This window comes from Camelus dromedarius, chromosome X, assembly GCF_036321535.1.
Source record: "Camelus dromedarius isolate mCamDro1 chromosome X, mCamDro1.pat, whole genome shotgun sequence".
Classification (NCBI taxonomy): domain Eukaryota; kingdom Metazoa; phylum Chordata; class Mammalia; order Artiodactyla; family Camelidae; genus Camelus; species Camelus dromedarius.
Genome location: NC_087472.1, coordinates 58,230,535 through 58,374,713, shown reverse-complemented (window position 1 = coordinate 58,374,713; position 144,179 = coordinate 58,230,535). Strand labels below are relative to the sequence as shown.

General features: G+C 35.7%; 1 protein-coding gene and 1 long non-coding RNA gene across 2 annotated transcripts; one reads left to right on the top strand and one right to left on the bottom strand.

Annotated features, from left to right (window-relative positions):
- Positions 1 to 38,123: 38,123 nt before the first annotated feature.
- On the bottom strand, positions 38,124 to 38,375 carry LOC105090685 (small ribosomal subunit protein eS27-like). The gene has a single exon (XM_010982024.3). It carries the CDS (start codon positions 38,373 to 38,375, stop codon positions 38,124 to 38,126), a length of 252 nt encoding a protein of 83 aa, XP_010980326.1.
- Positions 38,376 to 65,978: 27,603 nt separating this feature from the next.
- On the top strand, positions 65,979 to 140,819 carry LOC116150928 (uncharacterized). The gene is made up of 4 exons (XR_004134766.2): positions 65,979 to 66,177; positions 110,239 to 110,308; positions 136,669 to 136,694; positions 136,892 to 140,819. It is a non-coding gene; the product is annotated as an uncharacterized LOC116150928 (long non-coding RNA).
- Positions 140,820 to 144,179: the final 3,360 nt, after the last annotated feature.

Here is a 144,179-nt window from a genome sequence, read left to right as displayed (position 1 = left end):
ACTACAGTCCCACCCTAAACATTCTAACTCACGCAGCCTGCTCTTCACATCATTGTTTTCACCTATCATCTTAACACCAGTTGCTTTCCAGGTTAATTAGGAAGCAGTTTTTACCAAAGCAGACATTGTTGAAAATAATAAGAACAATCTAAATGGAAAACTAAGTGCAATATATACTGAAAAACAAGGTCAAAATTAAAGACTATTATGCTTTTACGGACAGCCTACCCACCTCTGATGTGTGGTGTTTGTCTTGATGCTTCAATCTTCCTATCTGGGCCCAGATAAAAATCTTGGTAGAGCCTCCTGGCCTAGGGTTGTTGCCCAGTGGTAGTGAGCTTTTCCCCTGGAGGATCCTCATGCCCCATCTCCACCTAGGGAATCGTCAAAGGGAATGGGTCACTAACACTGTAAAGCAACAAGCCTATTCTTCTGAGGAAGATCTGGAGAAGAGATAAAAGAAAAATAAATTACTGAAATGCAGTATATTGTGAAAGTCTGTCTCAATGAGCAACTAGTGATTAAATTAAACTACGTCTCTCCTTTTTTGGGGGATGGATTGAGGAGTGGAGATTTAGAAACGTACAGAGCTCTGAATTCTAGCTACCAGCTTAGCAACATGCAGATCATTCTATTCATTCCAGCTCCATTCCTTGGACTTCCCTTCATCCCCAAGAGCAGACTGGAGCTGAATAATTACTAAAGTTCCCATACTGTGTTTCTTCTCCAGTCTCCACTGATGAATAATCCTCTATAGAGTGTGAATTTTTAATATCCTGGTGTTCTCATAAAATATAGTGGGGGTCAAGATATTAAAGGGTTGAAAATAATAAAAGGAGAAGCTAAAGCTTTCTCAACCAAGAGAGCCATCAAGCCACTTTTGAAAAGCTCCAATGTGGTCTGATCATATAAGTTCTGTAAAAATTCTTCACATTGCCTCAGGCTTCTTTTTCTTATAAACCACTGTTTTAAAAATTGAGCAATCTACCTCAACCAAAGTGCCTCTCTCTCACCTAGTTTTGCAGCATTCCCCTCTTTTAATTTGTATATAAAGTAGTAAGATGCTGGAGCATTGCCAAGTTAAACAGAATTGTTTTTTACTCAAACTACATGGTATATTTCTTGAACAGCTTACATAAACAGGGTGCCACCAGAGTGCCAGAATATTCAGAAAAATCACGAATGGTTTACAAGCATGTAAAACCCCAATTATTACAACAGCTAAGCAAATCAGTGCGAAAGGAAAAACAAGGTACAGAAGGCAAGGGATCCAGTAAATAGTTTACACAGGCCCTTGGGTCTCTATTATTCTACCCTTTGGCAATTTCATGGGGGAAAACACCTTCAACTTCTTAAAACAAGGCAATAACAGTAACCATGGAATCAGTCCGGCCAAAACAGGGCTGTGACACAGATCTTTGGTACTACTCATTAAGAAATCTTCTGCACTTACTACCAATCTGCCCGAGGAAGGTGGAAATAATTTCAAGGCCCACTAATCTGAAGGCATAAGTTCGCACGCTCTCTCTCCTTAGTAGCTATGAGATGTAAAAGGAAATAATTTCTTGATTTGAATCTCTCATTCTTCATTTATGAATGAGGATCAAGTATGCATACCCTTAACAGACCTCACTGGAGCCAAGCTCTGAGGAACAATTAAAATAGGTCAAATTCATTCTGGAAAGTTAAAGTGTATATCTATTTGCCCCCCACCAAAAACTCTGTAGGAACTGATGAAAACTAGCTCACATTCTGTTTTAAAAAGAAGAGCTATAGGAAGTTAAAGACCTTAAACCCCAAAACAGAATTCACACAACGAGCTCCCTAAACTACCTTTTTTCTCCAGGTAGTGTGCAAGCCATCCTCTTAAGATTGTTTGGAGCTTATCCAGATTCTCAAAAGGAAAGACCTGCTGAAAAGTGGAGCTTCTTAGAGCTGCTTGCAGTCCTCAGGTCTCACATGCTTGGAATGTCCTTGAGAAGAAAGACAGGGCTCAGTAACATACCAAAACTGTTGAGAAAACCTCAACAACAAGAAAAAAACTAAGAAGCGTTCACCTGAAGCATTAGATATAGATGTCTCCCATCTCTCCTCTCTAGCCTGTTGTAGCCCTAATAGCCTGTTGTCTCCCTAAGGTCCTGTAATGCTAAGCACTGGCAGTATCACAGAAGGACTAGGCAAGTATAGAAAAAGAACTAAATGAAAATATGGGTCAAACCGATAACCACCATAAGGGCTGACTAAATTTGTGGCCTAAAGATCATCTTCTTGCTGAAAATACTTCAAGAGGCAAGGTAGCAGAGCAATCAGTACTACTGGCTGGAAGTGCAATTGCCTTGAGCAGTTTTAATAATTGGCTAACTGCCCTTACTATAGACTGAAGCAAATCTAAGCCAGGTTTGTAATCTTGTAAGCACTTTGTAGGGTACGGTATGGTGTGGTAAGAGCCAGGTAGGGCTTCCAGAGTCCTGATCAAGAACTGCCATATTTTAAGGACCTTTATGGCAATATCAAACAAATTCTAGTACGTGAAAGATCACTTACTCCACTCTATTCTTTAGCTAAGATGTCCAGTAAAGCCAAACTCGTGTTCTATGATGTTCTCAATATGAGAACAAGCTTCAAAGTCTTTCGGCAACACCCTTCCCCATCCTTATTTAACCTAAGATTAGATACTTCATCCCTAAATATAGACTTCCAGCTGAACATGGCAGTTCATACATATTTATACATATTTACTCTGCTCCTTCCTGAAACCCCATTAATGATGGCAAATGGATACTTCATATGCAATCAAATTCACCCAGAGAATTTTTAAATTGATGAATCTAAGCGCAAATTCATTTATACACTGCCTAGTTAAGGTACCTAACAGGAAACAACTATTTCAGTCTCCTCAGATCTTCTGAGTCACTCTGAGCCATACTTACTGAGTATGGCTCTTCAGCATGAAAACCCCCTGGTTTGTTAAATTCAGCAGGTCAGCTCAGTTTCATACAACTACTTGAGATTCAATTTGATTTGGATTTTGAAGGACACCAGTATTAAGTGCTATGTGTCTGTAGCCAAAAACATGGGCGTGGGAAAATAAAGTTTTCTTCCAATCCAGTCTGTAACACTTGAAGCAGAGGACGACATTAGCTCTGTTTAGTCATACACATCGGTACTCTTTGCTGTCTAAGGGCTTATAAGTTTTGGGGAAACAGTTATTTCAGTTGAGATATCGGTTTCCTTCTCTTTAAGCTGGTAAAAAGTTTTGCAGGATGTTTTCACATATAAGAATATCTTAGCAGCCACCATAGATCAAGTGTTAATTCTTTACTTCAAGTCACAAACTCCCATCCAGGTGTACATCTAATGATCAGGGCCCAGATACCCTGAAAAGGAATTATTAATGCTTAATCATAGCAGCCATGGGTCTTAAGATCTTTTGTAATTTAGAGAAATGGTTAGAGAAATGTGTAGATAAGTTATAGAAATATAGTACAAAAGCTCATGGGGGATATGGAAAAAGGTGCACAAAACCCAGGGCCAGAAAACTCCCTCCAATCCTAGATATTAAAATTCTATAATGAGAAAACTCAGAAAAGAAATCACAATAATGATTTAGAGAAATGGCAAAAAAAAATTTTAAGTGCTTCCTTTGACACTTTGAAAATAACAAAATATCATTTTCAGGGGTTGATTTATTCAGTTCTAGTCCCTGTCAGTTCATCAGCAGTCCCTAGACACTAAAATTGAGATGGATGGTAATTTGATCCAAGGGCAGAGCCAGGACCAAAGGCTAAGTGTTCTTATTTCCAGTTCAGAAATTTTAAAATAATTTTGCCAGCATCTCACTCCTTCTGCTCCCAAACCCATGAAAAAGAATAGTGATTCATTCACTCCATCTAAGAAAACTAGTGCTTCATTAAAATACATTTGCAAAAAACAAGGAATACTACAGGAGTGCTTGTAAACCCTCAGCTTACACAGCCCCGGAGCTGACTGATCAAAGTGCTCCCTAGGCACACCCTGCATTTTCCCTTTGCCATCACTTTGCTTAGTAAGAGCATTTTCCCCCCACTCTTCTTCCTCTTTGCCCCACAGAACTTCTCAAAAATTTTATCATCAAATTGCCCAGCACCATAATGATCTGTTCAATTCTACATCCTCCATAAGATAGCAAATTCCTTGACAGGAACCAAGTGTTTTATTATTTATTCCAGTGCCTGGTCCAATAAATATTTGTTGAACTAACACAAGGATTATCTCAGTTTTGAAGATGCTCACATTCCCAGAGCATTCTTTTTGCAATTGCTAGAGATTTTATTTCAAGCAATGAACTGAAATACAACTCCAAGATTCACCTTTGTATGCTGTCCAGTGCAGGCTTCAATCCACCTAAAACTGATCCATCCTTCCTCTTGAGTGGGGGTACAGAACCAGCTCAAAATTCATCCCTTTAAAACAAATTCCAATAGTTATAGTTGTACATTAATATTGAATAATAATTTGATTGGTAGCAATAAAAGATTTCATAAGCATAGACCAGTGTTTCTCAAATTGGGGTGATAAGAACCCTGGGGGTTTGTGGATATATTCTCATGGATTCCCCAAGTTCTACTATATAAGATACCATATATCTTGACAAAGATAGCTTGAAATTGGAAAACATGTTTACATTTCAAATAACTTCCTTATGTCAGCATTCCTCAAAGCACATATTCCTTAGGATCTCAAAAAGTTTTGTTTCTTTAAAAGGTGTTGCATCCTGACAAATTACTTCAGTTTGAGAAACAATGGCATTGACCACGTTTCCAAGAAGGCTCAGGACCATTCATATATTACCCCCAGTCAGTCAGACAAATAATGTCTTCAGGCATTGTGGCGGGGTTGGGGTGGGGGGGGGGGGGTAACTGTGAGGAAATATGGATATGAATTAAAATGGTCAGTAAGAGAAGCCCAGCTCATTAATATGATTCTTCTTGCCCCTGCTAGGATACATGGTTATGCACCAAAAAAATGTTTCAAATTTGATACTAATATTGTTTCAGCTGGAACTTTGTGCTCTTTTTACAACTAGGAGGCTAAGCTTTTTAGCTTACCAAAATTATCTGTTGAAAAAGGTGAAGGAGAAGAGGTATATCAACTTCATCATAAAGTAGGCAAGGTCACAGTTTTCTTATAAAACATACTTCTCCTTTGCCCTCTTGCCCAATAGTTTCCACAAATATTTCAAACTAAAAAGGCATTGCTACTCTCTTCTGTACTTGGGAAGAGACAGGATAAAAGGGGTACAAAGATCTAATCTATCAGATTTATACCCCTAATCTTTGAAGCTTGAAAAGCTCAAGCTTAAGAGAATTAACAATCAACAATTTGCCAGTCTTGGCATATAGTCAAACACAATGGCTAAGCCTTATCTCTAATTGTTTTCCATGCCTCCATAGAGGTAAAAACCAAATGACATTAAAATAAACCAACTGTACTACACAGATGGCTGCAGTATTAATCATATCCTGGACCAAAGACAAAAACCCACTTCCTTTAGGTTTACCCTATCATCTTCAAACCCTAGTGAGCTACCTTTGTAAAATTTTATAATTCACACAGGACAGCACTTGATTATCATTTCCTAAAGTTATTTCAAGTATGCTTATATTAGCTTCTAAACAATACAATCATCTTGGGGATGAAATTATATAAAACTGTATCATTTCTAGCCTTCACTTCAGTGTAACCTAGCATAGGGCCAGGTACACAATATTAACTCTATAATTTTGTTGATAAACTCATATGGTGGTATATAAATTGCAGATGAGGTAGAAACAGGGAAGACTTATAGGACCCTTTGACTTTTCTATGGGTAGTATCTAAGAGAAAGAAAATAGAACAGGAAAAGATTACTTAATAGCTACAAAGTAGTACTTACAGTATTCTAAAGAGCCAGAGACTCTTCTTACAGCGGTCCAAGGAGCTAGTACTGCACCCTGAGCTGGGACGATCTTTTGACATCCTTCTCAGAGAAGAGTATCCTTTTTCAGTGATTACAAAGGACTGCTGTAGTGATAACTAGTTATTTGCTTCAGCAGTTCCGCATTAAATACTTCTCTGCCACCAAACACCCTGTACACTAGAGGCTGGGATATTATTCATTTTTACCAGACAACTATTCCACTGTTGAAATTTATATCCAAAAGAATGATTAGATCATGGCTTATTTTTCTTTTAATATAAAACGGGGAAACCGATCCCATCATTTCTAACTCTTCACTTTGGTGTGGTGCTTTAGGCTACTTTAAATTAGCAGAATTAAACAGGGTGAGTTTTATGTAATAGATTACTCAGTTAAGGTGATCTATGGTTTTCAAAAGCACCTCAGCTTATGTTCTGTCATTTTATCCTTTTATAGCAATCTTCTTGCAATAAAGGAGGGGCTGGTTGGTGCTCCAGTTGGAAGAAATTTAAGGATTAGGAAGTTTAGGTAGTTTTTCTGAAAGTGAATAGTGGTAAAGCCCAAACAAGGAATGGTTTGAAAATGGTTGTAGAGCCCAAAGATACAGATCTTAAGAATTCCATTCTAGAACTCCTTTGGTAATAATAAAATATCAAAGTCACAGTGGTCTATCCACAGACCCACCACCCTTAGTAAAATGAGAGACACTGGTCATCAGGTACATGGTATAAATGGGGTTTTAGACTTCAAAAATTCAATGACCAGTTTATTAATTCCACCTTGCAATCTCAATGTCTTTCTTAAAAAATAAATTAACAGCAACTTTTTAGTTGTATTCTGGCAATTGGCACTGTGTAACAGCAATATACGAGAGGAGCAATTCTTAGCCAGGCAATCTGCTCTGGAAGGAAGAATGCAGAGACAGCGCTAACCTTCCTTCCTAGGGAGACAATTTTCAATTGATACTTTATGTAATGAAAATCCAAAATAAAGGGTAGGAGTCCAGTTCCCTTGGATCTGACTTGCCTTGAATATTTTGCCTAGTGAAGCAGTAACAGAGAGGGGGGCAAGAATGGTTCTTGTCCCCAGAATGTGACAATAATTGAAACTGGGATCATCAACAAATGCAGGAAAAGGAGTGAAGGCCCAGCTACCTAGTTCAGGCCTACTTTTGATAGTCAATGCTGCACAAATACAACATCAAAGTGGTAGGGAGATCTTGGGCTGATGGGCTGAAAAATGGGACAATCAATATTGTGTTAATTAATAACACAGAAGGGGCTTTGGGTGGTCAGCACTTCTCAGAAGAAATGCAAAGAAGGAAGTGGAAGTGTCCATGTCTGATGGGTGGGACCAAGGAAAGTGCAACTGAGGCATGACAGTAATTCAAAGTGGGCAAAACAATGACATCTGGGATTGTTATCATTTTAAGTCCAAGACAAAAGAGGCTTGCCCAGTTAATATTTCCCAGCAACAACGCAAAAGGGGCAGGGCAGGGGTGGGCGGGTGGGGTGGCAGGGGCAAGGGAGCGCAATCTTATCTGGATACATGGACACCTGAAATTATGAGCATTAATAGTCCCTAAGAAGGGTCCAAGGGCAGGCTACGGGTGTGGAGAGGGAAGATATGGGTAAGACCATTGGATACACTGGAGCCAATGCAAAAGGAGTGGGACTATGGGACACTGTTTGGTGGACAAATTCATTGCATACTGCAGTGTTTATACTTTATTCTGCCATGGGAAATTGGGGCTGGGAGTGCTTGTCTAACAAAGCCAGGGAGGAAAAAACCCATTGCTAATTGCCATTGTGCCCATTAACAGTCCCAGTAGAAGTTTTCTGTGGTCAGCAACCCCTGCAGTAATGCAAAGAGGGTGCAAGGGGATGGTATTTTACTCTAATAGAAGGGGGAATAGATAATTGCAAATATTCATATTAATAGTTAAAAAAAAAAAGGGCCTTAGTACCCTTGAAGTATACGAGGAGGGTACAGGAGTCCTATCTAATGGTCAGTACTTTTGATATGTTATTGATGCATATTAATTGTCCAAAAGCTGAGGTTGTAATAATTAGCTGAGAGGTATGACCATAGTCTACTGATGGAGAACAATTTCAATTATGTATATTAAAAGTCCACTAGAAGGGATTTTGGGGGGAAACAGTATCCTCTGCAGTAGTGCAAGGGAGGTACAAGAGTCCTGCAAGTAATAGGGTTGTGGAAAACTGCAATTCTGCATATAACTGCCCAAATATAAAGGTCTTAGCAGGGGGCACTATGTACTGGAAGGCATAGGAAGTATGTGTGGGCAGGGGTCCTTGTCTAGTGTACAAGAACCTGGACAAATGAAATTATGCACATTATCAGGCCAAGAAAAGGGGATTTAGGGGCCAACAACCCTGGTATACTGCAAATGGAGGGCAATAGGGTTAGATGAACTAAGTTGCAATTATGTATATTAATGTCCAAGGGACATGATGTGATCAATTAAAATCATGTACCCTGTACAAATGTAAGGATCTTGAAGTAGTAGGCACTCCTTGCTAAAAAGCAAAGAGAATGGGGAGAGGATGGTCCTCATCTAGTGTACAGGAACATGTACAAATGCAGTTATGCACAACAGCAAGCCATGAAAAGAGGCCTTAGTGATCAGTACCCCTGCTGTACTACAGAAGGGGTCTGAGAGGGTAGGATCTTTCTCATACAGGATGAGCCATGTGCAATCATACACATTAATGTGCAAGGTGCCTGGCTGTGGTCAATTACAGTTGTGCACCTTGACTATCCAAATGTAAGTCTTGTGGAGTGGGCTCTTCCTGCTGCAACAGAAAGGGAATGAGGAGAGGAGGTGGACTTGTATAGTGCACTGGAACCCAGACAAATACAATCACATATATTAATGGGATAAGAAATGGGACCTTAGGGGTCAGAATCCTTGTGGTACTTCAAAGGGAGTATGTAGGAGAAGGATCCTAATATAATTTGCATTACATATATTAACTGTTTGTGACTGAAGCCTTAAGTGCACAGTACTCCATGCAGTAAAGCAGAGTGTGAAAAGAGCCAGGGACACAAGTTAGCTCAAGGGGCAATGGACAATTGCAATTACACATATTCACAGCCCCAAGGCTTCAAGGTGGTCAGTAACCTGTTTTATGAATAGAATGGGGAGGGTCCTTACCTGGTGTATAAGTATGGGAATAAATAAGTATGTCCAAGAAAGTGAATCTTGACTGGTCACAAGCCCCTGCAGTAATGCAAATGGTGTAAGGAAATGGGATCCTAGTCTAACATAATGGAGCATAGATTACTGTAATTGTGCACATTTAAACTGTACAAGAGAAGCAGCCACAGTTGGTCAACACCCCTATGCAAAGGAGATGAGATGGGATCCTTGCCATAATTCTGCACATGAGCTGTCCAAAAGACTTTATGTAGTCAGTAATCCCTGCTATAATACTAAGAACTCAAGATATTAGCTTATCACAAGGGCACATGCACATTAAGAGTCCCAAGAGAAGGACAGAGCGTCACTAAAATCCCCTGATGTAAGATAAGAAGGGAGGGATGTTAATTTAAAGAGAGGGACAATGAACACTGGAATTTTGCATGTAAATACTCCCAGAAAAAGTAACTGAGGTAATTAATATATTTTCTTGTAAAACAAAGATAGTACAGGGACTTAAGCAAAAGACTCATTTGTGGTCAATTACTATAGTTCACCCTAGTATAAAGGTCTTGAATAAAGGGTATCCACAGCTGAATACAAGGGAAGTGAGTGGGGTCTTTATATACTGCAGAGGAATAGGGACAAATGTAGTTGTGCGTTAACAGTGCAAAAGAAGGGGCCTTGGCATTCAGGACCCTCTGCTGTAATGTTAACAGGGTACAAGAGGATGGGATGCACCACAACAGTCCCAAGTACCCTCTGTGGTAATGCAAAGGGAGTAAAAGGGATTGGAAACTAGACTAACGGAAGGGACCATAGCTGCAGGTAAAGCACCTTAAGACTCTCCAAAACCCTCCCATGTAATAGCAAGGGAGTAGGAGGGAATGGAATCCTAGACCAACAGAAGGGAACACAGGTGCAATTACCACTTTGACAATACCAAATGACCTCCCAGGTAATGTCAAGAGAGTCATGGGATCCTAAGCTAACAAAAGGAACCATATTTGCATTTAAGCAAATGCACAGTTCCAAGTACCCTCTGTAGTAATGCAAACAAAGCTGGAGGGCATGAAGCCCAGACAAAGAGAATGGACCACAGCTGCAATTAGATACTTTAACAGTCCCAAGTACCCTCTGCTGTAATGCAAAGGGAGTTGGAGGGCATGGGAAATGAAACTAACAGAAGGGACCACAGCTGCACGTAAGAACTTCACAATCCCAAATACACTCCCAGGTTATGTGAAGGGAGTTAGAGGGCATGGGATCCTAGATTAACAAAGGGGACCACAGCTGCATTTAAACACCTTTAAAATGAACACGATAACAGTCCCAAATACACTCCCAGGTAAAGGGAGTTGGAGTACTTGGGAAAGTAGGGACTATAGGTGCCATTAACAACTTTAAAAGTCTCTAATACCTCTGCAGTCATGCAAAGGGAGACAGTCAGGAATGGGATCCTAGGTGAACATAAGGGACTGTACTTGCATTTAATAAGCACATTAACGGTCCCGTGTGGTCTCTGTGGAAATGCAAATCAAGTAGGGAGGGATGGGATCATAGACTAACAGAAAGGAGAGTAGTTCAATTAAGCCAATTAACAAGTCCCAAGCAACCTCCACAATAATACAAAGGGAGTTAGGTGGGAATGGGATCCTAGGTTTAAAAAGGGACCATACCTTCTTTTAAGCAAATTAACAGTCCATTGTACATTGTGGTAATGCAAACCGGGTAGGAGGGAATGGGAATCTAGAGCAACAGAAGGGACAGTAGCTTCAGTTAAGCCCATTAACAGTCCCAAGTATCCTCTGCAGTCACGAAAAGGTTGTTAGGTGGGAATGGCATCCTATGTAACATAAGGGACTGCTGCATCACTTAAGCACATTAATAGACCCTTGTACCCTTTGTGGTAATGCAAATCCAGCAGGAAGGGATGGGAATCAAGACTAACAGAAGGGACTGTAGCTGAAATAAAGTCTATTAACAGTTCCAATTACAAAGGAAGTTAGGTGGAAAGAGATTTCGAGGTTAATAAGGCACTGGACCTAATTTAAACACATTCACAGTACCTTGTAGCCTCTTTCGTAATGCAAAAGGAGCTAGGTGGGAATAGGATCCTATGTTAAAAAGGAACTCTACCAACATTTAAACACTTTTACAGTCCCTTATATCCTCTGTGGTAATGTAAACTGTGTAGGAGGGGATGAAAGGCTAGACTAAGAAAAGGGACTGCAGCTGCATTTAAGCACATCAACAGTCCCTTGTAGCATCTGTGGTAATGCAAATCAAGTAGGAGGGGATGGGCTTCTAGACTAACAGAAGGACTGTAGCTGCAATAAAGCCCATTAACAGTACCGGGTACCCTCTGCACTCATGAAGATGGAGTTAGGTGGGAATGAAATGCCAGCTAACATAAGGGACTGAAGTGCCATTTAAGCATGCAAACAGTCCCTTTGTACCTTCTGTGGTAATGCAAAGGGAGTTAGGTGGGGACAGGCTCCTAAATTAACAGAAGTGACCATAACTACATTTAAGCACATCAACAGTGCCAAGTACCCTCTGTGGTAATGCAAATCACGTAGGAAGCAAAGGGAATCTAGACTAACCGAAGGGACTGTAGCTGATATAAAGCCCATTAACAGTCCCAAGTACCCTCTGCAATCATGCAAAGGGAGTTAGGTGGCAATGGAGTCCTAGGTTTACATAAGGGACTGCAGCTGTATTTAAGTACACAACAGTCCCTTGTAGCCTCCATGGTAATGTAAAGTGAATTAGGTGGGGATGGGATCTTAGACAAACAGAAGGGACTGTCATTTCATTTAAGCACATTAACAGTCCCCTGTAACTTGTGTCGTAACACAAATAGAGTAGGGGGATGGACTCTTAAACTAAAGAAGGGACAGCAGAGCAATTAAGCCCATAAAAGGTCCCAACTACCTTCTGCAGTCACGCAAGGGGAGTTAGGTGGGAATGGGATCCTAGGTGAAAAAAAAAAAAAAAGGGAACTGTGCCTGCATTTAAGAATAGTAACAGTCCCTTGTATGCTTTGTGGTGATGTAAAGGGAATTTTAAGTGGGAATGGAATCCTAGACTAAGGAAGGGACAATACTGCAATTAACAAGTCCTATGTAGGTTCTGCAGTAATACAAAGGGAGTAGGGTGGGAATGGGATCTTAGGTTATCATAAAGGGACGGTAGCTCCATTTAAGGTCATTAACAGTCCCCTGTACCTTCTGTGGTAATGCAAATCAAGAAGGTAGGAAATGGCTGCTAGAATAACAGAAAGGACTGTAATTGCAATAAAGCCCATCAACAGTCCAAAGTACCCTGTGCAGTCATGCAAAGGGCGTTAGGTGCGTATGGCATCCTAGACAAATATACGGGACTGTAGCTGCATTTAAACACATTAACAGTCCCTTGTACAGACCGTGGTAATGCAAATCACATAGGAGGGCATGGGAATCCAGACTAGGAGAAGGGACTGTAGCTTCAGTAAAGCTCGTAACACTCCCATGGACGCTCTGCAGTCATGAAAAGGCAGGTGGGAATGGGGTCCTAGGTAGGTAAAGTGACTGCAGCTGCTTTTAAGCACAGTTAACAGTCCCTTGTACCCGCTGTGGTATTGCAAAGGAGTTAGGTGGGAATGGGATGCTAGGTTAAAAAGGGACTGTCCTTACATTTAAGCACATTAACAGTCCCTTGCATCCTCCATGGTAATGTAAAGGAAATTAGGTGGGGATGGGATCCTCGACTAACAGAAGTGACAGTAGGGCAGTTAAGCTCCATTAACGAGTCCTAAGTATGCTCCGCAGTAATAAAAAGGGAGACACTTGGGGAAGGGATGCTAGGTTAACATAAGGGATTGTAGCTGTACTTAAGGTCATTAACAGTCCCCTGTACCTTCTGTGGTAATGTAAATGGAGTAGGGGGATGGACTCTTAGACTAAAGAAGGGACAGCAGAGCAATTAAGCCCATAAAAAGTCCCAACTACCTTCTGCAGTCATGCAAGGGGAGTTAGGTGGGAATGGGATCCTAGGTGAAAAAAAAAAAAAAGGGAACTGTGCCTGCATTTAAGAATAGTAACAGTCCCTTGTATGCTTTGTGGTGATGTAAAGGGAATTTTAAGTGGGAATGGAATCCTAGACTAAGGAAGGGACAATAGCGCAATTAAGGCAATTAACAAGTCCTATGTAGGTTCTGCAGTAATACAAAGGGAGTAGGGTGGGAATGGGATCTTAGGTTATCATAAAGGGACGGTAGCTCCATTTAAGGTCATTAACAGTCCCCTGTACCTTCTGTGGTAATGCAAATCAAGAAGGTAGGAAATGGCTGCTAGAATAACAGAAAGGACTGTAATTGCAATAAAGCCCATCAACAGTCCAAAGTACCCTGTGCAGTCATGCAAAGGGCGTTAGGTGCGTATGGCATCCTAGACAAATATACGGGACTGTAGCTGCATTTAAACACATTAACAGTCCCTTGTACAGACCGTGGTAATGCAAATCACGTAGGAGGGCATGGGAATCCAGACTAGGAGAAGGGACTGTAGCTTCAGTAAAGCTCGTAACACTCCCATGGACGCTCTGCAGTCATGTAAAGGCAGTTAGGTGGGAATGGGGTCCTAGGTAGGTAAACATAAGTGACTGTAGTTGCTTTTAAGTACAGTAACAGTCCCAAGTACCCTCTGCAGTAATGCAAAGGGACTTAGTTTGGGATGGGAGCCTAAGTTAACCTAAGGTTGTAGATGCATTTATACACATAACAGTCCTTTGTACCCTCTTTAGTAATGCAAATAGAGTAGGAGGGCATGGGAATCTAGACTAACTTAAGGGACTGTAGCTCTGCATCTATTAACTATCCTAAGTACCCTCTGTAGTGATGCAAAGGGATTTACGTGGGGATGGGATCTTAGGTAAACATAAAGGACTGTAGATGCATATAAGCACATTAAAAGTCCCTTATACAATCTGGGGTAATGCAAACCCAGTGAGAGGAATGAGATCTAGACCAATAGAAGGGCCAGCAGTGCAATTAAGCCAATTACACGTCCTATATAGGCTCTGTATTAATGAAAAGAGTTAGGTGGGAATGAGATCCTCGGATAAGGGATTTTAAGGGACTATAACTCCATTAAGCACATTAACAGTCCCTCTGTGGTAATACAGTTTGAGTAGGAAGGGATGGGAATCTAGACTAAGTGAAGGGACTGTAGGTGCAATAAAGCCTGTTAACAGTCCCAATTACCTTCTGCCATCATACAAAGGGAGTTAGTGGAGGATGGGATCCTAGGTTAACATAAGGAACTGTAGGTGTATTTAAGTCCATTAACAGTCCCCTGTGGAGTCTATGGTAATTCAAATCAAGTAGGAGGTCATGGGAATCTAGACTAACAGAAGGGATTGTAGCTGCAATCAATCCCATTAACTATCCCAAGTACCCTCTGCAGTCATGCAAAGAAGTTTAAGTCGATCATAGGTAAACAGAAGAGACTGTAGATGCATTAAGCACATTAACAGTCCCTTGTGGCATCTGTGGTATAATGCAAATTGAGTAGGAAAGTAACAGATGCTAGATTAACAGAAGGGACTATAGCTGCAATAAGGCCCATTAACAATCCCAAGTACCTTCTAAAGTCATGAAAAGGGAGTTAGGTGGGAAAAGGATCATGGGTAACATAAGGGACTGTAGGGCATTTAAGCACACTAACAGTTCCTGATACACTCATGGGTAATGCAAATGTAGAAGGGATGGGAACCTAGACTAACAGAAGGTACAGGAGTACAGTAGCCCATTAGCAAGTCCTACTTAGGCTCTGCAGTAATGAAAGAGGATTCAGGTGGGAAAGGTAACCCAGGTTAACATATGAGACTGTAACTGTAGTTAAGACCCCAAACAATTGCCCTCTGCAGTCAGGCAAAGGGATTTAGGTGGGAATAGGATCATAAGTAAATGTAAGAGATGACAGATGCATTTAAGCACATTACCAGTCTCTTTTACACTCTGGGGTAATGCAAATTGAGTAGCAGGGATTGGCTCCTAGTCTAAGAGAAGGGACAGCAGTGCAGTTAAGACCATTAAAGTCCCATGTAGGCTCTGCAGTAATGAAAAGGGTGTAGCTGGGGATGGGATTCTAGGTCGACATAAGGGACTATAGCTCCATTCAAGCACATTAACAGTCCCTTTAGCCTCTGCAGTCACCCAAAAGGAGTTATGTGGGAATGGGGTCCTAGGTAAACATGTGACTGTAGCTGCTTTAAATTTTAAGCATAGTAACAGTCCACTGTACCCTCTGTGGTGTCCCAAAGGGAGTTAGGTGGGAATGGGATCCTAGGTTTAAAAAAAGGGACTGTACCTACATTTAAGCAAATTAACAGCCCCTTGTATCATCTGTGGTTGAAAAGGCAATTAGGTGGGGATGGGGGTCCTAGACTAACAGAAGGGACAGTAGTGCAATTAAGCCCATTACAAGTCCTACGTAGGCTCTGCATTAATGAAAAGGGAGACAGTTGGAAATAGGATCCTGGGTAACATAAGCGACCATAGCTGCATTTAAGCCCATTAACAGTCCCTTATACCCCCATTGATAGTGCAGTCAAGCAGGACAGCAGGGAAATATAGACTAACCAGAAGCGACTGCACCTCTAACAGATTCCACTAACTATCCCAAGCCCCCTCTGCAGTCAGGCAGAGATTTCGGTGGGACTAGGGTAACAGGTAAACATAAGAGACCGTAGATGCATTTAAGCACATTAATCTGTTGTATACTCTGGGGTAATGAACAATGAGTAGCAGGGATGGGCTCCTAGACTAAGAGAAGGGACAACAGTGCCATTAAGCCCATTAACAAGTCCCATGCAGGTTCTGTAGTAATGAACAGAGTTAGGTGAGAACGGGATCCTAGGTAAACACAAGGTACTGTAGCTCCATTTGCTTAAATTAACAGTCTACAAGTACCTTCTGTGGTCACACAAAAGGGAGTTAGGAATGGGATCTTAGGTTAACATAAGGAACTGTAGCTGCATTTAAGCCCAGTAACAGCCCCTTGTATCCTCTGTAATCATGCAAATTGCATAGGAAGGGAAGAGAAGGAAGTGTAGGTTCAATTAAGCCCATTAAGAGTCCCAAGTACCCTCTGCAGTCATGTAAAGGGAGTTAGGTGGGAATGGGATCCTAGGCTAACAAAAGGGACTGCAGCTGCATTTAAGCACATCAACAGTCCCTTGTAGCATCTGTGGTAATGCAAATCAAGTAGGAGGGGATGGGCTTCTAGACTAACAGAAGGACTGTAGCTGCAATAAAGCCCATTAACAGTACCGGGTACCCTCTGCACTCATGAAGATGGAGTTAGGTGGGAATGAAATGCCAGCTAACATAAGGGACTGAAGTGCCATTTAAGCATGCAAACAGTCCCTTTGTACCTTCTGTGGTAATGCAAAGGGAGTTAGGTGGGGACAGGCTCCTAAATTAACAGAAGTGACCATAACTACATTTAAGCACATCAACAGTGCCAAGTACCCTCTGTGGTAATGCAAATCACGTAGGAAGCAAAGGGAATCTAGACTAACCGAAGGGACTGTAGCTGATATAAAGCCCATTAACAGTCCCAAGTACCCTCTGCAATCATGCAAAGGGAGTTAGGTGGCAATGGAGTCCTAGGTTTACATAAGGGACTGCAGCTGTATTTAAGTACACAACAGTCCCTTGTAGCCTCCATGGTAATGTAAAGTGAATTAGGTGGGGATGGGATCTTAGACAAACAGAAGGGACTGTCATTTCATTTAAGCACATTAACAGTCCCCTGTAACTTGTGTCGTAACACAAATAGAGTAGGGGGATGGACTCTTAAACTAAAGAAGGGACAGCAGAGCAATTAAGCCCATAAAAGGTCCCAACTACCTTCTGCAGTCACGCAAGGGGAGTTAGGTGGGAATGGGATCCTAGGTGAAAAAAAAAAAAAAAGGGAACTGTGCCTGCATTTAAGAATAGTAACAGTCCCTTGTATGCTTTGTGGTGATGTAAAGGGAATTTTAAGTGGGAATGGAATCCTAGACTAAGGAAGGGACAATACTGCAATTAACAAGTCCTATGTAGGTTCTGCAGTAATACAAAGGGAGTAGGGTGGGAATGGGATCTTAGGTTATCATAAAGGGACGGTAGCTCCATTTAAGGTCATTAACAGTCCCCTGTACCTTCTGTGGTAATGCAAATCAAGAAGGTAGGAAATGGCTGCTAGAATAACAGAAAGGACTGTAATTGCAATAAAGCCCATCAACAGTCCAAAGTACCCTGTGCAGTCATGCAAAGGGCGTTAGGTGCGTATGGCATCCTAGACAAATATACGGGACTGTAGCTGCATTTAAACACATTAACAGTCCCTTGTACAGACCGTGGTAATGCAAATCACATAGGAGGGCATGGGAATCCAGACTAGGAGAAGGGACTGTAGCTTCAGTAAAGCTCGTAACACTCCCATGGACGCTCTGCAGTCATGAAAAGGCAGGTGGGAATGGGGTCCTAGGTAGGTAAAGTGACTGCAGCTGCTTTTAAGCACAGTTAACAGTCCCTTGTACCCGCTGTGGTATTGCAAAGGAGTTAGGTGGGAATGGGATGCTAGGTTAAAAAGGGACTGTCCTTACATTTAAGCACATTAACAGTCCCTTGCATCCTCCATGGTAATGTAAAGGAAATTAGGTGGGGATGGGATCCTCGACTAACAGAAGTGACAGTAGGGCAGTTAAGCTCCATTAACGAGTCCTAAGTATGCTCCGCAGTAATAAAAAGGGAGACACTTGGGGAAGGGATGCTAGGTTAACATAAGGGATTGTAGCTGTACTTAAGGTCATTAACAGTCCCCTGTACCTTCTGTGGTAATGTAAATGGAGTAGGGGGATGGACTCTTAGACTAAAGAAGGGACAGCAGAGCAATTAAGCCCATAAAAAGTCCCAACTACCTTCTGCAGTCATGCAAGGGGAGTTAGGTGGGAATGGGATCCTAGGTGAAAAAAAAAAAAAGGGAACTGTGCCTGCATTTAAGAATAGTAACAGTCCCTTGTATGCTTTGTGGTGATGTAAAGGGAATTTTAAGTGGGAATGGAATCCTAGACTAAGGAAGGGACAATACTGCAATTAACAAGTCCTATGTAGGTTCTGCAGTAATACAAAGGGAGTAGGGTGGGAATGGGATCTTAGGTTATCATAAAGGGACGGTAGCTCCATTTAAGGTCATTAACAGTCCCCTGTACCTTCTGTGGTAATGCAAATCAAGAAGGTAGGAAATGGCTGCTAGAATAACAGAAAGGACTGTAATTGCAATAAAGCCCATCAACAGTCCAAAGTACCCTGTGCAGTCATGCAAAGGGCGTTAGGTGCGTATGGCATCCTAGACAAATATACGGGACTGTAGCTGCATTTAAACACATTAACAGTCCCTTGTACAGACCGTGGTAATGCAAATCACATAGGAGGGCATGGGAATCCAGACTAGGAGAAGGGACTGTAGCTTCAATAAAGCTCGTAACACTCCCATGGACACTCTGCAGTCATAAAAAGGCAGTTAGGTGGGAATGGGGTCCTAGGTAGGTAAACATAAGTGTATGTAGCTGCTTTTAAGCACGGTAACAGTCCCTTGTACCCGCTGTGGTATTGCAAAGGAGTTAGGTGGGAATGGGATGCTAGGTTAAAAAGGGACTGTCCTTACATTTAAGCACATTAACAGTCCCTTGCATCCTCCATGGTAATGTAAAGGAAATTAGGTGGGGATGGGATCCTCGACTAACAGAAGTGACAGTAGGGCAGTTAAGCTCCATTAACGAGTCCTAAGTATGCTCCGCAGTAATAAAAAGGGAGACACTTGGGGAAGGGATGCTAGGTTAACATAAGGGACTGCAGCTGCATTTAAGCACATTAACAATCCCTTATACCCTCTTTGGCAATGCTAATAGAGTAGGATGGGATGGGAATCTAACAGAAGGGACTGTAGCTCTAATTGAGCCCATTAACTATCCCAAGTACCCCCTGCAGTCATGCAAAGAGGTTTAGGTCGAAAGGGATCATAGGTAAACAGAAGAGACTGTAGATGCATTAAGCACATTATCAGTCTCTTGTACACTCTGGGGTAATGCAAATCAAGTAGCAGGGATGGGCTCCTAGACTAAGAGAAGGGACAGCAGTGCATAAGACCATTAGCAAGTCCCACGCAGGCTCTACAGTGATGAACACGGAGTTAGGTCGGAACCGGAGCCTAGGTTGACATAAGGGACTGTAGCCCCATTTAAGCACACTAACAGTCCCTTGAAACTTCTGTGGTAATACAAATAGAGTCAGAAAGGAACAGATTCTAGATTAACAGAAAGGACTACAGCTGCAATTAAAACCATTAATAGTCTGAGTACCCTCTGCCGTAATGCAAAGGGAGTTAGTTGGAATGGGATCCTAGGTTAACATAAGGGACTGCAGCTGCATTTAAGCACATTAACAGTCCCAGTTACCCTCTGTGGTAATGCAAATGAAGTAGGACTGGGTGGGAATCTAGACTAACAGAAAGGACTGTAGCTTCATTAACAAGTCCCAGGTAACCTCTGCAGTGATGCAAAGGGAGTGTGGGAATGGGATTCTAGGTTAAAAAAGGAACTGTATCTACATTTAAGCACATTAACAGTCCCCTGCATCCTCATGGTAATGTAAAGGAAATTAGGTGGGGATGGCATCCTAGACTAACAAAAGGGACAGAAGGGCAATTAAACCCACTAATAAGTCCCATGCAGGCTCTGGAGTAATGGAAAGGGAGAGAGATGGGGATGGAATTCTAGGTTAACCTGAGGAACTGTAGCTGTATTTAAGTGCATTAACAGCCCCTCTCTGTGGTAATGCAAATTGTGTAGGAAGGAAATGAATTCTAGACTAACAGGAGGGACTGTAGCTGTAATAAAGCCCATTAACAGTCCCAAGTACCCTCTGCAATCATGCAAAGGGAGTTAGTTGGGGATAGAATCCTATGTTTACATAAGGGACTGTAGCTGCATTGAGGCCTATTAAGTCCCTTGTACAGTCTGTGGCAATGCAAATCATCTCAGAGTGGAATGGATGCTAGACTAACAGAAGTGCCTGTAGCTGCAATCAAGCCCATTAACTGTCCTAAGCATCCTCTGTTGTAATGCAAAGGCAGTTTTGTGGAGATGGGATTCTAGTTTAACCTAAGGAGTCACAGGGATTGCAGTTTTGCACATGAACAATTTCAGCAAATGGCATTAGGTGATTAGCACCTTTCAGATGTAAAGATGATGCAGAGTTCCTGATACAAAAGCCTCATGTCTAATCAATTAGGTTTGTGCACATAAGGTATCCTAGTGCATAGTTCTTAAGTAGTAAGGGTCCCCTGCTGTTATACAAACAGGGTTGAGGTGACTAGTTCACAGGACATGGACAAATGCAATTATAGACTGTTTTTATTGTATAGCATCATGAATATATGGAATTATGCACACCAATAGAAGGGACTTTGGGGAGGATTTGTTCAATAGAAGGGACTTTGGGTAGTCAGAACTCAGAAGAAATGGCAGAGGTAAGGGATATCCTAAACTAATGGGTGGAACCATGGGCAATGAGGATTTTACATATTAATGCAAGATGGTAGGTAGTCTGCACTACCTAGGAGCAATGAAAAGAGGTGGGTCTTAACTGTTAGGCAAGACCATGACCAATAATGATGGCATCAATTAATATTCCAAAGTAACGGACTTTGAGGATGAGCACTTCTGATACAGTGCAAAGAAGTTGCAAAAGACTTGTATAATGAATAATTAGGATTCTATTCATTAATAATTCAAGGCACAGGGTCTAAGGTAGGCAGCACTGCCTCAAGCAATGCAAATGGGATGAAGGGTCATTGATTAATGAGCAAGACAATGTACAATTACAATTTGGTACTTTAATTGTCCAAAAACAGCAGGACTCCCCAGAAGCAGGGCAAAAATAATAGGATGCCTGTGTTTAGTGGACAAGTCTATGACAATTGGGACTGAGCACGTTAGCTGCTGAACAAAAAACTTGGGTTTTCTCTGCCCCCTGCTGAATGCAAAATGGACTGGGATCTAATCCAATGGGCAGAATTATATAGACAATTAGAATTTCACTCAGTGCAAAGAGTTTAGGTGGTCAGCACAGTATATATGCAGTGTCCATATAATTGGGATTGTGACCACTGAAGCAATGACAGAGGTATTGCTTCTCCCTTAAAGGCAAGGGATTGAGATGATGAGTAACTAGAATTATGGACAATAATTGTCTGATATGACTCTCACAATTAAAACTTCCTAACATTAATGCAAAGAGTGCATGGATTCTTTGTTCTACCATGGGACAATGGACAAATAGGATTGTGTACATTAATTGAAAATGGTGACTCAGGTAGTTGGCACTTAAGATCAGCAATGCTAGAGGCAAATAGGGTATTCCAGTATAAAGGATAAGCAATGGACAACTTATCTTTAGCACAGAATCAGTGCAAATTGGACTGGCTTTAGGGAGAAACAGGACTGGGGCTGGGGCTGGGGCAGGGGCTGGGGCAGGGGCTGGGGCTGGGGCAGGGGCTGGGGCTGGGGCTGGGGCTGGGGCTGGGGCTGGGCAGGGGCAGGGGCTGGGGCTGGGGCTGGGGCTGGGGCTGGGGCTGGGGGTTGATGGGACCAGGGCTGGGGAGCAGCTGGGAGCTGTGGCACCAGAGAAAATTGAAATAATGGGCATTAATACTCCAATATAATAAGTTCGAATAGAAGAAGCAAGTCCACAGCAATTCAAGTTTCCTTCAGATAGGTAGTTCATTAGTCAATTGGTGCAGCATTAAGGGTAGAAATAAAGCAAGGCCTGGATCGGAGTGGACCTTCAAATGTTCCTTTTTACATTCAGCGATAAACTTAAATTTTTAATTTACTATTTCCATGCTGTAAGATTCTTCAGAAATCCAAAGGGAAGGAGTTTATTAAGAAAATTTCAAAGTAAAAAGTAAAAACTTTTGAAATGCAGTATTATTTGATTTTGACTACCTAAAGACAAAAATAGTTTAAGCAATTTGTAAAAAAAGAAATTAGAAACTTTAAGGAATTTAAAAGGAACCCCAAAATGAAAACCGATTAAATATAATTGAATTCTACAAATAAGTAAAGCCCCTAAATATATTTCCATTGTAGTCACTTAAAGCTTATATCAAACACTAGCAAACCACATAATCAAACTATAAATGACTGATATCCAAGAAATAAATAGAAATCAAAATCCGACCCCAGCATTAGCCACGGGGTAGGTGTTCCTCTTGAGGAAGACAGGGATTCCTCTTCTGCCACCTGTTGGCCAACGATCATCTGTGATCCATTCTGGTCCTTGCCACGACTCACCGCCATGATCACACTTGGCAGGCATGGAGCACTGCCCCTGGCCACGGTGCAGAAGAGCAGAGGCCGGGGGATTAGTAGACTAGCCTTAGGCCACGGCACCAATGCAGAGGAATGGCGTGCAGTTCAGCCCGCACTGCCTAATATCCAGCACTGCAAGTGGCAATGCTGGAGGGGAGGGAGCAAGTAAGAGGGGAGGGAAGTGGAAAGGTCAAATGTCCTTGGAAAGACCTTGGGTACCACCCAATGGGAGTAGTACAAACGTGGCCGGTCCTGACTGGCTGAATAGAGACGGTAGCGAGGTGCTATGCTAACTCGTCTAATTCCATCCTCCACTAACTGGCTGTGACCAATTCTACCACCCTTTCTGATTGGGTGGGTCATGCAGCAATCCAACACGGCCAATCCCTCCTTTCACTTTTCGCGGCAAAGCCCGCCATCTTTAACAATGCGGCAGGCCCTCCTGGTGCAAAGCCCGCCAAGAATGTAACGGTCAAAAATCCCTGCCATGATGTCCACATCACAAACTGCCATGAAAGCCACATGACAAGGTCAGCCATATTGTCCCTGCGGCAAAACCTGTCAGGAAATGCACACGGCAAAGAGAAAGGCCCGCCATGTTTTAGACTGCGGCAAGTACTTAAGCCGCCATCTTTTACTATGTAACAGAATATTTCCACCGCCATGCTGCACACTGTAACAAAGACACCCATGATGTGGCTTCCCGCCACTGGAACACTGCGGCAAAGTGGGTCCGCCATTTTGAACACTCTAACAAAGCAGAGAGCCATGCTAAGCAATGCTGCAAAGTCAAATTCGCCATTTTGAACCCTGCGCCTAAGTTTTCTCCCTCTCATTTTCCACTAGCCCCTTGTAATATGATACAGGAGGATCCTGTTTTTCCACCTCATGATGCCACAATTCATGCAAAGCTCTTAACAAGCCCCAAATCAACTCATTCAAAATATTTAAATCATGCAATGCATATAATTTCCTCTGTCTGTCCCACTATCCATCTTGCTTCCCTAATTTATATTTAGCACAAACAACTAGCCCTCAGCCCAGCTGGGCAGCAAATCTAAAGTGACCGCCATCTTTCCTTCCCAGCCTGACTAACCCCCTAGCCTAACTGCAAAGTCATCTCCCAGCCAAAGCCGTAGGTCCACTCACACAAAACCAAACGATTAGCAGCAAAATTTTGTAGACATTCCAGACAGTACAACGAACCACAAAACCCAACACTTCTCCATCCATCAAAAAGCCCCGATGGGCGATGAAAAAAAAAATCTAAGCAGGTATCCGCGGCCCCGATGGGCAAGGAAAAAAAAAATTAAAGCAGGTATCCGAGGCCCCGATGGGCAAGGGGAAAAAAATTAAAGCAGGTATCCAAGGCCCCGATGGGCAAAAAAAAATTTGTTTTTAAAAAGCAGGTATCCGTTGCCCCGATGGGCCAGGAGGTTGGGGAGAAAAGGGGGACACAGCAGGTATCCGAGGCCCCGATGGGCTAAGGAGGAAAAAAAGATTAAAAGCAGGTATCCGCGGCCCCGATGGGCAATTAAAAAAAAAAAAAAAAGAATTAAAAAGCAGGTATCCATGGCCCCGTTGGGCAAAAAATACATAAAACAAAAAATATTAAAACCAGGTATCCACAACCCCGATGGGCAAAATATAGAAAAGGAGGGGGAAAAAACTAAACCACAAAAAACACGAGTCAACCAAAAATCATTCCAAAGAAAAACTGCCTTAAAATAGAAAATTGCCTTAAAATATCCCAAATACCTGTAAAATAGTGAGAAGATGTCAAGAAAATAGTAGGAGAAAGTTTAGAATTTTTAAAATATTTTATGAAAATTTGATGGATTTTTTAAAAAGAAATACGCCATAAGGGATGGTTGGGGTGGGGGATGGAAAATGTTCCAGAAAGAACCACACGGGCAAAGAGATCCAATATCAGCAAGCTTCCACCCCGGGAAAAGAAGAAATATGGCGGTCGCAGCAAAGTGCAGCGCTTTAAGAAGTGAGAGGGAGGGGACTGGGAGAGGAGGGAGTAGAAGAGGAGTGGCCTAGAAGATTGAAAGCCAGACATATTTGTAGTTTAGCCGGCTCAAAATTTACCCAGTAACAAGAAAAAAAGGAGATTTCAAGATAACAGCAGCATATTAAAAAGAACATTAGACTGGAAGTAGGCTCCATTTCTGGTCTAAGAGCCACAACTTCAAAGGGTTTTCAATGGCTTCTCATCTATAAAATAGGGACGTTGAGTAAATCAAATTAGATAACTGATGCTAAAATTTCCCACAAACAGTATAGCAAATGAAAAGGTTTTAGTTTAGTCTGGTCTTGAAATGAGAGGAAGAGGAAGGTAGAGCTTTGATATGTTAATAAAGCATCTAAATACCTCATTTAGCCACAATGTATAACTCCCTCACCAAACTTCTGAACCAAAGAAGCTAGGAAGGGGCAATACTTTAAGGTTAGAACCCTCTTTAAGGGACTTTCCCTTCCATTATCTAATGTGATAGTGAAGGTTTATTCGAAACAGAGAGCCATAAAAGGTTACAAGACGTGCTTGAAGTCGAACGCCATGATTCTGAGTCACTGTTTTCTACTCGGGCACTCTGCCTTTGCAAGGCCCCTAGCCATAGAAGACTGGAAGTGCTTGTAAGTTAATTGGCAAACAAGAGAGAGGAAGGAAAAAGACACTTCACTGAATGCCGATTTAGCCCCTAAATAATCGATATTATTCGTTTGTAATTTTTAAACTGTGAAACCTTCATCTTTAGTATTTTTGTACTTCTTCCGTGAATCTGATGACCCTGACATTGAACCAATCATGAGTACAGTAGTGAAGTTCACCCACTGGCAGTAACTGCTAGGAAAAAGCTCACATAAAACCCAAAGCTGCCCCCAGAGAACTGGCTATTTCAGTGAGAAGCAATTAATTTCATAAACTGTCCTATATTGTTTATCAGAGAAACAATAGAGAACCTGAGGGAGACCATGGAAATTGAGTATTACACACAACTCACAGAAACTCAAAGGATACATTGCCCTCCCATTGGCTGAACAGGAAAGTGTAACTATTAACCCAAGTACTATCAGGTAAGCATGCCCTCCAGTCTCCAGATAAGTACTAAAGTATGCAAAATCTTTTTCCTTAAAGGACACAGTCCATCTTCTAAGTGCCCTTGGTTCACACAAAGAAGTAATCTGACGTGTCATTCCAAATGAGGGATATTGCATTGTAAAAGTAATATGTTTGACAAGACAATGTTTAATATAAAAAGAATCTAATAACAGAATTTCAGTCTGGAAAATACTTTTCCATAAGACCCTTCATGAACACCCAAAAATTAAACTATGAAGCAAACCCCTACAAACAAGATCTGCTATGCTCTCCAGATTTGGGAGATTAATTTGGGAGATTAAATGGGATTTAAATATATGTGTATATTTTTATATATTATATATAATATGTTATATATTCTATATTCTATATAATGTATTATATTATATATTATGTTTATATATTATATACAATATATTTATATACAATATTTATATATTGTATATAATATATGCAATATTATTGTATGTAATATATATTTATATATTTTATATATATATATATTCCTGAAAGTCTTCAAATTAAGATTTCACCCTAATTTAAGTTCACAAGTTTCTTATGAAGCAAATAGAGGAAAGAGGAATCTTTCATTGTGTAGAGTAGTAAATTGAGATTAAGAGATGTTGATTTCTTTGCTTTTGGTTTAAAAGCTAGTGGCAGCAAGAGGAACTGGTAGTAAAGGTCCTTGGACTCAGATAATTTTGGTTGCACTTTAGTGAAATATCTCTGTTGGCAAGACTGCCTTGCATATCAAATCTCTCTAGTGAGAATTGTGGGGTTTGAATGGAATTTAATATTACTGTAATGTCATGTATGACTGAAGCATTATACTGTACACCAGAAATTGACATAACATTGTAAACTGACTATACCTCAATAAAAATTTTTTAAATTACTGTAATGATTATGGTATATTTGAAAAATAACAATCGTACTTGTTTACTGCCTTTTAAGGCAGTAGCTACAACCACTTTTATATCATTCAGTCATCAGAAAAAAATGATTATATAAGCAGTTGTTATATAACACCTGTGATCTCAGCCTTGGCTAACCAACAGGACCTAAAAAGTAACTCAGCTATCACCAGCAGCAACACTATCAGGACCAGTCTTAAACTCTTTCTCTATAGCCTACAAAGTAACAGTATCATCTGGAATATAACCCCACTTTAGAATTTAACCTGTTTCAGTTCATTGTGTCTTTAGCACAGGATACCAATTATTAGGGTGGCTAGGCCTGTCCAATATAGCTCTGTCCAATAGAATTTTCTACAGTTGTGGAACTGTTCTATACTCTTTAGACCTTGGGTTAGGGAAATTTTTCTTAAACAAGAAGCAAAGAGCATCGACTACAAAAGACTGATAAATTTGACTTTTTGAAATCAAAAGCTTTTGTTTCACAGAAACACCTTAAAAGGTAAAAAGACAAATTATAAACTGGTTGCCTTGGGATTCTGAAACCAGGCCCTGGTTCCAGGAACGTGACCAAGCTAGCAGATCACTCCCATTGGCTGTCCATAGTAATCTTTCATGGGATCAGGTAAGATTCGGCCCCCAAAATGGTGCTGACATGCTCATTTGGGGTGAATTTCACTCACGTCAAGCACAGGACATTTTCAGGCTCGAGGCTACCAAGGTCCACTGCCAAGACTCAGGCTAAAATAACTACAGAGGATACAGATTCCAAACAGCCATTGCATTGGAAGTAGTAACAATGTTGCTACCTTTTGCTCATACCTTTTGCTCCTCGGAGATATGAAATTACCCAGGTATAGGACACTTGAGAATAAAGAACACGAAGAAATGTATTCTAGGCCTAAAAAGGAAGATTTGGTACTCAGACATTATGGAGAATTTCCACATGAATTGTTAAATAAATAAAAATATAAGTACATTTTCTCTACCCATCATTCTGAATCTTCATTGCTAAATTACTACACCTCCCATGGGCCCATGACATTTATAATATATTGTAATCAGATTACCTATATAGAAAGGGACTCCCCTGAAATATTTGTCTAGGGCCCAGCATGCCCTGCAGCAGCTCTGCTCTGTCCTGTTTATCAACTTCAGGCTTTACTCATCCCTTTTCTGCCACCTCCCCCCCCACCAACTTCAGCCCTCAGTCATCCATTTTGCTTTCTTGCTTTCACAGCCTGACTTTGCCTTCACTTCTGCTTAGCTTCATTTTATAAATCTGTTGGGATCACAAGTACAGAAACTGAGACACTAGAAGGAAAAGTGACTTGCTGAGAGTCAATTAGCTGGTCAGAGTTGGACCGAAATGGGATGTCACAGGCATGTTTTCTGTGGCTATACTTTAGTGGTGTCCACATCCTCTACTTTGGACTCCCAAACACATGACATACAACAGGAATTATATGAGGGAAGGGAATCAAGTCCTCTTTTTAAAAGACTCTCACTACTCTTAATTCTAGGCTTGTCATTTTGTTAACTTACACTTCCTCTCCTCTGCTCTAACAGTTCAAAAAAAAGGTCAGGAACTACCTGATTTAGCCACCAGATGGCAGCATGAAACAATCAAAGAAACACTGAGCCAGCTGGGGGGAAAGGAGCCAACTTCTTATACTGAGCCAAAGATCTGAGTTGAAGCAGAAAACATCTTATTTGCACATGTTCAGTATCAGAAGAAAGAGTGAAAGAAAAGTACTTAACTCCCTCTAATCTGAACAGCCCTCCTTAGCGGGAGTTTGTCCTTGGCTTCAACCCAATGCCCTTTTTTTTTTTTAATGTTCACCTTAAAATGTACTGTTAATTAACAAAAATCAAGGTAATTAATGCCTTTTTTGTACACACACATTCAATAACACAAGTATATCTTGATACACCATTTGTCTAATGTAAATTATCTATTGATGTCTACATGATTACATTTTATTTGGATTTAAAAAGACATTCAGATTGATTTAACAGATAAAATTATAAGTTAATTAAATGATCATATCAAACAGTATGTTAGAATGACCTTAACTAATGTACACTTTAGATAATATTCTCCAATGTCATTAATCATTACACGTCCAAATTAAATCATTCTAATAAATGACTAACAAATATTTCAGACTAATCACAGTGTTATATATTGTTAAATTGCTTGTGCCATAAATTGCTAAGTGTAGTGTCAGGCAGGCAATTACAACTTTGCCCTCCTATTTCTCCCTCTCTTAAGGTAACATAACATTCTCATGTTTACTTAATTTTATTCTTGTAATGTTGTAGGTTCTTTTCCTTGCAAGAGGGAAAAAACATTCTTACTACTTAGGTCTCTCATCAGAGAAATTAAAGTTTTTTAAGACAATTTTACATTTTTAAATAGCATTAAATAAAACAGTAAAGTGAGCAGGTATAAATTTAAAAAAAAACTAAGTAGTATTCCCAATGCCTTTTAAATGAGGACTTTGCTAAGGCATTCAGAGTTGAATTAGCAGGCTGATGGGGGCACTCCAAGCCATCATTGGTGAAAAGCAGTTAAAGGAACCAGGGCATGTTATGGAGAAGAGAATACCTGGGGAAGGGCTCTTTACTACTCATAAGGACTGTCTGCAGTAGGAGAAAGGTATGATTAGTCTTGTTGTGTATAGCTCTTTATAAATAAGGATGTCTGAATACTTTGAGGCATCCAAAGATAAAATAGACTACCTTTAGAACTGGTAAGATGCCAATCCCTAAAGGTATACAAGCCAATGGTGGATTTTGTTGGGATGCTATGGAGAGAATCATCAGATAGAAAAGTTGGGTCATATGCCCTGTAAGGATGTTCTAACTAGCTTAAGATCGTATTAACTTCATCAGAGTATTTGGGATGTTCCTCTAATCTTGCCCCACCACATACACACCACTTATGGTGTCCTTCAAGGGTCAGTCAGGATGTTGGGAGAGGTTTTTATGTTTATCAAAAAAGAACATGCAGTTACACATGTCAAAACTCAGTGAGTGTATACTTAATAATTGTTCATTTCATTGTATGTATACCTTACATCACAGTTTAAAATACTAGAAGAAGGAATATTGAGCTCTGTTAATGATATACACATGGAAGTGTCAGAAGGTTTATGGAAGTCTGCAATTTACTTTGAAATGCATCAGAGAATAAGATGAGTTAATGAATTGATAGAAATATTCATAGATAAATGGTTATCTGATTAACAAGTATAATAACCTGTCAATGGTAAAATCTATGTGGTAGGTCTTCACTGTATTCTTTCATCTTTACTGCATGATTGAAAGTTTTCATAATCAAAATGAAGTGTTGGAGGAGGATGACATTACTGAGAATGAAGGAGAGGAAGCTTCAAGGATTCATCCATCCACTTAAGCAACCATTAGGCTGGGAAAAAAAACTGTCATAATCAACTTTTTCAGAACTCTGGAATCTAATTTAAAAAAACAACTTAGAGTAACTAAATGAGTGTTTACTGAAGAAAGCCTGCCTTAAAAATTCAGTAAGAGAACATTATGGCATTTTTAATTACCCACCTACCACTCCTCATTTCTCAGCTGGGCATCTGCTGTGGGGATGGCAGCCTACACACCTATTATGGCTTTCTTGTGTCAGTCAGAGGGGAGAAAATAGACCTTGTTTTATAATTTTAAAAAAGACATTACTATAGCCTTACAGAAATAAGACCTTATATTTAGTTTTGTAAGGTTTATAATAAGAGGTTACTATTATTACATAATAAATGATTACTATAATTACATAATAATAAGTAATAATTGTGATCAATTGAAGGCCAAAAATTTGGATAACCCAGAATATCCATCAACTGACGGATGGATAAACAAAATGTGGTATATCCATACAATGGAATGTTATTCAATAATAAAAAGTATGAAGTACTAAGACATGCTACAAAAACCTCAGAAACGTTATACTAATTCAAAGAAGCCACACACAGAGAAAAAGGAACCCTCCTACATTGTTGGTGGGAATGTGACTTGGTACAGTTACTATGGAGGACAGTATGGAGGTTCCTTAAAAAACTAAAAATAGACTTACCATATGATCCAGCAATCTCACTCCTGGGCATATATCTGGAGAAAAATATAATTTGAAAATGCACCTCAGTGTTCATAGCAGCACTATTTACAGTAGCCAAGACATGGAAACAACCTAAATTCCATCAACAGATGACTGGATAAAGAAAATGTGGCATATATAATACATATATATATAATGGAATATTACTCAGCCATAAAAAGACTGAAATAATGCTATTTGCAGCAGCATGGATGGACCTACATACTCTCATATTGAGTGAAGTAACTCAGACAGAGAAAGAAAAATATGACATCACTTTTATGTGGAATCTAAAAAAAAAGATACATATTCTATTTACAAACCAAAAATAGACTCACTGACATAGAAAACAAGCTATGGTTAACAAAGGAGAAAGGGCAGGGAGGGATAAATTAGGGGTTGAGAATTACCAGACACATATTACTATATGTAAAATATATAAACAACAAAGACCTATGTATAGCATAGGGAATTGTATTCAATTTCTTATAATGACATATAATGGAAAGGAATCTGAAAAGAAAAAATATAATGGAAAAGAATCTGAAAAGAAAAAATATATATGTATGCATATGGATAACTGAATCACTTTGCTGTACACTTAAAACTAACACTGTAAATCAACTACACTTCAATAAATTTTTTTTTAAAAAAACAAAGAAACCACACACACAAAAGTGACATAGCGTAATTTTACTTATATGAAATATCTAGACAAAGCAAATCTATAGAATCAGAAAGAAGATTAATAGTTGCCAGGGGCTGGGGAGAGGGGGAATGGAATGGGGAGGGCTGCTTAATGAGACAGGTTATTTTGAGAGGTCATGAAAATGTTCTAGAATTAGTGGCGATAATTGCACAACATCTGAATATACTAAATGTCACTGAATTGTATACTTGAATATTGTTAAAATGGTAAATTTTACATTATGTTTATTTTATCACAATTTTAAATAAGAAAATTTGGGAGGAAGGGGTCGGGGGGAGGTCATGGAGATATTGGAGCCTTGAGCTACCATGTAAAAAGTCTGACTACCCTGATAGAGAGAGAGGCCCAGCAGCTTCCAGCCACTCCAGCTACCTCAGCTAATGTACCAAATCAGTAATTAAATCTATCTTGGATTTTTTTAACCCTAGTCAAGCTTCTAGTTGAAGATGTCTGGGTGACTCCAGATAATGCCACATAAATCAGAATTTCCCAACTGAGCTCAGTCAACCCACAGAATCATTAGATATAATAAATTGTTGATGTTTTAGGCCAAAAAAATAGTAACATAAGTATAGTCTCAGGTGATTCTGTAGCACATCAAAATTTACTCCATCAAAAAGGATGAGATAAGAAGAGACTGCAGGTCACCTCCTAGAAAGGAATTAGTAAAATAGCTTAACTTTGTATAAGATAATCTACCAGAATTTGACCTGGCCCCAATTCTGAATACCTTAGGCAATCAGAGGTAAAAGAAGAATAGCTATACTTGGAACTCAGAGCCACATATGATTTCTTTCTTATCACCCCTCAGATTAATCCTATTCAAATTGGGATATTTGACTGTTTCACATAGAGTTATTTTTTTCTGGTTGATATCAACCAATCTAATGGCTTTCTTAGGTCAGCAGTTCTCAAAAAGTGATAGGTCCAGCAAACCAGCAGCATCAGAATCACTTCAAGTTGTTCGTTTGTGTTGCCTTCCTTCTCTGCAGTGACAATATTTTGAGCACTTATTCCATACCAAAGCTTTAAATATATTATTTCATTTGATCTTTATAAAAGGCATTATAGGTCATCTTCATCATACAGATGCAGAAATTAATCTCAGAGATGTAAAGTGACCTGCCCAGGGTCCCACAAGCTAGGAACGAGAAGAGCTGATATTTGAAGTTGGTCTGTCTTGATGCCAGAGTCTATGATAAAAGCACTACTTTATATTGTCTCTAAAAAAAATAAATTAATTAAATAAATAAAAAAACCTGTCTCATGGGTGCCAACCACACCAAACTACCACATGAGTCCCTACTGTGGATCTTAAGTCAGGAAGGAAAAGAGGCAGCATAAGAGCTTAAATTCAGAGTCGTCAACTCTATCTGTTTAAAGCCTAACTCTATCCTAGGTTGTCTAAGAATGCTTCTTTAGAGGCCCAAATCAGAATTAATCTCTGATTTTCTCATACTCCTATAAATTTTGTAACATGTGACAAAACCATCCTAGTTTAACCCTCTGACCCTTTGAGATATTTTTTAATTGAAGTATATTTGATTTACAATGTTGTGTTAGTTTCAGGTGTACAGCAAAGTGGTTTAATTATAGGTATACATATTTATTATTTTTCAGATTCTTTTTCATTATAGGTTATTACAAGATATTGGGTTTAGTTCCCTGTGCTATACAGTAGGTCTTTGTTGAGGAGATTTAAAGTACTGTACGCTCTATATGACAACTCAGTGTAACAGAAAACAAGTGTTATATAAAATTGCTTAAAAAATGCTTTCTCCCTGCCAAATGAAGCTTTCCTTTTACGCTTCCAAAATTCCTATGCACTGTCATCTTGCAAGAAAGTTCAGTGTGAGAACAGCATGGTTTCCTTTTATCTCAGTGAAGATTTTCCTTATGCAAAATGTGAAGGCTCCTAGGCAGTTATTTTCAACCAATGGCATTCTTTCAGGCCTTGTTCTCCAAACTTCTACAGCAAAAATAGTGTAGTTCTATTATATGTTGTTGTCAGAGAACAGATAGCAAGGTAGAGAGAAATGAGCAAGAACACAGCATGTTGTCCAGAAATGAAGATCAACCATACCTACTGCAAATCACCAAGTGAGCTAGAGTGAACTTTGGTGCAAAGAGAAACCTGTAGGTTTTAAAACAGGAAATGCAGAAGTGACATCATCAAAAATGATAAAGTAGGAGATACCAGCCTTCATCCCCCGACCAAAAAAAAAAAAAAAATTTACAGCCATCCATGAAGGAAAATATCCCTGGGAGGACTCAAGAATCCACTTAAGAACCTACACCAACACATAGGAGCAAAACATGGAGAATAATCACACAGAAAGGGTCACTATGGGGATCAGCTTAGCTGAGATGTCTGGAGAGAGCTAGGAAGAAAGAAGAAGGGTGGGGGCTATCAGAATCAGTCACATGGCAAGTACTATTACAATCTTCAGTGGCCTGCTCTGGGGAGTACTCCATCAGCTTTGGCCTCTGAGGACCTCAACAGCCCCTGTGAGAGTCATGAATTCCTTGCAGCTTTCACAGTGGAGGACCCTGCAGTGTTTGTCAGTGCAGACTATAGCAGCGTGCTCTGCAGGTGACACTCACAGCTTTCACCACTGAGGTAAACCAACAATCATCACTGTCACAGACCCCCCAGAAAGGGACATGCTGCTGCATACCCTCATAAGTAGCTGCTGTTGTACTACCCCAGGACAAAGTCTGCCCTTCTCATCCCCATGCATTCTCCAGACCCCAAGGCATGGTTACTCTGCATGCACTTGCACTTCAGAACATGCCCGTGTTTAGAGCACTGAAGCCACGTCTGTTGCAGGCTAGCCAGCACCCTAGACCCCAGAGCCACTATTACTTCATGAATGCCTGCACTTCAGACCCCTGCTCCGAGGCTGCTCCATAGGTGCATAAACACCAGATCAGTACCACCACCACAAGGGTACCTATGAGCTGGACTTCATGCTGAGAGGAATTCCCTAAGCCATGACATCTCCCATGGGATAAAAAGATATCAGGAAGTCCCCAGCAACCTTTGACACTGAAGACACCCAAAATGTTCACCACCCCTGTGGATCCCCACAAACTTGACCATTGAAGACACCTTCAATCTTTTCTGAAACTGGCCTCAGCTGACAGAGGTGTATGGAGACTGCACCTCTGAACTGTTCCTGGAACCAGATCCATGAAACTCCACTCAGCCAGAGTCCTGACATCCACCAGCTGGTGAAGGCCTTTCCCTAACAAAATCAGTCCATAAAGTCTGGAAGAGGTAACTGCTCCATGAAAGGCACAGACATTGAAGCAAGGCTATGAGAAACAACAACAACAACAACAACAACAACAACAACAACAACAACAACAACAACAAATCAAGGAGACATGACACCACCAAAAAATACAACAATCTTCCAGTAACCAATTCCAAAGAAATAGAGATCTACAAATTGCCAGACAAAGAATTCAAAATAATTATCATTTGAAATTATCCAGAGGAGAAAAAATTTTAAAAGAATGAAAAATAGTAAAGAAAGCCTTTGTGAATTATGGGACAATGTAAGGTGAAACAAAATTAACATTATTGGAGTCTCAGAAGAAAGAGAGAGACAAAAGGGGGTAGAAAGCTTATTTTTAAAAATAATGGATGAAAACTTCCCAAATTTGGGGATAGATATGGAAATCAGGTACATAAAGCTCATAATTTCCAGTACAGATTCAACCCAAAGAGGACTTCAATGAGACACATTAAAATAAAATTTTCAAAAATCAAAGTCAAAAAGACAAATTTCCTGAAAGCAGTAGAGAAAAAAAAAAAAAAAACTTATCTCATACAAGGGAATCCCCATAAGGCTATCAATAGATTTCTCAGCAGAAATTCTGCAGACCAGGAGAGAATGGGATGACATATTCAAAGTGCTGAAAGAAAAACTGCAAACCAGTAATTTACTCAGCAAAGCTGTCCTTCACAAATGAAGGATAGTCTTACCCAAACAAACAAAAGGTACAGGAGTGCATCACCACTAAACCTTCTTCATAAGAAATATTAAAAGGAGCTCTTCAAGCTAAAATGAATGAATGCTAACAACATAAAAGTATAAAACTCATTGGTAGAGGTAAGTATGTAAGTAAAATTCAAAAGACTAAAATTTTAAGTGGGGTAAAAAGATTAAAAGGTGAAAATATGAGAAATAACTATAGCCACAATAATTTTTTAATGCACATACAATATAAAAACACTAGAAATCAACAAGAGCAGGAAAGCCAGAAAATTCACAAATATGCGGAAATTAAACAATACATTCCTGAACAATCAATGGGTCAGAGAAGAAATCAAAAAAGAAAATTTTTTAAAAACCTTGAGACAAATGAAAATGAAAATGCAACATACCAAAATTTATAGAATACCAAAAAAGCAGTTTTAAGAAGGAAGTTTATAGCAATAAAAAGCCTACATTAAGAAAAAAGAAAGATTTCAAATAAACAACCTAACTTTACATCTCATGACACTAGAAAAAGAAGAAAAAAATTAAGACCAAAGTCAGCAAAAGGAAGAAAATAAAAATCAGAGCAGAAATAAAGACTATAAAAACAATCAAAAAGATCAGTGAAACTAAGAGCAGTATTTTTTGAAAGATAAACAGAATTGACAAAACTTTAGCTAGACTAACTAAAAAAACCTAGAGAGGACTCAAGTAAATAAAATCAGAAATGAAAGAGGAAATATTACAACTGATATCACAGAAATACAAAAGACCATAAGAGATTATTGTGAACAGCTGTATGTCAGCAAGCTGTATAACCTAGAAAAATGGATACATTCCTAGAAACATAGAACATACTAAGACTAAATCATGAAGAAATAGAAAATTTTAATAGAACTAAAACTAGCTAGGACATTGAATCGGTAATCAAAAGTCTCCTAAGAACAAGACCAAATAACTTCATTGGTGAATTTTACAAAACACTTAAAGAATTAATGCTAGTCCTCAGCCTCTTCCAAAAATTGAAGAGGAGGGAACACTTCCAAACTCATTATACAAGACCAGCATTACACTGATACCAAAGCCAGACAAGGACACTACAAGGAAAGAAAATTACAGGCCGATATTCTTAATGAACATAGATGTAACAATACTCAACAAAATACTAGCAAATCAAATTTAATAACATATTAAAAGGATCATACACAATGATCAAGTAGGATTTATCACTGGGATGCAAGGATGATTCAACATAAGCAAATTCATGAATGTGATTATACCACATAAAAAGAATGAAGGATCAAAATCACAATCATCTCAATAGATGCAAGGAAAGCATTTGACAAAGTTCCACACTCTTTCATGATTAAAAACTTTCAACAAAGTAGATATAAGAGAAATTTAGCACAATAAAGGCCATGTATGAAATACTCACAGCTAACATCATACTCAATGGTAAAACACTGATAGCTTTTCCCCTAAGATCTAGAACAAGGAAAGGATGCGTACTCTCACCACTTCCATTTAACATAGTACTGAAAGTCCTAGTCAGAACAATTAGGCAAAAAATAAAAAGGTATCCAAGTTAGGAAGAAAGAATAAAATTATCTTATCTCTTTTTGAAGATGACATGATCTTATATATTGAAAACTCTAAAGACTGGTGGAACTAATAAACAAATTAAGTAAAGTTGCAGTATACAAAATCAACATACAAAAAATTAGTTGCATTTTTATACAATAGCAAAAACTATTTGAAAGAGAAATTTTAAATGTAATCCCATTTACAATAGCATTAAAAACAATAATTAATAGGAATAAGTTTAACCAGGAAAGTGTAAGACCTGTATGTCAAAAACTACATGACATGGATGAAAGAAATTGAAAAAGATACAAATAAGTGAAAAGATATCCCATTGTCTTAGACTGAAAAAATTAATATTGTTGAAATGCACACACTATCCAAAGTGAGCTATGGATTCAATGCAATCCCAGTCAAAAATTCCGATAGCATTTTTCACAGAAATAGAAAAAAAATTCTACAATTTGTGTGGAACCACAAATGACCCTAAATAGCCAAAGTAATCTTGAGAAAGAAGAACAAAGTTGGAGGCATGACAATTTCTTATTTCAAACTATATTGCTACCATAGTCCCACAGTATAGTACTGACATAAAAATAGACACATAGACTAACAGAACAGAGTAGAAAACTCAGAAATAAACCCAAGACTATTTGACCAACTAATCTTTGACAAGGGGCCAAGAATATACAAAGAAGAAAATAAAGTCTTTTCAGTAAATAGTATTGGGGGAATTGAATATCCACACACAAAAGAATGAAGCTGGACCATTTACAAAATTAACTCAAAATGGGTTAAAGACTTAAATATAAGATTAGAATAAAATCTCCTAGAAGAAAACAGGGAAAGAGCTCCTTGACATTGTTCTTGGCAATTTCTTTAACACCAAAAGCATAGACAATTAAGATAATAAACAAGTGAGACTACATCAAAATAAAAAGCTCTGCACAGCAAAGGAAACAAGTGAGACTACATCAAAATAAAAAGCTCTGCACAGCACAGCAAAGGAATGCAAAATGGCAACCCTTGGAAGGGGAGAAAATATTTGCAAACCATATATCAGAGAAGAGGTTAATATCCAAAATATATAAGGAACTCATACAGCTTAGCCAAAAAACACAAAGAATCTGATTTTTTTTTATCCAAAATATGTTTGCTGGGATGGTTTCCCATTCATCTTGATTCAGGGTGATTTAGTGCTGCTTCTGTCTAAAGAAGCATCCTTCTGCAAGCCTTGCTTTTCTTCCTGTAGGCTGGCAAAGGACAGTAGAGCAACCAACACACAAAACTACTGTTTGTGCATGGCTAAAGACGGTGGTGACTTTACAGCATCCTGGGCACTCCACATCCATGAAGTAGGAGTTGGGGCTCTGCACCAGGCGCTTCTTCTTGTGTTTCCTCTTCTCTTCTGGAGAGGGATAAAGGAGATCCTTTACCAGAGGCATGTTCTCGTGGGGAGGTAGTCACTGCCAGAAAGACAAGAATCTGAATTTTTAAATGGGCAAAGGACATGAACGGACATTTTTCCAAAGGAGATATAAAGGCAACCAACAGATATATAAGGAGGTGATTAGCATCATTAATCATCAGGGAAATGCAAATCAAAACCACAATGAGATATTACCTTACACCTGCTAGGATGACTATTTTCAAAAAGATAAAAGATAGATGCTGGCGAGGATGTGGAGAAAAGGGAATCCTTGAACACTGCTCATGGGAATGTATTGTTATAACCATTATGGAAAATAGTATGGAGTTTCCACAAAAAATTAAAAATAGAATTACGATATTATCCTGTAATCATACTTTTGGGTATATACACAAAGGAAATCAAATCTGTTTCTTGAAGAGAATATCTGCACTCACATATTCATTGCAGCATCATTCACATAGCCAAGATATTAAAAACAACCTAAGTGTCCACCAACAGATGAATGGGTAAAGAAAACTATATATACATATACATCATTCAGCCATAAAAAGAGAGAAATCTTGCCATTTGCAACAACATGGATGAACCTGGAAGGCCAAGTAAAATAAGCTGACAGAGAAAGACAAATACTGTATGGTATCACTTATATGTGAATTAAAAAAAAAGTCAAACTCGTTGAAACAGGTGGTAGAATGGTGGTTGTCAGTGGCTGGAGCAGTGGGGGAAATGAGGAGATGCTGGTCTAAGGGTACAAACTTTCAGTTGTAAGATGAGTATATTCTGAGGATCTAATTTACAACATGATGATTATAGTTAATAATAATATATTGTATACCTGAAATTTGTTAAGAGTAGATCTTAAGCATTCTCATCCCCCACCCAGCCAAAAAAATGGTAACTGTGAAATGATAGAAACATTAATTAACTTAATTGTGGTAGTCATTTCACAGTGTTTGCATATATAAAATCATCATCTTGGACACTTCAAATATATACAATTTTATTTGTCAATTATGCCTCAGTAGAGCTGGATAAAATAAAATAAAATAAAGTAAAGTAAAGTAAAGTAAAGTAAAGTAAAGTAAAGTAAAGTAAAGTAAAGTAAAGTAAAGTAAAATAAAATATGGATGCATTATATTTTTAAAAAAACACCCAGATATCTACACTGGTGTGTGTGTGTGTGTGTGTGTGTGTGTGTGTATTTGTGTCTAGGTAGACAGAGTCAAGCAACTGTATATTAGCATAGTTTTGGAATTCTAGGGCCCTAAGATCAAGGCACTAAGAGAGAAAGAAAGTGGGCACAAAATTAAGCATCTTATCAATGTTTGAAAGTCAAGCCTGCCCAAAAGCTACCTGTCCCTAGCATCCTTTTCACTCCAGAATCAAGAAGAAGCAGAGACAGGATATACAATTGTGAAGAGAATTGAAGGCTGAGGCAAAGTCAGAACTATGAATATTGACTTCTCACCCTTGTTTTCATGTCATTACTTCAGGATTTAAGAATTCCAGATACGTTCATCAAACCATGAAATACTTGGCTTTCAGTGGACTTAAAAACACTTTATGTAGGGAAAAGTGCATCAGAAAGATGTAGTATCACAAAGGTAGTGAGTAGGGAACTTGACCCACTCTAGGGACTTCTTTCCCTATCTACTGGGGCTCCTGTCTTCTGCCTAATAGGACTCCAGATGCCCATTCAAATCCCGTGCCCATTTCAAATCCTGTCTTTAAATAAACACACAATTTTAGCATTAGCCTCCTGATCACAGGATACTCCAGGTCCCTGAAAGCTAGCCCAAGTCTAAACCCAGTAGGCAAACCTAAACAACTCTTCCAATGAAGCTCTGGTTAAATCTTGTACACCAAAGAGTATTTGCTCATTAACCAAATGGCGACAAAGGTATACTCTCTCATGCAAAGGTCCTTTCCCATTTTCAAAAGAAGCAAAACCAAGACCATTTGGAAGCCTCAAAGACAGGTACACATTGTTCAAGCCTTGTGCACCTTTCCTTGGTAGCTTACTTACTTCTCCTTTTCACTGATCTTTAGCATCATTCATTAAACCCGTCCTTAATTTCAAGAGTACCTGTTCTGCTCAGAATTGAGTGGACACAACAGTTAAATGACTTTTTCATACCAAAATTTTAATTTTGAGATCATTATAAATTGATTGACATTCAGTTATGGGAACTAATACAGAGACAGACCATGTACCATTTACCCAGTTTCACTAAATGGTAACATCTTGCAAAACTATGGTGTACTATCACAACTAGAAACTGACATTGACATAGTCAAAATACAAAATATTTTCAACACCTGAAGGATAGCTCCTGTTGTCCTTTTCTATCCACAGCCACCTCCCTATCCCCCACCCCACCCCTACATACACACCATGAGCCCTGTTAACCACTAATCTGTTCTACATCTCTATAATTTTGTCATTTCAAGAATGTTATATAGGGGTGGGAGGATGGGTGAAATGGGTGAAATGGGTGAAGGGGATGAAGAGGTAGGAACTACCAGTTATAAAAATAAATATGTCACAGGGATATAATGTACAGCACAGGGAATACAGTCAATAATATTGTGATAACTTTATATGGTGCATAGTGTATGATAATATCGAATCATGGTGTTGTGCACCTGAAATTAATATATTGTAAGTCAACTATACTTCAATTTAAAAAAGTATGTTATGTAAATGGAGTCATACAGCATGTAACTTTTGGGAATTGGCTCTTTTCATTCAGCATAATTCAGTGGAAATTCATCCAAGTTGTCATATGTATTGATAGTTCAGTATTTTTTATTGCTGAGTAGTGTTCCATGTTATGGATGTATCACAGTTTGTTTAGCCATTCATCTGCTGAAATATATCAGAATTGTTTACAACTTTTGGCTATTATGGATAAAGATGTTATGAACATTTGGGTACAGGGTTTTGTGTATGACCATGAGTTCTTATTTCTCTGGGATAAATGCCCATGAATTCATTTGCTAGGCCATATGGTAGTTGCATGTTTAGTCTATAAGAAGATGCCAAACTTTTCCAGAGTGGATTACCATTTTACATTCCAACTGCAATATATGAGTGATTCCATTTCTCTGGCCCCTCATTAACATTTGATGTTGCCACTATTTTTTATCTTAGGTATGCTGGTAGGTATATAGTGGTATTTCTTTGTGGTTTTAGTTTACATTTCACAACTGGCTAATGATGCTCAACATCTTTACATGAACTTATTTGCCATCTGTATAGCCACTGCAGTGAAATGTCTCTTCAAGAATTTTGTCTATTATCTAATTAGGTGTTTGGGTTGGGGTTTCTTTTTGTTGTTGTTCATTTATGTGGTTTTACTATTGAGTTGTGAGAGTTACTTATATATTCTAGATACTAGTCCTTTGTGAGATGTAATTTGCAAATATTTTCTTCTGATCTGTTGTGTGTTTTCTCTACAGGGTCTTTTTGCAGAACAAAAGTTTTAAAATTTTATGTGGCATAACATTTTTTAGTTTTATAGTTTTTATAGATTTTTTAATAGATTTTTTATAGATCATACTTTTGGTATCAAATATACTAACTTTTTGCCTCACCCTAGATGCCAAAGATTTTCCCTTATGTTTTTCTAAAAGTTACATAGTATTGCACATTACAATTAACTCTGTAATCCATTTTGAGTTAATTTTTGTAAAAGATATGAGACTCAGGCAAAGGTTCATTTTTTGGCCTATTCATGTTTAGTTGTTCCACTAGCATGTTTTTAAATGGTTATCCTTACCCCATTGAGTTGTTTTTGCAACTTCAATAAAAACCAATTGGGCATATTTGTGTGTACCTATTTCTGGGTTCTCTATTCTCTTCCATTGATCTGTGTGTCTATCCCTCTGCCAATACCATGCTGTTTTGATTATTCTAGATATATAGTAGACTTACATTAAATAGCATAATTACTTGTAATCTATTATTTTTCAAGGTTGTTTTAGGTAGCCTAGTCCTTTGTGAAACATGCAATTTACCTCTGCCTTTCCATATAAATTTTAGAATAAGCTTATCTATGTCTACAAAACATGCTGTGATTCTAATAGGAATTTCATTAAACCTAAATACTTGTTGGGGAAAATTGACACTTTACTAAGTTGAATTTTCCAATTCATGAACATGGTAGGTCTCTCCAATTATTTAGGTCTCCAATTATTTAGGTCTTATTTGATTTTTTCTATCAGCATTCTGTAGTTTTCATCACAATGATCCTATATATGTTTAGTTAAATCTATACCTAAATATTATTTCATTTTCTTTGGAGTGCTTGTAAATGCTATTGTGTTTTAAATTCAGTTTCTTCATAGTCATTGTCAGAATATAGACATTCAATTGATATTTGTGTATTGATTCTGTAGCCTGTGGAATTGTTGAGTTCATTAATTCTATGAATTATTTTGTAGATTCCTTGGGATTTTCATAGACAATCATGTCTTATGCAAAGAAGGACAGTTTTATTTCTTTCTTTCCAATTGGGATGTCATTTATTTCTTCTTCTGGCCTTATTGCAGTGGCTTGAACTTTCAATAAAATGTTAACTAAGAGTGGTAAGAGCAGACATCCTTTCCTTTTTCCCACTCTTAAGGAAATGTTTGTCATTAAGTATAATGTTATCTATAGGTGTTTTTGTAGATGCCTTTTTAAAAAATCAAGTTGAGGAAATTTCCTTCTATTCCTCATTTCCTGAGAATTTTTATTAGAAATTGGTGATGGACTTTATTCTGAAGGCATTAGAAAAGTACTGCAGATTTTTTTTTTTCAGCAGATGTTTGTGCTTGGGGAGAACCACCTAGCAATTTTTTTAAGATGGACTAATTGGAAGTGGAGAGACCAGGTAGGAGTTTGTTAACTTCTTCCATGGTTATTCTCTCCTTTCTAGTTCTACTCTTATTACCTTCATTCAGATCATAGATGAATGAGGAGGGCCCAGAAAGTTAAAATCTAACAGAGAGGAGAAGATAATAAGCACCTCTAGGAACTGATATAGCATTTCCAAGATAAAGCACAAGCTCCTTAGTCCATGAAAGTCATTCATGACTGGATATCAGAAGCTTATCTCCTAATTCAGTAGCATCAGTTTGAGAAAATAGATTAGACACTTGGTAGAAATAGCCATGAACATACTAGAACCTCAGGTTGCTCAAAGCCCAGCTGGGAAAACATTCTATAGAATTAACTATAGCAAAAAGAAATAAGTGCTTCCTTTTATTTGGAAAAGAACCTTCCCCTCTCTCATCCCATTTTGCACTTTGGAATACTATCCAACCAGGCCAGTGCCTCATGTTCCAGAACCTTTCAAACCTTTCTTCAGCCCAACTCCCCTATTAAATTGTACCTACCCTTTCTGCTTCATTTCCTCTAGTCAAGTCAGAGAATTTAAATAGACTCATCGTGAGTTAATAAGTTTATCCACCACTCTCAGATAAAATGTTTGCATTTTGGCAAAACCTGACTGAGGTGTAATTCCAAATATAGTTGTTGTATATGTGACTGCCAATTCTTCCTATATATAGGGCTGACTCTGTGTTCTAGGATGTTATACCAGGTCCATCTGGCTCTGGGAATCAAGCTGAAGTCAGACTCTCAACTGACTTGATAGAACCAGTAGAGAGATTGATTTGATCACAAAGAGGACCAGGGTATACTGTTAACTTGATATTTGACTTAAGTACACAGACACTTTCACTTTTGGTCTTGTTGGCCCTCTCTGTGGTGCTTCCTGCCCCTTGAACCTCACAGACCCTAACATCTTACACTCATCTCTCTCTTCAAACAGAGATTTAGGAAATAGTCTTCTGACATTAGCCTTATATGATACTGGAATGGAAGGCTTTGTCCCTGCAAAAGGGATTTCAGGCACCAGGGAGCATTTCTGGGCTGCTCCATCCTACTCCTATACTTCTATTGTAGACAGGCTCAGCCTCCTTTACAACTCTGGGCTCCTCCAAGTACCTAACAGAATAAAACTTCAAAGTCAGATACTGGACTCTGGCTCAAATAAAAGGAGGACAAAAATGTGAGCCCTTCCTTTAGGCACCGTGTTGGCAGGATCAGGGAGCTACTAGTGTTCTAAAGCCATTACGTTCTTAGTATCCATACCCCTTAATGCTTGAGCCATTCCCAAAAGCTTCTGACTACTCATCTGACAACAAAGAACAAAACCTAGTCTTATACCTGCTACTCTTCACAGACCTATTGCTTACCTCACCATTGGGATTGCGGTAGTGGCCATTCTGGTCTCACGTGTAATCATAGAATTATAAATCATAAAATGTCAAAACTGGAAGGTATCCTAATGATTAATGAACAAATTCCTCCTTCCTTTCACAGATGGAAAAACTGAAGCCAAGACAGGAGCAAAGGCCTCCCCAAGGTCACACAACAAGTTCTGGTAATGCCAGTACAGTAATTTTCCCATTTCCCCTTAGATTATCTTCTTTGCTTCTTCCATTTCTGTGTGGTACTGAGAAAGTTTGTGTTTCTTTTGTCTCTAAGCCCCTGCCCGCATCCTAGTGCTCAGGACTCTAGGCTCCAATGAGATTATTAACCCCAGATCAGGTGCCCTCTTGTATACTGATACTCTGCTTCCTTACTCTCTCCTTGCACCTATATGGTCCCCTCCCTCAGCTCGTGCAAAGGACCACAGTTTCTGTCACCTATCTGAGCTAGACAAAGGTTTATGGTGATGACCCTGGGAGCCTTATAACTTCTCCAAACAAGGACTTGGGGCTCTGAGTCTCTAGCCTATGCTCTTCCTACCTTTGTTGCCAATCACACACATACACACACACACACACACACACACACACACACACACACACACATACATACACACATGTATATATAATTTATACTTTGTAATTCAGCCAAACTTTGCACCTTCCTACCTCTATGCTTTTACATGAAATGTGTTCTCTGTCATTTCAGTATCAAGTCCAACTCAAGTCTTACTTCCTCCTTGTAGAATTCTCTAATGACCATATCATGGATGATTGTCTCATTCTCTCAACTCTTCTACCACTTTTTTTTTTTTTTTACTACTTTTAAGATGCTTATAGTGCTGTATCTTTGAGAACAGGGGCTATGGCTTATTCATGTAGGAATAAGGCTCCAGTCTCAGTGGCTGGCACAGAGTAGGGATTCTTAATGAAGAAATAGACCTTATTCAGCATCTTCCCCTTCTTATTTCTTACCAGGAATAAAAATTGTACGAGTTTCCATAAAAATGGCATTTCAGTCAAACTGACAGTCTCACTAAAAAAATGCTGCTAAAGCTAATGTAATTTATTGAAAAATAAATGTGTTTGTCATTTAATGACTCTTCTGGTATCCACTTTTTTTGAGAAAATATAAAATTTAAGAGCCAAACACTACCCTACATAAATGCACGTGTATACATACATACAGATGTTTAGCTGTTACCAGGCTAGAAAATTATATCCATGTGCTGACTATGCCTGTGTTCCACTTCCTAACATAGCTTCTGGAAGGTATTTAACATGCTCTCTGGCAGAGAGCCTGCTACCCAAGTCAGTGGGAAACTCCACAATGTTTTCTGATGACAGAAGATACTTCCACAGCAGGTCATTCTTGTTGGCTACCAGCAGCATGGGGATGTTGAGGCTCAGGTCAATCAAGTGACTATTCAGGAAGAGGGGGTGCATGAGTTGGTAGCTTTTACAGTCAGTGACAGAGTAGACACAAACAAAGCCATCAGCCCATGAGGAGAAACAATTGATTTGCTCAGGGAAGATGATTACTTTACTGCTCTCCTGCATAAATAAAGGAAGGTGAGGGAGAAAAGAAGAATGAAATATGGTTGGGCTCCAGACAGTTTGGTTTGTAGGGGGAAACCCTGAAGCAGCACAATTCTGGACTGGAGCTCTTATAGGCAAAGATGTCCAAATACCTCAATTGGAAAAATAAAGCTGAAGGTAGGGGTATCCTGGGTGAAAATAGTAGGGGTAAGAAAATGTTTATAAGACAAACCTGATAGCACAGGGAACTATATTCAATACCTTGTAATAGCCTATAATGAAAAAGAATGTGAAAAGGAATATGTATACATATGTATAACTGAATCACTATGCTGTATACCAGAAATTAACACAACATTGTAAACCAACTATACTTCAATAAAAATAATAATGAAAAAAAGACAAAGCTGAGTTTATCCTTATCATATTTTTCTAAGGAAGAAATATGCCTGACAGGTCCATATTCATGTTCTTGCTTACTCCACACCTCCATTTCTTGGCTGAGGAAGATTACAAGTAGTTGTTGCTCTGAACAAACACTGAATACCTTCTCTGCAAAGTCCTTATGGCTACATTTACTAATGGAATATTTCCCACCACTAATACTGTAATCAACTGTGCATTGTTTTGGAAGCTCTAGGGACAAATCTCAAGTGGAACTCTCTATCCAAAAACTGCAAAGGCCCATCTAACTCATTTTCTCTTATTTTGCTTCTTGGGAAAACATCTGAATAGATATTCATTTCTGACTGTGCCAGTGAGCACCTCTGAATTCTGGGATGCCAGCTGTTAAACACAAACACACACGCACGCACACACACACACACACACACTTGAACAAACTGCAGTGGCTCAAATGTACACTGCTTGCTGTGGGACTAAAACCCTAGAGCTTCTCCTTCGACACTTCTCTCTCCTTGCTCCCCACCTCCCCTCCCACTCCTTGACACTCACCTCAGCACTTGTTCCTGTCACTCTACCTGGATACTTGGACCCTGCTCACTCCCCACACTTGCACCTACACTCATCTACTTCTTATCTTCACTCACTCTTCTTTTCTTTCCTATCTTTTCTCATCCTTTACTTTCTCCCACTGCATGATCCCAAATCTCTAGCCCTAAGTGGGAGCTGACCTAAGTAGCAATTTTTCTCTTCATCAGAAAAAGATCAATTTAAGAAGAAAGATAAGCACATTCCAAACTCTGTCTCCTTTCCTTTTATCTTCTCTCCTCCCCATTCTTTCTCTAGGTTTCAGTTACAAGTAGCATTGTTTGTTAAAATCAAGGTATAGCATTAAAGGCTAAGGAACAATTTAAGGTCTTTTGATGAAAATTATGACCCATCCACTCCAGCCAAGTGAAGAAATAGTTGGAGAAATAAAAATCAAGGATAAGGAGACAAACACCCAGACATGCATCTCAGCCTTTCTTCCTTCCTTCTTTCCTTTCCTTTCCTTTCCTTTCCTTTCCCTTTATCTTTTCTTTTCTTTTCTTTTCTTTCTTTCTTTCTTTCTTTCTTTCTTTCTTTCTTTCTTTCTTTCTTTCTTTCTTTCTTTCTTTCTTTCTTTCTTTCTTTCTTTCTTTCTTCCTTCCTTCCTTCCTTCCTTCCTTCCTTCCTTCCTTCCTTCCTTCCTTCCTTCCTTCCTTCATTTCTTCCTTTCTTTCTTTTTGTTAATGAGTAATTAGGAGGTAAGCCTGGAGGGAAGTATGATGTGAATTGGGACTCAGTAAGAATTGCAATCTTGTATGTCTGTGGACAATATACTGAAACTCTCTTGGAGGTTACTTTGTCTTTCATGAAATGAAATGTACTATTTTTACACTTTGTGAGACAGGCATAAGGGATAAGCAATGCCAAGGAGGTTTCAAACAGGAAATATATCTTGCTCCCCATCTAGAATCTCTTGCCTTCCTACTCAGTACTTAGCCTTAATATTGAGGTATCTGGGACTATATATGCAGCTTTCAACTCACTATCACACTTTTTGTAGTTTCAGAATCAATTGTTCTTCCAGGAGTCAGTCCATTAAATCTCTAATGCATCAAACCATGGGAAGAGTTATATAGGCCAGAGTCCTTCTCCCAGGTTGCCACTGGGAAACACCTCTCACTCGTTGTATTTGGGCACTTGGGACATTGACAAGGAAATGAGTTTAGCCAGAGCCACTATGACATATATAGGTAAACGAATGAGGAAACTGATTTTTAAAATGAGCTCTTATATGTAAAAACATAAAGAGGGTATCCTGAACCTGGAGATAGACAGAATGTCTGAGAGGGATACATCTTTCAGGAAAGGTGAGGTGCAAGGATTCAGCTTCACCTGCTCTCTAATTTTTCTGAAGGCTTACTTCTCCCTTCTTATCCAGTATCACCAACACTCTGCCTTTTGTCCAGTTTTGGGGTGGACACCTCATTATCCCTTGGGGATGTAAGGCCTAGATTGATACTTCTCAAAATGGCATCTAGATAATTGGGTTCCCCATGGATCTGTCCCAGAAAATTCAGTGAATCTTGATGCTTTAATAGGACCAGAGCCAAGGTCCAAGGGAGGACGTTCTCCTAAGGGAGAGGGCTGGCTGAGCTTGGTTGCAGTGAGCATACCACTCACTTACTGCCTTTGGGGCTTCTAGCACAGCATCTCTCTTGTCTCTTGAAAATGCTAGCACATCTTTTGCCAGCTTTTGCCATCAACCATCAACCTACAAAATCTGAGAAAAATAATTCTTGGAGCCATTTAATCACTCCCTGGAAAAATGATTGGCATAACTCCTAGAGAGCAAGGAAAGTAATGCTATGTGCAACTAAGTTTAAATTCTGCTCTCATAACCACATACACTATCTTTTAAACACACACATATATACATATTACATACATATTCACATGCAACAGATGAAGAAACACACAGAGGGGAAAATGTGTATATAATATATATATATATATATATATATATATATATATATATATATATATATATATATATATATTTCTGTGTCTTTCCTAGACAGCCCTGACCAAAAAAAGTTTACTTTTACCTAGCCCCATCCTTACTCGCTCCTCAATTTAGACTTTCTCCTCTTATTTCTCATCGTTGGATTGATTTTCTGGCAGATGAAGATCCACAGAGATCTGGGGAGATTGCCCCTCCCTTGGAAGGTTCAGGCTTGAATGCCTCACCTCCTTTGATGCTTTGGCCTCATCTAAAGGACAGAGACAAAGGTTGGAGAGAAAAAAGAGGAATAAATTGGAGGATTCTGGTATGGGGTGTGGGGAGAGAGTAGAGGAGGAACTAAATGGCGTTTTAATTTTTCCACAAGGAATCCGTTCCCTGTTTTTTGAGGAGGGTAGTGATGAGAAGAGCCTCAGGAGCTATACTTAGAAATGTTGGCCTCATACTCTCCAAGGAGATGGCGAGTGAGGAAGCCCATCACCAGAGCCATACAACAAGGTAAAGACAACATCTTATGCTATCCTAACCTCCTCTTCACTTCCTTCTTCAGGAACCCTTGGAGGAGGGACAGTTTCTTGAGTTGAGGGATTGACTTGATCCTGGGTAGACCTTTTTTCCTTCCTAAGACAAGCAAGCCTTGGAGAATGGTAATTTCTCCCAAAATTCTTAGCCAAGCCCCAGGAGAGAGCAGAAAGAAAGGGAGGCAAGTGACAGAAGCAGTAGGGAAAACCACACATCTCCTCTCCATGGGTAGAGGGTACCTGGGGGTGGGGGTGGAGAGTATCACTGAGTTGCAGCTCTCTTTCCCTTAGGCAGTTGAGTCACCTGTTGAATGAGTTTGGAGGGTGGGGGCTGCTTCTCCATCTCCCAGAGCTACTGACCCCTGGGCCAGTGTGCAATTACCTAAATTCTCCTTTTCATCCCCAAACTCTTACCTCTCTGTGTTTTCTATATAAATAGCATACCCATGGGCTTTGGGACCTCACCACTCTCTTCAACCTGAATGCTGGCATCCTTTTTGGTGAAATTCCTTTGTTTTCCCTAAGTTTCCCCCCATCAGCCAGACCTCTCAGTTGTTCACTGTGTGGTGAGGAGAGGTGACTCTAGGATTCCATTGCTCTCTTTCCCCCATCCCAGACACATATACTTACAAAGCGATCCTTACCTGGCTTTCCTCCAGCATCACAATCTTGATGCTTCTGCTGGATGGGCTATCCAGGATGGGATACTCTAGAATAGACACCAGTGAAAGTTGATTGAAAACTAGGACATGGCTGAGGTTCATATAGGCCACATGGCTGCAGAGCAAAGGGGGCCAAAGGCCAAAGATGTCTCAGAGATCTTTGCTGCTGCCACTTGTCACTTTCCTCAACTGTCACTTCCTTCATCCTCTTGCATCCCGACTGAGGAGTTATTAATTGGTCTCCTCCTGCAAGGGTAGCCCTCTTCTCTGACTAATGGCAAAGCTGTCAGGAAAAAAATTTTATCCAGTGAAAGCTGACCCCCTGAGTCTGAGTTAATCCAAAGTTAAGTTGGGCCATTCCTAGGACCAGGGACAGGGGGAATTCTGGAATGGGTAACAACAACAAAAAAAATGAACTATCAATACTCCATCTTCCTCATCCTAAGTTTAAATACAAAACATCTCAATTGAAGGGCATTTAGGGGTCAGAATAGAAGTCCTTTATTTCGATAGTTAAGGAAACTGAGGTTCAAAGACATACTGTCACTTGCTGGGCAGGATATTCAGGATGAGGTAGTTGGCCAAGAAAGAGACAAAAGAACAACCAAATACTTTTTTAGGGTGACTTTTTGAGTAAGTGGACAGGTCTTCTGAGGTTTAGTGTTCAGGTTCATTTTGCCTCAGTTTTTAAATAGAAATGTCATCATATGGAACATGAATTCTCTAGTTGCCCATAGTCTTTACAACTCCTTGCTGTCTTCTGTCTGATGATTTAACTCATTTATGTTACTTCTCTATTCCCTGAGAGATAGTTGCTTGGGCAACTACGGTTATTTGAGGGCAAGGACTAGGCCCTCAGTATCTCTTTATCTCCAAATAGGAAATGGTAGAGAGACAACATTGGGAATTCTCATCTACATACCTCTAGGTATATTTTTGTGACTGCCTTTTACAACTTTTAAAGACTACCTTTGACCTTCAGTAAAAATTGATTTCATCCTATATAAATATGTGTGTATGGAGAGAGGTTGTCAGGAAAGAAGATGAAGGTGACAGGGAGCGATTTGCTTATTAAGAACTGCTCTGTTTCATGAACCTGGATAACAACATATTAAGTGAAAGAAGCCAGATATAGAAAGATAAATACTACATGACACCACCTTTATGAGGACTCTAAAACAGTCAGACTCATAGAAGGAGACAGCAGAATGGTGGTGTCCAAGGGTTAGGGGAGGGAAATGGGGAAGTATTAGTCAAAGGGTACAAAGTTTTAGTTATGAAAGACGGGTAAGTCCTAGAGATCTACTGTGCAACATAGTGCCCATAGTTAACAATTCTGTATTGTATTTGCTAAGATAGTAGATCTTATGTTAGGTGCTCTTATAACACAAAAAATAAGAAATAAGAAGAGAGGAGAAAAGTTTTGGAGTTGATGGATATATTTATGGCACAGATTGTGGTTATGGCTTCATGGGTATATACTTATTTCCAAATTCATCAAGTTATACACATACATATGTACAGCTTTTTGTATGTATGTCAATCATAACTCAATAAAGTAGTTTTAAAAAAATTAGTAAATAAGGGGTGGGGTGTGAGGGAAACTGCTCTCTTTCATCTGGGAATTCCTGCCTGGATTTCTTGTTGTGGTAATAGTGGCAGTCAAAGGGCACATCTGTAGTCTGAACCCACCTGTTTAATAAAATAACAATATGATATTCTAACCATGTGGTACTTTAGTTTGGCATTTTATACTTTTCTACATGTGTAAATCCTCTCACTTATCTGAATTACTACATAACTCTAAGAGTTCGGTGGAGCAAGGGGGAGGAAACATACTCAGAGAGGTTATTTGTTCAAGGTCACAAATAAATTAGTAGCCAATAAGGTCCCAGTCCTATTCCTGACTTCTTATCTGATTCTTTCTTCTACACTAAGTTGATATTTTTCTGGAATTGTTTTATTTGTGAGAATGCTTTATCTTCACAATGAGTCTGTGAATTTTTGGAGGGCAGGGATCATGTATTACTCATCTTTGTATCCCTTTAAGCCACAACCACAGAGTCTTATATGAGGTACTCAATGATTGTTGGTGGCTGATTGACTAGCCAGAACACCTACTGTGTCCTATTCCCAATACTGAGTACCATTTATCTATAACTTCTAAGTGTCCACGTTTAACTTTTCATTTCAATAAGCCTCTGCTGAATGTGAATATATATTTGCAGGGCACTGTGCTAAGCCCTGCTCTACAAATTAAAGCTATAAGTAAGATAGAGTCTCTGTAATTATGGCGCTTAAGGTTTTGTTAGAAATACTTAAAGGCAGGAGAAATAGAGGGTAAGGGGACAGCCCTGGGACCCTGTCTTCTCTCTTTTATTCCAAGCATCAGGCTGGACCTATTTCTGAAAGTTACTATGATAGAAGTACAAGTCTTAAGTTTCTCTTAAAGTTAATTCTTTCTAGAACTAAGCTTTTTCAGATCTAAGCTTTGTTTTTCCTAAAGGATGGAAGTAGAGGGGGGAGGGTCAAGAGAAGACATGGCCTCAAGTTGGTGGTATAACCTCCTCAGGACAGCCTGGCCAGATTTACTATAGAGACAGACTTATTATTCTGAGAGAAAAATTTGATCCTGTTGTGGTTCTTCTATCTAAAATAGCTACCTAGAGTGAGTATTTCATGAGCAGTGGGTGTATTCTTCTCTAAGAGGCCTCAGTGTCATTTACAAAGTCATTTCCCACCATTCTCACTCCCTCTCCTGACTCTGATCAGTAGATTAACCAAGTTTTAACCAAGCAATGAACCAGGTTATGTTATGGGAAATAAAAAGACTTAAAAATTTAGACCCAGTTCCCTTCTGTTTTGATGGGGAGAAAAGATTGAAATGAATTAAAAACAAAAAACAAAAAACAAAAAACAGGCTCCACACTCAGCAGTTGTGTTCCAAAGGGTGAAATGCTACAGTTTGGAGAAGGAAAAGATTGCTGTGGTCACAGAAGTTTTCAAGACTCAGGTCTTGAAGGATAGGTAAAATTTAGAGTGGTGAAGAATAAGGGGTGGGGGGCAAAGGCAGCCTAGGCAAAATAAGATACACAGAATGGGTATGACAGGATACTGTGTAAACTGGTTTTGGTAAAGTAGAGAGAGTAGAAAAAGATGAAACTGGAGTGGACATAGGCACACAGGGGTGGTTTGACTTATAGGCTAAAGAGCTTGGACTTTATTCAGGAAGCAATGACAGGTGTTTGGTATTTACAGCCTCAATTGTACTGTTTGCTTTTATATATTCTGGCTCCTCTACTGGACTCTACATTACTTTAAGGCAAGAATGTTATCTTATATCTTTATAACTCCAGAGTCCTTAGCGGTGTAAAGAAAAGCACCAGAAATATGAAGGAGGAGTTGGTAGTTGGTTTAGGAGTTGAATTCCTGATTTTGCTTGTGTCCATATGTTAAATTAAGTATGAGAGAGAAATAGGTCCTACTGTTCACTTGAAAACTCAGAGTAAGTGAAAAACAACTGAAAACTTGAGTTTGAACTTTGAGTGAGAGTGAGAGCAAGAGAGACTGAGACAGAGAGAAAGAGAGAGCGAGAGAGCAAGAGACAGAGAGAGAGAGATCACTTGCCTTTGTATGAAATCAAAGCCTCTTCATGGAATGACAAGCATCCTTGAGGAATTCAAGCCTTGCACTCGAGGCCCTAACTAAAGGTGATAAGAGAGGTCTAATGACTTGCTATTCTTGGGCATTTGTAAACCTTTATGTGAAGTCACTGTAGGGCAAGGAGCCTTCCTGGAACCTCTGAAATCAAATTTTGTACAGTCTCTAACTTAGAAATGCTTGAATCACAGATGACACTTCCATGCAATCACCTACTGCCATCTCTGCCCTTCTTTTCCCTTATTTCTCTCCCTGTTTTCCAAGCTCCCTGATGCCATTGGCAGTTGAGCCTTTAAGAAGAAAATAAAGTGAATTTACAGAAAAATCTATGGGAGGAGGAGGCAAAGCTGTGATAAATATGAACAACTTAGGGGAAATGAAGACGGTAGGAGTAAGTTCCCAAATAGGTCTTAACTGATACATGATGGCCCTCTGTCCCAAAATACCTTTCACCAAATGGCCTGAATTATTCTCATAAATTTGTAATACTGTCTGAAAATAAAGTATTTGGAAGTGTGTTTAGATTTGTAAACACCTTCTTTCTATGTATACCAACACCTCTAGGACAATTAGGGTAGCTACCAGACCTTTACTTATTACTATTGCTATGCTAACTAAAGGCCCATTGTCTGCAGGCTACTAATCAGCTTATTTTCCCCCCTGACATGTAAATATTAGGACCTCCGGGACTGGGAGTTTGGGTTCTGGTAGAGAGGGTAGTTCACTATTTAAGGCCTAGCAGACTTCAGTGGTATGGTAGGCAGAAGTCTAAGATGGCCTCCTAAGATTCCTGGATTCCTGGTGTACACACCCCTTCTCCAAGTTATTTAATCAAACACTAATCTAGGTACTGCTTGAATTGATTTTGCAGATGAAATTAAGGTCTTAAATCACTTGACCATAAAATAAAGAGATTTTCTAGGTGGGCCTGATCTAATCAATGAGTTCTTTAAAAGTAGAAAGTGTTTTCCAACTAGTGGCAGAATAAGAAGTCGGGAAATTGAAGTACTAGTGGGATGTGTTGCATTGAGAAATTTGTTGTTTTTGGTTTGAAAAAGGAGGAGGAGAAGTAGAAAGGAATGTGAGCAGCCTCTTGGAGTTGAGAGTGGCCCCTGGTTGACAGCTTGCAAGAAAATGGGGACCTCAGTCCTACACATGCAAGGCATTGAATTTTGTCAACTTGAGTAAGCTTGGAAGAAGACCCCAAGACCCAGATGAGAACCATAGCCCTGGGCAATAGCTTCATTTTAACCTTGTGAGCCATGAGCAGAGGATCCAGTTAAGCTATACCAGACTCTTCACCCACAGGAACTATGAGATAATAAATGGCTATTATTTTAAGCCACTCTGTTTGTGTTATTTTGTTGTGTACCAAAAGTACATATGCCATCTCTTAGGCTGAGCCTGAGGGTTTTGGCACTCAAGAGTCTGGTAGGAGGGTCTCTATAAAGCAAGGGGCTACAAAAAGAAACCTTACCTGTTTGAACATTTTGTCAATGGACTGACTCTCTGCTCAAGAAAGGGAAGGTAACTGTCTTCCTTTCCTCCCCCTATACTCCATCCCACGAACAACAGGACCTTCTTCTTCTAATACTTAAGGCTCAGATCAGTTATATTATTTTTATGGTTCAGTTTTACAAAAGTTAAATCAATTTTTACAGTCTGGCCTGAGACCTTAACTATTACATATAATGTTGTTTCAATGGAAAAATGCATTCTGAGTTCCCAAGAACTTAAAAGCAAGTTTTTGAAACAAAATCTATTCATTCTGGAAATAGACTGTACTCATTTTAATAGAATATAAAGCCTTAAGCCAAAAGGAGATATATGTATATGTATATGTATATGTATATGTATATGTATATGTATATGTATATCTATATCTGTAGCTATATATATATCTGTTCAGTTCCAGGCACCTGAGAGCTGGTATTTGGGAGGATGAAGGGACCAGGTTGTTAGCAAAGCCATATAAAGCATAGCATATCATCAATCATATGTGGAATAGTGAAAAAAAAAAAGAAAGAAAGAGAAAAAAGGACAGTAAAGAACTCATCTACAAAACAGAAACAGATTTGCAGACATAGTAAACAATCTTATGGTTATGGGGGAAAAGGGGTGGGAAGGGATAAATTTGGGAGTTTGAGATTTGCAAAGGTTAACTACTATATATAAAAATAGATAAAAAACAAAATTTCTTCTGTATAGCACAGGGAACTATGTTCAATATCATGTAATAACCTTTAATGAAAAAGAATATGAAAAGGAATACATGTATATATATGCATGACTGGGACATTATGCTGTGCACCAGAAATTGACATATTGTAACTGACTATACTTCAATAATTAAAAAAGAAAAGCATAGCATATCATGGATCTAGATCTTAGATGCCTGTGTTTAAATCCTATCTCTGTCACTTGCTAGTTGTGTGATTCGGGGGCAAGTTGCCTAATCTCTTAGTGCCTCTTGTTTTCCATATATAAAATGGAATAATAGTACCAATATCATAGGATTGCTGCACAAAGAGCAGATATATGTAAGACTCTTAAACTAATACCTGGCATACTACATAAGTGTTAGTTATTACTGTTATAAGTGCTCAGAAACTTTTTTATAGTCTTTTTGCCTCTCAGTTTCCTTAGCCCTACTAGTTACTCTAAATCAGTTCATCTGTAAAGCTTTAGTTATTTTAGTATCCAGGCATTTGCGGTCTTGGATTATTAGAGCCATCTTTAAACCACTGCACTCAAAGTTTCTCTAGTCTAAGGCAAAGTTAAGATTTTCTTTTCTTTCTAGATCAAATCCTATCTACCTCATTAGAAGCTCCATATCTTTTTGTGTGGTCACCAAGGAAGAGCAACTCCCTTGTGCTTGTTTGATTGTTTGTTTGAGTAGAAGAGTGTAAAGGTGAGAAGAGTGGATCTGGAGATGAGTTTTAAAACCTCAGTCTTGAGAATATGCCTAGAATCTAAGTTCAAAGTGTGAAGGTGATATAATTGGGAAGCCTGAGATCTGAGTGAGGTTATTATGACTAACTTTAGAAGTTTGCTCTTCACTCTTTGGTCAAAGCTTTTGAACCTAATTCAAATTGCAAAGCCTATTTGAGTCATAGTGCACCAATCTGGCATATCAAAAACAAATAGCCATCCTTGGCACAGAATGACCTAGTTTTAAGAATAGCAAAAGATAACTTAAAAGGCTTATTAAGAAGCCAAAAGAGGCATTGGAGCAGCCCATAGCTTTTTAAAAACATTTTTTTTATGAGGTAAATACAAATAAATCAGAAACATATGCTTTGGATTTCCCTGAAATTACAGACTGTGACAGGCAGATAACTTCAGTTCACATTTGACTAGACTGAGGTTTTTGTTTAGAGATGATTAATAATGCCATTTATTAGTCTACTTGGCAAAAACCAAGAAGCTGGCAAAGAATTCATGAAGGAGAACTCTAGTATATCCCAGTACAATGTATGTATATATCCTTCGGCTAAGGACCTACTCATTCCTGCCTTCCTCATCCTTTTCCAGTGTTGGCTAAGGCTTTGGGAATATCTAGGAGAACAGATTTTGAGGGTGTAAAGGAAGATAGAAAATTAAACTCATCCAGTTGAACCTATTATAGCTCTAGCACCATGACCTGTCTGCAAGAACTGCAGGATGAAGTGAAAAGACCATGAAACCTGGATTCTAGTCTTGACTGCCATTCAGCTTAATGTCATTTTTTTTTCATGTGTAAAGTGAGAATATCAATCTCTGCTCTGAAAAACTCAAAGGGTTGTTGTGAAGATCCAGTAAGGTCATGGATGAGGTGATTTGTAGACTGTAAAGCACTGTGCAAACCCAAATACTTTCCTTCCTCTGTGAACCATCTCATGCCTTTATCACAGTATCTGGCACTATACAAAATCAGGTCTTTACTGGTCTATCTTACCTACAAGATTGTGAAGTCATTGAAAATATGGAACATGTCTGTTTTTTCACTGCTATACTCCTGTACCTACTCCAGAGCCTGACACAGAGTAGGTGTTCAATAAATATTAGATGAGTTGATCATAAGAAATTCATATTAAAAGGCAGAATTTGCTTCTATGGCCCTCAATCTTTTTTTCTGGACTTCTCTCATCCCTAGGGCTCTCTTTGTTTTAGAGCCCTAATGTCTCTTACTTTCCCATTAACAATATGGTGAGGAACAAAGACAATAACTTCACTTATAAGATGTGAATAGTGGACAGTACTTACTGGGATATTCTCTGTTCCTCTTCCTCTTGGGGAATTAACATTCTAATAGGGATGAAAACCTTAGGCTAAAGGGACAATCTCCAACGGTTAGAATTTAAGGGATCAGTAGCTTGTGGGCAATGCATGATTTTATTCAAGATGCCTTTGGGAATCACTAATTCCCAGAGCCAGGATTAGCGTGAGGTAAAGCACTTGCCTTGGATGCAAAATTTAAGAAAGCCTAAGAAACTCAGTAATAAAGATAAATAATATTTTAATGTAATTATTCATTTGCTTTTTTACAGCTTTATTTTAAATTTAAAATTCAAAGTGCACAATACAATGGTTTTTAGTATATTTACAGAATTGTGCAACCATCACCATGATCTATTTTTACAACATTTTCATCACTCCAAAAAGAAACTTCGTGCCCATTAAGGAGTCAGTCCCCACTCCCCTTAACTCCAACCTCTCCTCCCAATCCTAGGCAACAACAAAACTATTTTCTGTCTCTATAGATTTATCTATTCCAGACACCTCATGTAAGTAAAATTATACAATATGTGGTCTTTTGTGATTGGCTTCTTTCATTTAGCCTCAGGGTAATTGCCCCTGGGCTTTATATGATGTAGGATCTCTTAGGCACCCTTTCTTTTTCTTGGGTGGGTAGGTAATTAAGTTTGTTTATTTAATTATTTCTTTAATGGAGGTACTGGGGATTGAACCCAGGGCCTTATGCATGCTAAGCATGCACTTTACCACTTGAGCTACACCCTCCCTGGCTTCTTTAATTTAGTATGGTGTTTTCAAGATTCAACCATTCTATCGATATTTTGTTTATCCATTCATGAGTTGATGGACATTTCAGTTGTTTCTACTTTTTGGTTGTTATGAAAAATACAGTTATGAACAGGTTTTTGTGTGGACATATGTTTTGTCTCGGGCATATACTTAGGGGTGGAACTGTTAGGTCATATGGTAACTCTAGGTTTACCTTTGTGGGGAACTCCCAAACTATCCCTCATTGTACATCCTCACCAGCAATATGTGAGAGCTCCAGTTTTTCCATATTCTTACCAACGCTTGCCTTTTTGATTACAGTCATTCTAGTGAACCTGAAGTTGTAAATGCAATATTTTTAAAATTAAAATTAGTGCAATAGATCTATGATGAACAAAATATTGAAACTTTAAGTACAGGCTGAAAACAGCAGGGCTGTGCTAAGCCATATTAGAGTATGAAGCAAATGAAAATGTGTGTGTTCACATGTACATAGTTCTATATTTTGAATGGTAATGAAAGAAACCAACTTTGAAAGTATGTTTTATGAATGTAAAACTTTATCAAGAGATATGAATATTCTTCCTGAATTTGAAAATAAATGAAAAAATAAGTAAATTGTAAATGCACAAATCACTAGATGAAACATCAATTATTGTAGAGAAAATGCATATCAAATAGAAATTAAGAAAATTATAGATGTCCTAATTTCAGATTTGAAGTGGTATATGAAAAATTAAATGAAGTGCCCTCATAATTTTCATTTTGAACCAGAGAAAAATTGCTTTCTATGAATGCTTCTCATTTACAAAAAAAAAAAAAAAAAAGCCAATGACTTGGCTCATAAATATTCTGATGACTTAAGTCCTGTATAAATTTCATCTGAAACAGTTTTAAGTAGCATGGAAAATGAAAACACAAACTATCAACAACTGACTCAAGAAGAAACAGAAAATCTGAATAGACCTTTAAAAGAGAAGAGAGAGAATCAGTGATCAAAGAAAAGCCCATTTAGAGAAGCCCAGGCCCACATGGCTTCACTGGTCAATTCTATCAAATGTTTAAAGAATTAACAGTCCTTTGCAAACTCTTCCAAAAAATAGGAGAGGAGGGAACAATTTCTAACTCATTCTTTGAGACCAGAATTACCCTGATACAAAAACCAGATAAAAACATGTGAAATGGAAACTATAGACCAATATCTCTTGAGAATATAGACACAAAAATCTCCAACAAAATACTACCAAACTGAACCTGGAAACATCATAAGGATTATATGTCATGACCAAGTGGGATTTATTTCAGGAATGCTAAATTGGTTCAACATATGAAAATCAATCACCCTATTAATAGCATAAAGCACAAAAACCACATAATCATCTTAAATGTAGAAAAAAACCTTTGACAAAATCAAAACCCTATCATGAAAAAAACCCTCCAAAACCCAAAACCTAACACACTAGGAATAGAAGGGAACTTACCCAAACTGAAAAAGGGCATCTTTGATAGGCTGAATAATGGCCCCTGTCCTGATTCCCAGAACTGTAAACATGGTAAGAGACCTTGCAGATGTGATTAAGATCTTGAGATGGGGAGTTTATGCTGGATTATTCAGGTGAGCCCCCTCAATAGTCACAAGTTTCCTTATAATAGGGAGGCAGGAAATCAGAGTCAACGAAAGAAGATGAAAGAAGATGAAAGGCAGGAAGCATAGGTGAGAAATTAGAGACGATGCTACATTGCCAGATTTCAAGGTGGAAGAAGAGGCCCATAAGCCAAGGGAGGCATGCAGCCTCTGGAAGCAAGAAAATGCAAGGAAACAGATTCTCTTCTACAGCCTCCAGAAGGAACACAGGCCTGCTGACACCTTGATTTTAACTAAGAGAAATGGATTGCAGATTTCTGACCTCCAGAAGTGTTAAGAGAATAAATCTGCGTTATTTTCAGTCACTAAGTTTGCAGTAATTTTTTTATAGTGGCAACAGGAAGCTAATACAGTACCTATGAAAACCCTTTCTTCCTTAGATCAGGAACAAGTCAAAGATGTTTGTTCTCACCACTTCTATTCAGCCTTGTAGTGGAGGTCCAGGGAAACTAGGCAAGAAAAAGAAATAAAAGGCATTCAAATTAAGAAAAAAGTAAAACTGTATCTATTTTTAAATGACATAATCTTGTATATAGAAAATGCTAAGGAATCCATAAAAAACTACTAGAACTAGAACTAATAAACCACTATAACAAGGTTGTACAATACAAAACCAATATACAACAATCAGTTGTAGCTTTATACACTCGCAATGAACAATCTGAAAATGAAATTAAGAAAATTCCACTTAAAATAGCATAAAAAACACTTAGGAGTAAGTTTAACAAAAAAGTACAAAATTTGTACATAGAAAGGTTCAAAATGTCATTGAAAAAATTTATGTATATGGGAAAAGCTCCATTCCCTGTTCATGGATTGGCAGACTTAATATATTGAGATGCCAATATTTCTCCCAATTTTCTACACATCCAACACAATCCCTATCAAAACCCCACCTTGATTATTCCAAAAATTACCAAACTAACCCTCTACATAAGGAACTGCAAGGGACCAAAATAACTAAAACAATCCAGAAAAATAAATAAATCTGTAGCCTTCATACTTCTTGATTCTAAAACTTACTTCAAAGCTACAGTAATTAAGACTTGTTACTGACATAACAGACATATATATCAATGGAATAGAACTGAGAGTTCAGAAATAAGTCCTCACACTTATGGTCAACTAATTTTCAACAAAGAAAGACTGGTCTTTAAAACATATTGTGCTGAGATAATTGGATATTCACATGCAAAAGAAATAAGTTGAAACCCTATTTCCCACAATACACAAAAAATTAATTCAAAATAGATCAAAGATCTAAGTGTAAGTGCTAAAACTATAAACTCAGAAAACTTAGATGTAAATCTTTATACCTTCAGGTTAGACAATAGTTTCTCAGATATGACATCAAAAGCCCAAGGAATAACAACAAACACAAGAAAAAAATCCCACATAAATTGTACTTAATCAAAATGAAAAAAAATTTGTGCTTTAGAGGACATATCAAGAAATTGAAAAAACCCATAGAATCAGAATAAATATTTGCAAACCACATATCTGATAACAGCACATATCCAGAACATACATAAAACTCTTACAACTCATCAGTAAAAGACCAATAACCCAATTGAAAAATGGGCAAAGTATTTGAATACATATTTCTCCAAAGAAGATATACAAATGACCAATAAGCATATAGAAAGATGTTCTGCATCATTAGCCATCAACAAAATGCAAATCAAAACCACCATGGGCTATCACCTCACACCAGTCAGAATGGCTACTGCCAAAAAGACAACAAATAAATGTTGGAGAAGGATATGGAGAAAATGGAACCCTAATACAGTGTTAGTGGGTGTGTAAATTGATGCAGCCACTATGGAAAACAGTATGGAGGTTACTCAAAAAATAAAAAATAGAACTACTATATGATCCAGCAATTCCACTCCTGGTTATTTATCCAAAGAAAATGAAAACACTAATTTAAAAAGATATATGCACCCCAATGTTCATAGCAGCATTATTTACAATAGCCAAGATGTGGAAGCAACATAAATGTCCATCAACAGATGAATGGATAAAGAAGATGTGGTATATATTTACAATGGAATATTACTCAGCCATAAAAAAGAAATGAAATCTTGCTGTTTGTGACAACGTGGGTGAACTTGGAGGGTATTATGCTTAGTGAAATAAGTCAGAGAGAAAGACAAATACTGTATGTTTTCACTTATACATGGAATGTAAAAAAGAAAACAAATGAACAAATATAATAAAACAGAAACAAACTCACAGATACAGAGAATAGACTGGTGGTTGCCAGAAGGGAGAGGGGTGGGGGAGGGCAAAATGGGTGAGAGGGATTAGGAGGTACAGACTATTAGGTTTAAAATAGATATGTTATAAGGATGTAATGTATAGCACAGGAAATATAGCCAATATTTTATAATAACTACATGGAGAACAATCTAAAAATATTGAATTACTATGTTGTACATCTGAAACTAATGTAATATTTTAAGTCAACTATACTTCAATTAAAAAATTTTAAAACTTTAAAAAGAGCTTCAGGAAAGGTCAACTTCACTCATACTGTAAATAGTGTAACTTTTACATGTCTCATGGTATACCTCCCTTTTAATATGCCCTCATTGGTTTGCAATATATTCATAGATTTCTTTTTGTTGTTGTTCTTCCCATTTGCTACATCACTTAATACAGCCTTGCAAAATGTATGACTTCATAAATCATTTCAGGTGTTGAAATGTATGTATTAAATACTTTTTATCTCCTTGAGTCCCCTAATAAAAAATATTATTCAACCTTCATGTTTTATTTTTCCCCAGTAGTCTGTAAATTCCCTGAGGCTGAGAATCATGGTAGATTCATCCCCATATTCTCTTCCCACATCCAAGCCTCACTTTTATTCCCACCTTGTACCTAGTACAGTGCCTGATACAAAAATACTGCTTATAATTCTTTAGAACTCCTCTTATTTTCCCCTCCCCAACTTGAATCCAATCTCCTTGAGCACCAATACTGTTTTGCATTCCTATTTGTGCTCTCTCCCACTCTCTTGTGTAGCCCTATTCTTTAGGTGTAAGTTCTTTATGAATGAATACATTCTGTTACATATGTTCTCCCATTTGCCACATCAAGTTGTATTTTTTCTCAACTCATGTTTTAAATGAATGCATTCAAATCAAATGTGGAGTCTAAGTTTGTACACATCAATTATTTTAACTGTCATTTATAGGTTCATTACTAATTTATTTCTCTTAGATTATGAATGATAAAGTAACAAATTATTGTCCCAGAAGTCTGTGCAATTATCTTTGTAAACTCTCCAATTGAGAGCCCTTTGTAAGTAAGTGCCTGCTAAATACGGCTAGATGATGGTGAAATCCCAACTCTTTTGTCTATTTGGATTTTATATCCTTGCAGGAGACATTTTTCTTACTTTTGGAATAATTACCTATGAAAGAGGAAAATTGGGCTCTCATAGAGAAGAGAACAGGTGCTGACTGCACCAGTAGAGCCCAAGAAGCTAAGAGGATCAGCCTTGAAAGAGCAAATATTATAGCCTGGCCACCAAACTCTGGTGTTTTCTGGAGGCATTTTTATTGGGTTGGAATCAAGATAGACTGGGGAAAATGTGAATGGGTGGAAGCAGGGGTATTAAATTTCAAATTTGGCTGCAAATTAACACAGCTTTTCTGCCCCTAGGTCCCTGGGTCCAACACCTTTCAATTTGAAATACCACTAAATAAAACCAGTGCATCAGGTCCCCCCACCCCAAAATTGACTAGCAGCTTCACAAGCCTATTGTTCTACTAGTGCTTCCTGCTGATTTTTATTTATATGTATTTCTTTAAAATTCAAATGGTCATTTGTTCCAGACAGAAAATGTTCTGAGAGTCGTCAAAGCAAAACTGTAATAGGTTTCACTCATTTTTTCCCACCTTTCTATTTATCATTAAATCACTGCAGAGAGATGCGGTGTATTTAGCTTGAAATAAATACATTTTGTAGTACAATCAAGAGGTAGGCTACTTGATGGGAGAAGATGATTGAAGTCACAGATCCCTTGTAATACTCAGAACTGATCCTCCATTTACACTAGGTTGTCTGCTGGACTCCCTTCTTTCTTAGGGTGAATTCTTTCTCAAGAGTTCAGCAGTTCCTCCTGCAATTGATTTCTAGTGTCTACCCTACCAAACAGTTTCCAAATTGCGCTCAGACATGTCTAAACCCCAGGAAATGACACACTTTAAGCTTAAGCTAAACTCTTTTCACCTCACTTCACACATTACTAACACCACAGACTGGCTCTATGCAGTATTTTACATAAGAATGGCCACACATTAAGGCCTAGATGTTTATAGAATTCTCTACTATTACCTTCTATTTGAGTGTGACAATATCAATGTAAAGAAAGAAAAAGTAATGATGTAAATGAATAAAGTAGGAGGTGTTGTATGTTGGGTTCTTAGAAAGCTATAGATAGATAACATTAGAATGTAGAAACTATTTCCTTGGAAAGGAATTAAGACCTCTAAATTGTCTTTTCTTTATCTGTGCAGCACAAATCTTCCTTCACTAACCTTCCACACCATTCACACCTAATGCTGCACAAACAAGTTTCAGCCTCGGTTTTTAAAAATGTTTTTGGGGCTGGCGTCCAGCTAGTGTATTTTCCCTCATGGTGAGGGACCAAAAAAGATAAACGTTTTGATAAATACAGAGATTTCTTAGAGAAGTCAGGACTTGAGCTAAGCCTAAAAATTAAAGACGGATTTCTGGGCTGGAGCATAGCATCCCAACCGCTTTTTAAAGGCACTTTGTTACAGAATTAAACAAAGAAGCATGTTTTGAATCCAGTTTTGTCACTGACTTACTGTATGAATTTAGGCCTAAACCCTTCCCATCTCTGTCTTCAGTTTTCCCATTTTTTCAATTATTTGGTTAAAGTAGACCGTGATCTACAGGAGCACGGAGCTCAGCGGAGTGAAAAGAATTAGGTTTTGTCCACTCTAACACTTACTAGTTGTTGCAGCTTTTGGAAAATTGGTTCGTCTTTCTGAGCCTTAGTTTCCTCACCTATAAAATAGGGAAAAGTCAGTCCTCAGCTCACCTTATAATTTGGTAAAATAACGGAATGATAGGTTTGGCTTCTTTAAAATGCCATGCACGTGTGAGGTAAATGAAAGTTGAACAGAACGAGAGGTATCTAGAAACGTGGAAAGAAAGGAGTCGGGGCAAAGGCAAAAGAAATCTGGGATGGAAAAAAAAAGAAATGAAGGGAAAGAAAACGAGGGAATCTCAACGAAACTGACAAAGGCTGCAAAAGGAAGTGCAACTGGTCAGGAACACGGGGGAGGGGCCGTAGGGCGGCTGGGTTACGTTGCCGGGGGGAGCCATTTGGGGAGTGCACGGCGGCTGGGCGAGGGGCCTATTTGGCTGTGACGCTCAGCCCAGGTTTCTATCGTCCTATCCCCGAGGGTTTATCTGAGACCTAAAATGGCGGCGTTTGCATAGGGTGCAAATACTGCAGGCATACGAGATGTGGAAAGGCGGCCAAAGGACGAATCTTCTAAGGAAAGTCCAGGAACTCCAATATTTGTGTTGTGGTGAGTGCTGAGCCTCACATCGGCTAGAAAAGTGACCATTAGCAAGGCTACACTCTTCGGCATCGCTGGCCTGCCTGAGTGGGGGAGGAGCCGGCCTGCATTTCATTTTTCTCGCTCGCTTCTCTTCAAAATATCGGAGAATAATTTCTCTCTCCTTAATCACCTTTCTGCCACGGATGAGGCTAGGTGGTTACAGAAACTAGCTCCTAGGAGGGATTCTGGGTCGTTTTCCTCTCTTTTCTTTATTTGTTTAAGTGGGTTTTTATTGACACCACGCCGCTTTAAAATGAGACTCTATCTCACTGGAGCGCTTTCAGGAATTGCCTAACCTGTTGGGCCTACCCGTCCTTAATTCCTTCGTGTGCCTTTCGTGTGCAAAAGACGCCTATGAAATAAGGAAACTTTTCGTAGTTTTGATAAGCTGGTCAGTTTGTAACATATTCTTTGTGGGCTAGATTAAAAAAAATTTTTTTTTTCTTCTGTGTCCTTTATATATACCCCAAATGAGGGCTTTATAATACTTACTGTGTGTTCTGGAAGCATCTCAGAGGTAGAAGGGTGTGTGTGTGTGTGTGTGTGTGTATATGTGTTTGTGTGTAGTTAATATTTGTGGATTGTTAGTTTGATTACTCAGTAAGAAAAAAGCTAAATTTCTCGTGTTCAGATCTCTTGGTGAAAATAAATTTATGTTAAACGTAATGTCATAACACATTTACAATATGGGGAAGACAGCAAAAATTAATTTTATCTGTTAAATGCTTATGGAGTTAAAAGAAATTTCACTCGAGAATTGCCCATATCTCACTTATACGTTGCTGGAGAGAGTATGAATTGCTGCACCCTATTGAAAAAATAATCTGACAATATGTAGGGAAATAAAAAATACAGATATCGCTTGACTAAATATTGGAACCTAATAGTCTGACTTATAAGAATCTATCCTACAGAAATAAAAGTACTGGTGTATAAGAACACATGAACAAGGATGCCTTAACAACTTTGTTTTTATGACAAGTGAAACAACCTGTATATCAATAGGAGGATGTTTGAAAAAATTGTGGGACATTCGTATTATGAAATATTTTGCAGCTGTAAACAGATTTACCTTTTTACACTCTTGATCTAGTGAATGCTATAATGGATTGTTATGTGAGGAAAGTAAGTTGCAGAATACTCTGTCTAGTATGATCTAGTGTTTTTGGTGGTGGTACTGAGGGTGATGAAGGAATGTTAAATTAACTTTCTTTTCTTTATCTTTTTTGGAGGGCTTTCTATATATGTTATGAAATACTTAAGACATATTCAGACATAGAAGGAATAATACAACGGACCTCTGTTCTCATGAACCAAACATAAAAAAATTAAACACTACCATTATAGTTGAAGTTCTCTGTACCCATCCCTGTTTACATTTCTCTTCCCTCATCCCCAGAGGAAACCATTATTTTAAAGTGATTCTTTTTCCCATGCATTTCTTAAACTTTTGTGACATATAAACTTTTCCTAGCATGGATTAATTTTTTAATACATTTTGAAGAGAAATTTTTAAAAGTCAATAAAATAGATGAATTTTTTAAGTGCATGTTATCTGGGTTACAGTAACAGGGGCCAATTGAAATTTCTAAATTGAGGGCAGAATCTAACTTAAAGAAAAAAACAGGAAACAAGTGCTGGCAAGGAAGTAGAGAAATTGAAACTAATTCATTGCAGCTGTAATATAAAATGGTGCAGCCACTGTGGAAAACAGTTTGGCAATTTTTCTATAAGTAAAACAGAATTACCATTCTTCCTTGACAACACTTGTTATCGCCGGTTTTTTTTTTTTTTTAATTTTAAAATTACAACCATCCTAGTGTATTTGAAGTGGTATGTCACTGTGGTTTAGATTTGTATTTCCCTAATGACTAATGATTTGGGGCATCTTCATGTACTTGTTGGCTATTTGTAGATTTTCTTTGTAGAGATTTCTATTCAAGTCCTTTGCCCATTTTTAAAATTTGGGTATTTGTCTTTTTGTTGCTGAGTGTAAATTCTTTATATATTCTGAATTGTAGACTGATCATATATGATTTATAATTTTTTTCCCATTCTGTATATTTTTACACTTTATTGGTAATGTCCTTCAGTGTACCAATTTTTAAAGTCTGAAGTCCACTTTATCTATTTTTCTCTTGTTTCCTTCTGTTAAATCTAAGAATTCTTTGCCAAATTCAAGGTCATGAAGATTCATCCCTATGTATTCTTCTAAGTGTTCTGTAGTGTTAGCTCTTATGTTTATGTCATAGATCCATTTTGAGTTGATTTTTGTATATGATGTGAGTTCCAATTTCATTCTTTTACATGTGCATAGCCAGTTGTCCCAGCACCGTATGTTGAAGAGACTTCATTCCCCACTGAATGATCTTGGCACCTTTGTTGAAATAATTGGCCATAGATGTATGGCCTTTCAAATTTATTCCATTTCTCTGTGTGTCTATCCTTATTCCAATACCACATTGTTTTGATTACTTTAGATTATATTACTTTTAAAAAATTGGAAAGTGTCAGTCCTCCAACTTTATTCTTTTTCAAGATTGTTTCGGCTATTCAAGGCCCCTTGCTCTTCCATATGAATTTTAGGATCAGCCTGTCCATTTCTTTTTAAATCAATAGGAAAAAATAAGAGTTACAAACCAAAAATACAATAATACTGGCTTTTATACTTACTTGTGTAGTTACCTTTACCCATGTTCTTTATTTCTTCATATACATTTTAGTTACTGTCTGTTATCCTTCAATTTTAGCCTGAAGAACTCCCTTTGGTAATTCTTCTAGGGCACGTCTTTTAGCAGTGAACTCCCTCACTGCTTTTTTTTTTTTTTTAACCTGGGAATGGCTTAATTTCTCCTTTAAGTTGGTTCTCTTTTGACAGATTGAAATGTAATTCACATACCATACAATTCACACATTTAAAGTGTACAATTCAGTAGTTTTTAGTATGTGTGCAGCCATCACCACAGTCAATTTAGAACATTTTCATTACTCCAAGAAGTCCATATGCTTTAGCCATAAACACCTACCCAAACCCCTAGGGTTGCCCAGCCCTAGGCAACCACTAACCTACTTTTTATCTCTATAGATTTCCCAGTTTTGAACATTTTATATGAGTAGAATCATATAATATATGGTCTTTTGTGACTGACTTCTTTCACTTAGCATAATACTTCAAAGCTCATCCATATTGTAGCATGTTATCAGTACTTCATCCCATTTATGGTTGAATAATGTTCCATACACAGTATGGATATACTACATTTTGTTTATTCATTCATCCATCTATGGACATTTGGGTTATTTACACCTTTAGGCTACTAAGAATTATTCTGCTCAAACATTCATATACAAATTTCTGTGTAGACATATGTTTTCATTTCTGTAGGTGTACGCTTACGAGTATTATTGCCGGGTCATATGGTAACTCTGTGTTTAATTGTTTAAGATACTGCCAAATTTTCCCAAAGTGGCTGCACCATTTTACGCTCATACCAGCAGTGTATGAGGGCTCTAACTTGTCTACATTCTCACGAACACTTGTCATTATCTGACTTTATCCAATTCTGGCCATCCTAGAGGGTGTAAAGTGGTATCTCATTGTAGCCTCCTTTCCCACAAGGTTAGTTCCCTGATGTTGCTACTTAGGGAGGTGCAATTTGAATATATCCACAATCACCCTGGGATGACAGTGGTTTTGTTAGGCCTGACTTTCTCTGACCACACCCAGCAGCCAAGCTTCACTTACTGTGACCTGATTGTTTAATTGTTTTCCATAATGCCCCAGGGCATAAACTACTCTAAAAACAAATCCAAGCAAATTGTGGGTCTTTTGAAGGAATAGTTTCTGAGATTAGTGATTGATATTTGTTCCAACCCCAGGAGGGCTCCTCCCAGTTGCCTTATTCCCCAATTTTCTCCGCAAACTAGCTACCCCACAGTTTAGCCTATATTTTGAATGTCTCCCAGCTGCCTTTCATTACTACCTCACTGTTTTTTTTGTTTTGTTTTGTTTTGTTTTTTGTTTTTCAGGACTCCTCTAAGCTTGACTTTCTCCATGGTCTTGCAAATGAAGTCAGTTCCTTTGGGAAGAGAATAGGAGCTATCTGTTTTAATTTCTGCTTCTTCCCTTAAGCATAAGTTCTGAGTCTGGTCTCTGAGAGATGGGGGTAGGGCCAATGGCAAATTTCTCTCTGAGTGGTAATTCTGCTCTATCAGCTGAGTGCTTAGTGGAAGGGCGGGTACAACCAGAGGTCCTCTCAGTTTGCCTCTCTCTGCTCACAACCCAGGGCAGGGGTGTTCAGGGCCCCAGTCTTCTCCATGTACCACACCCAATTAAAGTCTGCCTTCCACAGTGGAGGCTCGGTGGCAAAAGGGAACCCCTACCTCTAAAATGCACATGCCCAGGACTCAGCCTTAGCATCAGGCAGCTGGTGGCTGGATGAAAAACTCCAATGCCCTGTTCCCCCAGGGAAAAAAGCCCTCTAAATGGGACTTGGTGGGGAGAGGGAGCCCTGTGTTCTTGACTTCAGGAGTCTTGAGTAGAGTCTCCCTGTCCTTGAGCTAGTATGGGAGAGGGAGAGAGTAGTCTTTGGTCAAATACCACACCATTCTTAGTGAATTTTAAAAGATGTTTTTGAATAGATGCTTCTTCTTTTGTTGTTTGTCCTTAGAACCCTTTCCAGAGGCTTTAGATTTTTTTTAAGTGGTTTTCATCAGTTTCATAACAGTGTGGGGAGTAGGACACTTGAGCTCCCCGCAATGTTATGCCATAAGTTGGTCTTTTTCCTTTCTTTTTCTTTTTTAAAAAATATTTTTATTGAAGTATAGTCAGTTTACAATGTTGTGTTGATTTCTGGTGTACAGCACAATGCTTCAGTCATATAGGAACATACACATATTCATTTTTCATATTCTCTTTCACCATAAGTTACTATAAGATATTGAATATAGTTCCTTGTGCTATGCAGTATAAACTTGTTGGTCTTTTTCCTTTCTTTTTGAAAGATAGTTTTGTCAGAAATAGATTTGTTGATTCAGTTTTTTTTTCCCCGATACATAAAATATGTCATTCCACTGCCTTCTGGCCTCCTTGGTTTCTGATGATGAGTTACTTCTCTTTTCTTACTTTTAAAGATTCTCTCTTTTTCTTGGGTTTCAACAGTTTGGCTATACTACAGCTCAGTGTGAATCTCTTTGAGTTTATTCTGTTTGAGGCTCATTGAATTTCTTAAGCTATGTAGATTGGCCATTGTTTCTTCAAATATTCTTGATGTCCCTTTCTCTCCTTTTGTTTCTTATGGCCCTCTCATTTTGTGTGTTAGTATGCTTGATGCTGTCTATAGGTCTCTTAGGTTCTTTTCTGATTTCTCCCACCCTCCACCCCTGCCCCTGGAAACCACTGATCTGTTCTCTGTACCTATGTTTTTTTTTTTTTTTTTTGAAGATTCCACATGTAAGAGAGATCATACAGTATTTGTCTTTCTCTGTCTGATGTATTTCATTTAGCATAATACCCTCAAGGTCCATCCATGTTGTCACAAATGGCCAGATTTCATTCTTTTTTATGGCCGAATAATATTTCATTGTATTTGTGTATTATACATATAGATACATACACTATATATATATTTTTTATATATATAATAACATTATTTTTTATCCATTAATCTATTGGTGGATATTTAAGTTGTTTCTATGTCTTGGCTATTGTAAATAATGCAGCAGTGAACATGAGAGTGCTTATATCTTTTTGAGTTAGTGTTTTTGTTTTCTTTGGATAAATACCCAGAAGTGAACTTGCCGGATCATGTGGTAGTTCTATTTTTAATGTTTAGAGGAGCGTCCATATTGTTTTCCATAGTGGCTGCACCAGTTTACATTCCTACCAGCAGTACACAAGAGTTCCCAATTCTCCACATCCTCACCAACACTTAACTTCTTGTCTTTTTGATAATAGTCATTTTAACAGGTGTGAAGTGATATCTCATTGTGATTTTGATTTGCATTTCTGCCATGATTAATGCTGTTGAGCATCTTTTCATGTACCTGTTGGCTGTCTGTATGTCTTCTTTGGAATAATGTTATTTGGCTTTTCTGCTCATTTTTAATTGGACTGTATCTTATGCCAGAAATTTTAAACTCCCAATATGTTGCAAAAGATTTGGAAGTTAGCAAAAGTTTTATTTTAAAAAGTAAATAAAGCAGATTTAAAAAATAATGTCAGGCTGGTCAAGATCTGGAAAACATGAGGAGAAAAATCTGTCATTTGAAGCTGACTCTGAAATAACAGATGACAGAATTAATGGTTTGAGGACTTTAAAACAAGAGGAAAGACTGAAAATGTTATAAAGTATGAAAAATTAAAAAAAAGATTTCACCTTCTGAGAATGAAAAGTATCATTGTTTTTTAAATTTAAGTTCTTTAGGGAGTTTCCTGTCATCTTTCTGTCATTGATTTCTAGTTGAATTATATTGTGGTTTGAGAAGATACCTTGTATACTTTCAAATTTTTTAATGTATGTTAGACTTTGCTTTAGGTGAATGTTCCAAATATATTTTCAAAGAGTATGAATTTTGTTGTTGCATGGAGTGTTGTATAACCACTGAAAAGATTTCCTTTGTTGATGATCTTCTTCTTATGCCCTTGCTTATTTTCTTCCTGTTAATTCTGTCTAGTACTGACAGAGAAGCATTGAAGTCTTTAAGTATACTTGTCAATTTGTCTATTTCTTATTTTGTCAGTTTTTGTTTCACATATTATGAAGCTCTGTTTGGTGCTAAATACTTTTAGCATTGTTGTGGCTCCTTGTTGAATAGACCCTTTTATCATTATATAATATCCTCTTAAGTATGCCTGGTGAGTTTCTTTGCTCTGAAATCTGTTTTTGTCCTTAATGAATATAGCCAGCTCTGTTGTTGGGTTGTTATTTGCGTGGTGTATATCTTCTTATTTCTTTACTTTTAATCTGCCTATATCAATATATTTGAAGTTTATTTCTTATAGACAAGATATTGTTGTGTCATTGTTAAGGGTGTTTTTTGTCTTTGTTTTTGGTTATTTTGACAATTTCTGTGTTTGAGCTTTGGTGCTTAGGCCAGTAACATTTAATGTAAATATTGCTATGTTTGGATTTAGGTTTACTACTTTGTTTTCTGTTTGTTCTTTTTTTGTTCCTCTTTCCTTTCCTTTCCTTTCCTTTCTGCCTTCTTTTGGGTTATTTGAACACTTTTTAGTTTTCATTTTGATTGTATTGTTATTTTTGACTATATCTTTTATATAACCTCTTTTAGTGTTTGCTTTAGGCAATTATACAATACAGACTTAAGTTTTCACTGTATTTTTCCATGTAACTTGGAATTTAGAAACATTAACATCCTTCAGGTCCCCTAACTCTCTTTTATATTATAATTGTCATATATTGTATTGGCATACTTTGAAAAATCTATCAAAATATTTATGTCTTTTGTTTTCAACCCTCAAACAGTTTTAAAGAATTCGAGAGAGATAACCTATTGTATTATCCAAATAAATATTTCTGTTGTTTCATTCCTGATTATTCAGGTTTCCTTCTAGTATTTTCCTTCTACATGAAGAACTTCTTTTAGCAATTTTTAAAGGGAAGACCTCATGGACTACATACATTTAGTTTTCCATCATCTGAGAATGTCTTTATTTTTCTTTTATTTCTGCAAGTAATTTTTCTGGATAGATTATTTTGGGTTGACAATCCTTTCTTTCAGCCATTTAAACATGTGTGCTTCTTTCTTTGTCTTCTGTTATTTCTGATGGGAAGTTAGTTATTTGAATCATTATTTTTTTATGTGGTAATGTTTCATTTTTCTCTTACTGCTGTATTTTCTTTGGATTCAGTTTTTTTGCAATTTTATTATGTAACTGGCTGTGGATTTCTTTGTGTTTATCCTTTCTGAAGTTTTCTTAGTGTCTGGAATCTGTAGGTCTGTGTCTATTGGCCAAAGTTAAGAAGTTTTCAGGCACTAAATTTTTCAAATATTTTAGTTCCCCACTTTTCCTTTTTTCTTTCTGTTGTTGTCTTATAGTTTCTGAACCTTTGTACATTTATGTTCAGTAGATTCTCTCTTAATTAGTATTGGATAGTTTCTACTTACCTCTTTATTTGCCATCTCCATGGTGCTGTTGAATCTTTCCATTTATTTTTAAATTTTAGTTATTTAGTATTTTCACTTTAAATTTTCCACTTGTTTTTCTTTATTTCATATTTATTGACGAGATTTTCTATTTCAGTATTTGTTGCAAGAATGTGAATGTTTGAGCATGTTTATAATAGTGTTTTGCAGTCTTTATAAGATATGTCATCTTGTTGGCATTTTTCATGATTTAATCCATGTTAGGCAATCTTGGCAATAATGCCACAGAACTAATGTTGCGCCATTCCCTCTGCATCATATATACATGATATCAGTTTTTCTTAATACATGGATGTTAATTTTCGATCTCTTGGTTAAAGTGTACCAGGGTTTTCCACTGTAAAGTTACCGCTTTTCTCTTTCAGCTTTATATTTATCTTGTGGAGATATACTTTGAGATTATGCAAATACCATTTTTTGGCAGGTGTGTGTGTGTATGTTCATTGGAAAACAGTATGCAGATTCCTTAGAAACTGAAAATAGACTTACCCTGTGATCCAGCAATCCCACTCCTGGGCATATATCCAGAGGAAACTATAATTTGAAAAGATACATGCACCCCAGTGTTCAACAGTAGCACTATTTACAATAGCCAAGACATGGAAACAACCCAAATGCGCATCAACAGATGGCTGGATAAGAAGATGCGGTATATATGTACAATGGAAGATTACTCAGCCATGAAAGAATGAGATATTGCCATTTGCAACAACATGGATGGACCTAGAGATTATCATACTAAGTCAGATAGAAAAAGACAAATATAATGTGGTATCACTTATATGTGGAATCTGAAAAAAATGATACAAATTTTATTTACAAACCAAAAACAGACTCAGACATAGAAAACAAATTATAGTTATCAAAGGGGAAAGGGCAGGGAGGGATAAATTTGGAGTTGGGGATTAACAGACATATATTACTGTATATAAAATAGATAAACAACAGGAACCTACTGTATAGCACAGGGAACTATATTCAATTTCTTGTAATAACATATAATGGAAAAGAATCTAAAAAAAATACATATACATATAACTGAATCACTTAGCTGTACACCTGAAACTAACATTGTAAATCAACTACACTTCAATTAAAAAAAAGGATTTCTGTTCTGTTTTTATAAACAGCATATCTGTTTTATGTTCAATTTATCCATTTGGTTTACAGTTAAGTTTGTTATTCTTTGCTTTCCATTTTGAAATGCCCGTTTACTTGCTGGTTATGTTGAAATACGTGTTTATGTTTTGGTTATATGAAACAGTACTATGGTTCCCAGTGTTAGACCTATATAAAAAGGTTTACAAAGAGAATTGTACTCCTTTCCTCATTTCTAATACCCTTTTCCCATTTCCTGGTCCTTACTACCCCATTCCCAACCACCTCCTGTAGGTAACCAGCCTTAAGTAGTTTCTGCTTTATCCTTCTGATATTTCCTTTGCACAAATAAATTGATACATGTGTATTTTTGTATATCCTATTTTCTGCTTGCATGAAAGGTTGCATGCTATAGCTATTCTTTTGGAATTTGGTTTTCTTTTTTAACTGCTGCATTGTGCTTCATTGTTTGGATGGGCTGTAGTTTATTTAACTAATCTCTTGTGTATGGGCCTTTAGAGTCTAGTGTTTTCTAATTGCAAACAAGGCTACAATGAATAAATCTATGTATATAAAGTTTTGTATTCTTGAAGATGTATCTACAGGATGGATTCTCTTATAAGAGTTACTAGTTGCTTTTGCTGTTTTAAGTATTGCCAAATATCCCTCCAGAATGATTGTACAGTTTACATTTGATTGTACTGTTTGCATTTGCACCAGCCATGTGTGAGTGCTTGTGTCATCACAGCTTCACCAACTGAATGTTTTTCTTATGTATAGTATATACATATATGTGCATATGTGTACGTATTTGTTTTAAGCAAATGTATAAACATGTTGTTTATATTTTTTGTGTTTAACAATAAAACATGGTCATAAGTGCATATACTATGCATACATAATGCATTAGGTGCACATATATCCACATATTTGCAATGGCTTCTTTTTCTTTATGTGTATTTACCACATTTTAAATGAGCCTCTCTTGATGAAACTTTTTTCAGTTTTTGCATTATCACATACAGTAGTGTGATTATTTTGGGGTAATCGTAAGTTCACATATAGTTATAAGAAATAATACAGAGAGAGCCCATGTATTGTTTACCCAGTTCTCCCCAATGGTAACATTTTGCAAAACTTGAGGAAATATACCAAGGACATTGACATTGTTGATACAATCCACTGATCTTACTCAGATTTCCCAATTTTCATATTTTTAAAATATTGCCAATCTGGTGAGGAATGACATCTTGGTGTTTTTAAAATTTACACTTTTAAAAATTTTGAGTGAGTTTGAACATTTTCTCATATTTAAGTATCATTTTTATAGGTTTTTGTTTTGTTTGTTTGTTTGTTTGTTTGTTTGCTAGTAGCTACTTCTTTTCCCATTTATCTATTGGATTTTTGGTAATTTTTTCCTGCAATTAAAAAAAATTATTTCTATGTTTAAAGGGATGTAGCCCTATGTGGAGGTAAATTGCAAATATTTTCTCCAAGTTAGTTAGTTGTCTTCTTTTTTCAATTTAGATATCATTTATAAATAATTTAAAATTGACAGCACCATGATGTTGTTGTTTATTCATTCACTGGTTGAAGAACTTTTTGGTTTCTATAGTTTTGGCCTCTGTGAATATTTCCATATTGGTTTTGGTATAGAGATATATTTTTATTTTTATCTTGGGGAAATACCTAGGAGTAGGAATACTGGGTCATGCTGTAGGATTTCTGGGTTATATTGTAAGAGTATGTCTAACTTTATAAGACTGACAGTTTTCCAAAAAAACTTTACCATATTACATTCCCACCTGAAATGTATGAGTTTCCAGATGTTCTACATCCTCACCAGCACTTCATATTTTTTTCTTAAAGCCATTGTAATAGATGTTTAATAGTATCTTGTCATTTTAATTTGTGTTTCCCTAGTGAGTATGATGTTGAGTATCTTTTCATGTGTTATTTGACATCTGTATCTTCTTTCGTGAAATGTCCTAATTTTTTGTCTGTTTTTGGTTGGGTTGTTTGTCTTAATATTAAGGTAGAATGCTTCTTTATATTTTCCAGATGCAAGTCCTTCGTCAAATATATGTATTGTGAATATTTCCTCCTGTTCTCTGGTGTGCCTTTTTGTTTTGTTTTTTAAAGTATGTCATTCACAGATTAGAGGTCTCTTTGATGAGATCCATTTCGTAATTTTTTTTTTTTACTGGTTTGTGCTTTTTGTGTTTTATCTAAGGAATGCTTATGTAACACCAAAGTTTGAAAAATATTCTGTTTATTTCTAGAAGTTTTATGATTAGGTCTTCGCTCCATTTCAAGTTAATTTTTGAATTTGGCATTAAATAAGGGGGTCAGTGCTCAGTATTTTTACATATGGATATTTAATTGTTCTAGCATTGTGGCTTGAAAAGACTTCCCTTTTCTTAGTGAATTGACCTGACACCTTCCTTTGTCAGAAACAATTTGTCTGTGTATTTGTTGCTCTAGTTCTGTTACATTTTGTTCCATTAATCTGTGTTCTTTTTTCCTTTTACTAGTATCATGCTCCTGATTACTGTAGCTTTTTATTAAGTCTTGACGTCAAGTACTTTTTGTCCTTTAACTTTCTTTTTTTTTTTTTGAAAAGTTGCTTTAACTATTTTTTCTATGTTATTTCCATTTCCATATAAATTTTAGTAGCTGTTAGTTCATATAAAAATAATTTTTGACTTTTTCTTTCACAAAATTCTCATAGATGCTTTTGCTTCTAAGTATTTAAAGTTGAATAATGACTTTTTCTTGTGTTTAATACTTAAACAACAATTTAGGCATATGATTTTAGTTCATACTTTCTTTACCTCAGAACTTTGTTATACTTGCTCCGTTTTTCTCTGGCATTTAAATATTGCTGTGGATAATTGTGGAGAAAGCTTGTCTCCCTTCTCCCCACTAGACACTTAATTCTCTTTTTAAAAACTAAAATCATTTTACATTGATTTTACTTTATATAACAGTTTTAGACTTACAGAAAGATTGAGCAGATAGTACAGTGTGGGAACTCTCTATTATACTATCCTCTCCCCCTAATCATACAATTTGCCCATCTTGCATGAGTGTGGTACATTTGTTAAATCTAATGAACCATTATTCATCTATTAATATAGATTCCGTAGTTTACATTAAGGTTCATTCTGTATGGGTTTTGACAAATGTATGAAGTTATGTATCCAGCAGTACAGTATCATACAGAATAATTTCCCCTGTGCTCCATCTATTCATCCCTCCGTCTCCCCCACCCCCCAAATCCCTAACAACCATTGATCCTGTTACCGTCTCTATAGTTTTGCTTTTTCTATGTCACATAGTCAGAATTATACAGTATGTGGCCTTTTCGAACTGCCTTCTTTTACTTAACAGTATGTATTTAAGGCTCTTTCATGTCTTTTCATAGCTTGATAGGTCATTTCTTTTTAGCATGGAATAATATTCCATTGTCTGGATATACCACAGTTTATTTACCACTCACCAGCTAAAGAACATCTTAGGGTCATGGGTCCTGACCACTGCAGAAGACCCACAGGTTTTCTCCCACAGTGTGGGTTTCTGGAGATAAATTGAGGGAGACTTGAAGGCCATGCCTGGCCTAAGAGGCAGAGAAAAGGGAGTCACAGTCCACACTCCATGAGGAAGGAAAGCAGGCCACGGCCCACCAAAGTGTCTCAAGACAGGGCAGAACTTGATCTGGGCCTTGAAGGGGAAGAATTAAAAAAAAAAAAAACAAAAAAACTTGGTTGCTTCTAATTTTTGGCAATTGATGTATTATTTTTAGCTTTATGAATAGAGCTGCTATAAACTTTAAACATTCAAGTGTAGGTTGTTGTGTAGACGAAAGTTTAGGTTAATACCAAGGAGCATGATTGCTGGATGTATGAGTAGGTTTAGTTTTGTTATAAACTGCCCAACTGTCTTTCAAAGAGACTGTTGTATTTTGCATTCTTACTAGCAATGAATGGGAGTTGCTGTTGCTCAGTGTCCCTGCTAGCATTCGTCTATTTTTCAGAAAAATAAAATTATCCATTCTAATAGGTGTGTAGTGGTATTTCATTGTTTTAACTTGCAATGACATAGGATGTTGAGCATCCTTTCATATCCTTATTTGCCATCTGTGTATCTTCTTTGGTGAGGTGACTGTTCAGATATTTTGTGTTTTTTGACTGAGTTTCTTGTTTTCTTATCATTGAGTTTTAAGAGTTCTTTGTATATTTTGGGTAAAAGTACTTTATCTGATATGTGTTTTGCAAATATTTTCTCCCAGTCTGGCTTGTCTTTCCATCCTCTTTGTATTGTCTTTCACAGAATAGTACTATTTAATTTTAATAAAGTCAAACTTATCAATTTTATCTTTAAAGGATCATGCTTTTTTGTTGTACCTGAAATGTGTTTAGTAGAGGTACAGGGGATTGAACCCATGACCTCGTGCATGCTAGGCAGGAACTCTACCCCTAAGCTATACCCTCCCCACTGTCTGAAATGTATTTAAAGGAAATATTTAAGACAATTATGGGATAAATGGGGAATGGTGAAAGGGCATAAAGGAAGGATGGTTTCTATACTTGACTTGAACTAGTAAAATGTTGACAGTAATAGACTGTGATAAGTAATGTATATATAATATGGAGCAACCACTAAAAGGCTATGTAAAGAAACATACTAAAGAACACAAGCAATAAATCAGAATTTAAAAAAAAAAAAGTTTAACCCACAGAGAGGCAGGTAAAAGAAAATAGAAATACAAAGCTAAGAGAAAAGAGGAAAATTTAAAAAAACAGACTTAAGCCATAGTATATTAATAATTACACTAGATTTAAATGGTTTAAGTGCACCGTTTAAAAGACAAGAGGTTGTCAGAGTGGAATAACATAACCATGACCCAATTATATGTATGAATAAGGAACTTACTTCAAATATGATTATATAGGTAGATTGAAGGTAAAAGGGTAGGCAGAGATATACCATGTGAACCTTAATCAAAAGAAAGCAGAGTTGTTCTGTTAATATCAGGTAAAGTAGGCTTCAGATGAAAAAAAAATTGCTAAAGAGAGGGACATTTTATAATGGTAAAATTCACTTAGAACTTATGGCAATCCCAAAGTATATGTACCAAACGATAGAACTGTAAAATACGTGAAACAAAAACTGATGAAACTGAAATGAGATATAGACAAATCCCTAATTACAGTTGGAGACCTCAGCAATCTCACAAAAATTGGCAGAACAATTAGATAAAATCAGTAATTACATAGAACAACTCAACAGCACCATGAACCAACAAGATCTAATTGGCATTTATAGAACACTCCACCAAACAACTGAAGAATATACTTTATAATTTTTAAATTAATAGGATTTTTTTCTCCTTTTTCAGTTTTATTAAGTAGAATTATTATAGTTTGACTGCACATGCACATTATATTGCATGTAAATACATATATACAGTATACTGCACTTTTTTTTAGTTTACATATATGTACTAATTATTGTTTCTAAGAACAGATTAGATCTTTAGCTTTTTAAACTTACATAGTTATCAAAGGAATAAAGCCAACTACAAAATAAGAGAGAAAGAAAAATTTCATATGACATCATTTATATGAGGAATCTAAAAAATAATGGTAATAATGACACAAATGAACTAATTATTATTTTGATTTCTTGAATATGTATAAGCACATTTGACTGTCCTTTATGATTGGATTACTACATTCTGTTGATTCTTATTTTGTAATTAATAGGGTTTATTTTTTAGAGCAGTGATAAGTTTACAGCAGAATTGAAGAGAAAGTACAGAAAGTTCCATAATTCCTTTATTGCCTCCCCCCTCCATAAAACTAGTTTCTTCTATTGCTATCTTATATTAGCATGGTACATTTATCACGATTGAGCCACTATTGATGTATTATTAATTAATGCTCATCGGTTACATTAGGGTTCACTCTTTGTATTATACATTTTATTTGTTTTTGACAAATGTATAATGACATGCATTCATCATTACAGTATCATAAGAATAGTTACACTGCCCTAAAAATCTCTCATGCTCTGCCTTTCCATCCTTCCTTCTCTTCCTCCCGCCAAATTCCTGACAACCACTGATATTTTAACTACCTCCATTGTTGTACCTTTTCCAGCATGTCAGACAGTTGGAATTATACATTATGTGTAGCCTTTTTAATTTACTTGTTTTACTTAGCAACATGCATCTGAGATTCCTCCATGTCTTTTCCTGGCTTGATAGCTCATTTCTATTAGTTGTTGAGTTATAATCATATACTATTTTAGAGTATACAGTATTTTCCATACTATTTGGAAGATTAACCAAGCTAGGCCATACCTTAGCCATAAAACAAACCTTAACAAATTTAAAACAATTAATCATACATAGTATATTCTGACTACAATAGACTCAAACTAAAAGTTAATAACTGAAAAAGAACAAGGAACTCTCTAACCACTTGTACATTAAACAGCACTCTTTAAAATAATCCGTGGGTCAAAGATTAAAGTCTTAAAGGGGAAAATTTTATATATGTGAGTATATATATGTGCATATATATATATGTATCTGAAAGAAAATGTAAGCACAACTATCAAATATGTGAGACACAGTAGTAAAGCATTGTATGGAGGGGAATTTTTACCACTAAATACTTTCATTAGAAAAGAGAAAAAGGCTCAATTCCATAATTGTTACTTCCTACCTCAAGAAACTAGAAAAATAGAGCATAATTTAACTAAAACCAGCAAAAGGATGGGAAAAATTAGGTAAGAAATTAATGAATCTGAGAATAGGAAAACAATAGAGAAAATCAGTGAAATAAAAATTTTGATAAAGTTGGTGAACTTCTAGCAAGAATAACAAAGGTAGAAAAGTCAAGTCATTATTAGGAATGATCCTGCAGCCTTATTGAAAAAATAAGGGCATAATATCAACAACTGTATACTTGTAAATTCATCAGCTTAGAAAACCAATTCTTCAAAATTGACAAACTACCAAATCTAAACCAAGATGAAACAAACAACTTGAATAGTTCCATAGCTATTAAATAAATTGAAAGCATAATTTGAAAGATTCTAAAATAGAAATCTCAAGACCCAGATGATTTCACTGTTGTATGCTACTTATTATTTAAAGAATAATTAAAACCATTTACATAAACTCATTCAAAGAATAGAACTCATTTTGACACTAGTGTTACCCTGATATGAAAACCATTCAAAATTAGTACAAAACCCCCACAAAACTACAGACTAATGTCTTTTATCATCTTAGGCCCAAAAAACTTTCAACAAAATATTAGCAAATTGAATCTGGTAGTATATGAAAAAAATTATACACTGTGACCAAGTGGAATTTTCCCAAGTATGCAGGGCTGGTTAAGCATTTGAAAATCAATGAATATAACACACCTTATAAATAGGCTAAAGATGTAAAATCATATGATTATATTAATTGATACCAGGAAGTCATATGACAAAATCAAATACCCATTCATGATGATAATTCTTGGAAAATGAGGAATATAGGATAACGTCCTTGACTTGATAAAGAGTATGTATAAAAAACCAACAGTTAACATTATATGTAATGATGAAAGACTGAGTAGTTACCTCTAGGGCCAAGAAAATGGAAAGGATGTCCACTTTCACCTCCCTTACTCAACAGAGTACCATAAATTCAAGCCACTGTAGTAAGGCAAGAAAATGAAATTAAAGTATCCTGAAAGAAAAGAAAAGAAAGAAAGAAAGAAAAAAAGAAAGAAACTTGTTTCTATTTGCAGATAACATTTATGTAGAAAATCTCAAGGAAGCTACAAAACCCCTAAAAACTCCTAGATTTAGTAATTCCAGCAATGTCACAGGCTACAAGATCAATACAGAAAAATCAATCACATTTCTCTGTTATCAATGAATGTACAGAAACCAAAATTTAGAAATACAATATAATTTACAACTACTCCAAGGAAATGTAATACTTAGACATAATCTTAACTAAACATGTACAGGATCTGTATCCGGAAATTACTGAATGCTGATAAGATTAAGGAAGACCTAAATAATTGAAGATATTTACCATATTCATGAATTAGATAGCATAGTAAAGAAGTCTTTTGTCCCTAGAGTGATATAGATTTAGTGGAATTCTATTTAAAACTTAGTATGTTTTTATAGATAGAGACAAGCTTATGAAAGGCACAGGCCCTAGAATAGCTAAAACAAATTTGAAAAAGAATAAATTGGTGGAATGATTTTGTTATTAATGCCTACTATATAGCTATAATAATCAAGACAGTATTATATTGGTGGAGGGACAGACACATAGATCAATACAAAGAATCTGAGAACTGAGGAAGAGACAAACACAATTATGCCCAACTAATTTTTGACACAAGTGGAAAGACAGTTCAATAGGGAAAGAGAGCCTTTTTAATAACGGTGCTTGAGCAACTGAACATCCATAGGCAAAAAAAAAAAAAAAAAAAAAAAGAACCTGACTTGAGTTTCACACCTTATATGAGTGTTAAACTGAAAACCAATTACAGACTTAATGTAAAATGCAAAACTTAAAGTTATAAAACTTCTAGAAGAAAACAGGAGAAGATCTTCAGAATCTTGGGTTAGGCTAGAAGTTCATATACTTGACCTCAAAAGCATGACCCATAAAAGGAAAAAATGATGAATTAAAGAAAATTAAAAGCTCTTACTGTGTCCAAGTCTGTGTTAAGAGGATGTAAAAAAGTTACAAAGTGGCAGAATTTATTTGTAAACCACGTATCTCACAATTTACTAGTATTCAGAATACAGGAAAACTAGTATTTAGAATACATAAAAAACTGGAAACCAAATAGTGAAAAACCAAGCAACCAGTCCAGTTAGAACATAGGCAAAATACATGAGGGATATTTCATAAAAGAAGATGTGGAAAATTAGAAAAAGAAAAGATTTTCAATCATTAGTCATTTTTGAATGCAAATTAAAACTGCAAGGAAATATAACTGTTTACCTATTAGAATGGTAAAATTAAAAATAGTGCTAACACCAAGTACTGGTTAGGATGCAGAGAATCTGGATTACTCATACATTGCTGATGGGAGTGTGAAATGGTATAGCCATTCTGGAAAAGTTGGCAATTTCTTACTAAATCAAACATGCAACTGCCATATAACCTAGTAGTTACACTCGTGAGTGTAAAAAAAAAAAATCCAGAGAAATGAAAACTTACGTTCACATAAAAACCTGTAAGTGAATGTTCATAGCATCTTTATTCATAATAGTAACAATATAGGAATGCGCAGATGTCTTTTAATAGTTGGATGGCCAAATAAATTGTGGTACATTGATTACATGTTGTGACTTTGTTAAATTTAGCATTTGTTAAGTAGAGCCCCTTAGGGGGTTGGATGGTGAGCCAAGGTTAGACAAGAGACCATGAGGGAAATTGAAATAGAGAAATTTATTAGTCACAAGTTCTGAAGTGAAGTACACAGCACGTCTTGAGGGGCCACATGGAGGGGTCAAGGTCAAGGCAGGGCGCAAGGAGAGAGAGTGGAGCAGGACCCAGGGTGCGTGCCTTCATTAGGATCTATAGGTAGAGTGCTCTGGGGTTTCTGGGCTCAGACTGGATTGGTCAATTCAAACCATAAAGAGCAGGGTTTTGTTAAGCTCAGGAGTCTAATCTAAGGGGTGCTCAAGGGAAAGTCCCTGGGAGGCAGGGGAAACTGTTTATCACAAGGGCCATTGGAGAAATTGTATCAGGACTTAAATTTACTTGTGACTCCGAGGGTTGTTATCTAGGATATGTGCTTGCACGAAAGGCTAATGTCAGTTTAAGGTGTGCTCAGACCTCTTGGCCAAACAAAATGGATGCTGGGGCATCAAACCCACGGAGTAGCTTAGCTAAACTCTCAACACATGTAATACCACTTAGGATAAAGAAGAGTGAAGTCGATACAGGCAACAACATGGATGAACCCCCCAGGGAATTATGCTGAGTGAAAAAAATCCAATTTGAAAAGGTTATGTGCTGCATGATACCATTTATATAATATTCTGACAATGACAAAATTATGGAAATGGGGGATAGAGTAGTGGTTGTTAAGTTTCTGGGGGGATTGATATAGGAGGGTGGTGGATGTGGTTATGAAAGATCACATGAAGTATCTTTATGTTAATAGAAGTGTTCTGCATCTTGACTATCAATATCAGTATTCTGGTGGATACTCATTGATCAAAGGAATGTGGGTAAATAGTTTCTTACACTGCATGTGACTCTACAATTATCTTAAAAGTTTATTAAAAATACTGGTCTTGAATTGTTGATTTGTCCAACCTCTTTTTTGTGTGAATTTCAAGTTATCTAGACAAACTTTCATTTTAAACACAAGCACAGTTATCATCTTAATGTCTGGAACTGATCTGTTTAGCCAGTTAAAAGAGATGTAGAATAAAAAGGATTTTGAACAGGTGAAAGAGTTATAGCAGTGTCTGTGCACTAGAACTCACATTGAATGCATTTCAATGTATCCCTCACTCGAAGGCCTTAATACATAATTCTAATAAACCTGGTTTCTAGGTCAATGTCATATTTAGAAGGTAGAAGAGGGTTGATAGCATGATACCTTGATCATTATTACAAGTGTTAGCTCATAGCCTGACTGCAAGTGAGGAGACAAATGTATATAAAATAGAGTCATCTGGGGCAATTTAATGTAGAGGGCATCCAGAAAAGGTTAAGTTATAGTTATAACTTCTGTTTTGTTAGGTAGAAATGTGTGTTATACATTTAGGATTCCCTTCTAAAGCTAAAAAAAAAAATTGCTAATGATCTAAAACCTGCAGCTAATTGAGAAACCAGCTGTTCAGAAGATACAGCTTAAGTTCCTGGGAGGGGTGGGAAACCCTTATTGATTTGGAAATGAAGTAGTTTGTCTCTTTTGATCCCTTGTTTCCTGCAAGGCAGTAGGTTAAAGGATAGTGAAGTTGTCCTTGTTTAGACTGGTTTAGACATTGGTAGTACTGTTGGGAAAGGGCAGTAAGCCATATAGGGTAGGAGTAGATAGTTCTAGGGGAACGAATCACCTGAGGTGGTAGCCAATAGTATAAAACAGTTTTCAGTGTGTGGGCTTTTCAAAGGATCTGCAAAGTGGAAAATATTTTTATAATAGTACTAAATTATTACATTTACTATTGCTGTGTTGACATCTGCACTGATGGTGTCAGAGCAGCATAAAAGAAATCTGCTTCTGCCTGAGTATGAATCAAGGTTAGTGGCATCAAACTCTACCAGTAGACATTGTGTTCTTTACCATGCACTTATAGTTTTTTTTTAAAGCCAGTTTCTCTTAAAAAAAGTGTCTTTGAGCAGTAAATGTTACTAATTTTATTAAATATAGACCCTTACATATATGTCTTAATATTGTGTGATGAAAAGGGAGGTATGCATGAAGCACATTGCAAACTGCTACTCACTTTTTTCACTTAAGCATTTTACTTAGAAGAATAACTGATGGAAAAGCTATTGTTTTTATATTTGGATATTAGGCATATACTTTTTCCTAAATAAATGGAGTGAGCTTATTCCTTCAAGGAAAACAACTGATAGTATTTGTTGCCCATTTGAAATTTGACCTTTCAAACAAAATTGAGAATTTTTATAAACTTGAGTCCACCTGTGTGAACTTTATAGTTTTCCAGTACTTAGAAGACTTTCCTAATGACATGAGAGATTTTAATGAAGGTGATTTTAAGAAATACTGTTTAATGAAATATGCCAACATCATCTGCATTACTCACTGAACCAGTATTTCTCAGATGACCTCTGTAGGATGTTCCAGAATCATGCAAGGGTCAAATATCCATTTAAAGGGCAAGACAGACCAGTGGGTTTTGATATAATAGGGTATGAAAAGTTTGTTGATATGTTTTCAGATTCCTTCATTTCAACTAAACTTTGAGGAACTACCACATGTTGAGTTTTGGTATAGTATCCATGAAGAATATCCATAATTATTTGAAAGGATATTAATATATTTCTTTTTAAAAATGACATATCTGTTAGTACTTTTTCATATATTTCAACCCAAGCAAAACATTTCATAGTAGCTTGAATGCAGAAGCAGATATGAGGCTTCAGCTGTCTTCTTCACCACACATTAAGGAGATATGCAAAAATTTAAATACATATAAAGCAATGCCACTCATTCTTAAGGTGGTTTGGTTTTGAAAATAGTCATTTTCCACAAAAATTTGCTATTTATGTTAACATGTAATATATGCAATATTTTGAAATGAAGAATTAAATATTTTAATTAATTAAATTAACCAAATTATTGAATTAATAATTAAATTAATAGTAGTGAATAAATATTTTAAAAGTTTTTTTTTCGTTTATTTTCTAGTATAGTAAATAAATCAGCTAAAGCTCTTTGGGTCCTTAATAGTTTTAAGAGTGTAAATTCTTCTAAAGTCTTGAAAACCACTGTCCTGAAGTTCATGTTTGGGGAGTAAGGAACAGAGCAAATGTGTGCCTGATCTGGCCTGGCTTTCAGAGGGATGGAATCCAAATTGTTAGGTAGAGCATTTCGGCAGGAAATTTCTAAGTAGTTATATTATTCAAGCGGATAGATACTAGCATTGTGGTCCCCTGGTTGGTTCACATTGGAGCAGGACCTGAACAAAAGGATCGATGTACAGGACAAGATTCCTGTCCTAGCAGGATGAGGTCTAGTCATATAGACTGATAGTGTATGTTAGAGGAAGGCTCCAGTTTGGTGGAAGCATGAGTAGTCAGGGCCTACCTTTTTCATACTACATATCAGGTTTTTGTAGTGAAATAGTTTTGAGTCTTACCCATCAGTAGGGGTGGAACTCCAGGTTTACTCCTTATGAGTCAGTGCCCAGTATCAGAGACTCTAGCTGATCAAGTTGCAATTTTATACTGAATGGCTGCCTACTGTTTATTTACAGTAATGTTTAGTTTTTTGTAGATGCCTTTTTTTTAATCAAGTTGAGGAAGTTCCCCTGTATTCCTAGTTTACATGAATGGGTTTTGTCAGGTGCTTCTTCTACATCTATCGATATGAGCATGTGATTTTTCTTCTTTAGCCGTTGATGCATTGGTTTACATCCATTGATTTTTCTAATGTTGAACTAGCCTTGCATACTTGGAATAAACCCCACTTTGTCATGGTGTATAATTCTTTTCTTATATTGTTGATTTAGATTACTGATTTATTGAGGATTTGTGTCTACATTAATGAGAGATATTGGTGTATAGTTTTCTTGTAATGTCTTTGGTTTTGGTATTAGGGTAATGTTGACCTCATAGAATGAGAAAGTATTCCCTCTGCTTCTATCTTCTGGAAGAGATTTTGGAGAATTGGTATAATATCGTAAATATTTGGTTAAACTCACCAGTGAACCCATCTGGGCTTGGTGCTTCCTGGTTTGGAAGGTAATTGATTATTTATTCCATTTCTTTAATAGATAGGTACAGGCCTAGTGAGATTGTCTGTTTCTCCTTGTGTGAGTTTTGGCAGATTGTTTCTTTCAAGGAATTGGTCTATTTCATCTAGATTATCAAATTTGTGGGCATAGTTACTCACAGTATTACTTTATTATCCTTTTAATGTTCATGGAATCTATAATGATGCCCCCTCATTTGTTTCTGATATTAGTAATTTGTGTTTTTTTCTTTTTTTATTCATAGTTACCCTTACTGGAGGCTTATTGATTTTATTGGTATTTTTAAAGAATCAGCTTTAGGTTTTGCTGATTTTGTCTATTGATTTGCTGTTTTTAATTTGATTTCTGCTATTATTATTTTTTCAGCTTAATTTAGATTTAATTTGTTCTTCTTTTCTAGTTTCCTAAGGTGAAAGCTTAGATTTTTGATTTTAGATCTTTTTAGTATTTTCTAATATATGCATTCAGTGTATAAATTTCCCTCTAAGCATTGCTTTCACTGTGTTCTGCAACTTTTGATAATTTGTATTTTCATTTAACTCAAAATATATTTTAAATTCTCTTGAGATTTCTTCTTTGATCCATGTACTAGTTAGAAGTGTGTTATTTAAAATGCAAGTATTTTGTGATTTCTCAGTTATCTTTTTATTATTGATTTAGTTTAATTCCACTGCAGTCTGAGAGCATATGTACAGACCACAGGAGAGCTCTTCTTATCTGTCTATTTTCCTGGTTCTCTCTGGTAAGCTTCTAACTGGTTCCTTTAGTTTGTTGCCCTCATGTATTTACCAATCTCCTCTTACTGCTTACCACCAAAATTTCTGTTGTTTTTGGCAGTACTTTAGGATTGAACTTCCCACTGGTGTATGCCAAATGAAGTTGGTTCCCTTGGGGATACCTCTGCACTTTCTTTATTACAGTCTACCTCTGCTTCTTGGTAGCACCTCTGCACTGCTGATCTGGAGCTGAGGGTAGAGGAAGTGGCTTGCATTTCTGAATAACCCCCCTACTTAATGAGCAGGGTTGCTTAGCTAGGGTAGTAGCCTCTGGTTTTCCTAAATGACTGTGTCACCCTTAGGTTAAGTCTTTCCTTTGTGCTGTATCTCAGAGAAGGACTCTTCTTGTTTCACTGTCCTACTGTTATCTGTAAAACTATCTTAAAAAATCTACAAATAGAGGTTGCTAAGATTTTGATTGAGATGACATCGAATCTGTAGATGAGACTGGGGAGATTTGATATCTTACTGAATTTTCTGATTCATAGACATGGTATTTCTCCCTATTTATCTAGATTTCCTTTGATTATTTCATTAATATTTTATTGTTTTTAGCATACAGATCCTGCATATATTTTGTTAGATTTATGTATAAGAACTTCATTTTTGATACTATTATAAATTATATTTTTATTTTTTATTTCAAATTCCAGTTATTTGTAGCTCTTTATAGGAACATGACTGACTTCCGTTTATGGACCTTATATTCTGCAACCTTGTTAAACTCACTTTTTAATTCTAAAAGGGTTTTTTGGGGGTAGATTTTTTGAGATTTTCTAGATGGACAATATTTTTTTCTGCAAATAAAGGCGTTTAAAATTTCTTCCTTTCCAATATGTGTGCTCTATAGTTGTTTTCCTAGCTTTTTTGAACTGGTATGCCTTCCAATATGATGTTGAGTAGGGTAGAGCAGGAGGGCATACTTTTCTTCTTTCCAGTATTTGCTAGCTGTAGGTCTTATATAGATGACCTTTATTAGGTTAAGCACTTCCCTTTCTGTTTATAGTTTTCTGAGAGTTTTTATCATGAAAGTATGAATCTTTCAAATTTCTTTTTCTAAATCTATTGAAATGACTGTGTGGTGGTGGTTCTTTAAATTGTTGATATGAAATTTCATTGATTTTTTTTAATGTTGAACTAATTTTGCTTTCCTTAGATGAAACCTACTTGTGATACAGTTTTTTAATATTACCGGATTTGATTTGTTAACATTTTGTGACAGTTTTCATATCTATTATGTTCATTAGAGATACTGATTTGTAATTTTCTGGTAATGTTTCTTTCTGGATTTGTGAACAGGGTAATACTGGTTTCATATTTGGAATATGTTCTCTCCCTTTCTTTTTAATGAATTTGTGTAGAATTGGTATTATTTCTTTCTTGATTGGTGCAATTCACCCGTGAAACCATTTAGGCTTGAAGTTTTCACCTTTAGGAGGTTAGCAACTTCCAATCCAATTTATTTATGAGATATAGTGCTATTCAGGTTTTCTTGAGCAAGTTTTGATAGTCTGTGTCTTTCAAATAATTATTCCATTTCATGTAATTTAGCAAGTTCATTGTATATAGTTGTTTGTAGTATTCAATCATTTTCCTCTTAAAGTCTTTGGCATTATTTATGATACCAATGATTTATAGCTTCTTACTCTTTCTTGCTTTTTTTTTTTTTTTTTCTTTGTTGCTGTTGTTTGTTTTGGTCAGCCTGGCTACAAGTTTATCAATTACAATTGTCCTTTGAACAACGCAGGGGTTAGGAGCACCAAACCTAGGCATAGTTGAAAATCCATATATTATTTATAGACAGGCCCTCCATATCCACAGGTCCTCTGTATCTGTGGATTCAACTAACTGCAGATCATGTAATATTGTAGTATTTACTATTGAAAATTATCTTTGTATAGGTGGAACCATGCAGTTCAAACTGGCGTTGTTCAGGGGTCAACTGTCTAATCAGTATTTTCAAAGAACCAAATTTTGGCTTTATTGATTTTTTTTTTGTATTTTTGTTTTGATATCTGTTCTAGAGCTTATTATCTCCTTCCTTTTGCTTGCTTTAGATTTAATTTGCTTTTTTTTCCTCGAGTTTCTTTAATACAAGCTTTGGTTACTGATTTTAGGTCTTTATTATTTTCCAATATAGTTATTTTAGTGTTATAAATTTCCTTATTAGCACTGCTTTAGCTGCATTCTACAGATTTTGATATATTGTATTTTCATTATCTTTAGTTAATTTCCCTTGACACTTTCTCTTTGATTTATGTGTTATGTTTGTTATTTAATCTCCAATTATTTGAGGATTTTCCAGATATCTTTCTGTTGTTGATTTCTAGTCTAATTTTGTACTTAAGAATGCCTTTTATATTATTATCATTATTTTATTAATTCATTGAAATTTGTAGACTAGAACATGATCTGTCTTGGTCAGTGTTACAGATGTATATTTTAGAAGAATGTGTATTTTATTGTTATTGCTTGGAGTATTCTAGAATTATATCAAGTTGGTTGATAGTATTGTTCAGGCCTTCCATATCTTTTCTGATTTTTGACAGTATTATTAATTTTTGTAAAGGCAGTGTTGAAATTTCAAAGTAATTTTGGATTTGCCTATTTGTCCTTTCATATCATTTATTGTCTCATGTATTTTGAAAATCTTCTGTTAGATGCATATATATGGGATTATTGTATCTTTTGGGAGTTATCACCCCTTTATCTTTTCATAATGTTCCTCTTTGTTCTCTAATAATCTTTCTTGTTCTGATGTTTGTTTCAAATTAGTATAGATTCTCAACTTTTTTCCTTGGTTAGTGTTTCATTCTATGTCTTTCTTTATCTTTTTACTTTTAAACTTTGTGTATATGTAAAGTTTGTGTGGGGGTGCGTTTCACAGTAAGTAGGTTGGTGGTTGGGTTTTTTAGGTAGGATAATTAGAGTAAGTAGGTTGTTGGGTTTGCTTGTGTTTTATCACATATGACAATGTCTGTCTTTTTTTCTGATGTTGTTTAGACTGTTCCAATTTTTAAAAAATAACTTTTTTCAAGTAAAACTTAACATACTATATAATTTGCTCATTTAAAGTGTATAATTAAACAATTTTTAATAAACTTAATGAGTTCTGCAACCATTACCACAATCCAGTTTTATAATATTTTCACCATTCCAGTAACATTCCTCATACCAGTTTACATTTAATCTCTGCTCCCACGCTTAACCCCAGGCAAACACTAATCTACTTTTGTCTCTATAGATTTGCCTTTTCTGGGCCTTTTCTACAATTGGAATCATATAATCTGTAGTCTTTTGTGTTTGATTACTTTTATGTAATACTTTTATGTATTTTAATTATTTTGAAGTTCATCCATATTATTATATGTATTAGTATTTCATTTATTTTTGTTTTCAAATAATATTCAGTTGTATGAGTATACCAGTTTTTGTTTTTGCATTAAATATTTGATGAGAATTTGGGTTGTTTCTATTGGCTATTATAAATTATGCTTCTGTTAACATTCACATGGAAATGTATGTGGATATGTTTTCATTTCTCTTATATGTGAATTGTAGGATCATATGGTATTTATGTCTAACATTTTAAGGAATATTCAAATTCTTTTTTAAAGTAACTGTAACATACTACATTCCTACCAGCATTGTAGGAGGATTAATGATTTTTACATTTTTGTCTACATTTGTTACTGCATTCTGTTGGAGTAAAATTGCATTTCATTGTGGTTTCAATTTTCATTTTCGTAATGACTGATGAATTAGCGAATTTTACCATGTTTTTATTAACCTTTCATGTATCCTTTTTGGTGAAATGTCTGTTTAAATATTTGGGCCAATTTTTGAATGGATTGTTTGTTTGCCTTGTCATTATTGAGTTATAACAGCTTTTGGTATATTCTGGATAATTGTCTCTTATCAGCCAAATGATTTGCAGGTACAGTTGACCCTTGAACAGTGTGAGGGTTAGGGGTGCTGATCCTTCAGGCAGTCAAAAATCCACATATTAACTTTTGACTCCCCAAGAACTTAACCAGAAGCCTATCAATAACATAAACAGTTGATTAACACACATTTCGTATGTTACATATATTATATACTGTATTCTTATAATAAAGTAGGCTAAAGAAAACATTATTAAGAAAATCATAAGGAAAATACATATATGCTACTGTACTGTATTTATCGAGACCATAAGCTTATGCTGTCTGTTTATGAGATGAAATGTCTATCAGTACCTCCATCAGTATTATTTTATATGATACAAAACACTATAGATGTTACATGTGTTACTAACATTAGATGCCAAAAATGAAAAGATAATGTGAAAAAAATTCATATTTATTTACAGGTATAACGATTGATGCATTGATAATGGGAAAGCAGCAGTATGATTGCTTTATGGTAGCCTAATGTAATTGATACAATAGCCTATACACTAATGAATGGATTGTTATAAAAATGTTATGGCCTATAGTGTTATAGTCATGTTCATAATACAGTATTGGAAACATTGTTACTTTTTTAAAAAAAGGCTTAATCTGTGATGACAAACTGATGCACAGTTTCTCCAATTATGTGAAAGAAAGGCATATTGTATGGTAATATAATTCTTTAAAATCAAAGTTATAAAACAGTCAGAAAACTAACCCCCAAATCTAAAACTAATAAGTAAGGATGAGAAGGATGCAGGATACATGGTGAATATTATAAAAGTCAATTATTTTCTTATATGTCAGCAATGAACAATTGGAATTTGTAATAAAAAATACTATTTCCTCAATTGCACCAAACAAAAATGAAATACTTAGATATAAATCTAATAAGTGCAGAATCTGTTGATGGAAAATCAGAAAACACTAAGGAAAGAGATCAAAGAAGATCTAAATAAATGGAGGGATACTTTCTTTTCATGGATTGGAAAACTCAATATTGTTAAAATGTCAGATTTTCCCACCTTGAGGTATAGATTCAATGCAATTTCCATCAAAATTCCACGAAAATATTTTGTAGATATTGATAAGTTGATTCTAAACCTTTTATGGAAAGGCAAATTATCTATAACAAGTAACAGTACAGAAGAAGCACAATGTAGGAGGACTCACACCACTCAGTTTCAAGACTTACTATAAAACTACAGTTACGAAAGCAGCATGCTACTGGTAAAAGTACAGGCACGTAGATCAACAGAACAGAATAGAGAGCTCAGAAATAACCCATAGAAATATATAGCAAACTAATCTTTGACAAAGGCAGAAAGACTACTCAATGGTAAAAGGATATTCTTTTACAAATGGTGCTGGAACAATTTTATGTCCATAGGTAAAAAAGTGAACTTACTTAGAGAACTTCACCCTTTCACAAAAATTAACCGAAAGTGAATCAGAGACCTAAACAGAAAATGGAAAGCTGTAAGACTTCTAAAAGAAAATATAAGAGGATAGGTGACCTCTGGTTTGGCAATGAGTTTTAGATACAACATCAAAAGCATAATCCATGAAAAAAGAAATTGATAAATAGGACTTTTTTAAAATTAAAAATGCTCTGAAAAAGCACTGTCAAAAGAATGAAAAGACAACCACTGACTAGAAAAAATTTTGCAAAACCCATATCTGATAAAGGACTTAAATATAAAAAGAACTCTTAAAACTCAACAATAAGAAAACAAACAACCCAATTAGAAATTAGGCAGAAGATCTGTACACCTCACCAAAGAAAATACAGAGATGGCAAATGAACAAATGAAAAAAATGCTCATTTGCAATTAGAGAAATTCAGTGAAAAAAATGAGAAATCTTAATACCCATATTAGAATGATTAAAAATTTTTTTTAAATGTGTGAATACCAAATGCTGGCAATAGGAAACCTCATTTTTAGTGACTTTTTTAGTTTATTTAAAAATTGTCAGATTAGGTCACTCTCTCTTTCCTTCTGAGATGTCCCGTACTCTGTCTATGGCATGTGTATCTACCTTTACTTTAACCTTTACTGTAACTACCCCCCCACCAACCGTGTACATCTCTCTAAATAAATCTACTTTTACTAAAGAAAAGAAAAGAGTTAGATTATAATATACCAGTATTGCTTTTTTGCATCCTCTCTCCTTTGTGCTGTTATCATGCAAATGAAGCCTTTACATGTTATTACCCAACTGTTTTACAGTTGTTTTATACTTGTATGTTTTATGCAGTTCTCTTTTAAATCATTTTAGAAGAGAAGAGTAAAAAATATTTTCTGTCATTTATATTTACATATGTAATAAGCTTTTCTGGCCCTGTTTATTTCTTTTTGTTTGTTTTGGAGAAGAGTTTTTAAATTGAAGTATATAGTTGATTTACAATGTTGTTTTAGTTTCTAGTATACAGCAAATGATTCAGTTATATATATTCATATTCTTTTTAAGATTCTTTTCCATTATAGTTTATTACAAAAGAAGAGTTCCCCATGCTGTACAGTAGGACCTTGATGTTTATGTATTTTATATATAGTAGCATGTATCTGCTAATCTCAAACTCCTAATTAATCCCTCCCCCTTCCCTGCTTTCCCGTTTGTAACCGTGTTTGTTTTCTACGTCTGTGAGTCTGTTTGTTTTATAAATAAGTTCATTTGTATCATTTTTTAAGATTCTATATGTAAGTGGTATCATATGATATTTGTCTTTCTCTGACTTAACTTTACTTAGTATGATAATCTCCAGGTCCATACATATTGCTACAAATGGCATTATTTCACTATTTTTTATGGCTGAGTAATATTCCATTGTATGTGTGTGTGTGTGTGTGTGTGTGTGTGTGTATTTCCCATCTTTATCCATTCATCTGTTGTTGGACACATTGGTTTCTTACATGTCTTGGCTGTTGTAAATAGTGCTGCTATGAATATTGGGGTGCATGTATCTTTTTGAATTAGAGTTTTCTCCAGATACATTCTCAAGAGTGGGATTGCTGGATCATATGGTAAGTTTATTTTTAGTTTTTTAAGGAACCTCCATATTGTTTTCCTAATGGATGCACAATTTACATTCCCACCAACAGTGTAGGAGGGTTCCCTTTTCTCCACACCCTGTTCAGCGTTTATTATTTGTAGACATTTTAATGATGGCCATTCTGACTGGTGTGAGGTAATACCTCACTGTTTTGATTTACATTTTTCTAATAGTGATATTGAGCATCTTTTCATGTGGCTGTTTCATGTTTCATGTTGGCCATCTGTATGTCTTCTTTGGAGAAGTATCTATTTAGATCTTCTGCCCACTTTTTGATTGAGTTGTTTCGTTTGGTTTTTGTTTTTGTGTGTTTATTTTTTGCTCTTGAGCTGTATGAACTATTTGTGTATTTTGGAAATTAGTCCCTTGTCGGTCACATCATTAACATGGGCAGAATATTCTCTGACTTAAGTCTAGCAGTGTTTTCTCTGGTTAGTCTCCTAAGGCAAAAGAAATAAAAGCAAAAACAAACAAATGGAACCTAATCAAACATATACATTTTTGCACAGAAGGAAACCATAAACAAAACTAAAAGACAACCTACGGAATGGGAGAAAATATCTAGCCCTGTTTATTTCTTTACATGGATTTGAGTTAAAGTCATTTTTTAAAACAGACTTTTTTTTTTTTTTAGTGCAGTTAGGTTCATAGCAAAATTGAAAGGAGTGTACAGAGATTTCCCATATATCCCCCCTGCCACATGCATAGTTGCTTCCATTATCAACATTCCCCACCACAGTGGTACTTTTGTTATAACTGATGAACCTACACTGAAACATCTTCCAAAGTCCATAGTTTACATTAGGGTTCAGTCTTGCTGTTGTACACTCTGTGGGTTGGGACAAATGTATAATGGCAGTATATCTAAGATTAAAGTATTATACAGAATCGCTGCCCTAAAAATCCTCTATACTTTTAAATTTCTACCGTTTTATTTGAATCTTTCTTATAGTTTCTACCTATCTTCTAATATTACCTGTATGACCGTGTCTGTTGTCTATGTTTTAAATGCATTATCCTGGTGATTTTAAATTCTTAGTTACCACATCTCGTATCTGAGTCTGGTTTTGAAGATTGCATTTCTTGGACTGTTTTTCTCCCTTTGTTTTTGTATACATTATAATTTTTGTTGAAAGTCAGACACGTGGTATAAGATAGTAGATACTGAAGTAAATTATTTTTTATTCTTTGAGAAAAACACACCTTTCTTTTGTCTAGGCTATTAATATGTAATTTTATGTCAAAGTAGTGAGAATTGGGCTGGTTTTGAAGCTTGTTACTGTAGTTTCCCTCAGTGTACCAGAGACTTTGAACTATGTAGTGGTACTTTGTTTTCATGTTCCTGCTTGGCTTTGGGTTTCCCCCTTTGCACTCCTTCCCAGAGAGGATCTGTGTCCTTCAGTTTTCCACTGTGTATTACTCTAATTTTACTCCATGATGCTTGCTAGCATGTGGTTGGGAGTAGAATGGAGGGGTCCATTCTCTAATGTTCTGATTAAGACTAGCTTTTTTTTTTAATTGAAGTATATTTGATTTACAGTGTTGTATTAGTTTCTGGTATACAGCATAGTAATTCAGTTTTATTTATATATATTTATATTTTTATACACACACACACACACACATTCTTTTTCATATTCTTTTTTGTTACAAGCTACCACAAGCCATTGAATATAGTTCCCTGTGCTATACAGTAGTACCTTGTTGTTTATCTATTCTGTACATAGTAGTTTGTATCTGCCAATCCCAAACTCCCAATTTATCCCTCCCTCCCCTCTTCCCCCTGGTAACCATACGTTTTGTTTTCTGTATGAGTCAGTCTTAAGCTGGCACTGTGATTCTGGGTCTTAAGAGTATGGCCTTCACAAGTCTTCTTGCACCATCAGATTTAATGCTATTCCTCACTTGTATTCCTGTTCCTCCCCTAGGGCTAAAGCTTTACTCTTTTCTCCCCTTACCCAGATGTAGTTGGTTTCCACCACTGGGTTTCCCCACATTGTGCACTTAAGCTTTTTGTTTCTTAGGGGAGATAGGCCTGGTATTAATTTTGGTCCGCCCTGTATTCCTCTACCCAGTGTTTCAGGCCACAGGTTTTAGTGAGCTTCCTTTTAGATTAAGAACTTTTTTTTTTTTTTTTTTTTTTTTGGTGAGAGAGAGAGGAGAGATGCATCTGGGCAGGATTTCAACCATAGTTGCTGCTCCCCTCCCCCAGGGAGCACAAAGGGAATCTTTCTCTATGATCTTCCCGACGGCCACCTGTTGGTAAGGCTGCAGGCCAGGCCAGTACAATCTGACCCGTTTTTGAAACCTCATTCTCATGGTAGCCCACACTTGGCCTTTAGCAGTTTATTATAAGTTTTAGTTTAATATTCCTACCTGCTTTTATACAACTTTCTCTGACATTTGTTCCAGTAATCAATTGCTTAGATTCTGTCTTTCCCAGTAGGCACTTTGCTTTCTCTAAATTTCTTTATACTTTTTTTGCTGCAATGGCTTTACTTCTAAGGTAAAGAAAATCATTAATTTACAGTTGCCAAGCTTTTTTCTTCTCTCAAGGAATGTAGTGATCCTGTTTCTAGCTTTCTACATGTCTGAGCTTTGTCATCTTTGCTAATGTTGTTTCTGTTTTTTATTTTTTTTTCTTTTGTGTTATTTGAGCATTTTTTTTTTGTATTCCATTTTAATGTTCTTTTAAACTTTTTGGTTCCATCTCTTAAATTTGTTTTGTCATTGTTGTTCCCATAGGGATTACGATACACATACCTAGCCATCACCAAACAGTTTGTATAGATTTAATATTTTACCACTTGAGATAAAACACAGAACCCTTATGTTCATATAGATCTCTTTATCCTCCTCCATTGATTTTTTAAATAGTTGCCATGTGTTTTAGATTTATACATTTTGAAAGTCCCCCAGACCGTGTTATGATTTCTTTCATGGAGTCATACATAGTTTAAGAACTTAGGAGGAGAAAAATAGTTTTATATTCACTCAGTCATTTACCAGTTTTACTGTTCTTCCTTCATTCGTAAACATCCTACCTTCCTCTGGATACTGTTTACGTTCAGACTAAAGAACTCTCTATCATCTCATCTCAACTCTGCTTGAGATGAATTCTCTTCATTTTCCTGCATCTAAGAATGTGTTCATTCCACCTTCATTCCTGAAGGACATTTTCACTGGATAAAGAGGTATTAGATAATGAAACCACTGTCTAACCATTATCTTATTTCTTTTAGTACTTTAAATAAAGGTGTTTTTCTACCATCTATGTCCTCCATGCTTTCTATGAGAAATTTGCAGTTGTTTGAATCATTGTTTCCCCATATGAAATGTGTTGTTTTTTATAGCTGCTTTCAAACTTTTCTCTGTATTTTTGTTTTTTCAAAGTTTGACTGTAACATTTCTGGGTATGTTTTTCTTTTGGTTTATCTTGTTTAGGTTTGCTGTGGTGGTTGAATATATGAATTTATCTTTTATCAAATTTGGGAAGTTTTTGGCTGATATTCCTACAAACATTTTTTCTGCACAGTGTTTTTCTTATTCTGACATTCTGGAGACTTGTATACTAGACATTTTTGTATCGTCCCGTGGGTCCTGAGTCTCTGTTTTATTTCAACCTTTTTTGGTTGTTCTATTGCTCAGATTGGGTAATTTCTATTGATCTGTCTTCGAATTCAAATTCAGTGACTCTTTTTCCCTGTCTCCATTCTACTATTGAGGTTGCAAGTGAATTTTTTAATTGCAGATACTGTATTTTTTAGTTAAAAAATTTTAATTTGGTTCCTTTTAAATGTTATTGAGGTATTATATCATACCATAAAAATTATTCATTGTATGTGCACAATTCACTTATTTTTAGTAAATTTGTATAGCTTACAGATGTCACCACAATCCAGTTTTACATTTCACTATTTGCGAAAATTCCATCAAGCCTGTTTATAGTCAGTCCTCTTCCCATCCCCACTCCCAGGCTACGACTGATCTCTGTCTAAAAATTAACCTTTTCTGGGTATTTCATATAAATGAAAACATATAATAATTATATTGAGTTTGACGCCCTTTACTTACTAAAATCTTTTTGAGGTTTATCCTCGTGGTAGCATATGTCAGTATTTTATTCCTTTTTTTCAGAGCTGAATATTATTCAGTTCTATAGATACAATGTATTTTTGTTTCTCCATTTAGCACTTGACAGAAAGTTAAATTGTTTCCCCTTTTTGTTTTTCTTTTGGCTATAATAAATGCTGCTATGAATGTTGATGTACATGTTCTTGTATGTTTTTGTTTCTTTTGTGTAGATTTTTTGGAGTGGAATAGCTGGGTCATAAATATTTATTTAGCTATTAAAGGAACTGCCTGTTTTCCAAATTGGCTGTACTGTTTTACATTCCTACCTACGATATATGAGAGTTCACATTTCTCCACATCCTCTTCATCATTTGTTATTGCCTGTCTTTTTGATTATAGCCATTTTAGTTTGTGTGAAGTAGTATTTCATTGTGGTTTTATTTTGCATTTCCTTTGACTCTAGTGAGGTTGAGCATCTTTTCATTTGCTTATTGCTCATTCATATGTATTTGAAGGAATAACATTTAAATCTTTTCTCCATTTCTATTTTTTTTCTCATTGCATTGTTAGAGTTTTTATATAGAGAGAGTTTGGACACAAAGTTCTTTATCAAAAATATGATTTTCAAATATTTTCTCCCCCATGTGTCTTATCTTTTCATTTTCTATCTGAGGCACTAAAATTTTTAATTTTGATGAAGTCCAGTGTATCAGTTATTTTCTGTATCTTATCTTTTCATCAGTGTTGCACTGTCTTGATTGCTGTAAGTTTTAAAATCTGGTGATGAAAGACCTACTACTTTGTTGTTTTTCAAAATTGTTTTGGGTATTCTGCGGTTCTGCATCCTTTGCATTTAGGATCGACTTGGCCTGCTGGGATTTTGATACAGATTGCATTGACTTTATAGATTAGTTTGGTGAGCATTGTCTTCATAATAATATTGCATGATTCAAATCCATGAACATAAGTTTCCATAGATTTCTTTCCACTTATACATCTTCAGTTTCTCCAAGCAGTGTTTTTTATTTTTTTAATGTATAAATGTTTTTTGTTGTTGTTAAATTTATTCTTAAATGTTTTTTTCTTTTTGATACTATTCAGAATGGAAGTCTCTTATTTTCATTTTTGGATGGTTTATTGTAGTATAGAAATGTAGTTGATTTTGGGGTCTAACTCCTATATCTTGTTGTTTCCTAAACTTCTTTGTTAGTTGTGTAGTTTTATTATGGATTCTTTAGGACCTTTTACATATAGGATTATTTCACCTGCAAATAAGGACAATTTTACTTCTTCCTTTCTGATCTCCTTTTCTTTGCATTTGCCCCCTTATTTACTGCCTAGAACTCCAGTACAGTGTTGAATAGATGTAGTAGGAATGAGCATCCTTGTCTTACTCCCTTCAGGAGAAAGCATTCAGTCTTTTACCATTAAGCATGATAGTAGCTATAGGTTTTTGTTTTGTAAATTTTCTTTATTAGGTTAAATCAGTTTCTTTTCATTCTTAGTGTTTTGAGTTTTAAAGTCTTGAATGAGCTTGGAATTTAGTCAGGTGCTATTTTTGTGTTCATTGAGATGATGATGTGGTTTTTCTTTTTGAATTAAGTATATTGAACTACATTGATTTTTGAATTATGAAACAGGCCTGCATTTCAGGGACAAAGCTTATATTACTCTATATATTGTTAGATTTGCTAAAATTTTGTTAATTGTTGCATTTACTTTCATGAGGGAGGTTAGTTTGTAATTTTCTTATGTCATTGCAAAGTTTTAGTATCAGGGAAATTGTGGCCTAATTCATTAAAATGAGATGGAATGTAATACCTCTTCAGTTTTCTGGAATAATGTTTGTAGAATCCGTATTATTTCATCCTTATATGTTTAGTAGAATTCACAGTGAATTCATCTTGGCTTAATGTTTTATTTTGGGGAAGATTTTTAACCTTTAATGTAGTGTATTTAGTTGATATAGGAGTATTTAGGTTATATATATATTTTTTTGAGTGAGCTCTGATAATGTGCATCTTCTAAGGAATATGTCCATTTCATCTCAGTCATTGAGTTTATTGACATAAGGTTGTTCATAAAATTCACTTATCATTTGTTTTATATCGATATTATCTGGTAATGTTACCTTTTTCATTTGTGGTAATGCTGTCCTGCTTGCTTGCTTGCTTCCTTCCTTCCTTTCTTTCTTTCTTTTTTGGTGGGTTGAGGTAACTAGGTTTCTTTATTTATTTAAACAGAGGTACTAGGGGATTGAGCTCAGAACTTTGTACATGCTAAGTGCATATTCTACTACTGAGCCTGTACCCTTTCTGCTCTGTTTTCTGATCAGCCTGGCTAGAGGTATATCAATTTTATTAATCTTCTCAAAGATCTACATTTTGGTTTCATTGATTTTCTTTATTGTTTTATGTTATCAATTATCATTGATTTTTTAGTCTGATTTCTTTTCTGCTTACCTTTAGTTTTAATTTTCTCTTTTTCTAGTTTCTTAATGTCAGGTCACTGAGTTGAGACTTTTTCATATAGGGATTTTATGTATGCTATTTTTTCAGATGTAATTCTTTGGTGACATCCCACAAATTTTTGATACATTGTTTTACTTTTTATTATGTTCAAAACACTTTCTAATTTCCATGTTGACTTCTTTGATCCATGAGTGTGCTGTTTAGTTTGCATATATTTGGGGGATATTCCAGAGATCTTTCCATGATTTTTATCTATTTTAATTCTCTTGTAGTCAAAGAACATTCTTTAGGGGAAGAGGGTATAGCTCAGTGGTAAAGCACATGCTTAATTAGCACACACAAGGTAATGGGTTTGATCTCCAGTACCTCCATTAAATAATTATTAATAATAAGAGTAAGAATAACAATAAAAATAAACCTAATTACCCCCCAAAAAACAAAGAACCTATTTTATATAATTAGAATTCTTTTAAGTTTACTTAAAATTGTTTTATGGCTTTGATTATGATCTATCTTAATAAACATTCAGTGTGTGCTTAAAAAGAATGTATGTTCTGCTGTTGGCTGAAGTGTTATATAAACAACAGCCAGGTCAGGTTAATTGACTGAGTTGTTCAGCCTTCTCTGTCTTTACTGATTTTCTGTTTACTCTTTAAAATCAACTAGGGAGAGAAATATATTGAAATCTTTCAGTGTAATTGCAATTAGTCTGTTTCTCCTTGAAGTTCTATTAATTTTTCCTTAATTTATTTTTGAGGCCTTGCATATATTTTCGACATTGTTATATCTTTCTTAACCCTTTTGTCATTATAAGTGACCTTCATCTATGGTAATATTCTTTGGTCAGATACCTGCTTTCTCTGGCCAGAAGACCCTTGGTCTCTAGCAAATTAAGCCATGGAGAAAAAGAAAAAACTTAGAGAAAACTGAGACTATGATCCAAATGATCGTTGATGTTAAACTCGTTCGGAGCAGGTTAAGAGTTGCATGAAGTAAGAGAGTTGATGAAAATGTGAGGGCTTTAAATTTTTTAATATCTCTGAAAATTTACTTTTTTTTCACTTATGAAAATTACAACCTCCAACTAAAGCAGAAGTTTTGATCCCTTTTTAAAGATAAATTTAAGTACATCAAGTTTTAAAATAAAAACTTTTATGGTAAAATACACCACAAACAGAATTTGAAAGAAAACTAATTTGCATTGCACACAGAAGGTAAAGGGTTTCTATCTTTGCTATTTTAAGGAGTAAGTAAGAAAAATAGTAGATAAATGGATAAAAGATATGAATAGATAATTCCATGGAAATGCCTACCCAAATCAATAATAAGCATAGAAAAGCTACTGAAGGAAATGCAAATTACATTATTAGTGCAGTGTCCTTTTTTATCTGCTAGATTGGTATAATAAATAGTTTACTAGTATTGGCAGTGATGGGTTAAGGGTACTTTTATATGTTGGTTGTGGAACTGTGAATTGTCACTTTCTTTTTTGGATATGTAGAACCTCTCCCACAGGAAGCCCTGCTCCAAGCTCCTCTACTTTCTGGAGACCACGTTTCTTGGCTAGAGGTCACAGCAGTGGCTTTTGAGTTCTGTCTTTGTTTCTGGTACCTGAGGAATTTCTTTTCTTTGATCTTTCTTATGTGTTTTTTAATCAATGTGTTCTCTTTTATCTAGCATTTCTACTTTGAGTTGGGTGAGGGGAGGTTTCCCATAGCAGTCTAAGTAGTGATTGGAATTCATCTAAAATTTGTCACCATATCACTCAAAAAAGAAAAGTTGTCTTTCAAGTATTAAGGAATCAGGCAGAAACAGTCAAGTATAAAATGGAATTAGCACTCATGGAATTAGCACCTGTGAATCTTTCTTGGAAAAGTTATTTAACAGTGAAATATAATCAACCAAGAGGTAAATAAAAATGAAGAACACAGTGATGAAATAAAAATTCGTATTTTAAGGCAAGTCAAGGAAAATTTAAACCTAAAATTTTTCTTTGCCCTTTGGCCTCCTCTTCCCTCTGCTGTAAAATGTGTATCTGCATTATGCATCGACCAAACCTCCCCATCAGCAGAAATACCTGCTCAACCGTAAAGAGCAACATTCTCCTAGCACCAAGACAACTCCTTAAAAGATAACATTCCTTCTTAATCTTGTAAGAGGTCACAATGACCCACCACTTTGTACTTGCAGATCTGGGCTATGCAAACTATCTATGTCATTTAATGTATAACCCTCTGTCTCAAAAACCTATCTAACTCTGCTTTGATCTTTAACAGACAGAACAGTCCTTAGAGCTTCCTGAGAGGCTTTTCCCCAGTTATAATCCTCAATTTGGCTTGAATAAAATTTTTCATTTCTTTCATAGAATGACTGTTGATTAATTTTTGTCAACAGCAGTTATAGAGTTAACTGTGATAACAGGCCTAGTGGTAAACATCAAATGCATAGTTAAGTGTTGAACTAGAGGAAAATCTAAGGGAGTTAAGGTCACACAACAAAATATGTTGTAAGCCCTGACAGTAGAAATACACAAACCACAGAAATGTGTAGCTTTGTGAGGAGTTGTAGAAGTAATTATCCTCATTCTTCTAATTTCATTCTTCATTGTATGGTATCAGTACTTTAAAATTAACATGTGGTAAAAATATATATGTTTTACATTCTAATGATTTTCCATCCAAAAAACTTTAGGATGTTATTTTGATAGTTATATTTTTTTGTGAAATAACATCTGAACTTTAGCAGTTCCTTCACAGTCATTTTTCTTTCTTTTCTCTTTAAATCAAGTAAAATAAAATTGAACCATTTAAAATAAAAGTTCATATAATCCCATTTCAAAACATTGAGGTATAGTTCACATATATTAAAATGCATTGTTGGGAAGGAAGAAATTTTCCTCTATGCTTATAGGTTCTTCTGGCTGGTCTAAGAATTAAATTGACATGATTTACAGAAGACTACCAGGAGAAAATCAAGCAAAAGTTTAATTACATGTATACATGGGACAGACCCAGGAAGATTGAGTAACTCACCAAAATAGCTGAAGCTTCTCTTTAAATACCATCTTTATATAAAGACAAAAGATGATGTTGGGGGTAGTGGTTTGGGACTTCAGAGGGGAGGAAGGCAATTCACATGGAGATGGAAAAGCAAGTGTTCGGTATGTGAATGCAGAGACAACCTGACACTGAGAGGACTCTGATTACTAGGCCCTGCGAAGTTTCCTCCCACCACAGCTAGCCCGTATTATTTGCAGATATCTCTGGTGGTAGGAACAGGCCCTTTGTCTAAATTCTTTAGGTAATTTAAAGGGTGGTATAGATAAAGTCTTCCGAGTCTTCTGTTATTTAAAAACAATCAGCCTATATTAATCCTCATGCCAAAGAGACACATTTAGGGTGGCAAATTTTGTACCCCTAAAGCATCATAGGTGTTCCATTTCTATCACCCATGAAAGTTTCCTTGTGTTCCTTTCCAATCAGGTCACCTCTCCCTAGCAGCCACTTTGTGATATAATCCTGGATTAATGAAATTACTTGTAACTATGTTTTTAATCCACCTTTTTTTTTTTTTTAATTTTTTCAGGGTACTTTTTCTTCCAGTTTTGTTGAAATATAATGGACATGCAGCACTGTATAAGTTTTGGTATACAGCATAATGATTAGACTTACATATATACATCTTGAAATTATTACTGCATGAGTTTAATGAATATCCATATTTCATATAGATGCAAAATTAAATAGAAAAAAAATTTTGTGATGAGAACTCTTAGGATTTACTCTCTTAACAACTTCCATATATAACAGCAGTGTTAACTATATTTATCATGTTGTATATTATATCGTAGTACTTATTTATCTTATAACTGGAAGTTGTACCTTTTGACTGCCTTCATCTAATTTCCCTTCCCCCATCCTCACCTCTGATAACCATAAATCTTATCTTTTTCTATGAGTTAGTTTTTGAAGTATAATTGACCTACAACACGATGTTAGTTCCTGTTACACAACATACTGATTCTGTATTTCTATATCTTTCAAAATGATCACCACAGTAAGTCTACTTATCATCTGTCACCATACAAAGATATTATATAATTATTAACTGTATTTCCCACACTGTATATTTCATAGCTGTGACTCATTTATTTTGCATCTAGAAGTTTGCACCTCTTAATCTCCCTCACCTATTTCTCTCTTTCCACTCCCTCCCTTCTGGCAAACATTTATTCTCTATATTTATGTTTTTATGTTATGTTTATTCATTTGTTTTATTTTTCAGATTTCACTTAGCATAATACCTTCTAGGTCAAGATTTCATTCTTTTTTATGGTTAAGTAATATTCCAATGTATGGTTAAGTAATATTCCATTGTATATATACATTCCACATCTTCTTTATCCATGCATCCATTGGAGGGTCCGGGGTGCCCCAAACCTGGTGTCAGTTGGCTGGTGAATGGGCTGAATCCCAAAGCAGCTGGCTGAGGGGCCCACTGTGTCTCAGAGCTGTTACTGGTCTGCTGGTAGGCACAGTGAGGGTTGGGGTTTCTGGCTGCAGAGCCTTGGGGAATCCTGGAGCTGTGATGGACAGGGCTGGGGCCCAAGGGGTCCTAGAGCTGGTGCTGGTCTCCAGGTGGGTGTGCTAGGTCTTTACAGTGGTGGCTGCAGGGCTGCGGTAGTTCTGGGACTGGTGTCTGTCCATTGGTGGGTGGAGTCAGGGCCTAGGTTATTCTGGGGTTCGTTTCAGCCTGCTGGTGGGCGGAGCTGGGTCATGATGTCTCAGGCTACAGGGCCTTGGGGGTCCCAGAGTTGGTGTCTGTCCACTAGTAGACAGATAGGGTCTCAATGGCTGACTGTAGGGCTCCAGGGGTCCCTGGGCTAGTGCCAGTGCACTGGTGGGTGGCCTGTGTCTGGAGGTGGCTGGGTGTTCAGGGGGTCCTAAGGTAGCTGGTCTGCTGGTGGATGGGCCTGTGTTCCTACCCTGTTAGCTGCTTGGCCTAAAGCATCCCAGTACTGATGCCCACGGGTTGGTGGGTGGGGCTGATCCCATTCCTAATAAGCAAGAGGGAGGATTCCATAATGGTGCTTGCCAGCACCAGTGTCCTTTTGGTAAAATGAGGTTCCCAAAATGATTGCTGCTAGCATCTGTGTCCCTAGTGTGAGTTCCAGTTGCCTCCTGCCTCTCCCAAAGTCTCTCCAAGATCAGCAGGAGGATCTGATCCAGGCTTCTTTCAAATTACTGCTTCTTACCAGGGTCTCAGATTGTGAGAGATTTGGGGTACACTCCTTAAGAGTGGAATCTCTATTTTCTACCCTCTGGTTCTCCTGAAAGTAAGCCCCTCTGATCTTCAAAGCCAAATATTTCTAGGGGCTCATCCTTCCAGTGCAGGACCCCAGGGCTGGGGAGCCTAATATAGGGCTTGGACCCCTCACTTCTTGGGGAGAACCTTTGCAATTATAATTATTCTCCTATTTGTGGTTCGCCCCCTTCTTCTCCCCCTTGTGTATGGGTCTTTACTGTATAGGCATCTCTTCCCCTCCTACCCATCCCATTGTGGTTTCTTCTTTATATCTTTAGTTGTAGATCTTTTCTGCTAGTCTTCAGATCTTTCTTATCCATAGTTGCTGTGTAAATAGTTGTAATTTTGGTGTGCCTGTGAGAGGAGGTGAGCTCAGAGTCTTCCTTCTCTACCATTTTGGCCACTCCTCTCACATTTTTCTATCTAAATTATATGCAGAGAGAGGTCCAAAGATGTTCATTAAATGTTAAACTTGCTTTTTAATGATGTTTTAAATAATTTATTGCTTATTAACTTGTACTTTTTTGTACTGCTTGATTTTTAAAAGTTAGCCTTATTCTTTTTTTTTTTTAGAAAATATTATTATGTCTTTAAAAAAGGAAAGGAAAAGTGCCTTTGTTCTCAAAAAATATAAGCTAGAAAAAGATCAAGCTTTTATTTATTAAATAGTTTTATTAGTAAGGAAGAAAAGTCTAAATAGCAGTAACCTGAGCTCCACCTTAGGAAGCTTGAAGAAAAAAAGCAAAGTAAACTCATAATAAGTAAAAGTAAGGAAGTAAGAAAGAGTAGAAATCAATGATTAGAAAACAGGCAGATACTAGAGAAACATAAAGCCAAAATATTATTCTTTGGGAAGATCTAGAACAATGGTAAACTCCTTGCTTCAGTGATTAACAAAATGACAATGTGATGTTATAATAATAAATATATTGACTGCTGTGGGAACAGAACACAGAGAAGGGCCCTTTCTGATGAGATTGGATGCATTCAGAGTATGGTCGTAGACAGGACTTTTTTCTGAATGGAATTTTCAAAGGTGATTTTAAAGAGATGATCACATTTGTATTTGGCTTTCAAGAATTACAGTCATCCTTAGCTATAACTGTGGGAGGTTGGTTCCAGGACCCACTGCAGATACCAAAATCCACAGATATTCAAGTCCTATATTTGTTCTGCCATAGCTGCTATTCCTCATCTGTAGATTCAACCAACCATGGATCATGTAGGACTATATGTGTTCATTTTAAAAAGTCTGTGTGTAAGTGGACTCATGTTGTTCAGGGGTCAACTATAGTATAATTTTTTTCTCATACAGGTTGGGGAAAAGGATATTCTAAGTAGAGCAAAAGTAAGAGCAAAAGCATGTTTCTTTTTTGCAAGTTTATGGCATATTTAGAATGATATATTGTTTGTTATTGGCAACATAAGGATTATGTGAGGTGGAGAGCAATAGGTGATGAGACAGAAAAATAGTTTGGGGCTAGAATGTACAGAACTCTTTCTTGGTAACTTGCACTTTATTCTCTTGAAAATAGTAGGCCATCTAAAGTTTTCAGATGAAATATTTCAAACAGAAAATACTGGGAGTGACAGACTGAGCCTTATTACCACTACCCTGTTTTAACAAATTTTAAACTTTACCCTGTTTGTTTCAGATTTTTAAAAACATTAAACAGCATAGGTACAGTTGAAGCCCCCTTTGTATCTCTTCGTCACATGCCACAAGTAAGTCCTATTTTGAAGTTGTATATCATTACCATGTGTTTTTTAAAATACTTTTACTGCTTAGTTATATATTAATGGTTTTTCCATGCTATTAAACTTTTTTAAAGTTCTGTAATGGTTTATTTATTCCACAACTTGGTTTCTTCACTAATCATTATTTTTGCAGCATAGGATATTCAGCAACTATGGAGTGGTGTCACCATAGTAGTTAGTTATAATTTCTTTTCTGGTTGATGCTATACTAGTTGTATCTTACCCTTGGATTTATCTGTATTGATAAATTCATTTCAATTACTGAATCATATTCCATTTAGTGAAAACACAATGGATTTAGTATCCTGTTGATGGACTTTAGGTTGTTTCCAGTTACTTATTATTAAATACAGTGCTGCAGTGAAATCTTCAGAGGACTTCTTGTGCACATATGAGAATTTCTTTAGTGTTTTTATTAAAGTGAAATTGTTACATGTCAAGTGAAATATGTGTTACTCTCCAGAGTGATTGTTTCAATTTACACTCTTAACTGAAGATTGTGAGTATATTGGTTTCTCAGTAACATTTGCTTTCTTCTTTATCCCTTTTCCTTGCTGCTTATACTTTTCAGCACTTTGTTATTGTTTAAGAAATTTGCCAATATGATGGATGTGAAATGATGTGCTTCAGTTTGCCTTTCACTAACTTTTTTTTGAAATACAGTCAGTTACAATGTGTAAATTTCTAGTGTATAGAAGAATGTCCCAGTCATGCATATACATACATATATTTGATTTCATATTCTAAAAGTTATTACAAAATATTGAACATAGTTCCCTGTGCTATATAGAAGAAACTTTTTTAAAAAATCTATTTTTATTTGTAGTGGCTAACGTTTGTAAATCTCAAACTCCAAGATTTCTCCCCACCCCCTTTCCCTGGTAACCATAAGATTGTTTACTATGTCTGTGAGTCTATTTCTGTTTTGTAGATGAGTTCATAGTATTTTTTCTTTTCTTTTTAGATTCCACATATGTGTAATATCGTATGGTATTTTTCTTTCTCTTTCTGGCTTGCTTCACTTAGAATATCTCTATGTCCATCCATGTTGCTGCAAATGGCATTGTTTTGTTCTTTTTTATGGCTGAGTAGTATTCCATTGTATGAACATACCACAATTTCTTTATCCAGTCATCTGTTGATGGACATTCAGGTTGCTTCCTTGTCTTGGCTATTGTATATATAGGGCTGCAATGAACATTGGGGTGCGTGTATCTTTTTGATTTAAGGATCCCTCTGGATATATACCCAGAAGTAGGATTGCTGGATCATATGGTAATTTGATTTTTAGTTTTTTGAGGAATCTCCATATTATTTTCCATAATGGCTGCACGAAACTACATTCCCACCAGCAGTGTAGAAAGGTTCCCCTTTCTCCACACCTTCTCCAGCATTTATTGTTCAGGGACTTTTGAATGATGGCCATTCTGACTGGTATGAGGTGAAAACTCATTGTAGTTTTGATTTGCATTTCTCTGATAATTAGTGATATTGAGCATTTTTTCATATGCCTATTGGCCATTTGTATGTCTTCATTGGAGAATTGCTTGTTTAAGTCTTTTGCCCATTTTTGGTTTGGGTCGTTTGTTTTTTTGTTATTAAGTTGTATGAGCTGTTTATATATTCTGGAAATTAAGCCTTTGTCAGTCACATCATTTGCAAATATTTTCTCCCATTCTGTAGGTTGTCTTTTTGTTTTGCGTATGGTTTCCTTTGCCGTGCAAAAGCTTATAAGTTTAATTAGGTCCCATTTGTTTATATTTGCTCTTATTTCTATTGTCTGGGTAAAGTGGCCTAGGAGAACATTGCTGAGATTTAGGTCAGATAATGTTTTGCCTATGTTTTCTTCTAAGAAGTTTATCATGTCTTATCTTATTTTTAAGTCTTTAAGCCATTTTGAGTTTATTTTTGTGTATGGAGGTCTTTCACTAACTGTTGGTGATGTTGAGGATCGTTTCATAGGCATATTAACGATTCTAGTTTCCTTTTCTAAAGTTTCTGTTCACATCATTTACTGTTATCTATTGAATTGTTTTATCTTTTGATTTTGTTAATTGATTTGTGACAGTATTTTTTTTTTTAACATTCTGGATTCCAATTTATGTTAGAGTTATTTTTTAATGTTTTAGGTATCATGCCTCTTTTTAAAACTTTTCATTTGAAAAAAATTTAAACTTATAAAAATTCTTTTATCAAGATTTATCTGTTGTTTACATTTTTTGCTATTTGTTTTATCTTCTGTACTCCTCCCTCTCCACTCTGTATAAATAGTTTTTTTTTTTTTTTCTGGACCATTTGGCCCTTTACCCCTACATACTTAAGTGGATACCTCCTAAGAATAGGGATTTTTTTTTTAAATTACCATAGTACATTTGTCAAACTCATTTGTCTAAACTATCCTTTATATTTCATAACAATGTTCTTTATAGCATTTTCACCCCATCTAGTCTTGGATCCAGCCTAGATACAAATATTACACTTAGTTATGTCTTTTTAGCCTTATTAATCTGCAGCATTTCTGTGGCCTTGCAAAACTGTAGTCCAATATGGTAACCAGAATATTCAATTGTTACAGTGTAGATACACAATGATTCCATCACAATGTAGTGAGACATTTTGGGATTACGAAAATATTTTATATGCTATCAAATTGTCCCCCTGGATTTAGCCTTTTTCCTTGCCCATTCTTTACCATGATTGTTTTGCAAGTCTAGACTTACCAGTCAGTCCTCAGCATAATACTGTAAGCACAAGACCTGCCTCTGATTTATTTATTATTATGAGAGAGTCAAATTCTTAGCTTTTTTTCAGTGGTTTATAAGTCATCATGTTTTAAAATTATTTTTTTGTACTCAAAATGTTCTAGATATAGCCAGTGGGAGCCCCTTAAAACTTTCTTATGTACTTGTGATATGTCCACAACATTTATTTGAAAGTTTCCTTACTTTTGTCATGAGAAGACTCATCTTGTACCTATCCTGCCTCATTCTGTAATTATCTGTTTTTTTCTAGGAACCTTGGTTCCTTTTAGTGGAGGAATAGTATTTACAAACCAAGATCTGGGCACTTGGTTGCTCATTGCTCCTGAGGTCTTTTCTTTTTGGCCTTTTCTAGTGTACACAGCTAGGAAGTACGTGTGTATATATACACAGCTACACAAATATATATACACACAGAAACATATAGAGATTTTATTTTTGTGTGGGTCATACTGTACCTTCAGTTCCAATCCATCCCTACAGTGTTCTTTCTTGCTTTCCCCATCTGTAATTGTCTCTCCTATGCACAGTGAGAAAACTAGGTCCAAATAGCATCAAAGATAATCTTATAATATATTAATATATCAATCTTATAATACATGTAAAGTATTTTGAAAATTGCTTCACCCCAAAACCAATAAAGAAACCTACTAAAAATAGTTAAGGGTTGTCTCCATTTTATTTGCTCTTCAGCCCCTGATACCTACCTGCATCCAACAAGACGGAGGGTATACTGTCAAATACTGTGTTTATAAGATACTTGAATCCGTCCTTTCTCCCTCCCTTATTCCCTCCCTTCCTCCCTTCATTCTTTCCTTACACTTTCCTTGCCTGTTTCCCTGCCCCTTCCTCTTCCTTTTTCCTATCCTATTTTCCTTTCTGTCCTTTTCATATGGTTATGGTATAAACTCAAAATGTAACTAGATTCATTTGTTTAGTTTTAGTTTTCCTTCCTTCACAATCTTATTGATATAATTTTATTTTTTGAATATTTAGGATAGTAATGTGCTTTAGTAAATCAGAAGTGTACAAAAATATACACTCAGAGAAGTATCACTCCTGTATCCATTCTACCTCATTTGCCTCCCTGTCCCTTATGAATAACCAAGTTCATTGGTTTTTGGTTTATTTTTCTGACATAGATATACATTTTTGTATTTTCTCTTCTTACACAATAGGTAGTGTGATATATATGTTCTTCAACATATTGCATTTTGATTTTTCCTTTTAATACTGTTTCTTGGAAGCCACTCCATACAGTTCATAATATTCCTTTATTATTTTTTGCACATATGAAGAATCTGTAGTGATGTTCCTTATTTAATTTCTGACAGTAGAAATTTGTGGGTTTTTTAATCTAGTTTATCAGTTTTGAGATTTTTTGTTATATTTATTTTCTGTATTATTATTATATTTTTTATTTCAGTGGTTTCTGCTCTTATCTTTATAATTTCCTATACTTGCTTTGAGTTTAACTTATCTACCTTTTCTACTTTCATAAGGTGGAAGTTTAGATCAGGTGTAGGCAAAATTTTTGTTAAATGGCAACATAATATTTTAACTTTATGGACTGTATGATCTCTAACAATTGCTCAGTCCTTCCATTGTGGAAAAAGTCAGCCATAGATAACTCTTAAGTGAATGGATGTGGCTGTGTTTTGATAAAACATAACTTACAAAGATGACACAGGCCTAGGGGCTGTAGGTCATTGACCCCACCCACCCAACTTAGATCATTGATTTGAGACTTTCCTTCTTTTCTAATGTAGGCATTTAAAGTCATAAACTTGTCTATTTAGCTGCATCCCACAGATTTTAAAAATATTTTTATTGTTCAGTACAAAATGACATTTAATCTTGTAATTTTTTTCATTGAGTCAGTGATTATTTAAAAGAATGTTTAATTTGCAGATAGTTGGGTTTTTTTCTCATCTTATAGGTTTTGCTTAATTATATTATGGTTAAAAACATATTCTTTACTATCTTAATTTTTTATTTAGACTTCAACTGTGTTATGGTTCAGAATATTGTCCATCTTGGTAAACCTACCTTGTACAATTGAAAATAATGTACATTATGTTATTTTTGGTGTGGTGTCTAAGAATATCAATTGACTCTAGGTGATTGGTAATGTTCATATCTTTTATACTTGTATGCATTCCTAAATTTCTTTTTTTAGGTCTATCAGTTGCTGAAAGAGTAGTTTAAAATTATCAACCATGAGTGTGGAATTGCCTGTTTTTTCCTTTAATTTTGTCAGTCTTCAGCTCATGTATTCTGATACTCTTGTTATTGGATGCAGACACATGTATGATTATTGTGTCTTGTTAAATCAACCCTATTATCAGCATGTGTCCTTCCTGATTTCTAGTATTAAGTTTTGTTTAAAAATCTGTTTTATTTGCTATTAATAATACAATTATTTTAGTCTCCTTATGCTTATTGTTTCATCGTGATATCATTTTTCCCACCCATTTACTTTCAGGCTGTTTGTGTTTTATTTGTAAAGTTCGTCTCTTATAGTTCGTATTTATTTTTCCTTTGTATTTCAATCTATTCTTAACAGTCTCTGCCTTTTAAGTGGAGCATTTATTTCACTAACATTTAATATAATTATTGATATACCTCAGCTGGGGTCTGCCATTTTATTTTTAGCTTTCTATTTGTTTTGTCTATTATTAATTTCTTTGTTTCTCCTTTCTTGCTTTTCTGGGAGCAGTTGAATATTTTTAGAAATCCATTTTAGTTTTCCCATTTACTATTTAGCTTATTTTTCAACATTATTTCTATAGTAATTTTTCTATGGATTACAGTGTTCATTATTGACTTCAGAAGGACCAAAAAAATGTAACACATCCTCTAGAGAACAAATTCCAACCATAAGGTGAACCAAATATTGTAAACTATCATTTGATAATTTTAAAGTGGGCATTTTAACTATTCTCAGTGAAGTAAAACAACATATTTTCAATACATGAAAATATCAGCAGAAAAAAGGGAACTCTCAACAAGGAGTTCTTAAGTCTTGAAGAGGAAACAAATGGAAATTCTGAGAGAAGCAATATAATTTCTGAAGTGAAAAGTTCATTGAAAGGATTTAACTTTTGCATGATGTATAGGCATAACAGAGGAAAGAGTAAGTGAATTTGAAGCCAGATCAATAGAAATTATCCTAGGTGAAGAAAAGAATAAAAAACAAATGGGAAAAACAACAGAGCCAGAGAGCCCTGTTAGATCACATCAATCAAACATATGTACAATTGGGATATCAGAAGAGATGAGAGAGAGAGAAATGGGGAAAAACTTTTCTTTTTTAAAGTAATGCCTGAAAATTTCTCAAACTCGATTAAATGTAAAAATTTGCAGATAGTGACTGTTACATATGAAGCATGATAAAGGCAAAGAAGCCCACCTTAGGCACATCATAATTACAGTGTTTGAAGCCAAACAAAAAGTGTAAATCTTTAACAACAGGAAAATGACATATACATGGGCACAATAATTCTGTTGCTTTCTGACTTCTCATCAGAAACCATTTCATTCAAAACTGCATGGAATAACACCTTTAAATTGTGAGGGGGGAAAAAAGGAAACAAACCTGTCAACCCTGAATGTATATCCAGTGAAAATATTCAAAAATGAAGACGGAATAAAGACATTTTCAGTAAAAGAAAACTTAGACTATTTGTTCCTAGTGGATCTATATTACACCACATGATAAAGAAAGTTCTAAGACAGAAGTAAATGAAACTTCATAGAACTTATATCCTTAGAATGAAGAGCATTAAACTGATAAATATCTAGGTAAATGCAAGGACTTTTTTTGCCTTTTCTCTCTTAATAGCTTTATAAAACAAATGCCTTATTAAAGATTAAAATTATAACATTGTCTTTTGAGGTCTATGTATTATATATAAAAACAGTAACATAAAGGATAGAGGACTATAAGCTTATAAGACTGTAAGACATTATGAAGCAATACATTGTTAACTGCAAATGGACTGTGATGTAGAAGGCTTTTACATATAGTTGCATCTGTTTCTGGACTTTTCTATTCTCCATTGACCTGTCTATTCAGGGCTAGTACCACACTCCTAATTATATAGGCTTTTAGTATATTATAATAATTTGTCAGGCTAGTCCATTCATGGGGCTTTTTCTTTTTTCAGTGTTTTCCTAGAAATTTATGTGGGTTTATTTTTCCATTTGAATGTCTGAATCAATTTATGTACCTCTGTAAAACTCACTGGGAGTTTGGGGGGATTCTATTAAATTTATAAATTTACAAAATTATGTTTGTAAAATTTATAAACCTATAAATGATGTCTTGAAGATCTTGGGACATCCTAATCCAAGAATAGGAGATGTCTTTTTATTCATTTAAGGTTCTTTTTAAATTTTAAATGTATTTATGGTTATCTTCATATATATTTTAAACATTTTTTTATTCTGCTTATTTATAATATTTTATCTTTTTATTGCTATTATTTTTGGAGTTTTATTATTATGTCCTCTAAGATGGGTCAGAAAGCCTTTTCCTATAAGGACCAGATAGAACATATTTTATGCTTTTTGAGTCCCAGTCTCTGTCACACTACTTAACTCTGCTGCTATAGCCCCAAAATCATCTTAGTAAATAAATGAATGAATATGACTGTTTTCCAATACAATTTTATTTATAGAAACAGGCACCAGGACTTCTCTTTCAGACAGTGTGATATAGACACATTTCTCCTTGTTCCTCCCCTCTTAAGTACACTGTAATCCCAGGAAAATCTTAAAAGGAAACCTAAGGAAAACTCTGAAAAGTGGAAGGAGGAGCTCTGTCGATGTGTTGGTATAGTATGTGAGGAGAAGAGCAGCATTTGTAATCCTGTGATTAAATCTCAGTCTCTTGGAGAGCCTATGTCTCTTGCCTGTGACCTTCCCAAGTGATTCTTGCTTTTTTCCCACTTTAGGTGAGATAGGAAGCTTAGAAAGGACTGGATTTGGGTACTTAACCTTCCTCTTGTCAAAGGCTCAAGGAAACTGGAGTTGGGTATTTTCTTCCATGTCAAAGTCTGTAGGGAAGTGAGGTTGGGTACTTCCCTTCCCTAAGATCTGTTGGACTGTGATAAAATGGTTTTCCTTGAGAGCATGTCTTTTTTTAAGGAGAACAGAATGCTCCGGGTATATTTCAGAATGGTCCAGTTCAGAACTGAAAGAGTTCAGAAAAATCTATTTGGAAGTCAATCATATAACTAAAGAAAAAAACATATCCTCTCAATAGGTATAAAAAGATATGCATTTGACATAATTTAAAACCTATTCATTATAAAAAATGCTTAGCAAATTCGGAATAGAGGGCAACCTCATTAATGTGATAAATGGAATCTCATAAATACTGATAATAACATCAATATTGATCATTAAAGACTGAATAATTTCCCCTTCTATGAACAGGAATCAGGCAAGTATGTTAGATTTTACCATTACTATTCAACTTTGCACTGGAAGTCCTAGCCAATGCCACAAGGCAAGAAAAAACAGTGAACGGCATGTATTTCAATATTCTAGCCATGAATATTTGGAAAGTGAAATTTAATTAACTACCATTTACATTAGCCCCCCCCCCCCCAGAAAACCCTATGAAATATAGGCAACTCTTGCTTTGCAGAGTATTGTGGGACTGTAAAAATATCTCCTAGCTGAAACCAGCATTAAGTAATGGAAAAATTACAGTTGTTCCATTGCCTAAAAAGTTTCTTTGTCAAAATACTAAAAATTCTTACTGTCAGTTACAAATGTGTAGGAAATTGAAAGCATATTGAAAGAATGGTTAAGGTGGTATTTATTTATGATATTGTAATATAAAACATTGAAAACATTTAAAAGTAGTTTTTTTATTTCATTATAAAAATTATCAAGAGTAGTTTTAACAGTGCTTATTTTCTTCTCCTTGTATAATTTATAGGAGTGAGCATCTTTTCTGTACTTCACCGAATTGTCACACTCCTTTCTAAATATAGATTTCTGTGGGAGCCTATGATTGGGTTAACAAATTGTAACAGGGCCCAGCCGCCTGTCACCTTTAAGAAGAACAAATGTGCTTAGTAACTGCTTTGCAAGCAGGTGCCTGTGCATCCACACTCCTGTCTCCTTGCCGTAAAAAGCAGAGACGGTGCCTTGCTGTGATCAATTAATTGTAAACACCACTGCACTCGGACCAGCCAGTTCCTTGTTTTGGGGGTAACAGACTGTCTAACAGCAGGCACTCCCAGCGTTTATAGCTGAGGGCCTGGGTCGTTGCTTTGCAACGAGCAGAGTGCTATCTAAAACCTCAACTATGCAAGCAAGGCATTGTTTCTGCTTTTTACGGCAAGGAGACAGGAGTGCAGATGCACAGGCGCCTGCTTGCAAAGCAGTTACTAAGCACATTTGTTCTTCTTAAAGGTGACAGGCGGCTGGGGTCTGTACAATTTGTTAACCCAATCATGGGCTCCCACAGATTTCCTTCCAACATTTCATCCTTAAAGCTTTCAATGTTATGAAATATTTCTCAAAGTGTCTTTAATAAAAACTTTTTTGTTGGTGTGTCACTCCCTGTGGGACATCTTCATCCTTTTCAGCAAAATCACTGTTCTTATTTATACTGGGAAGTTCCTACAGGTGCATATCTAGAGGTCTCAAATGATGATAGTGTCAACATTCCCATGGTCAGCCATGTATAAACTACATCTACATTAAATTCAAATTTCCCATCCGGTGTTATCACTTCTATTAATGCACTTTTATTTTCTTTGGCCATTTTCCCTTTTTGATTGTGTATTTTGAAAGATGTCATATGGGTTTATCACTCGAAGACAATGAGGCAACATGCTTTTGCACATAAACTGAATAACTGATATTCAGTGACCAGTCATTGGTAGACTTTAAAAGAAGTGAGATTTCTAGATCCATATGTAAGAAGCTTGGAGGTTGCCAACTCCATCCTAAAAATAAGTAAAAAGCTGAACAGATTGAAAAATCACCAGTGCTCCTTGGATCTGTATTTTTGCCGGTAGACCTGCCTTGAGAGAAGTGTTAAAAGAAGCGTTTAGAGAGAAGGAAAATGTAAAGGTTAGAAATTCAGATCTACATAAAGTAATGAAGAGCATTGAAGAAGGAATGAGTGTTGGTGAATAAAAACTTTTCTTATTCTTAATTTATCTAACAGGTAATAGTTTGTGAAAAAAATAATAATGTATTCAATTATGTATACTTAGGTATATCATATACATATATGTATGTACTTATGTATACTTACATATAAGTGATACAAGATATGGGAGGGAGGAGTTGGGGTTATTTTGTTACTATAAGGTACTCACAGTACTGGAAAGTGGTATAGTGTTATTTGAAAGCAGACTTGGATTAACTCTAAATAGGTATTCCAAACTGTAGCAAGCACTAAAAAGAAGTTACAAAAGAAGTATAACTGATATAAGAGGAGAAAATGGAATCATATAAATTGGTCCGTTAAAACCACAAAAGGCAGAAAAAAATTGGAAGATAAAAATAGGAACAGAGAAAAAAGTACAAGAAATAGAAAACAGGAGCAAATATGGTAGATATTAATCGGACTGCATCAGTAATCACTTTGAACATCAATGGTTTAATTGCACAAATTTGGGAGTGTTCAAAGTAGGTCAGAAAACAAGACCCAACAATATACTTCCTACGAAAAAAATGTGTTTTAAATAAAAAGATAAAAGTGAATGTATGGAAAAAATATACCATGTTAACACTAGTGAAAAAAGATCAGGAATAGCTTTATTAATTTCACATTAAGCAGATTTGAAAGCAGTGGAAGTTGTCAGAGATAAAGAAGGGCATTACAATAATAAAGGGGTCGATTCTCCAAGAATACATAACAGTCCTTAACGTGTGTGCGCTTACCAACAGAAGATCTAACTATTTGAAGCAAAACCTATTCAGATTACAAAGAAAAATAGATGAATCCATCTATTAGTTGGAGATTTCAACACTTCTCTTTCAGAAATAGACAGATCCAACAGGCAGAAAATCAGTAAGGACATAACTTGAACTCAACACCACCATCAGTCAGCTGGGCTATTTAGTGAACATCTGTAGACTACTTCATTCAACAACAGTAATAATACACATTTTTCTTAAGCTGACATGTAACAGTCACCAAAATGGAAAACATTTTGGGTCATTAAACACACCTAAACACATTTAAAAAGATAGAATCATACAATATATGCTCTCAGATGATAATGGAGTGATATTAGAAATCAATTAATAGAAACATCTGGAAAATCTCAAATATGTTGAGATTAAAAACTCACCTCTAAATAAAACATGTATTTTAAAAAGCTACATCAAGAGAAATTTTAAAATATTTTTAAATGAAAATGAAAACACTACTTATCAAAATTTGTGGAATGTAATGAAAGCAGTGCTCAGAGGAAAATTTACAGCACTGAATGTGATATTTAGAAAATAAGAAATAATTAAGAGCAATAATCTAAGTTTCTACCTTAGAAAAAAAGCAAATTATTTCAAAGTAAGCAGAAGAAGAGAAATAATAACAATTAGAGCAGAAGTTAATGGAATTGAAAACAAGAAATACAGAAAATAAATGAATCCAAAATTTGATTCTTTTTAATGTAGGATTTTATGAGGGGGAAGGGAGGTAATTATGTTTCTAAATTTATTTTATTTTTATTTTATTTTTAATTTCTTAATGGAGGTACTGAGAATTCAATCCAGGACCTTGTGCATGCTAAGCATGCGCTATACCACTGAACTATATCCTCCCCTTCCAAAAGTTGATTCTTTCGAAAGAGCCATAAAATTTATAAGTCTCTAGCCAGGCTAAGAAAAAAAAAAAAAGAGGTCACAAAATCATTATTATGTTTTAAAATATTATTTTTTTAAATTGAAATACAGTCAGTTACAATGTGTTAGTCTCTGGTGTACAGCACAGTATCCCAGTCATGCATATACATGCATATATTCATTTATGTATTTTTTTCCATTAGAGGTTATTATAAGATATTGAACATAGTTCCCTGTACTATACAGAAGACTTTTTAAAATCTATTTTTATGTATAGTGGCTAACATTTGTAAATCTCAAAATCCCAAAATTATCCCTTCCCACCCACTTTCCCCAGTAACCATTAAATTGTTTACTAAGTCTATGAGTCTATTTATGTTTTCTAGATGAATTCATAGTGTCCCTCCCCCCCCTTTTTTTTAAGATTCCACATATGAGTGATACCATGTATTTTTCTTTCTCTTTCTGACTTCCTTCATTTAGAATGATGATCTCTAGGTCCAACCATGTTGCTGCAAATGGCATTATTTTATTCTTTTTAATGGCAGAGTAGTATTCCATTGGAGGACACAAATTATTCATAACAGAAATGAAAGGTGGGACATCACTACAGATTCTATGCACATTGCAATGATAATAAAGGAATACTGTAAACAAGTCTATGCCCACACATTTGATAATCTAAATGAAATGGACCAATTTCTTAAAAGACACAATTTGCTAAAACTTACACAATAAAAATAGACAATCTTACTAGGCCTATATCTATGAAGGAAATTGAATCAATATTTAATAACTTTCCAAAACAAAGTGCTAGGCCCAAATGGGTTCACTGGTAAATTATAAAGACATTTAAGGAAAGAACTATGTCAATACTCTATAATCTCTTTCAGAGAGATTAAAGCATTTAGCAATATCCAATTCCTGTTCATATTAAAAACATTTCACAAACTAGGAATAGAAAGTAACTTTCCCAACCAGATAATGTGTATCTAGGAATAACTTGGAGCTAACATAGTTAATGACTGAGTACTTTCCCCCAGAGTTCAGGAAAAAGGCATGAATGTCTACTCTTAATACTTCTCTTTGACATTATAGTAGACATTTTATCCAGGTCAATTAAGCAAGAGAATTGCATCTAGATTGGAAATGAACATAAACTGTATTCACAGATTAAATAATCTTGTGTATAGAAAATCCTAGGTAACTCATACAACATAATTAGACCTAATGCATGATTTCAGAATGATTGCAAGATATAAGAAAATTTTAGAAAAATGAGTTATATTTCTCTATAGTAGCGATGAACAATCTGAATAAATAAAATTTCATTTATAATAGCATCAAAAAGAATAAGATGTTTAGGCATAAACTGAAGAAAAGAAGTGTAAGACTTTTATACTGAAAACCAGAAAAGTCACATTCAAGAAATTCAAGAAATGAATAAATTGAAAGATACTTCATGTTCATGGATTGGAAGAATTAGTAATGTTAAGATGGTATCATTGGTTGAATTATATACCTCTAAAAGATGTTAACATCCTAACCTCTGGTTCCTATGAATTTGTCCTTACTTGGAAATAAGGGCTTTGCAGATGTTAAGTTAATCTGAGATTATATTGGAGAGATTGGGCTTTTAATCCAATATAATTCATGTCCCTATAAGGGAAGAAGAAAGGGCACACAGAGACAGAGATACACAGGAAAAATGGTGTGTAATTATAAAGGCAGAGATTGATGTGATGTGACTACAAGAACAGGAGCACTAATGATTGATAGCCACAACAGAATCTTAGATATTCTCTCCTAGAATCTTCAGAGGAAACATGATTCTATGAATACTTTGATTTCAGACTTCTATCCTCTAGAACTGTGAGATAGTTAATTTCATTTATGATAAGCTGGCAACTTGATTTCAGACTTCTGGTCTCCAGAACTGTGGAAGAACTAATTTTTCTTGTATTAAGCTTTCCAGTTGTTGGCTGCTAAGCAGCTGTAGGAAATGAATACAATTGACAGTAGTCCCCAAATTGATCTAGAGATTTAGAGGAATATTTATCAATAACCTAGCAGGCATTTTGTAGAAGTTGGCAAGCTGAGTCTAAAATTCACATGCAAATATGGATACAGAATAGGCAAAGTAATTTTGAGAAAAAAAAAGTACAGCAATGGAGAACTCACATTTCCTGATTTTAAAGCTTAGTATGGGGATCAAATAATTAAAACCTCATTGTAAATTTATAAGGATAGACATATAGATTATATAGGCATATGGAAGAATAGACATGGAAAGTCTACAAATATACTCACATACATATGATTAATCATTCCTGACAAAGGTGTCAAAACAGTGCAGTAAGAAATAATCTTTTCAACAAATAATGCTGCGGCAAGTGGATATCCCTATACAAATGAATAAAGTTGGTCCAGCGACTTCACATTTTGCAAAGATGAATACGATATGAATCAAAGACCTAAATTTAAGAACTAAAATTGCAAAACTCTACAAACATAGTTGCACATCTTCATGACCTTGGATTTGATATTACGTCTAAAGCACAAGCAGTCAAAGACAAAATACAATAACAACTTTTGTCCTTGAAGAGATACTGTCAAGAAAGTGAAATAAAGTATAATAAAAAGAATGAAGTACTCATACAGCATACAACATGGTTGAATTTGAAAATGTGTAAGTGACAGAAGCCAGACCTAAAATGCCCCTTATTGTATGATTTGTTTATGTGAAATGTCTACAATATGAAAATGTATAAAGACATAAAATAGTAGTTTTCAGAGGCTAGGAGTGATAAATGAGGAGTTAAAAAGTTGAGTTTTATTGTATATGAATTATATCACAATTAAATAAGTGCTAAAGATGGAAGTAGATATTTTCATTAAAGATAAAATGATATATAAGCAAATGGAAAAATACTTAGCATCACTTGTCATAAGGAAATGCCAATTATAAATCACTGTGATATCAATAAATCTCTACTAGAATGACTGAATAAAAAACCTCAGCATTTCCAAGCGCTGCTAAAAATATAGAATAAATGGAAGGCTTATGCATTGTTTGTCAAATGGAACAGGTACTTTGTAAAAGAGGTTTTCCAGGGTTTTTGTATATTTTTATATATACATATATATAAATTAAACATACATCTGTTGTATAGCCAAGCAGTTGCTCTCATAGGTATTTATCCAAATTGAAATAATAACCTGTGTTCTCTTATAGAACTATTCATTAACATTGTGTACCATCACAGCATAGCAGCTTTTTTGGGTCAGTGCAAGCTGGAAAGAACTTGAATGACCCCCAACGAGGTATTGGATCAATAAAATGTACTACATCCCTTTAATATACTACTAATCAGCAATGAAGCATAGTGAACTATTGATACAATTAACAATATATATGAATCTCAAGTGGATATTTTTATGTGAAAGAATCCATACTGAAAATTCTGACACAGATGATTTGGTAAACGCAAAGTATTCATAACAGAAGAAATTGATGTTTTCCTGAGGTTAAGTGTGAAATGAGGGAACAAAGAAGTAATTTTTTTGGTTATGGAACTGTTGTTTCCTGATGTTTGTTGGTATGTAAGTGAATCAATGCATTTTTAAAATAATACAGTGGAACACAGAATATATACATTTTGTCTTACATAAATTTTAAAATACAGATAATGTTGGGACAAGTGGTTATCCCCAGCTGTTTTCTTCCTCTATACCACACTGTCCTAATTTTTATTGCCGTATAATAGTTTATATTTTGTAGTTTAAATCTTCCAGCTTTTTCATTCTTCTTCAATAATGTCTTAATACAGGGGCCAACAACATATTTCTTTAATGTGCCATATAGTAAATATCTTATTAAACTTTGTGGACCATATGGTCTCTGTCACACTATTGAACTCTACTGTCAGGGAAAACATGTAAATTAATTGATACGGCTATGTCCTAATAAAAATTTATTTACAAAAACAAGCTGCAGATTAATGTCAATGGGCATGGGAGAGTAGAGAACACCAAAAATCTGTCTCATTACAGAAATAACAAGTTACTAAATAAGTTAGAACAAATCATTTTAAACTACCATATATTCCAGCAAATCCACTCCTGGGTATATATATCCCAAGAATATGAAAACTATGATTAGAAGAGGTACTTGCACCCCAGTGTTCATAGCATTATTTATAGTAGCCAGGATATGGAAGCAACCTCAGAGTCCATCAACACGTGAATGAACACAATGGAATACTACTCAGCTATAAAAGAATGAAATTTTGCCATTTACAACAACATGGATGAACTTGGAGGCTTATATGTTTAGTGAAATAAGTCAGAGAAAGAAAGGCAAATACTGTATGATATCACTTATATGTGGAGTCCAAAAAATAAACTAGTGATTATAACAAAAAAGAAACAGATTCACTGATATATAGAACAAACTAGTGATTACCAGTGGGTAGAGGGAAGTGAGGAGGAGCATGATAGGTGTAGGGAACTAAGAGAAATAAACTACTATGTATAAAATAAGTAAGCTACAAGGATATAATGTTCAGCACTGGGAATACAGCCAGTATTTCATAATAACTATACATGGAGTATGACCTTTAAAAATTGTGAATTGCTATGTTGTACACCTGAAACTTATATAATATTATAAATCAACTATGCCACAATAAAAAATAACTGTATTGTTAAACATAAAAGGCAATAGTTTACTGTTTTTTGTATAATTAGTCCTTATGCGATTTAAAAGAAAAAATCAAAAGAATTATGACTGTTGTCACATTTTTATATTGTAATTTATAATATAACAAAGGGTATGGGACACAGCTGAACAGCAGCATTGTTTTGTATAATACTGGAGCTAAATCAATATTAATTCAAACTTGTTTGTTATAAATCTAAGAAGTTAACTTCATTCCTCTGGTTAGCCAATAAGAAAAAAATCTAAATAATGCAGAATTTTAACTTGGTAAGCATCAAGGAATACCCCTGCACAGAAACAATTCACAAAGATTGGGAGAAATTTAGTTTTTATGTATTTTTTTTACTCCTAATTTTCAAGGATGTCTTGGCCTAAACATTCAATGAAAACAAGCTTAAATGACCGCACAGAACAAATAATTGTATTTGCAGTAATAGTTTAGAAATGTCACTAAACAGACAAATGTAGCCTTCAATAATCAAAACCAACAAACCCTGGAGAGAATTTCCAAGGTAATTTCCACTGTTACCAAACAATAGTAGTCAATAGTCATCATTCAAAGAAAGATGGAAGTATGGCCCATTCAAAGAAAAAATTTAGCAGTCATGTCCATTGAATCCCAGAGGGTTTACTACACAAATACTTGAAATGAGCTGTACTAAATTTGCTTAGTGATAAAGGAAACCATGGACAAAGAATTAAAGGAAACCAAGATAATGATGGACAAACAAAATGAGATTATCAATAAAAAGTTATAAAAAGGAATCAGCTAGAAATGCTGGTGATTTAAATTAAAATAACTGAATAGGAAATTCACTACATAGTATATTCAATATCAGATTTGAGCAGGCAGAATCACTAATGAGTGAACTTGATGATAGAACAATTGATGTTACCCAGATACAGGAGGAGAAAGAATAACAAATGAAATGTGAAATGTAAGCTACCTGTGTGTTACCTGAAGTAGATCAAGATATATTTTTTGAGAGTTCCATAAGAACCAATCAAAATTAGGCAATTCAATTGCCAGGATAAAAACCAATCTAAAAGGAGGAATAGCAGACTAAATGACACAAAAGAACGAATAAGTGATCTGGAAGATAGAATAATGGAAATCACCTAATTAGCAGACAGACAAATGAAAAAAAAAAATTGAAAGCAACATATGATATCTATGGGATAATGTAAAGTATGCCAACCTATGCATGATAGGCGTTCCAGAAGGAGAAGAGAGAGAAAAGGGAAATGAATGTATTTGAAAAAAATTATGTCTGAAAACTTACCAAACCTAAAGAAGGAAACATATCCATGTGCAAGAAGCACAGAGGGTCCCAAACAAAATGAACACAAACAGACCCTTCAAAGACTTATAATTAAAATGGCAAAAGTTAAAGATGAGGAGAGGACTCTAGGAACAGCAAGAGAAAAATAGAGAGTCAGTTACAAGAGAACCCACATATGGCTATCAGCTGATTTTTCTGTAGAAATGCTGCAGGCCAAAATGGAATGACATGATATATTCAAAGTCTTCAAAGATAAAAACCTGCAATCTCGAATAATCTACCCAGCAAGATTATTATTTAGAATAGAAAGAGAAATAAAGAATTTCTCAGGCAAGCAAAAGCTAAAAGAATTCAGCAATACTAAACCTACCCTGAAAGAAATATTGGAAGCTCTTGTCTAAATAGAAAAGAAGGAAGAATCTACTGGTAAGGGAAAATAATAATAGGAAAGGAAAATATATAAAAGGATTGAAGATCACTTAAATAAGCTAGTATGTATATTTAAGAAACTAAAAATGTAAAAGTGACTATAACTACAATAAACACTAAGGATAAGCATATGGATAATGAATATGTAAAATAGGACATCAATATCACAAATATGGAAGGGGGAGTATAAAGATGTAGCTATTTGGGGATGTGTTTGAATTTGTATGACATCAGTTTGGAGCAAATAGATACAGTTATGGGTCAACATATTTGAAATCCAGGATAACCGGGTATCAAAAACATACAGTAGATTTATAAAAACCAAAAAGAAAGGAACTCAAGCATACTGTAATGAAAGAAATCCATCAAACCACAAAAGGAAAAGCAAAAAGAAGTGAGCAAAGAGGAACTATTAAAAAAAAAAAAAACCTGGAAAACTTTAAAATGGCAATAAGTACATACCTATAAATAATTATTTTAAATATCAGTGGAATAAATGCTCTGATCAAAAGACATACAGAGGCTGATTGGATTAAAAACAAGAACCTACAATGTACTGCCTATAAGAGACTCACTTCAGGGTGAAATATACACATAGATTGAAAGTAAGGGGATAGAAAAAGATACCTCATGCAAATGGAAACAAGACAGTGGGGATAGCAATACTCATATCAGACAAAATAGACTTTAAAACAAAGGTGATGAGGAAAGTAAAAAGAAGGACATTATATAATGATAAAAGGATCGATACAGGAAGAGTGTTTTACACTCTTCAACATATGTGCACCCAATATAGGAGTGCCTAAGTATATAAAACAAATAGTAGCCGATAAAAATGGAGAAAATTACAGGAATACAATAATAGTGGGAGACTCTAACACTCTGACATCAATGGACAGATCATCCAGAGAGCAAATCAGTAAGGCAACAGAGATCATAAATGACACAATGGACTAGTTGGACTTAAATGATATCTACAGGACATTACATCCAAAAAACAGAGAACAAATTTTTTTCAAGTGTGCATAGAATGTTCTCTGGAATCGATCACATACTAGGTCACAAAACAAGCCTCAACAAATTTAAGAGTATAGCAGTTATATCAAGCATATTTTCTGATTACAATGGTATGAAACTTGAAATGAACCACAGAAAGTAAAAAGGGAAGAGAATGAACACATAGAGGCTAAACAACATGCTATTAAAAAGCCAATGAGTAAACAATGAAATCCAAAAAGAAACCAGAAAATAACTTGAGACAAATGAAAATGAAAACACAGCCTTATAAAATTGACAGAATGCAGCAAAAAGAGTTCTAGGAAGGAAATTTCTAGGAATACAGGCCTTCCTCAAGAAACGGAAAGTCTCAAATGAATAATCTAACCTATACCACCTAAAAAAATTAGAAAAAGAACAAACAAAACCCTGCTGAAGGAAGCATATAATATAGATCAGAGAGAAAATAAATAAAAATGGAGATTAAAAAATAGAAAATATCAATAAAACAAGATGGTTGAAAAGATAGATAGAATTGACAAACCTCTAGTCAGGCCCACCAAGAAGGAAAAGGAGAGGACCCAAATAAAATAATAAATGAAAGAGGAGAAATAAAAACTGATACCACAGAAATATAAATAAAAATCATAATAGTGTCAACAGATATATGCCAACAAATTGGACAACGTAGGAGAAATTAGTAAGTTTTTAGGAATATACAGCCTACCAAAACTGAGTCAAGAAGAAACAAGTAATTGGAACAAACAGAGCACTAGAAGTGATATAGCATATGTAATTAAAAAAAAAAAAAACAAAAAAAAAAAACTCCCTGAAAACAGAAGTCCAGGACCAGACATCTTCACTGTGGAGTTCTACAAAATATACAAAGAACATATACCTGTCATTCTCAATACTATTCCAAAAAAATTGAAGAGGAGGGAACACTCCCAAAGTTACTCTATGAAGATACCATCACCCTGATACCAAAACCAGACAAAGAGATACAGAAAAGGAAACCACAGGCCAATATATTTGATGAATATGGGTGCACAAATCCTCAACAAAATATTAGGAAACAATCCTAGCAATACATAATAAAAAGGATCATACACCATAATCAAGTTGGATTTATTCCTGGTTGCAGGGATGGTTGAAATACACAAATCAATCAGTGTGATACACCACATCAACAAAAGGAAAAGACACAGAAAAAGCATTGGACAAGATTCAACATCCATTCATGTTAAAAACTCTCATCAAAATGTGTATAGAGGGAACATATCTCAACATAATAAAGAAAACAAACTCACAGCTAACATAATGCTCAGTGGTGAAAAGCTGAAAGCCTTCATGCTAAATTCAGGAACAAAGATGTCCACTCTCACCAGTTCTGTTCAACATAGTATTAAAAGTTCAAGCTATAGCAATCAGAAAAGAAATAAAATGTATCTAAGTTAGAGGGGAAGAGGTAAAACTTACTATCTACACATGATATGATACTCTATATAGAGAACCCGAAAGTCCCCATGCAAAAACTATTACAATAAATGAATTCAGCAAGATAGCAGGATATAAGTTTAATATACAGAAATGTGTTGCATTTCTTTACACTAACAATGAAATATCAGAGAAGGTAACAAAAACAATCCCATTTAAAATCCCATTTAAAAAAAAGAAATAAAAAACCTAGAAATAAGCTTAACCAGGGAAGTGAAAGGCCTATAATATGAAAACTGTAAAATATTTATGAAAGAATTTGAAGATGATTCAAGATAATGGGAGGATATTCCAACTTCTTCACTTGGAAAAATTAATATTGTTAAAATAGACATACTACCCAAAGCAATTTACAGACTTAATGCAGTCCCTATCAAAATATCTGATATTTTCCACCAAACTAGAACAAATAATTCTAAAATTTATATGGAACCACAGAAGACTCAGAGTTGCCAAAGCAATCCTGAGGATAAAGAACTGGAGGCCTAACCCTTCCAGACTTCAGACTATACTACAAAGCTTCAGTAATCAGAACAATGTGGTTTTGACACAAAATCAGACATATAGAACAATGGAACAGAATAGAGAGCCGAGAAATAAACCTTCACACCTGTGGTGAATTAATCTATGACAAAGGAGCTCAGAATATACAGTGGAGAAAAGACAGTCTTAAATAAGTGATGTTGGCAAAGTTGGATATGTGCATGTGTAAGCCATTGAAATTAGAACACTTCCTCACACCATATACAAAAACAAACTAAAAATGATTTACAGATGTAAATATAAGACACGACACCATAAAATTCCTAGAGAAGAACATAGACGAAACATTCACTGACATAAATTGTAGCCATATTTTCTTAGACCAGTCTCCTGAGGCAAAGGAAATAAAAGCAAAAATAAATAAATGGAACTTAATCAAACTTAAAAGTTTTGCACAGCAAAGGAAGCCATCGGCAAAATGAAAAGACAGCCTACTGAATGGGAGAAAATATTTGCAGAGCTCAACCAACAGAGGGTTAATATCCAAAATATACAAACAGCTTATACAGTTGAATATTAAAAATAACAACCAGCCCAATCAGAATCAGCAGAAACCCTAAGTAGACTTTTCTCCAAGGAAGACATATGGATGGTTGGCCAACAGGCACATGAAAAGATGCTTAACATTGCTAATTATTAGAGAAATGCAAATCAAAACCACAGTGAGGTATCGCCTCACACAGGTCAGAATGGCTGTCATCAAAAAGTCTACAAATAGTAAATGCTGGAGAGGGTGTGAAGAAAAGGTTACCCTCCTGCACTGCTGGTGGGAATGTAAATTGGTGTGGCCTCTATGGAAAACAGTATGGAGTTTCCTTATAAAAGTAAAAATAGAGCTATCATTTGATCCAGCAATCCCACTTGTGGGTCCATATTTGGAAAAGAGAAAACTAATTCCAAAAGATACATGCACCCAGTGTTCAAAAGCAACCTTATTTATAATAGCCAATAAGTGGAAACAACCCATGTGCCCATCAACAGATGCTTGACCTAAGAAGATGTGAGATATATATATATATATATATTATATATATATATATAATATATATATATATACTTAGCCATAAAAAACGAAATATTGCTGTTTGCAGAAACATGAATGGACCTAGAAAATATACTTAATGAAGTAAGTTAGACAAAGACAAATACTGTATGATATCACTTAACATGTGGAATCTAAAAAATAATACAAATTAATATATATACAAAACAGAAACAGGCTCACAGACATAGAAAATCTTACAGTTGCCAAAGTGAAAAGGGAGTGGGGAGGCATAAATTAGAACTATGAGATTAACAGATGCAAACTACTATACATAAAATAGGTAAACAACATGGTTTTTTTTGGAGGGGAAGGTAATTAGGTTTTTTTTTTTTTTTTTTAATGGAAGTATTGGGGATTGAACCAGGACCTTGTGCACACTCTACCACTGAGCTGTACACTCCCCCACAAACAACATTTTACTGTATAGCACAGGGAACTATATTCAAGATCTTGTAAAAACCTATCATGGAAAATTACATATGTTTGTAATTATATAAATTATATATATATATATAAATTATATATAAATAAATCATATATAAGTATATATTATATATTAATAAAAATTATATATAAATATATGTAATTATATAAATTATATATAAATAAATTAAATATATGTATAAATGAATCACTGTGGTGTGCACCTGAAACTAACACAATATTGTAAATCAACTGTACTTCAATAAAATAAAAAATTCAGTTAGTTTTGGAAAATCTGAAAAGATTTATAGCAATAAAGATATTGAGCATGTAACAAAAAATATAAAACTTGTCAACAAAGACCTCCATCATATACCTGTACTGGTACACTCTTCCAAATATTAAGAGTTGATAGTAACCACTCAAATTCTTTCAAAAATAATATGTTCAACATTACTCTTACACCAAAGCCAAATAAAACCATCTGAAGAAGAGCTAATTCATTACCAGTATGTCTTGGAAGATAGATTATTAAAGTTTTCCCAAAAATTCCACAAAAAAATAATCCAACAGCATATTATCAGGATTATACATCATAAATAAGTGAAATTATTGCTAGTAATACATGGATAATATACAGCACAATAATATAATGAAGAAAATAAACCCTCATTTGAAAAATCCTCTCAGTACAGAGCGAGAGTTTGACAAAATCTAACAAAACTTTATTTCAGAAAAGAAAAACAAAAAACAGTGAATTAGGAATACACAGGAACTTGCTGAACATGATAAATAGCATTTATGTGAAACACATAGGTAATATCAATGTCAAAAGACTGAATGCTTTTCTCCTAAGATCATCAACAAGACAAACATGACTGATTTCACCTTTGCTATTATATATTGTAATGGATATTGTAACTGCAGCAGCTAGGCAGGTCAAAGGAATGGTAGGCATAGTAATTGGAAAGTAAGGATTAAATCTCTTTCTAAACTTCTATATGAACGTTTATGTAGTCAAAGGAATTCCCCAGAAGTTTCTAGTGATAACAACATAATCAGCAAAGGTAAACAATCAGCACAGAAAATTAGTTGTATTTCTATAGCTAAAGTCTGAAAAGGAAATTTAAAAATCTATATACAGTAGCATCTAATGGAATAAAATTCCCAGGAATAAATTTAACCTGGGAGTTGAAGTGTTTGTTCAGTGAAAACTGCAGAACTTTGCTGCAATAAATTAAGGAACATGTAAATAGACTGAAAGGTGTTCTGTGTAAATATATTATAATACAATATTCTTAAGATGTCAGTACAGCTCATAGTGATTGACAAATTCAATGCAGTTCCTTTCAAAATCTGAACAGCCTTTTATGCTGAAATGGAAAAACTAGTCATCAAATTCATATGAAATTGCTAAGGTTTTGAGTTACCAAATCAATCTTGAAAAACAACAAGGTCAGGAGACTTCTGATTTCAAAACTTACTGCATAACTGCGTTAATCAAAAATGACACAGTACTGGCCAAAGTATATACATATAGACCAACAGAATAATACTGAGTTTTCAGAAATTAACTATACATCTACACCCAGTCGATAAGGTTTCCAAGATTATTTAGAGGAATGAACAGTCCCTTAAACAAATGATGGTTGGACAACTGTATTTCCACGTGCAGAGAAATGAAGCTGGACCCCTACCAACAAACGGTGCTTGGACAAAAATGTATTTCCACACTCAGAGGAATGAAGATGTACCATATACAAAACTAACTCACTGTGCATCAGCAGTTAAGAACTAAATCTGTATAACTTATTAGAAAGCATAGGAATAAATCTTCATAAACTTGGATTTGGCAGTGGAATCCTACATGTGATATCTAAAGCATAAGCCAAAAAAAGAAAGAATAAATACATTCAATTTTATTAAAATTCAGTACTTTTGTGCATCATAGGACATTACCAAGGAGGAAAAAGGCAACATGCAGAAGGTGAGAAAATACAAAGCTTGTGCCTAATATGGGCTTAGTATCATGAATATATTATGTATTTTTAAAAAAATACTCTTACATGTCAGCAACAAGTAGAAAACCCAATTAAAAAATGAGCAAAAACTTGAGAAGACATTTCTTCAAGGCAAATGTAAAAATGGACAAAAAGCACATAAAAGATGCTTCATATTATTTGACATAGATGAAGTAAAAGCAGAACTACAAGATAATTTTACATCCACTTGTGTTTGTAATTTTAAAGACATCTAAAAGAATAAGTGTTGGCAAGAATGTACATAAATTGAATCCTGTCCACATAGCCGGTATTTAAAATGGTTCAGCTGCTGTGGGATGCAGTGCAGATGTCCAAAGAAAGAATGAAATTTTGGTATATACCTACAATGGAATATTATTCAGCTGTAAAAGTCATAAAGTACTGATCCATGCTAAATTTGGATGAACCCACAAAGCATTATGCTAAGGAAATGAAACCAGACACAAAAGGTCATATGTTGTATGATTATATATATAAAATTCCTTTGAGAGAGAATTTTGATTCGTTGATGCCAGGAGTCAGAAAGAGAGGGAATATGGAGAAACTGCTTAATGACTATAGGGTTTTACTTTGTAGTGATGAAAACATTTTGCTACTAAATTATGTGAATGTGCTAAATGCCACCAAAGTGTTCACCTTAGACTTACTATTTTTAAGTTACATGAATTTCACCTCAGGAAATTTTTAAAAATTGGCAATAAGGTGAAGCTCAGTACTGGATGGTTTCACTGGTTCATTCTTTCAGACGTTAAGGAAGAATTAATACTACATGTCAACCTCTCTCAGAACATGCAATTGAGGGAACATCTTTAAACTCATTTTATGAGACAAAATTTCCATGATAACCAATGTCAGACAGATACGAAGTCAGATCCTATGTAGGTCAGTATGCCTTATGAATATGAATGCCAAAACCTTAATAAAGTACTTGTAAAACAAATGTAGCAACATACTAAAAGGAATTATACATGATGAGCAACATGGGATTTTTTCCAGAATTGCAAAGGTGATTCAACGTACATAAATTAATGTCATATACCATATTAATTGTACAAAGAAAATAACACATGATCATTCACTTGAAAGAAAACATTAGACATAATTCATACATTTTGTGATATACAGAGCTCTGTGAACTGGGAATAGAATGGAATTTCCTCAATGTGATGAAAGGCACTTATGAAAAACAGGTAACATAGTTAAAGGGGAGAGATTGCTGTCTTCTTATGACCAGAAATAAAACTAGGATGCCTCTTGTATTCAACTTTGTACTAGAAGTTCTAGCCAGAACTATTTGCTGAAAGAAAGAGTAAAATACATCAGTATTGGAAGGGAAGAAGTAAAATTGTCTCTAGTCTCAAGATGACATCATCTTATACATAGAAAATCCTAAAGAATAACATGCAAAAAGCTATTAGACCTTACAAGAAACTCAGCAGTGTTTCAGAGTATATGTCAAATACACAACAATTGGTTGTATTTCTGCATACTAGTAATGGACAATGCATAAAGGCAATTAAACAATTCCATTTACAGTATCAAATAATAAAATAAATAGGGTACATTTATTCTAATAGGTACAAAACTTATAAATTGAAATCTACACAGCATTGCTGAAAGAAATTAAAGAAAACTAAACAAATGGAAAGACATCCTGTGTTCATTTATTGGAAAGCATATTTTGGCATGCCATCAGTTCTTAAAGCAGCATGTGAATTTAATGTGATTTTTATCCAAATCTCAACTGCCTTTTTTTTTTTTTAACAGAAAAGGAAAAGCTGATCCTAAAAGAGGTATGAAATTGCAGAGAACCCTGAATAGCCTAAACAATCTTGGATACTATAAATTTGGATGGTTCACACTTTTTTCAAACCTTACAACAAAGTTATAGTAATCTGAACAGTGTGGTATTTGTATAAAGATAGACATATAGGCCAGTGGAATAGACATGATAGTTCAGAAATACATCTATGGCTAATTGATTTTCCAGATTTTTGCCAAGACCATTCAGTTATGAAAGAAGAGTCTCAACAGATGGTTCTTTGACAACTGGAGATCAACTTACAAAAGAATGTGATTGGACTTTTAACTCATAATTGTTACAGAAATTAACTCAATCTTTCAAAAGCTAAATGTACAAGCTAATACTGTAAAAATCATAATAGTAAAATGTATAGTAAAATCTTCCTGATCTTTAATTTGGCAACTGATTCCTATATATGACACTGAAAGTAAAATCATCAAAAGAAATAACAGATTACAGTATATCTTGTTTTATTGCTCAATAGATTACAGTATATCTTGTTTTATTGCTCTTGGTTTTATTGTACTTTGGAGATAATTGTGTTTTTTACAAATTGAAGATTTGTAGCAACCTTGCATCCAGCAAAAGTATTGACATTTTTCTAACAGCGTTTGCTCACTTTGTGTCTCTGCTATATTTTGGTAATTCTTGAAATATTTCAGAATTTTTCATCATTATATTTGTTATGGTGACGTGTGATCAGTGATCTTTCATGTTACTATTGTAATTGTTTTAGGGAGGCACATACCATGTCCATAGAAGACAGTGAACTTCATCGCATTTGTGTTCCGACTGCTCCACTGACTGGACGTTTTCCTCTCTCCCTCTCCTCAGGCCTCTGTATTCCCTGAGAAACAACAATAATGTTACTAGGCCAGTGAATATCCCTAAAGTGGCCTCTTAAGTGTTCATGTGAAAGGAAGACTTGCACATCTCTCTCTAAATAAAAAGCTAATAATGATGAAGCTTAGTGAGGAAGGCATGTTGAAAGCCTACATAAGCCAAAAGCTAGGCCTTTTGTGGCATTTATCCAAATTGTGAATGCAAAGGAAAAGTTCTTGATGTAAATGAAAAGTGTTATTCCAGTGAGCACATAAATGATAAGAAAGCAAAATAGCCTTATTGCTGATACTGAGAATGTTTTAGCAGTCTGCATAAAAGATCAAACCAGCCTCAAAAATCTCCTTAAGCCAAAGCCTAATCCATAGCAAAGCCCTAGCCTTCTTCAATTCTGTGAAGGCTAAGGGAGGTGAGGAAGCTGCAGAAAAAAAGTTTGAAGGTAGCAGAAGTTGGTTCATGAGGTTTAAGGAAAGAAGCCATCTCCATAACATAGAAGTACAAAGTGAAGCGGTAAATGCCGATGTATAAGTTGCAGCACGTTATCAGAAGAGCTAGCTAAGATCATTAATGAATGTGGCCACACTAAACAACAGATCTTTGATATAGAAAAAACAGCCTTCTATTGGAAGAAGATGCATCTAGGACATTCATAGCTACAGGGGAGAAATCAATTCCTGTCTTCAGAGGACAGGTTGACTCTCTTGTCATGCTAATGCAGCTGGTAACTTTTGAGTTCAAGCCAATTCTCATTTATCATTCTAAAAATCCTAGGGTTAGACTGGGATTTCAAAATTGTAGAATAGATAAACAAGATTATACTGTATAGCACAGGGAAATATATATAAGATCTTATGGTAGCTCACAGAGAAAAAACTGACAATGAATATATATATGTTCATGTATAAATGAAAAATTGTGCTCTACACTGGAATTTGACACAACATTGTAAAATGATTATAAATCAATAAAAAACATTAAATAAAATAAAATAAAAATCCTAGGGTTTTTAAGAATTTTGCTAATTGTACTCTGCTGTGCTCCACAAATGGAGCAACAAAGCCTGGATGAGAACACAGCTGTTTACAGTGTGGTTTACTGAATATTTTCAGCCAACTGTTGACACCCACTGCTCAGCAAAAAAATATTCCTTTCAAAATATTGCTGCTCACTGACAATGCACCTGGTCACTTAAGAGCTCTGATGGAGATGTACAATGACATAATGTTTTTAATGCCTGCTAACATATCATCCATTCAGCATCTGGTGGGTTAAGGAGAAATTTTGATTTTCATTTCTTATTATTTAAGAAATACATTTTGTAAGGCAGTACCTGCCATACTAAGTAGTGATTCTTTTGATGTGGTGGGCAAAGTAAATTGAAAACCTTCTGGAATAGATTTATCATTCTAGATGACATTAAGAATGTTTGTGATTCATGAAAAGAGGTCAGAGTATCAACAATAACAGTAGTTTGGGAGATGTTGATTCCAACCCTCATGGATGACTTTGAGAGGTTCAAGACTTCAGTGGAAGAGATAACTCCAAAGGTGGTGAAAATAGAAAGAGAAGTAGAGTTAGGAGTGGAGCCTGAATCTGTGACTGAATTCCTGCAATCTCATGAGAAAACCTTAATGGATGAGGAGTTGCTTCTTACTGATGAACTAAGAACGTGGTTTCTTGAGATGGAATCTACTCCTGTTAAAGATGCTTTGAATATTGTTGAAATAACAAGAAAGGATTAAGAATATTACATAAACTTCATTAATAAAGCAGTGGCAGGGTTTGAGAGGATTGACTCCAATTTTGAAGTTCTGCTGTGGATAAAATGATGCCAAATGGCATTGCATGCTACAGAGAAATTGTTCATGAAAGGAAGAGTCAATTGATATGACAAACTTCATTGCTGTTTGACTTTAAGAAATTGCCACAGCCACCCCAGCCTTTAGCAACCACTACCCTCATCAGTCAGCAGCCATTAATATCAAGGCAGAAAAGTAACTACTCACTGAAGTTTCAGGTGATGGTTAGCATTTTATAGTATTTTTTAGTTAAGGTACATACATTGGTTTTTTTAAAGGCATAATGCTATTGCACAGTTAATAGACTACAGTGTAGTGTAAATATAACTTTTATCTTCACTAGGAAACAAAATTCATGTGACTCACTTTATTGTGATATTCACTTTATTGTGGTGGTCTGGACCCATACCCTCATTATTTCCGAGGTATACCTGTAATTGGGCTTTATCTACCTTACAAATATGTGCACCATAGGGACACTCTTAGGAAAGTGAAAAGACAGCTCACAGAATAGGAGAAAATACTTCAAAATTATATATTTGAGAAGGTACTGGTGTGAAGAATATATAAAGAACACTTCCAACTAAGAAACAGAAGGAAAATACAATTTAGAAATGCACCAAAACATGATTTCTCAAAAGTTAATATACCAGTAACCAGAAGTACGTAAAAAGAATTTTAATATTTTTTGAGAAATTTAATTCAAAATAACTATGAGATATCACTTCACACTATGGATATAAAATAAAAAATAGAAAATAATAAATGTTGGCAAGGATATGGAGAAGTTGGAATTTTTGTTGTTGTTATGAGGGATGTCAAATGGTGAGACTACTGTGAAAAACAGTATGGTGGTGGTTCCTCAAAAATTTAAATATAGAATTTGTATGATCCACCAATTCCACACCAGGGTATATTCCTAAGTTAAAGTAATACTAACATTCAAATAAAAATTTTATATGGAAATATATATAGCCACATGATTTGCTGTGGTCAGAGTAGAATCTACTCAGATATCCATGAGGTAATGAATGGGTGAAGAAAGTGGTATAATCTTATTCATCCATAAATAGGAATGAATTACAGGTACACGGTATGACATAGATGTTCCTCTTATTCATTGTGCTAAGTGAAAGAAACCAGACACATAATGGCCTTATTCCACACATGAAATGTGAAGAAGAAGTAAATCCATGGAGGCAAAGCAGATTAGTGGTTGTCAGTGACTAGGGAGGGTATGGGGAGTGGAGAATGACTGCTTTATCAGTCTTGGGTTCTCTGTTACGTTATTAAAATGCAGATTTTGACCATAGTGATGATTGCACAAAGTTGTGAATGTACTTACAGCCCCTGAATTGTACTATTTAAAATTATTAAAATGGTGGATTTTATCTGTTGTTCTACCTCATTAAAAAAAAAAAAATAAAGGAATTGATCACCTTACAAAAAGCAGGTGGTGGGAGATATAGCTCCCAGGGTATAGCTTACTGACTCTTGGCCTTGTTTATTCAATGTTATTTGCATTGCAACATATTTATTACATTTTTTTTTCTAAGACAGTCTAAAGGCATCACTTAAAATGTAGTAGTTATATATAACTTGTCACAAAATGCTGATTTTCAGAATTTATATACAACTCATTGGGATCAACATGAAATTGGCAGTTAATCCCATAGAAGATTGACAAGGATTTGAACATGCCCACATAAATCACAGCTGAAGGTATTCAAGATCATTTGGCAACAGAAGAATGGCAAAAACTACAAACAGTATTAATATATACTCTCTAGAATGTGTCAAATGAAATGGATTTGGGGTTCCAAATATTGATATTTTGCTAACCAATATCTTTTATACAGGGATGGTGCAAGTATAATTGGGGACAGTCATGTTGGAAAACCTTTTCATGATACATCATAAAGCTGAACATGCATATTTTTTTAAACTAAATTATAGTTGATGTACTGTATTGTGTTAGTTTCTGGTGTACAGCATAGTGATTCAATTACACATATATATTCTTTTTCATCATAAGTTACAACAAGCTATTGAATATAGTTCCCTGTGCTATACAGTAGGGCCTTATTTATTTTATATGTAGTAGTTAGTACCTGCAAATCCTGAACTCCCAATTTATCCACCCCCCACCTGCTTTCCCTCCTGGTAACCATCAGTTTGTTTTCTATGTCTGTGTGTCTGTTTCTGTTTTGTAAATAAGTTCATTTGTTTGTCATTTTTTTTTAGATTCCACATATAAGTGATATCATATGATATTTGTCTTCCTCTGACTTACTTCACTCAACATGATAATCTCTTGATCCATCCATGTTGCTGCAAATGACATTAATCCATTCTTTTTTATGGCTGAGTATTATTCCATTGTATATGTATACTACAACTTCTTTATCCAGTCATCTATTGATGGACATTTAGGTTGCTTCCATGTCTTGGCTATTTTGTAAATAGTGCTGCTATGAACATTGGGGTGCATGCATCTTTTTGAATTAGAGTTTTCTCTGGATGTATGTCCAGGAGTGGGATTGCTGGATCATATGGTAACTATACTTTTAGTTTTTTAAGGAACCTCCATACTGTTTTCCATAATGGCTGCACCAAATTACATTCCCACCAACAGTGTAGGAGGGTTCCCTTTTTTCCACACCCTCTCCAGCATTTACTGTTTGTGGACTTTTTAGTGATGGCCATTCTGACTGGTGTGAGTTGATACCTCATTGTAGTTTTGATTTGCATTTCTCTATTACTGGTATTGTGCATCTTTTCACGTGCCTGTTGGCCATCTGTATGTCTTCATTTGAGAAGTGTCTGTTTAGGTCTTCTGCCCATTTGTTGATTGCATTGTTTGTTTTTTTGTTATTAAGTTGTATGAGCTATTTGTATATTCTGGAAGTTAAGCCCTTGTCAGTTACATCATTTGCAAATATTTTCTCCCATTCTGTAGGTTGTCTTTTCATTTTGCTTATTTTTTTTTCTGTACAAAAGCTTTTAAGTTTGATTAGGCCCCATTTGTTTATTTTTTATTTTATACTTATTGCCTTGGTTGGCTGACCTAGGAAGATATTGCTTTGATTTATCTGAAGGAAGAATATGCACATATTTTGTAACTTAGAAATTTCACTACTGTATATATGCCCATGAAGATAGAGGCATATATGTTCATCTAAGACGTGTTAATATCTGTAGCATCACTATTCTTAATAGCTCTAAACTGGGAAACATGCAACTATCAATGGAATAGATATATTAATTGTGGTGGTGTTTCCTTTCTGTGGATTAGTACACATTAATAAAATAGAATGAACTCCAACTACATATTATGCATATATCTCATTATTTTCAGCAAAGCAGAAGAATGTATTAAACAAAAGTCAGGATAGTGGTTCATCTGGGTAAAAATATAATTACATATGCCACTCTAATGATACTGATTAATATTTTCTTCCTTTAAGCTTGTTAAATTATTCTTTGAGTACATGTATAATTCACATTGTCTTCTGTATATCATATTTTATAATATAATGAAAGAAAAATTACATTTAAATGCAATACCAATTTCTCAGAATTTTCCTCAAGATGTACAGGGATACCTTGGAAGTATTGTGGGTTCAGTTCCACACCATCACAGTAAACTGAATATCACAATAATTTGAATCACATGAGGTTTTTTTTTTTTTTCAGTAGTGCATGTAAATTTAAGTTTACACTGTACTGTAGTCTATTGTGTGTAGTAGTATTACATCTAAAATAAAAAATTACATGCCTTAATTAAAAAATACTTTATTGCTAAAAAATGCTAACCATCATCTGAGCTTTCAGTAAGTCATAATAGTAACATCTAAAATCACTGATCATAGATGACCATAAGAAATATAATAATTATGAAAAGGTTTGAAATACACACTTCTGGAAATTCTCCTAATGGCATATAGCAAATGAGGAAATATATAAGAATTTTAAAACTGACAACCAAAATTGTATGCCTTTCAAACCACCACCCACCAACTCTTCCCATTTCAATTCAGCAGTGACTTCACTCCAAGCATTTGAGTCAGGAATACAGGCATCCTACTCTTTTGGCTAACAATTGAGGTCTAAAGTCCAGAATGGAATGATGCCAAAATTTCTTACTCTCCAGCTTAGTTTTGTCGATCCTTACTTCCAAGCAGTTGCAGCTGACAAGATGAAGATTTATTCCTCTCCCAATTCAGACACTTAAAACAGAAGCTCTTCTTCAGGCCTGGTATCCTCAGAATACTGAGCCCCTTGTCCTCACTACAGGTCATTTGTGCCTTTGAAGTTTCATAATAGGTGAGGCAAGTTGAGAAGAACACAAGCTATCTCCCAGTTTAATACTTACAAATCTGGGTTGTCACTTTGAGGAAATGTCATCACTATCCCTCCAGCTCCTTGGATCTGAATGACAGATTCTGAGTAGGACAGGCAGAACATAAAAACAGAGCCCTGAAGCCCTTTGTAATGAAACTTTATTTAAGAATATGGGGACATTCAAACTTGTAGGCTATCCCAAAAATGATAGATATTTCAGTGATAAGTAAATATATAGCTGGTACTTTATGAGAGCAACCTGCTAAACTGTAGACTAGCTAACTTTCCATAGAGAACCACACAAAGCATTAAGAACATTCCTGTAGTCAGAACAAAGACTGACATAAAAAACTACCACTGCAAAAGACCTGAATTTAATTGGATTAGGCTATTCAGTAGTGGATGCCCCAGAGCATAGAAAAATCCTAAACCGTAGAAAAATCAACTTGTAATTAGTGTAGCCAGTAGCTCGATAAGTTCAAGAAAAGAGA

Excerpts from the sequence above, each read along its gene's own strand:
- LOC105090685 (XM_010982024.3), bottom strand. The coding sequence starts at position 38,375 with ATGCCTCTGGTAAAGGATCTCCTTTATCCCTCTCCAGAAGAGAAGAGG.